This window comes from Mesoplodon bidens (assembly GCF_964165515.1).
Source record: "Mesoplodon bidens genome assembly, contig: HAP1_SCAFFOLD_544, whole genome shotgun sequence".
Classification (NCBI taxonomy): Eukaryota; Metazoa; Chordata; class Mammalia; order Artiodactyla; family Ziphiidae; genus Mesoplodon; species Mesoplodon bidens.
In genome coordinates, this window is record NW_027671197.1 from 148,060 (window position 1) to 276,168 (window position 128,109).

Here is a 128,109-nt window from a genome sequence, read left to right on the forward strand (position 1 = left end):
GACTTGGTTGCCTTCTCTGTGAATATCTGGGTATAATTTTAGTATTGCTCAATAGAATTTTTAGTGACAATGAAAATATTCTATACCTGGACTATGCAAAGCAGTATGCAATAGCTACATGGAGCCAATAAACATCTTTGAAATATGGCAAATGCAACTGAGGAATTGAATTTTTAATCTTATTTTAAAATTTGTTTACATATAAATAATGCCACGTAGCTAGCATCTGTTGACAATACAGATCTACATAATATTTTAAGGACACTCCACTCAAAAACTCTACCATTCATTTACTCAATCTAAATATTTTTGCCCTCTGACAAACAGAAAATAATTTATGCTTCCCTTGAAATTATCTGTCAAGACCTTTATCAGTTTGGGGACATTATATTCTTAAAATTGACTTTGCTTTATGATACTTTAATAATGTTGGAGTTCCCTGCCCTTGGTATCACCTTTGTGATGATGGGAAATATTGTGGATGATCAAGGACCATTTCAAGAGATCATGGAGAGAAACCTCCTTCTGGATTTAATTTCATTATGAGGATGTCAAAATGCTTAACTACTTAAAATAAAGCCCATACCGTTTTTATGCTGTTATATTCTATATGTAGCTGGAAAAAATGTTAAAAATATTTTTAAAGAACTGCACAACTATTTTTGAAGCTGATTTGGCTGTTCAAGGCTTGCTAGCACTTTATCCATCTCAGTACTATTTCACTTAGTAAACAAATGCAGTTGCCATAATTGCTGCATATGTGCCTGTGTTCCTTTCTAGGTTATATGTTTTTGAAGTTAGAAACTATATTTATATCACAGCCCCTATGTATAGCACAATATCCATTGCTAATTCAGATTGTGTTTTAAGATATGAGACAAAATTTAAGACTTTTATTATAGTCATAAACATCTAGCAAACCAACCAGAAAATAAAAGCTAATTTTCAATTGGTTGGCCAAGAACAAAAAAGAGAGGAATACCTAGTGCAAAACCATATCTCTAATAACTACTGTTGGATTTAGAGCACACACATGCTAAACTTATTTTAAAATATCTTCTTATCAAAGATTTGAGGTTGGACCTGAAAAAATTATATCAGAAGTGAAAATAATCATGTGGTCTGACCAGCCTGGATCACACAAAGTAAGTGTATACTATATATAAAGTAGATAAACTACGAGGTCCTACTGTATAGCACAGGCAACTATGTTCAATACCTTGTAATAACCTATAATGGAAAAGGATCTGAAAAAGAAATATATATATCTGAATCACTTGGCTGTACACCTGAAACACAACATTGTCAATCAACTATACTTCAAGTAAAACAAAACAAAACAAAACAAAGTAAGTGTAAAGGGAAGTATAGTTTTATAAATTCACGTCTGATATCCAATGGACCAACTTAAAGACAACAGAAACTACAACTTTCTAGGAGACAGGACATGGCCAGCAAACCAGGCCGTTACCCTCGGTAACGGTCATACCTGCCAAAAAATATACAGACTAGCCTGCATTCATGAATACATAGGAATTCTTCATTTATCTGGCATTGTTAGGCAATGAGGTATTGTATGTTAGGAGGAGTTTTTTTAACATGACAAATTTAAGAGGAGTTATTTTAACCTTCACTCGGTAATTTTTTTCTAAAATTAAGAAATGTATCCACTGGTGTATCTAATGTTTCCGTGATAACTCGGGGTCATCAGTTCAATCAACATTTGCATGAATAATGCAAATGGAAAATGCTTACTGAAACTGAAAATGACATAGCACTGGCTGGAATAACTGATGAGAGAGCAAGAAAAAAACAAAAATGAAAACAAACCGTGATCAAGAAAGAATCAGTCAAGTTCTGACTTTCTGTACTTAGTTTCAATAAGAGATACCACAAATCCCAGCGAGAGACTCCAGCATCATTAGCTGTCTTTCTCCTTTGTTTCCACCTTCCTTTCCTTTTCCTTCTACCCTAGATTGTTCCAGGAAATGTTTATAGCTGTTTCCAAGACAAATTCTAATACTTTCTCTCCCATAAACTTCACAATATGTCCATGTGATAAATAGTGTGGAGGTAAAAGACAATTCATCACAGGGACATCTCCTATGAAAATAAAATTAGAAACTAGCTTCTAAACATGCAGAGAGAAGGGTGTGGTGTCAGGCACTAATTTCCTTGTGAATTCCTCTCCATTTCTAATAGACGCTTTTATGTACCAAGATCCCTTTTTATTGGTGTCCTATTCCAGACTGTTCCACTCCGCCCATCCTCATCCTGTAAAATACATTCACACTCTTTTGTGACTCTACTTATTTGCCAAGTAAATAATCAATCATAGAACTGTCAGAATTAAATATAGAGTGAAATTAAAATACTGGAGTCACTTGGAGGGTTTAAGCAGCTCCACCAGAAAATACTGGGCATGGATTTAAAAAGGCTGTGCAGGACTTGCTCTTGTCCAAGTTCTTTCTCAACAAGTATGTGAAATAAGCCTAAATTCAGAGTTAATCAGATTGGCCTGCTTTCTCAGGTGGACTGGAATTCACTGCTCTTTCCCCTCAACTCCCTGATGTCAGTGGCACTTTCTGGAGATGAGGTGGACTTCTCTGCCTACTGCAGAAGCTCAGTTCCCCCCGGGCCCACTCCCTGTCTGAATCCCACACTTGAGGCCAGATGCCAGCCTTCCCAGAACATTCGTGGTCTCATTTCAGTTTTTGACCTGCTCAGATTGAGTCCCTGTAGACTCTTTCTCAGCTTGAAACCTGATCTTCAACCCCTTTCCCTGACCTCGATGGTTACCTTCCTACTTTAGGCCTCAGGTGCTTTAGCTATAAAATGATATAGTTGCCCTTAATTCTAAAGTCTTCTTTCTAAAGCTCTACAATGTGCTGGCTCCTTGAAAATGTTTCTCTTTGCTGGTTTTAATTTTGTAGAGAATTAAAAGCACAGCTACTCTAAGAGACAGTAAGTTACATTGGATAAGGAAAGTGTGCTTTTGTAGTTAGATTAACAGGGATGGAAGACGACTTAGTGTGTTTTAAGATACGCATGATCCATTCACGTGAGAGTCAGGGAATGAAGAGGAAGAGAGTTAATAAAATACCAAACGATTGTGACAAATTAAGTTAACCAAAATGTAACTGATTAGTTACTACTTGAATAAGCCACACATATCCAATTCAAGTTTTCCTTTATTTTTCTAAGAAGGGATCCCAGTGAACTGAGTCCCATGTTCAGGAACTCCACATTCAATGGCTTAGTCTTTAAAAACTGTTATGTTGCTGGAAGGTGAAATATTGCCCATCAGTCCTAATTGATATTTAGCTATCACGCACATTTGAAATAAATTTATTACTTTGCCTGATCCCAATGTAATACATTCCAAAGGGTGCAAAGAGCACACGAAAATTTATGGAGTCTCCATCTTCTACACTAAAGTGTGCAATAAATTACATATTATTGGGCCGTGAAATACACAAGCCATAGAAACCACACCATTAGGAATGTACACAGTGGTAAACAGCAGGTAATGATAATGATATAAAACAAAATAGACACTGTGTAGGTTGGCACTGCTGCCAATAAAGCAATTGTTAAATGCATTCATATGCATCTACGCTAGGTAAGCTCTTTGAGGGCAATTGCTATGAATTCTACATACCTGTCAGGATATTATATATAGCCCAGTTTCTATGGCCTTTATTCAGAGACGCTGAGAATGGGTTACTGTGGGTAAATTCAGACCTTTTCTCAATATAGAATTTGGTCAACATGCATTCTGAACAGCAAAATTTCACACTGCTTTCAATTTTCCTACACTAATTGCCACCTCAACAAATGCAGGATTAAGATTATAAGAAGTTAGAAGGGAAAGGTGGAAGAAAAGAAGGAAGGTAGAAAAAAGGTGGGTATGGAGTACTTCAACATTTATGTAAAGAGTGGACCTAAAACTAACCTGAGGTTACCCTAAACTATTAGCATATGCTATAGAAACTTAAATGAAAAAAAAACAAAAACAAAAAACAAACCCAGCAAGGGAAACTCAAAGATTCTTTGTTTTTTCACTTTACTGCATATACACTGCATATTTACTGCATAAATATTTACTGCATATTTACTGTTTATCCATCTTAAACAATCTACATGCTCATATCCAATAAGAGAGCATTGTTTTGCAAGGCTATTTGGGTTCTATCGGCATGTAAAGGTCAGACAACTCAACTTTAGCAGAGTTAGCCTTCAGGTGAATAATTGCTTCTTTCAGGTTGTAAGCATTTGAATTTTCCAGAAATGTTTCCCAAAAAATGAAAACTAAAAGAGTCCTAGGACAGTGCCCTTTAGAAGTTTTATAGTATCAAGGTTTTTGGAGGAAGAGTATCCTTGTTGATTATCAACACAATGATTCCAAGCAGGTCAATTTATGCTGAGGATATTATATAACAGAACCCACTTCACCTCCATTATACTGACAATGATCTTCCTTACTTCAACCTTGTGCTTCTCAGTAAAGTTGAAAATACTGAGCCAAGAACAGACAGTGACAATGCCAGAGACTCACATGTACCTATAGGTGCCTTCAGACAACATGAGCCACCCAGGCTAACATCCTGGTTTAAAACATCCCTACATGAATGAATCTCAAAAACCATATGCTGAGCAAGTGAAGCCAGATCAAAAGGGCACCTACTGTATTATTCAACTTACATGAAATTCTAAACTGGGCAAAATTCATCTCTAAAGATAAAAACCAGATCCGTCGTTGCCTTGGGGTGGGAGATGGGGATACTTCTGCAAAAGCCTAGGAGGAAACTCTCTAGGGTTGTAGAATTGTTACCGATCTTTATGGGGGTGGTAGTTATACAAATGTACACATTAATTAAAAGTCACTGAACCATTGACTAAAAATGTCTGCATTTTATTGTATGTAAATGATACCTTAATAAGGTTGATTACAAAATGAACCAAAAACAAAACAAAGCAGAAGAAAAACCTCTCAAGACCTCAAAGGAAATACACTCTTTTCTTCCAGGTTACCAGATTGGAAATGAGGCACTGGTCTATTCTACCCTCAGATTATCCCGAGGATTATCTAGTCTATTTTAAAGCACTAGAGTCCCCTATCAGAAAAACTCACCCCATGTTTAATTACTTTGATTTCTTCTCTGCCTCTTCTGCCAACACGGTGAAGTCATTTACGGAAGAAAAACCAGCTTTTTCCACCTTTGCATCATCACATATTCTTTCCAAAGCTATTATTTATGGAATAAAATTTGGCTACAATTTGTAAAAGTCTAGCTTTTTGAGTCTTACAAATCTTAACAGTTAACCTATTGCCTCCATTTGAATTTGGAAAAAACATCATTTTGAAAATGAATAGCTGAGATTTGACATTTTTGTCTTTTGTGATTTAATCTTCCCCTAAGAGAGAAGTGAGTAGGAAAGAGAAACACATACATAAAGAAAAAACAAATTATCTTGCTGCCTTTGCATGGTTATAATTTATAGGAGGCCCTTTTCAACAATAATCTATTATCAGAATCAATAAAATATAATCTCCATGAAGTCCAGGCCAGGATATTTGTCTCTTTCTCAGCAGATTGCAATACAAACCACATTCATGGATATGCTTCTTGATGATCTTTGTAATACTGTAACAGTTGACCATTTCCTCATGCCTCTTCACCTTAACGTAAACCTGGTTTTTCACTAATGACCTCACATTTCCTTCTCTATCACTGGGTTGTCGGCCTCTTCTCCAACTCCAACTCCAACTCGCATTTCACCCTGGAACCAAAGGAAGAGTCACACCTTCCTGCTTTTTAGTGATACCTCAAGGTCATTACCATATTGTGATCACCCTGAAGAATAGCCAGGCAATTGTTATTTCGGAGCCTTCTGACAGTTTGTAGCTCTAAAAATTAACTAAGGACCACATTTGTCTAAAATAGCCTAGTTTAAGATTTTGGTAATACAGCAACAGTAATTCCGAAGTCATTTATGACAATCAGTGTGGGAAGCACCCTCCTTCGGGAAGACCCTTTGCCATACAATACTCTTTCCCTGTCAAGTAATGAGGAAGCACGGCCGTGGAAAGTAACCTTTTGTGGAAAGAAATACTTGGCTTCGAGAAGACTTGAAGTTCATACATTTTTCTTGAATTAGATTCCCCATTAATTACTTTATCCACAAAGAGGTCATTATCAGAATTATGTAAGCAATTAAGGAGATGCTACTCCACATTCTTTCAGCTTGTTGACCTTTCTCACTTTATTTCATGTGGCTATCTGAAACATCACTGATTTACACATCCTTCTTTTTTTTTTAACAGATTTCTTTGTGTGTGTGTCCCTATGATGAAAACATCATTAAAATAAAATATCATGAATAAACTCTTAAGAAGCAGAGTCTACTTAAAGTCCTGGAAAATATGCAAGCACTAATATTCATGGACAACACTACACTCTGAAAGTTCCAAATTTTGTTGATCTCTATTTTGTCTAGGAGTTTTCAAATTTCCTACCATGATCATTTGTTAGTTTTATAATTACATAATAAAGGCATTACATCATAGAATCTTTTGTTATCCATTGCAGTTTTAAAACTATTCCTTGTCCTCAGCAGATATGTCATAGATTATTAGTACAGAAGCAAAGACTTTCAACATAACAGTACTTTATAGTGAGAAGAACTATACTGAGCTATCTCTATCCTAAGACAATGCACTAGAAAAGCACTAGGAATTCTGAAGCACTAGGAATACAGAGACGATCAAGGGGCAAGTTCCTTGCCTTCGAGTATACATAATCATTATAGCAAATGCTTAAATAGCACTTAGTATATAACTCACCACAGCAGACTTATTATACTCCCTCTTAATAGGTGAGCAGAGGAAGCCACAGGAAAGTCATAGGGTAAAGCCAGAATTTGAACCTAGGTAGACTAGTACACTCTCCATGGCTTTAACTACTATGTTAAAATATATATATATATAAAAGTTATATATATATAACTCGAAATATTCCAAAGTTACAAAACACTTATCTACCAAAACTCAAAAAGGAGCACACAAACTTGAATAGAAAATAAACATGTAAAAGTTCATAAATAAACCACAATATAACCTGTTCCACATAATATACTGACTGCAGTGTCCTGGGCCTCTCCCATCCTTAGGTAGCTGGAAATTACAACAAAATAATACTTTTCACCTTTGGAAGCCACACCATCTCTCATGCCAACCAACCAATTACTTCCTTAGAGAGAATAGGAAATTAACCTGAAGAGCATTACATATATATATATATATATATATATATATATATATAGCATTACTGATGTAGAATCTTTGTTCAAAGACAAAAACATCAATAATAGCAGAGGGAACTTTACCATTGCAGGCTTCAGATAACCTCTATATTTCTCGGATTTTATGCTAAATCATAAAATGCCATATTGTGTCTGAAGCTATTTTTTCAATAGTCCGTTTTCTTAAATGGACTAGCAAAGCAGTAAATACTGAGGAACATTTTGGCTCTCAAATCCTAAAGCCATTCTGATTATGCCTGGGTCATCATGGGGACATCACTGGAACTACCAGAGGACTGGCTGAAATACCAGTGTTCTGGCCAGCTTATAAATTAGAAATTATACAGAATCCAATTTTATTTTTTTGTTAAGTAATTCCTATGAGGCTTTTGGGATGTCAATGTAAAGTCCTTTGATGTGTAATCTTTATCCATTAGATAGGGAACAATACCAATCCCCGTCATAAATACTTTCACAATCTGACACTGAAAATCCACTGTAGGGCATAGGACCTGCAAATAGGATATGAGTCACACACATCCATCCACTCATTCAGACAATCCACAAATATTCATTTTTAAGTCTACTATATGCCAATAATGTACCGGGCTCGAAGATGCTAAACGATGCTAAATGCTGAAACAGACATACTCAGTTCTGGCCCTCCTGCAACTTATTACCTACAGAAGTGCCTTCATTCTAAATGGTCAGGTCTCAGCCAATGCTATTATCATCAGCAGGTGACCAAATGATAGAGCTTGCTTTCTAAACAAGCTCCACACTCTTTGCTTTCAACATTTTTGCTTTCCTTCAAGGCACATAATCCAGTGGTCAGTTTCTCCCAGTTAGTGAGGTTTGGGGAAAATGTACCCAGTGAACAATTCCTTGTGGCCTCACTCTTTCCTCACACTCTCCTCTGTGCTCTTGAGCTAAAGAGACCTGGATTCAAGTCACTTGCTCTAACCTGATTATTTTAAAATAGGGCTGCTCCTGCTTTGAGGATTTCCACTGGACCAACACAGTAGCAAAGCAGCACTGAATCAGAAGCAGGTAAATTTCAAAATGACAGCTCTAAAAATATCCACTCTCCTTTTGTTCTCCTCCTATCCCTTTGCTCTGAACACCTCTGCCCTGAGGCTTTGCCTTTACCCTTCTCTGATTACTGCTCCAAAAGGGTTTCCAAGAGCGGGGAGCATTTATGGTTTCATTTGCTCCCAAGTCCTTGGTGGAAAAGGATGCTTGCTTCCTGATTCCTACTAATTCCACACTCACATCGTTAACACAAAAATCATCATTTAAAAAAAAATTTCCTCAGCTTCATATTTCTTCTGGGCCAACACTGAAAGAATATTTTCAAAGAAACAATATCCTCTCTCCTTTGCTCTTCTGAGTTTCACGTTCTTACCTCCAGTCTCATTTTCAACCCTTATTATGGGATGCATCACAAAAACAGAAGAAAGTTCTTTGTGCTTTCCCTGTACCAGCCAATTACTCTAATTTCCTCCATCTCTAACGAACAGAATGCGAAATCAGCACGAAGCCTGATTATGTGACCTCTTCCAAGGGAAAGGTCTGAGAGTTGTCTATTTACTAATGAAGCTCAGTGTGTATTAAGGGTTGACTGAAGCAATCATCAGGAATTTTCATCCCTTAAATTAGTGTTTTCCACCAGATGCACATCTTTCATTTTGGATAATATAACTTTTAAGTTCAGGATACAGCTGGACAAAATAAAAGAAAAAAAGGTCACCAACACAACATTTGCAGTAATAACACAGTAACAGCTAGCATCCTTCCCTGAGGAATTCAGCCTACTTTATGGACACAATTTAGTACTAACTCATAAGAAAACTAACAAAGCCCAAAACCACTTCACAATAGCATAGAGAGGTAAAGGTCAAAACTTATTACTGCCAGGCCCAGCAGACAATGGCACCTACCGGAAAGAGCACAGGACAGGAAAACCTGGAAGCCTGTGTTCCAGTTTTGGTTATTCCTGTAAGCATTAGTATGATCTGAGTGAACTCAGCCTGCCCTGCTTTTGCCGTTTATAAAACCCTACATCATCCCCTCAGTAGAGTGAAATGCCACATCTGAAAAGTTGCAGATCTCTTTAGGAAAGAAACAAAACTCATGCTTTCCAACCAAAATGGAATAATTCAGTCAATGGAGACAATAAAAATCTGCCATAAAGCAACTGTTTACTTGAAATCTATCTTTTGTGGTACATTTATTGGGGTAAGGAGGGTAAGGAAATCATCATTAGAGTTACCAATTATTCCAGAAATCAAGGTCATTGAGTTCAGATTCCAACTTTGACATTGACCCAGGCTTACAGAGATGTAAGATGTCCCAATACCTCATATCCACCATACATGGGAGAAACAAGGTATGTAGACAGATCCTCTTATGTAGTGGTTTTAATACAGGGTCTTAGATTCGTTGCCATTCTTCACATCCAGATGTGTGCATTTTCCCTTGAATTTAGGCAGGCTTTCCATGGCTTCAAACAATAGAGTAAATTATGGTCAGTAAATTATGGCTGGTGGGCCAAATCTAGGCCTCTACCGGCTTTTACAAATGAAGCTTTATTGGAACACAGCCATGTTCCTCAGTATATGTATTGTTTGTCTCTGTTTTCACATCACAGCAGCAGAGCTAAGTAGTTGCAAAAGAGACTGTACGGCTTGTAAAGCCTAAAATATTGAGTGTCTGACACTTTATGGAAAAAGGTCTCCAACGCCTGCATTAGTATGTAATGAAAGTGATGCTATGTAACATTTAAGACTAGGTCATAAAAGGTCATGCAGCTTTTGCATGAGTCTCGTGGAATGCTTGAACCCTGGACACTCATTCTTGGGATACTCTATCTTGAACCCTAACTACCACGTTATGAGAAGTCCAAGCCACATGGGCAGCCATCTATAGGCACTCCAGGCAACAGTCCTTGTTGGGCCCAGTCTTCAAGTCATCCCATCTCAAGGGCCAGACATGTGAATTAAATTATCTAGATGATTCCAGCCCAGCCATTTGAATCCTCATGAGCTGAGGTTTCAGACATCAGTCATGGAGTAGAGACAAGCCATCTCCTCTGTGTACTGTTTGAATTGCTGACCCACAGAATCTGGGCGCATATTAAAATTTTTGTTTGTTTCACCACTAAGTTTGGACTTCTTTATTATGTAGCAATAGATAACTATAGCACTGTGTCTGTACACAGGAGATCTACATTTCACAGAGCACATACTTTTAGGTGTGAATGTTGACGCTCAATTTTTAAGAAGAATGTATACACACATATAAGTACAAAATGTTTATGTATATGTAAATATTAGACCTATATAAACTAATCTCTATTATCCATAAAATGAGGGGCCCTTGATAACGGCTAACATTTCTTTTCAGTATTTATTGTGTTCCAAGAACTGATAAATTCTTGCATTGTATGAATTTTCTCTTTTTTTTTTTTTTTTGCAGTATGCGGGCCTCTCACTGTTGTGGCCTCTCCCGTTGCGGAGCACAAGCTCCGGACGCGCAGGCTCAGCAGCCATGGCTCACGGGCCTAGCCGCTCCGCGGCATGTGGGATCTTCCCGGACCGTGGCACGAACCCGTGTCCCCTGCATCGGCAGGCGGACTCTCAACCACTGCGCCACCAGGGAAGCCCTGAATTTTCTCTTTTAACCCTCATAGCAACTCGCTGAGAGAAATAATGTTATCTCTATTTTATAGATGAGAAAACTGAGGCAAAAACAGATAACATGCTCAAGAGTACTCAACCAGTAAATTTGAGAGTCAAGATTTGAACCCAAGTTCTCAAGTTTTAGATCCCTTACTCATAGTCACCAAGCTATATACTGAGGAAGGGGATGAAAGCTGAAGCCATTATCTCATGCTCAAGAAGTTAGACAGAAACTTAGCAGGTACGGTTGAAAGATGACTGGACTTGCAGTCGTAAGTCCAGAGCCTGGGTTATGAAATGAATTCTCCTCTCATCTAGATATAGGTTTGTTTTTAGAAAATGAAAAAGATCACTGCATATTTTGATTGTTAATTTCTGTAGTTAATGATTACCAAAGAATTGAATTTTACCAGGGAGCTATTTTGCAATGACATAAATTATTGATTCAAAATCAAACCTTTATTTTAAATTATTGATTCAAAATCAAATCTTTATTAAGTCTCCCTTGCATCAGAAGTCTTTCCCACTCTTCATTTCTTTTTAAACCCTTTCCTGTCTACTCTTGGCCAAAGCTTGAAGCCTAATTTAACATTTGGAAATCAAATAATGCAATAGTCCTAACACAGCAATTCCAATGCCTACTGAAATGGAAGCTCTAAATAATTTTTCAGATAATTTAGGAAATTAAAAATATTTACATCATAGATGCAAAGAGAGAAGTTACTTGTGTAATAAAATAAATGGTGAGACAAAAGGTTTCTGGTCAAGTAGATTTGTTTAAATAGGAACACTAATCTGAGTTCTACCCCTGTGCTAAAACCCAGTGACAGGTTGCATACAGCTTCTAAAGGGATAGTTCAGTGCACTGGGTCAAATTCATGCCCTAAAATGTGGTATTATTAGTAGTACTAGAAGACAGAGTGTGACTGTCTTCTTTGGGACATAGATGAAGACCCCAAGATACACAATATCAAGGACAAGTTATGTAGAATAAGATATTATCTCAGTCCTTGGGACATGTCATCCAGGATAGAACAAGAAGTAAATTTATTATCAAGTACATGAAGCCAGAGACAGTAAGCAATGAGTGGTAGTTGGTTAAAATAGACAGGTTTTAGAAGTAGAGGCACGGATGTAGAAAACAAACTTAGGGTTACCAGGGGATTGTGGAGGGGAGGTTAAAATGGGAGATTGGGACTGAAATATACACACTACTCTACATAAAATAGATAACTAATAAGAACCTGCTCTTCTTATTAGCACAGGGAACTCCACTCAATACTCTGTAATGGGCTATTTGGAAACGACTCTAAAAAAAAATACAAGTGGGGCTTCCCTGGTGGCGCAGTGGTTGAGAGTCCGCCTGCCGATGCAGGGGACACGGGTTTGTGCCCCAGTCCGGGAAGATCTCACATGCCGCGGAGCGGCTGGGCCCGTGAGCCATGGCCACCGAGCGTGCGCGTCCGGAGCCTGTGCTCCACAACAGGAGAGGCCACAACAGTGAGAGGCCCGCGTGCCGCAAAAAAAAAAAAAAAAAAAAAAAGTGGGTATATGTATATGTATAACTGTTTCACTTTTCTGTACACCTGAAACTAACACAACACTGTAAATCAACTATACTCCAATAAATTTTTTTTCAAAAATAGGTTTTAAGAACCATAGTCAGGGAGCAGTGTGGATTGGAAAGACCTGACAACAAATATTTCTGCATCCTCAGACAGTGCTCCCCAAGCTGGCTATTGCAAGGGTGAGCACTTAAGAGATCTTTGACATAAGGAGGACATGAGATTAACAATCTATCCCAATGTGCATGAATTATTCTCCTCGGGGCTATCAGAAATCAGATGGCATCCTAGAGCAAGGGTCAGAAGATCTTTTCTGTAAAGGGTCAGATAGTAAATATTTTGGATTTTGTGTACCATACGTATCCGTTGCAATTGCCTATCTGCGGCTGTAGCACAGAAACAGCCATGCACAATACCTTAATGAATGGGTGTGGCTGTGTTCAAGCAAAACCTTATGCACAAAACCAGGAGTCAAGCGAGATCTGATCAGTGGGCCAGAGTTTGCGGACCCCAGTTCTGGGTCAGTGTTCACAGCTGAATGAGTCATGAGGCCTTAAGTTCCAGTTCTCATTGTACTACTTTCTACCTGGGTGAACTTGGGTTCATCCTTTTATTTATATGGGCCACTATGTTAGTCAAGTTTCTCCAGAAAAACAGAACCAACAGCAGGTGTATACAATGTGCCCATATATGTTGATAGATATAGATCTAGATATCAATATTGATACCTAGATCTATATCCATATCTATATAAAGATAGAGAAAGAGAGAGAGAGATTTTAAACAATTGGTTCACACAATAATAGAGGCTTGGTAAATTCATAATCTGCAGGTTAGGCTGTCTAGAGACTCTAGGAAGAGTTGCAGTTCAATTTCTGTAAGTCTTCTGGCAGAATTCCTTTTTGCCACAGGGAAGTCAGTCTTTGTTTTATTAGAACTTTAACTGATTGGATGAGGCCCACCCATATTATGGAGGATAATCTGCTTTACTCAAAGTCCACCACCAATTTAAATATGAATTTCATCCAAAAACACCATCACAGGGACTACCCTGGTGGCACAGTGGTTAAGGATCTGCCTGCAAATGCAGGGGACACGGGTTTGAGCCCTGGTCTGGGAAGATCCCACATGCCGTGGACCAACTAAGCCCATGCACCACAGCTACTGAGCCCGTGCACCTAGAGCCCATGCTCTGCAACAAGAGAAGGCACCGCAATGAGAAAACCGTGCACCACAACGAAGAGTAGCCCTCGCTTGCTGCAAATAGAGAAAGCCCACGGGCAGCAACGAAGACCCAACGCAGCCAAAAATATAAATAAATAAATAAATACATACATACATACATACATACATACATACGTACATAATTTCAAAAACACAAACACGCCATCACAGAAATATCCAAAATAATATTTGACCAAATAACTGCGCATGGTGGCCCAGACAAATTGACATGAAAAATTTACCACCTAAGCCATAGTTTTGCCATCTTTTACTGAGAAATTTGACTTATCTGAGCTATTTTCATACCTAGAAGATACCTTCTACAGGTAACATGATTTGGCGCCAAAAGCCATAAGCTAGAGCATTTCATTCCAGGTCCCTCCTCAAATATCCATGATAGGTAGAAATTTGACATCAGTAGTTCTTGAAATCTCCCCAGTGAATAGAATATGCAACCAGGGCTGAGAATCTGGAGATGTAGAGAGAATTTAAATTGAACTTTAGTTAAACAGTAAAACAAGCTTTGACTCTACTGGCTGGAGCTAGACAAGGGATATGCATTTAGTGGGAGGAGAAGATAAAGAACACTAGGGAGTAAATCAAATGCTTTACACCTGTGCTTAGCTAATTGTTACTCAGATAATTCAGACAATCTTACAGCATCTGAACCCTGAAATTCCTTAGTTCTGTTTAAAAAAAAGTAACTCTTCAAGTAACTGAACTCTGAGAATCATGTAAATCATAAAGAAAAAGAAGAAATCTTGGGCTTCCCTGGTGGCGCAGTGGTTGAGAGTCCGCCTGCCGATGCAGGGGACACGGGTTCGCGCCCCGATCCCGGAAGATCCCACGTGCCGCGGAGTGGCTGGGCCCGCGAGCTATGGCCGCGGAGCCTGTGTGTCCGGAGCCTGTGCTCCGCAACAGGAGAGGCCACAGCAGTGAGAGGCCCGCGTACAGCAAAAAAAAAAAAAAAAAAAAAAAAAAAAAAGAAGAAATCTTATTTTCTGAATTAGTTGATTTCATATATACTGTTTCACTTTCATGATATTAACTAGTTATCTTTCTTTCCATTTTATGTTTGAGGAAAGTAAGGCTTTAAAAATCTCAGTCATTTTCTCAAGGTCACTTGTTAAGGGTGTGGTAGGCAGCATAATGGCTCCTAAAAATGCCCTCACCCTAATCCCTGGAACTTATTAATATGTTACCTTACATGGTGAAGAGGACTTTGCAGATATGACTGAAGTTATAGACCTTGAGATAGAAAGATTATCCTGGATTACCTCATGGAACAAATCTAATTGCATGAGTCCTTAAAAGCAGAAAACCATTCCCAATTGTAGAAAGAGAAAGATAGAGATGACTTAATAGAAGCAGAATCACAGAGATGCAACATTTGGGGTTTTGTAGGTGGAGAAAGGGGACTCTGAGTCAAAGAGTGTAAGTGACCGCTGGCAGCAGATAAAGTCCAGGGAACAGAAACACCCCTAAGAGCCTCCAGAAAAGAATGTAGCTCTGCCAACACTTTTTTTTCTTTTTTAACCATCTATATTGGAGTATAATTGCTTTACAATGGTGTGTTAGTTTCTGCTTCATAACAAAGTCAATCAGCTATACATATACATATATCTCCACATCGTCTCCTTCTTGCATCTCCCTACCACCCTCCCTTCCCTATCTCACCCCTCTAGGTGGACACAAAGCATAGAGCTGATCTCCCTGTGCTTTGTGGCTGCTTCCCACTAGCTATCTATTTTACATTTGGTAGTGTATATATGTCCATGCCACTCTCTCACTTCATCCCAGATAACCCTTCCCCCTCCCTGTGTCCTCAAGTCCACTCTCTATGGCTGCATCTTTATTCCTGCCCTGCCCCTAGGTTCTTCATAACCATTTTTTCTTTTTTTTTATATTCCATATATATGTGTTAGCATATGGTATTTGTTTTTCCCTTTCTGACTTACTTCACTCTGTATGACAGTCTCTAGGTCAATCCACCTCACTACAAAAAACTCAATTTCATTTCTTTTTATGGCTGAGTAATATTCCATTGTATATATGGGCCACATTTTTTTCTTTTTTGTGGTAAGTGGGCTTCTCACTGTTGCGGCCTCTCCCGTTGCGGAGTACAGGCTCCGGACGCGCCGGCTCAGCAGCCATGGATTATGGGCTCAGCCACCCCGCAGCATGTGGTATCTTCCTGGAGCGGGGCATGACCCGTGTCCCCTGCATCAGCAGGCAGACTCCCAACCACTGCACCACCAGGGAATCCCTGTGCCACATCTTTATCCATTCGTCTGTCGATCCTGCCAACACTTTTACTTTACTCAATTGAGACCAATGTCAGACTTGTAAGGTAATAAATTTACCTTGTTTTGAGTCACTAAATTTGTGGTAATTTGTATGAAAGCAATAAAAAACAAATACAGAGGTTCTACAAGAGCCAGGCTATATATTTATACTTAAGTATTTCTGAAATGAATTTAACATTGTGATTGACAGCAACAGCAGCAGCTTCCATGGGATCCCATCACACACCGGAGGAAAAGCAGCCTAATACAAAGCAGTGAAAGCAGCAGGTCATTGCCCCACACTTGGAGTAGAGGGGCCCTTGTTCTACTGTAGCAGCAGCATAGCCTGAATGGGAACCCATCCTCCTGTGGCACTAGTCCCATCAACATTAGTGTAATCGGCTAGCATCTGCTGAGCCAACAGGCCCCACATATACAAACCCTCCAACTCAGCAGCATTAAGTGAGCCAGGCTCAGGGTTTCCTGAAACTCATATCCAATGGCACTGGAAAGACCAGATATCACCTACACTTATGAAAACATAAAAAAACAAAAACAGAACACTGGGAACTTCAGAAAGAAAAGGGGAACAGTGGAATGGTTGAAAACAAATGGGGTAAATAGAAGAGACTATCATTAGTCTCATGAGTTTCTTAAATACTATATGATGGTCCAAGCAAAAATTAGGACACCATCTGATGTGGTACTCAATGTAGAGAAAGGAAATACTACAGAAAATCATACTTTAAAACTGGGGAATATTAAGAGACCTAAATGGAAGTAAAATTTTGAAACTTCACTTGAAGTAATAAAACACTGATTCCAGTAGACTATGATAAGTTACATACGTATACTGTAATGCCAAAAGCAACCACTAAGAAAACTATACACACAGTATACACAAATGATTATAAATAAATTAATTAAAATGGGCTTATTAAAAATGTTTAAGTAACCCACAAGAAGGCAAAATAAGAGAAACACAAGATTGAGAAACTAAGGTAAAAGACAAAACAAAGAATAAAATGGTAGACCTAATCTTTAACATAGCGATAATTACATTAACTGTAAATGATCTAAGTAACCAAGTCAAAGACAGAGATTGGAAGAGTAGATTAAAAAATCACAAGCATGATCCAAGTATATACTGTCTATAAGAAGCTTACTTTAAACATCATGATATAGGTAGTTCAGAGTAAAAGGATGAAAATGATATATCATGTGAACATTAATCAGAAAAAGCAGGAATGGATAAATTAATATCAGATAAAGTAGATTTCAGAGCAAAGGAAATTATTAGGGGCAAACAGGGTCATTACATAAAGATAACAGGAATAATCCACCTAGATGACCTAGGGATACTAAATGTGTGTGCACCAAACAACAGAACTTCAAAATACATGAAGCAAACACTGAAAAAGGTAGTAAAAGGAGAAAATTTTAAATCCACAATTATTATTTGAGACTTCAACACAGCAATTTATAGAACTACCAGACAGAAAAATCAGCAAGGATATGGAAGAACTGAAAACATCATCAATCAACAGGACATAACTGACATTTAAAGAACACACTCAATAAGAGCAGAATACATATTCAAGTGTCCGTGGAACATTCACTCATATACCATATACTGGGTGATAAAAAAAACATTAGCAGATTTAAAAGAATTAAAATCATAGAGAGTATGTTCTCTAGCCATAATGCAATCAGACTAGAAATCAATAACAGAAAGACAAGAGGAGAATCTTCAATCACATGAAAACTAAACATCACAATTCCAAATAACTCATGGGTAAAAAAGACAGCGTCAAGGAAAATATTTTTAATGCATAGAATAAAAGAAAATGGAGATATAACAGATCCAAGTTTGTGGAATGAAGTGAAAGTAATGCTAAAAGGGAAGTTTATAGAACTAAATAGGGAAATAAAATATTTCAAAGCAATAATCTCATGTTCTATATTACAATAGTAAAAAAGGAAGAGGAAAAAACACTAAACAAGCAGAAAGAAGGAAATAATAAAGATGAAACAGACATCCATGACACTGAAAACAGGAAAATGGGGGGGGAAATCAATGAAACAAAAGGCTGGTTCTTGGAAATAAACAATTTAATCAATAAAGATCTAGCAAGACTGATAAAGGTAAAAACAGAGATGGCAGAAATCACAGATATGAGATATGCAACCAGGGATACCATGACACATCCTGCAGGTTAATAAGGGACAAGTTATTATGAACAAGTCTACACTCTAAATTCAAAAATGTAGATGAAATGGGCCAATGCTTCTACACCCAAAACTACCAAAACTCAGCCAAGATGAAATAGATAATCTCAATTTTCCTGTAACCATTAGAAACACTGATTTTTCATATAAAAACTCCCAAAAGAAATATTCAGGCTTAGGTGTTTCACTTTTACCCAAGACTTAAAGAATTAAAACCAATTGTACATGATTTGATAAGAAATAGAAGTAGAGGGAACAGTTCCTAATTAATTTTATGAAGCCAGTATTACCTTGATACCAAAACCAGACAGGAATAGTATAAAAAGAAGAAGACTATAGACCAATATGTTTTATGAAATTGCCTGTAAAAATCTTCAGCCAGATATTAGCAAATTAAATCCAGAAATATATAAAAAGAATAATATATCATGACCAAGTGGTATTTATTCCAGTTATGCAAAGTTGGTTAAATATTTGAAAATCAAACAATGTAATCCACCATATCCAATAGATTAAGGGGGAAAAGTCATGTGATCCTATCCATTAATGCAGAGAAAGCATTTGACAAAATCCAATCCCATTCATGATTTGGCACATATATACAATGACATATTACTCAGCCATAAAAAGAAACAAAATTGAGCTATTTGTAATGAGGTGGATAGACCTAGAGTCTGTCATACAGAGTGAAGTAACTCAGAAAGAGAAAGCCAAATACCGTATGCTAACACATATATATGGAATCTAAGAAAAAATATGTCATGAAGAACCTAGGGGTAAAACAGGAATAAAGACACAGACCTACTTGAGAATGGACTTGAGAATATGGGGAGGGGAAAGGGTAAGCTGTGACAAAGCGAGAGAGAGGCATGGACATATATACACTACCAAACGTAAGGTAGATAGCTAGTGGGAAGCAGCCGCATAGCACAGGGAGATCAGCTCGGTGCTTTGTGACTGCCTGGAGGGGTGGGATAGGGAGGGTGGGAGGGAGGGAGATGCAAGAGGGAAGAGATATGGGAACTTATGTATATGTATAACTGATTCACTTTGTTATAAAACAGAAACTAACACACCATTGTGAAGCAATTATACTCCAATAAAGTTGTAAAATAATAATAATAAAATTAAAAAATTAAAAAAAAGAAGAAAAAAACCCCCAAGCAAACTAGGAATAGAAAAGGAACATACTGAAACTCATAAAGAGGATCTACAAACAACCTATACCGACATTATATTTAACTGTGAAAGACTGAATGCTTTCTCTGTAAGATCAGAAACAAGGCACTGATATCTGCCCTCACCACTTTTATTAAATATATTAATGGAGGTTCTAGTAAGAAAATAAAGCAAAAATAAATAAATAAATAAATTTAAAAGTTAAATTTTTAAAACATTTATTTAAAAGATAAAAGGACTATTCCTACTATGTTGAATAGGAAGGAATATATCCTACTGAATGTTGAATAGTAATATATACTATTATATTAAATAAGGAAAAGTAAAACGGTATCTGAAGAGGAGATGATAATCTAAATGGAGAAAATACCAAGGAATCCACAAAAAGCTTGAGAAATAATATTAGTTTGTAAATGTTTTAGAGTACAAATCAACACAGTTTTATCAAATTATATATTAACAACAAATGTGTAGAAGCTTAAATAAAAATATGTGATGCCATTTACAACTGACCTAAATAAATACTTAAATGTAAGCCCAATAAGACATTTATAGGTCCTCTATACTGAAAATTACAAAATGCTGATGAAGAAAAATTTAAAAGTCCCAAACAAATAGTGAGACATACCTTGTTCATGGATTAGAAAACACAACATAATAAAGATGTCAATTCTCCCCAAGTTAAGAGGCTTAACAGAGTTACTCTTAAAATGCCCTCAAGGTTTTTGTGGATATAGACAAGCTTATTCTAAGATTTATATGGTAAGAAGAGGCTGAAGAATAGCTAAAACAATTTGTAAAGGAAGATTAAAATGGGAGGAATTAATCTACCCCATTTCAAGATTTTGCAGTAATGATGGAGGTTAGATACACAGATCAATGGAATGGAATAGAGAACCCAGAAATAGTCTGACATAAATACATTTAACTTGTTTTTGACAGCAGTGTGAAAGCTATCAAGGAACAATAGACTTTTCAAAAAATGGTACTGAAACAGTTGGACATCCCTCGACAAAAACAAACAAACAAAAAATGAACCTTGGGGCTTCCCTGGTGGCGCAGTGGTTGAGAGTCTGCCTGCCAATGCAGGGGACACAGGTTTGAGCCCTGGTCCGGGAAGATCGCACATGCCGCAGAGCAACTGGGCCCGTGAGCCACTGCTACTGAGCCTGCGCGTCTGGAGCCTGTGCTCCGCAACAAGACAGGCCGCGACAGTGAGAGGCCCGCGCACCGCGATGAAGAGTGGTCCCCGCTTGCCACAACTAGAGAAAGCCCTCGCACAGAAACGAAGACCCAACACAGCCATAAATAAATAAATAAATAAAGCAAAACTGTCAAAAAAAAGTCTTTAAAAAAAAAAATGAACCTTAACCTAAACCTCCACACCTTACACAAAAATTAAATCAAAGTGGATCATATTCTTAAATGTAAAAGCAGGACATTTTTAGAAAAAAAATAGGAGAAAATCTTTGACATCTAGAACTATGTGAATAATTCTTAGACTTGACACCGAAAGTATGATCAATAAAAGCAAAAATTGATAAATTGGATCTCATCAAAATGAGTTAAAAATGCTTCATAGAAGATCATTTTAAGTGGATGAAAACTCAAATTACACAGTGGGAAAACATATTTGAAAATCCCACATGAGACAAATGACTTGTATCTATAATATACAAAGAACTCTCCAAACAACTTTAAAAAACCCAACTAGAAAATAGGCAAAAGACAGGAACAGACATTTCATGGAAGAGAATATACACATGGCAAAGAAGCACATGAAAAGATGCTCAACATCATTAGCCATTAGGGAAATGCAAATTAAGACCATAATGAGATATCAGAGAATAACGAAAATTAAAGTATAGTGACAACATCAAATGCTGGCGAGTACATACAAAAATGATATCACACCACTGGTGGGAAAATAAAATGGTTTAGCCACTCTGAGAAACAGCTTGACAGTCTCTTTTAATCCTAAAAGTAGATTCACCCTACAACACAGTAATTGTACTCTTGAGCATTTATCCAAAAGAAACAAAAACTTAAATAAGTTCCCACAGAAACTTACACATAAATGTTCATAGCAGTTTTATTTATAACAGCCAAAAACTGGCCACTACCCAAATGTCTTTCAATGGATGAATGTTGAAACAAATTGTGATAAAATCTTATGATAGAATACTACCGAGCTACAAAAAGGAACAAATTATTAATATATGCAAAAATTGAAATGAACTTTAAGGGAATGATGCCGAGGGAAAAATTTAAAAAAGCCAATCTCCGAAGATTAAGTAATTCATGATGATATTTACATATTATTCTTAAAATAACAAAACTGTGGAGATGGAGAACAGATTAGAAGTTGCCAAGGGTTAGAGATGGGGGCAGAAAGTACAGCGGGGGATCTTTGTGAGGTTTTTGTGGTCCCAGTACAAATAATACAGCAATCTTGGTTTTAACCCCGAAAGATGTTTAAAAGCAATTCCTAATAAGAGGTGTCCAGATATTTAGCAATGGCAGCAGATTAGAGGTAGAGCTACCCAACGTGACAACTTCAAAACAGATGGTACTAATTCAATGCATATGTTAATTTTAAAAAGGCCAATCACAATACTTAAATGGTATATATCTTAACGATATTACTCTAAGGATCCATCTATACCAGATGGACTAGCGGGATTTTCTGTACATTCAATCTTATTTAAGACAGTAAATCTTATAAGAAGACAGTTAAAAAAAAGAAAAAGAAAAAAAAAACCAAACCAACTACAGTTGGATATTCTCATTAGGAAGATGAGGTGAAACTTGCTTAGCTTTAATTAGCACTTGTGACTTGCCCAAAACCTAGATCATGTTTCCCCTAAATTTCATGTTATTTCAAATTTCATGTTTTTCAAATCCAGGGCTAAGGGGTTTGCCAGGATGAGATTTTAAGTGCTCACACAGGGGGAGTCCCTGGCAAACCAGGACAGAGGTCACTCTACATTGAAATGTAAAGCATCCTAAATAACCCTGCCACTGCCCCCAGATACTAGTCTGTGCCAACCAGTGGAGAAAAGGCATTCTCCATTACTACCACGGCAAATGCTGCTGTACTTGCCTTGGCTACTCCCTATCTTTTCCAGGCGTCTCTCCCCTTCACCTGCTGGTGGACGCTTTGGCAGCTGACAATGCAGATATTTTCAAACTTTAAGGTGAATAAAAATCATCTGGAGGGCCAGTTATAACAGAGATCACTGAGCCCCACTAGAGTTGCTGATTCCATAGGGCTGGGACAGGGCCCTAAAACTTGAATATCTGACACATTATCAGGGGACGCTGGTAAAGCTGGTCAGGTTGTTACCGAATGCACGTTCGTGTGTCTGAAGCACAGTGAGGCCAAACAAACCGAAAGGTTGCAGTCTGGAGCAGAGAAAGGTTTATTGCAGGATCGAGCAAGGAGAGGGGTGGCCCGTGTTCCAAAAACCCTGAAATCTCCAAAGGATTTCAGCAAAGCATTTTTAAAGGCCACGTGAGGGAGGGACGTCCCAGGGAATGTGATCAGCTCGTGCACAATCATCTGACTGGCTGATGTTGAGGCCACAGGGCAGGTAACATTATCCATCCTTAGGTGCCATAAGGTCTGGGGGCTGTGTGCTCATGATCATCAAAGAGTTAATTTCTTCCATTGGGTGGTGGTTTTTAGCATCTGAAAACTCAAGAAATATGCCTGAGATACTATTATCTGAGTACTTCAGAGAGGAACTACAGCAGAGGCTATGGGGGATGGGTCTGTCCTAGGAAGGCCCCATAGGGTACTGCTTGGTTACAAGGTGACCATACTTTGAGAACCACTGCTCTAGTGGCTTGGAATGTTAAAGTAATGGAAGAATCCCTTCCCAGATCTAGATCCTAGTATCACCAGCTATTTTGGTGGGGGGAAGGGTAAGTTTTGTCCTTGCTTGGACTTCTTGTTCATTTATATCAAAGCCTATTTGAGGCAGTGCACTCGGCAGTCCTGCAGATCTGTCTTTGGCTTCAACAGTGTTTGGAATGAACAGACCCAGGGACGCTCCTTGCTCCAGCCCCCGACCACCCTCCAACATTGCTTCCTGTCGCAACCTTTGGAATCAGCCACTCAGCTATCCTCAGCCTCCAGGACAGGCCAACACCGTTTTGGGAGCTTAGCTCCTTATCACTGATCAACCACGAGTTCCCAGGTTCGTCAGAATTATTCCATCGAGGTGGAGGCCGCCATCCACCGCCTGTTCAACATGCATCTGTGGACACTTACCTCTCTCTAAGCTTCTATTTCCACAGCAACAGTGGGACTCTGGACAATGGGGGCCACATTTTTCGCCAACTGGCTCAAGAGAAGTGTGAGGGCGCCCAGCGACTCTTGAAAATGCAAAACAAGTGCTGCGGCCGCGCCCTCTTCCAGGATGCGCGGAAGCCTTCTCAAGATGAGTGGGGTAAAACCCAGGACACTGTGCAAGCCGCCATTCTTAGGGAGAAGAACCTGAACCAGGCACTATCGGATCTGCGCGCCCTGCGTCCTGCCCGCGCAGACTCCCACCTCTGTGACTTCCTGGAGAGCCGCTTCCTGGAGGAGCAGCTGAAACTCATCAAGAAGATGGGCGACCACCTGACCAACCTCCGCAGGCTGTGCTGGGCGAGTATCTTTTCGAAAGGCTCACGCTCAAGCACAAACAGGAGTCTCTGAAGTCCAGCGGCCTCTGAGGAGCCCCTCTGGTGTCAGAGCTTCTGCCTGAAGCCCAGCTCTGCAGCCACTAGGCAGCTTTGCAACCGCCCAGGAGCCCTCTCCCAAGCCTTGGACCAAATGGAAACAATAACGCTTTCTGCAGAAGGAAAAAAAAAGCCTATTTGAAACACAAACAGAATAAAGAGAAAAAAAGAAATATATATATATATTCATGTTCTTTTAACATATGAATTGCCCCACTTTATCTGTGTGAAATATGTTTGTTCTCGTTATTGGGCTGGTTCTCAAGCTTTGCTGCTCGTATGAATTACCTAAAGAGCTTTTTTTTTTTTTAGTATTAAATATTTTTTTAAATTGGTTTCTGCTTTACAACAAACTGAATCAGTTATACATATACATCTGTTCCCATATCCCTTCCCCTAAAGAGCTTTTAAGAGAAACTTTGGTGTCTGGGTCCCAGCCCCAGAGATTTTGATTCAGTAGGTCTAGGAAGGAGCCTGGGCACGGGGAGGTCTCAGAGTTCCCCAGGTGATTCTAACATGCAGCAACTTTGTGAACCACCTCTTGGCTTCAATCCAGCTAGTGATCAGATATTAAATCTAAGACACATGGGCTAGTGCGTGAGCTCTGCTGCTAGGTGTGTTCCATTTTCTTCCTCCTGGAAGATTCGTGCCAGGGAAAATGATTGATAGTTGTGTTACTTCTCTGAAATGGATAGAAATTTCCAATTAGCATGAACAGGGGAGGGTGAATGGGTGAATGCAATAAGGTGTATCATTTATGTATTTCCCTATGTGTATGGCTAGAAGCTTCTGCAACTCACGTCTGCCCTACTTTTCATGCGAATGGTAATGCTTGTCCTCCTAATGCAGCTGTAAACTTTATAAGCCCATAGGTAGACAGCATCACAAAATATTTACCCCTCCCCACTGGCCCACTCTCAAGCTTCACTCCCATTCCCCAATACACAAATGTACATCAATGCGCTTGAGACCAATATCAACATACTGACCTTCAATTCTTCTACTTTGCAGCTTCCCTCTTATCAGGAGATGTCAGCATTTAGTGCCCAGAGGAGGCATTTCCAGTCATCTCAGCTTAGAGGTCAAATATCCAAATATTCAAATATCCAAAGTAAAAAAGGTTAAAGAAAAGAAGAAGAAGAAGAAGAAGAAAGCAGGGAAGAAGAGAAGGAAACAATTTTCTTATCTCATAGTAATAAGGCAGTTTTCCTTAAAAAAAAATAAAGACTTAAGCCTTAAATTCTCTTTCCTAATCAAAATGTGCTTTTCCGTCTTTAGACTATTCCTCTTATATCCTGTATTATTCATGATGTTTAATTCTTGAAATAGCACATGGCTGAAAACAGAAGCTAACCTCTTGTCCACTATGAATTAAATCTTCTTTTCCTAGGACCTGTCTACAATGTACAATTTGGGGTTTGCCAACATAATTATTTTCTCTGAAATAAGGTACGGCATTTTGCCTTTTCAATATAGAGTTATACAATACATTGTTAACACAACATAGTTAATATAGTCAATATAGTCAATACAACTATAACACACATGATATGATGCCACTTTGGTGATTTTCTTCATCCATGTAATTCTGAAATTTGACAGTATAGTTTTCATATTCTAATGAGCTGAGTATTACCTTTGCAAGGATAGAAAAATAAAATAAATTCATAATATTCTTGTGTGGTTTGCCCCTGGGGTGGATTACCATAATGGGGGCATATTTGAGCCTTTCTCCAAGTCATTAAAAAACCTCCAGCGAGTAGCCCCTTGTCCTCTCCAGGAAATTGCGGGAAAGTATCTTTAATCACAATAATCCTGGGGGGAGAAATCTCGGAAATAAGACATCTGCTTCTGTGCCTTGTTGTTTTGCAGAATAGCAATGATTGCTTTAGCAGCTTCTATTGCCATATGTGTATAGTAAGTAAATGAACATAAAATTGAATGAACGCATAGAAGAAGGATAAACCCACCCAGTTTAACAAATCCACTCTCTCACCTGCTGTGCCCTGAAACATGAAAGAAAGAATCACGGGACCATAAGGATTCATAAAATAACAGTCTCTGTTAACAATATTGACAGGAGGTATAAGGATGATTTGTCTGATGTGGGACCAACAGCTTAACTGCTTAATTCATTTTTTTAAGGGCAAATCATTCATTTATTGTTTAAAGATTTCAAGACAACATCTGAATTTTTGTAGCACAATTTAAATGTTTTACTTTTTTGATAAAGCAGAGTATAATAGAAAAACAATTAGTTTCCAGTAATATCTATATCTCTATTCAGAATTGTCTTCCACAGACATGTAACCTGGAAACAAAAGCCTGTTACAATAAGCAAAGCTTCAACAGAGTGGCTACTTTTCAGGCCAGGGAAAGGTTCATCCCTATAGGATGATGAGGTGCTGTGTAAAATGGCTGCAAGGTCACAGCCTTGAGGGCGTTGGAAGTCTGTTATCCACAGACTTCCACATTAAGTAGTTTGGTGAACTTCAAACGACCTTTCATCTGCAACCAAGCTGCCAACCTTTAACTGATATTTCAAACAGGTAAAAAATAAATGAAAAGAAATCCCTACACTGATGTTCCTTGATTTACACTGTTAAATGGTTCATTAACATGTAATTCTGGCTAAGAATTACATTTGAGACTCCTTGCTCAGATTTTGGTTAACAGTACTAATCTTTAGAAATTCAAGTCCTTATTAATCAATAATTTGTCAGCTAGGATACATTCAGGCATCAGCTGCAACTACAGAATAGGTGCACTGCCTCAGCGCTTTGGAAAGACATAATCTACAACACAACTAGCAGACAAAATATCTGTTACTAGACAGCATATGTGCAGTACAGCAAGACAAAAACATCTATTCATATGTGCCGCGGACCAGCCGGAGAAAGAGGATTTCACCGCCCAGGGTCAGAAGGGACGGGGTAAGGAACTGAAGTAGCACCGACGAATGGGGTCAGAAGGACCAAGACAACTGATGGTTGCAAGGCAAGTTTTATTATGCTACGGTTGCAGATTATAGACTAGAAATGGAAGGTTGCCAGATGGTGGTTTACATTATCTATAGACTGTCTCGGATCAAGGTTAACTTCCCTGGGAGAAAACCCATAAACCCAGAATCATCCAAAATAACCTGCATGTGCAGGGGGGAGACAGCTTTGCTTGTCTCATTTTACATTCTTTCTGATTTCTGGGCCCTCGTGATTTATCTCCCATGGAATGGAACAAGGAGGGGAACAAGTAGGGACAGTCCCTTCGAGCAGCGGCGGCATACCTGGCATGTCCTTAGCCTGATCTCAAGGCTGACTGTTTCCCTCAGTTCCCCCTTGTTTATTTTTTAATTTTTGCTGCAAAATAATTCCATGAAGCGTAGTGCCGAGAGTAGTATATTGTTGCATGAGGATACGAAACAGACATGAGAAGATTATTATCAATAATAGGTAAATTATGGCCAGGGTAATAAATCCTGACAACCCTCCAGTAATCCACGACTGAGGGTTTAACCACTTTAAATGGTCCAGTAAAGTTTTAATTACATCTTCTTGCGAAATATCATCAAGATGTGCATTTTGTATATCCTGAATTTCAGCATTTAATTTCTTAAGATCAAGACTAATATTATTATCTGACCAAACACTCAGCAGATGCATTTTTACTTTTTCCCATTTCCAAATACAGTCATTGTACTTGTAAGGAGTAACACAAATCCATGTATACTTTTCATGACAAGCTAAACGCATCCTCAATTTTAATGCTGCCATCTGATCTCCAATCCCCCAAATGGCGTTTTTAAATTCATCTAACTTGTTATTCATCTGTAAATCTATGTGACTTTGTAAAGATAAAGCAAGACTGGTATTTTGAGATAATTGATTAGCAAAGTGAGCATGATTAATACTCTGTGAAAGAGCAAGACGGACAGTAGCCGCGGTAGCAGACAGAGCAGCCAAGGCAAGTAAACTTACTATTAGCCACCCAATAAAGCCTCTCCTCTGCAAGGCTTTAGAGAGTTCCACCCATGCCTGTACTCCAGTATCTTCATACCAAGGTTCTCTCAGATATACAGGCACCATAACATATATGGGTTGCTTTAGTATAAGCACAGATTGTGTTCCTGCAGAAGGGAACATACAACTGTAAAAATACAATGAACACAGCTAGTATTATATCCTCCTTTGGAAGAATTACCAATGTTAATAGAACCAATCAAAAGTGTATATGGAGGAGCAACACAAGTTATAACAGGTGTATTGGAATAAGTTAGAGCTAGTTTCCATATATCCCAGTTCTTTTGAAATGCGATAAACCTATCTATGACGGGAACAGAAGAGATAAGAATTTACCCCTTGGTATAATCTATAGTACACCATATTTGGTTATTATTCCAAGATGCATTGCAACATTCAAAATTGGATCCAGGAAAGTTAATGGTCATAAAAGGAGGAAATTGATTTTTTGATTTTCTCTTAAGAACAGTAACCATATGTCCAGCCATAAGTATCCCTTGTCCTCCAAGTAAACGCTTCATACACAAATAATTTCCTGAATCTTCACCTGTAACCTTGGCTATAGTAATAGCGGAATCCCTAAGTGGTGAGGCATATGAGATTCAACCTCTAATATTAATAGGTTGCCCATTTTTATAGCAAATGATGGTATCCTTAAGATCCTCTCGTCGGCTGGTAGCCGGGCATGTAAGAGTAATGTTGGTTCCTGTAAAACGAAGGATGCCTGGAGAGCCTGACAAACTAATTCACTGATCCGTTCCCTCATAAACATCTGTATGCTCATAACTAATAGCCTTTACACATCCAGTTTCCAGATTCAATGGGCTAAGACAGACAGGATAGGTACTAAACCAGTTAGTATAATTTACAGACATATTGGTTTGTTTTATATTCCCAATAAGAGGCCCATAAACAGTATCATTGTAAAATACAGGAAACTCTGCTTCAGACCAAGATATGGGTTGTAATAGTGGAGGATCAGGTACATAGGCCCAGTAAGTTGCTGCATTAACAGAGGGAACACACGAAATGGTTGCCAACATAGCCAAAAATAAAGTCACAGGTGTAACAGGATTATTCTGTTGTTTCACTAACCCTTGAGCTCGTGAAACCAATTGTTTAATTTGTCCCCAAGTTGGAACATCACTCCTTTGAGTCGTCCTGGCAAGTGGTCTCCTCTTCTTCTTCTTTTTCTGAATCAACACTGTCAAATTTTCGGGAGAGATGCAGAGCTTCTTCATCTTCTGAACTAGTTGTGAGCTGTGGCGAGCCATCTATTTGCTTGACTAAGCAAGCGCTCAGGAAGCCAGAGAGGTCCAGGAGCTGATCTGGGAAATATACACACGTGACCACGTCCCCAAATCAACACAGGATCAGGACCACGCCAAGTGCTGGTTAGCGGATCTTTCCCGAGGACCTCCAGAGATTGAAAGGCCAATCTTGGCTCAGCCACCAACCTTTCCCCTGTCAACGGTGAGAAAATTTAAAATAAACAGAGCACGATTTATACGGTTATGTAGTGTTGTTCTATATAATTCCCCCATTTTTATTTTTTCAATAGTTAGCTTTAAAAATCTATTTGCACGTTGTATAATACCTTGTCCTTGAGGGTTATATGGAATGCCTGTAATACTGGTAATTTGTAATGAATTACAAAATGTTGCAAAAGCAACACTAGTGTAAGTGGGCCCATTATCTGTTTTAATAATTTGGGGAAGGTTCATGAAAGCAAAACAGTGTAATAAATGAGTGATAACATGTTTAGTAGCTTCTCAGGTCTGTGCTGTAGCACAGAGGAAACCAGAATAAGTATCAATAGTGACATGAACAAACTGTAATTTCCCAAAAGACGGGATATGAGTAACATCCATTTGCCATAAATGACTAGGTAATAATCCACGAGGATTAACACCATAATGTGGAACAGGAAGGTGAGGTAAGCATTGTGGGCATTGCTTAACAATTTGTCAGGTGGCTTCATGAGTAAGGGAAAATTGTTTGCGTAATGTAGCCACCGACTGATGGTGTAAAGCATGCGATTGTTGTGCTGCTTGTGAAGCAGTTTGATCATAACTTACCATAATATGAGGGTGTCCAGGAAGATAATGAATGCAATACCTTAGCCATTCTTGACAGCATGACAAACGGGAAAGGAGGAGGACAGTAAATTGGGATATGTCCTGCTTTAGGGAAAAGAGATTGAGGAGGAAGAGTAACTTTAACTTTATTTTGGGGAGGAAAATGCACAGGATAAAGATCACGTTTAGATCGAGTTAAAACATCTGCAGTCTCATTCATTTTAGACAATGGACCAGACAAGTTAGAATGAGCACGGATATGCAGAGCTGCAACAGGACCATCGTGGGAACGAATAAGCTGTTGAAGCAAACGAAAAGAGGATGATAATTCAGGGTCATTAGTATATCCTCTGGTCACAGTCTCCAGAAGAAATAATAAGCTAATAAGATATTTACTATCAGAAAACAAATTAAAAGATATAGAAGGCAAATGTTTAGAAGCCATAATGACAGCATACAGTTCAACACGTTGAGCTGAAGTCAAGGAAGTTTGTTTAATGAGTTTTGTTCCGTCGTCAATGATTACAGTAGCCACTCCTGAAGAAGAACCGTCTGTAAAAACCAAAGGTACATGAGGAATAGGCTGTTGCCTAATTATAGAAGGAAAGATATAAGAGTTAAGTTTGCTGAATTGGATCAATTTATCAGCAGGCTAATGGCATTCCAAGGTACCTGAAAATCCTGCAAGAACAAGACCCCATTCATTACTATGTTGAAAAAGCCAATTTTGTTGACTAACTGAATAAGGGATAATAAGTTGAGAAGGTTCTATACCTATAAGTTGTAAGCATCTAGTTCTACGTTGCATTATTAACTTAATAACAAGTTCATAATAAGGGTTAATAACTTTAGAGGATGTAGTTTTCATATGAATCCATTCAATAATTCCAACAGTTTGCCATAAGATGGCAGTAGGCACATGAGGTGTTGGACAAACAACTAAAGACATGGGCAGGTGAGTATGTATTCGAGTTAACTGTGCAGAGCTGATAGCTCTATTAACTATTTGGAAAGCTTGAAATCCTCTGGAGTCATAGAGCGTGAAGTAGAAGGATCTGAGTCACCTTTAAGAATATCAAGTAAAGGCTCTAACTGAGCAGCAGTAAGTTCTAAGGAAGGCCTTAGCCAATTAATATCTCCAAGTAATTTTTGAAAATCATTTAATGTTTTTAAATTATCAACTCGAATTTGCAGTTTTTGAGGCCTAATGGTAGAGTTATCAATATATTTTCCCAAATAGAAAAATGGAGATTGTCTTTGAATTTTTTCTGAGGCAATGACCAAGCCAAATGATTGTAAGGATTGTTGTAAAAATTGAGAAGCAGTCTCTAATCAAGAAATATTGTCAGTGGCTAAAAGTATATCATCCATATAATGTATGAGATATAACGTTGGAAACCTTTTTCTCACAGGAGTTAAGGCCTGAGCCACATATATTTGGCATGCCCTGAGGCAATACTTTCCATTGAAATCTCCTCATGGGTTCCTTAAAATTTAAGGAAGGCAAGCTAAAAGCAAAATGTTTTCTATCTTCAGGAAACAAAGGAATAGTGAAAAAACAGTCTTTAAATCTATAACTAAAAGATGATAATTGTGTGGTATGGCTGTTGGAGAGGGTAGGCCTAGTTGAAGAGCTCCCATTATTAGCATAGTTTTATTAACAGCTCTTAGACCCTGTAATAACCTATATTTTCCAGACTTTTTCTTGATAATAAAAATAGGAGTATTCCAAGGACTATTGGAAATTTCTAAATGGCCTAATTGTTCCAGTACTAATTGTTCTGCAGCTTCTAATTTCTCCTTTGTGAGGGGCCATTGGTCCACCCATACAGGGTCATCACTCAGCCAAGTAATTGGATCAGCAGTGAGTGGAGGAGAATCCAAGGCCCCTAAGAAAAACCCAAACCTTGTCTATCACTTTTTATTTTCACATCAATAGGATAGACAGTTCCTTTTTGATTTGTTCCCAGCCCTTTTGTGGGAAGAAATCCTTGATCCAACACCATATTAGAGACTTGAGAATTTGGACTATAAAGTAATACTCCCATTTCTTTTAATATATCTTGGCCCAAGAGGTTTAAAGGCAGCCCAGGCAAAACATAAGGCTGGAAGTATCCTGAATGGCCCTCACTATCTTGCCATAATAATAACTGACTACTTTGCATAGGAGAAGAACGCTGTCCTATTCCTTGAAGTTCTGTAATAATAGGACTAACGGGCCAATGTTTAGGCCAGTACATCTGCGTCATAACAGAGACATCAGCTCCAGTGTCTAACAAACCTGAAAAAACCTTTCCATTCATGGTTCATTTCATTTCTGGACGTTCTTTCCCTATCTTCTGAATCCAGTAGGCAGCACTAGATGATCCAAAAGCCTTTGTTTCTCTCTTTTGATGTTGTAAAATTTGTCCACGAGGTACAAAGGGCAAAAGTAGCAATTGTGCAATTTTATCACCAGGAGAAATCGTTATTATATTTTTAATAGTTTGTGCCATGATTTTTATTTCTCCTTCGTAGTCAGAGTCTATGAGTCCTGGCATAATAGTTAAACCCTTCATGGCGACACTACTTCTTCCCAATAATAGTCCAATCAAACCCTTGGGTAAAGGTCCATAGATGCCCATAGAGAGGGCCTGAGGACCCATTTCAGGAGCTAATACATATCTGGCGGAGGTACTGAGGTCCAGTCCTGTGCTTCCTGCTGTTGCTCTGGAGAGCGAAGATATTGTATGTTTTTGTTTTTGGTTAATGTCTGATTGATAGTTTGAGGAGGATACACAGACGTTGCCCCTATTATTTGTTGGGGCCGGGGAAGGCCCCGGGAGGTGTTTCCCGACAGTGGTGTCCCATCCCTGTGGGCCACTGAGTGACAATCTCGTGCCCAACATTTTCCCCTATTGCATTTAGGGCATAAACCAGGGATTTTCTGACCATCTGGAGGTTTTTGAGTAGGGAAGGAAGGAGCAGGGTTACAATGAAAAGATCCACATTCTCCAGCAAAATGACCTGCCTTTCCGCATTGAAAACTAGTCTTTGTTCTCTTTTGATTGTTTTTAAACCTCACTTTAGTTAATGCTGCAGCCATAGCAGCACCCTGTATATAAGCAGGCCCAATGTCTGCACAAAGGCGAATATAATCCTCCAGTGTTCCCCGTTTTCTCCAAGGTCGAATCGCAGCCTGACATGCATTATTAGCGTTTTCAAAAGCAAGTTGCTTCACTACAATTGTACCAGTGAGTCCATCCACAATGAGTCTCCCCACCGCCTGTAACAATCTATCTACAAAATCAGCATATGGTTCATCAGGTCCCTGTCTCATTTTTGAAAGATCCTCAGTTTTGTGTGTAGAAGGTAATTTCCTCCAGCCTTGTAATGCCAAATGATTTATTTGAGGATAAGCAACAAAGGTATAAGTTAATTGATCTTGTAAAGAAATATATGGTCCTTCCCCAATCAGCATATGATAATCCACTGGAATATCATGGGTAGCATTCTTTTCTGCTTGTTCAGCAGCCCGTTCATAAAAATCAAACTTCCATATTAAATAATCTCCACCATTTAAACAAGCTCGTGCAATAGACTTCCAATCAGCGGGGGAAAGAGCTTCTCCTGCAATAGTGTCAACCATAGCAGTAGTAAAAGGAGCAGTGGGCCCATATTGAGCACAAGCAGATTTCAAATCTTTCAAAACTTTAAAAGGAAGAGCCTGATGCTCCCTAATAGCCTGTTGAGGATTATTAGGATCAGGTCTTTCTGTGACAGGACAACAGAAAATAGGATCTTCTCCTCATTTTATTGCTGCTTATACAGCACGTTGCAAGAGACTGAGCATTTTTACAGATGTAGATTTTTGAGGAAGACAGTCCTTACTAATGTGCAGCTTTTTCACTGACTTATCTATCATAGCCATTAGAAGATCATCCTCAGGATGATTCTCTCTTTTATGTTTTTTTTTCTCTCTCTTTTATGTTTAAAAGCCTCATCGGTTAAGTCAAAATGTTCCTCTTCATCTGAAATATTTAAATTAATTAGCTCTTTCGGTTTAGGAAGTGGCGACACAGTAGCTGATAATACAGTCTTGTCTTCTGTCAGAGGCTTATGTTTTTCTGACTTTACATTCAAATCAACACTATCATGAGAAGAACCTAAACATATTTTTATCAGATTCCACAAACTAAATGTAACAACAGCAGTATGAGTAGGCCCTCGAGACTCATAATAATTTTTTAAATCTTCTCCAACTTTCGGCCAGATTTCTATGTCACAGAGCCGCCATCAGGAAACCAGGGAGATACATCATGGATATGCTGCAAAAATTCAGTCAACTCTGAGGTAGAAACTTTATTACCCCGAGCTATAAGCATCGAAAGTAAAACCGGAGCAAATAATTCACGCTCCTTTGAGCCCTTTTGCCCCATCTTATTTTACTTCTGACTGTTGCCTTATGCCTCTATTAGTTTCACTTTTACTCGTGGCCACACATATTTTGCATAAGGGTTCTCTTACCTGCACTTTCTTTTCCTTTTAATTGACTTCACGCTTCAGGTCCCTGTTCGGGCGCCACTTGCCATGGACCAGCCTCAGAAAGAGGATTTCACCGCCCAGGGTCAGAAGGGACGGGGTAAGGAACTGAAGTAGCACCGACGAATGGGGTCAGAAGGACCAAGACAACTGATGGTTGCAAGGTAAGTTTCATTATGCTACAGGTGCAGATTATATAGACTAGAAAAGGGAAGGTTGCCAGACGGTGGTTTACATTATCTAATGACTGTCTCGGCTCAAGGTTAACTTCCCTGGGAGAAGACCCATAAACCCAGAATCATCCAAAATAACCTGCATGTGCAGCGGGGAGACAGCTTTGCTTGTCTCATTTTACTTTCTTTCTCATTTCTGGGCCCTGGTGATTTATCTCCCATGGATTGGAACAAGGAGGGGAACAAGTAGGGACAGTCCCTTCGAGCAGCAGCGGCATGCCTGGCATGTCCGAAGGTGCTCTCAAGGCTGACTGCTTCCCACACATATGTTGGCTTCTTTAAGCCTCAAGCCCTCGATCCTTTGTTGAAATACAATAATTTCATTCCTATGGTTTTCAATACCAAAAACTCAACCTCCAGGAGGGTTAAAGCCTAATTTGTACTCCAAACCAAGTAGCAGTGCAGTTCGCTACTACTGAGGCTGAATCCATAAAGACTTCAAGACCACGACCAGAAGACAAGTTATTATATATAATACCCTAGAAGGCCTGAAACATAATTATCATATACATAGCTGGTCCTTCAGAGCTTTTTACCTATAACATGTTTTTTGATGAAAGTTATTTAATGTACTGGAGATAACTGTGAATTACTGATCAAATATTTGAATACTTATACTTACCTGGAATTTCATTTCTGCTGAAAGAAGAAGGAAGAACAGGGCTCACCTAAAAAAAAAACAAACTTTAGAAATGAAAGTAAACATCTTATCACACACTATCACTTTTGGAAGCAACATAGAGGGGCAGTCAACAGTAAAACACTGGTGAAATAGGACAAAACTCTAGGCCAAAAATCCATTATTGGGCTTCCCTGGTGGCGCAGTGGTTGAGAGTCCGCCTGCCGATGCAGGGGACACGGGTTCGTGCCCCGGTCTGGGAAGATCCCACATGCCGCGGAGCGGTTGGGCCCGTGGGCCGTGGCCGTTGAGCCTGCGCGTCCGGAGCCTGTGCTCCGCAACGGGAGAGGCCACAACAGTGAGAGGCCCACGTACAGCAAAAAAAAAAAAAAAAAAAAAAAAAATCCATTATTTTTATCATCAGTGACAGTACCACAACTGTGCCCTTCATAATTAATAAGCACTCCTAAGAATCTTCATTTGGCACCCGATGATGTGTTTAAGAGAAACACTCTGGGAGGTTTTGAATCAGACTTGGTTTTTTGTTAGCCAAGTTACAGGAGAATTTTTACAGTGGGGGGAAGGGAAGAAGGAAACGGACCAGAAAAAGAATTGAAGCCATCATCTACAAACCAAAAAAGCACTGAGAGTTCCAAACGTTATGTCAGACACTAAAATGACTGATATAGGCTCAAGCAGTTTATAAAACCTATAAAAAGACTACACCAGCCAAGTCCCCATTTATCTGTAGAGTTCAGAAACTAAAACAAGGAATAGTTCAGCTTAATATCTTATCTCAAGAGAATCATATACACTTCACATGAATAAAAATACCTGAAACCAAACATTTTTAAAAGCTCCCATACCCAAAATAGAAAGAAAAAAATTAATTCAGAAGACTCAATCAATCCATGATAATCACAAAACGGCTGGGCAATCTCCATCTCCCTTCCACACTAACCATCCATCCCCTGGAAGACCAAGGGAGATCAGACCTTCCAGACTTACCTTCCAGACCTTCCAGACACCTGGCTGCGGCAAAATTCGATGGAATCTCCTTGTGGAACAGCAGTTTCCCATCTCTTGTGTCTCTCCCTGTCATGATCATGCAGGAAGCAAGTCTGGCTGTGCTATTTCTTATCATTGTGTGTCACCCATCTGCAACATGATATTGAAAAAGTAGTTCCCTTTCCCCCAGAAGGTTGAGGCTCAGCTACAGGGGTAATTCTCCTGGGCACACAGTCATTATTTAGGCCGACTCAGTGACTTCAACAGGCTTAATCATGTGATCAGGTTTGTTGCCAGCTGCATAATGCTCCCACATCTGTAGATAGAGCCGCTCTAGTTCCATTGTGTATTGTTTGGTGTTGAACAGAGGGCTAGATGTTCTCTGCTTCCAGACTTTGCCACGAATTTTCTTCAGGTATTCTACATCAGTTCCCAGTTTCACAGCTATCTCTTCATATTCTCGTCTATTTTTAACAATCAGCTCAAGACAGCCTAAACAAGTGAGCTGGGAAGCTGCAACTCGGGAAGCAAGAGTCTCTCCTGGCATAGTCACCATGGGGGTCCCTGCCCAAAGGACGTCCATCCCTGTGGTGTGTCCATTACAGAGTGGAGTGTCCAAGCACACATCAGCCAGCTGGCCTCTCCGAACATGTTCCTCTTTAGGAGCAACAGGGGAAAAAATGATACGGTTCGGGGGAAGGCCCATATTTTGTGCGTACTGTTGAATATTAGCTTCTCCTGCTGCTGGAAAACGCAACAGCCACAGTACACTATTGGGAACACGCTTCAGAATATTTGCCCACATCTGCAAAGTAGATGGGTCAATTTTGTATAACTGATTAAAGTTACAGTACACAATGGCATCTTCCAGTAACCCGTACTGAGAACGTGTGGTTACAATAATGGTATGGGGAACCTCCTCTCCAGTGGCAGCCTTATTGTTGATCAGGGTAGTTGCCAGTCCATTGCTTATACTGAATCCATTAATTGTAATCTGAATTTGTCCTCTGTTAATCATTTCAATAACCGCTTCTGCAACAGTATTCATAGGAATGACAGGCATATTAAGAGTTGTATTACTGCTGTCTGCGTTGTCTTCTCCATCAGGACATTTCATCTTGACTATTTGCACATCTGATAGACTATCAAGAAATGCTTGGAGGTCGATGCCATTCAGCACAATCCGATTGTCATAAATGTGCCCATTGGACTTAAAATCGATGACGGCTTTTTTCTTCAGCTGAGGGAACATATTAGCATGATCACCAATAAAGAAAGTATGGGGCATATAAGCCAGTTTCTCAGAATACTGCTCAGCAACTTCAGCAGGTGAAGTTTCCTGATCAGTGATGATATAATCCATGAAAAGCACGCCACTAGTCCCAGGGTACCCCAGCCACATTGCCTGAATAGGAGCTGGCCTGAGAGCAAAGAGTTCATTTCAAGCACCCCTGGTATAACCATTCATATTTAGAAGGATGTGTATACCATCTTGATGGATGCAATCAGCTGCTTTCCCATTGCATGGAATCTGAGAAAGATCAATGAAATGATTGGCTTCTGCCATCACCTTCGCTCGGAAGTTTGTGCCATCATGTGGGCTCAGGGCATAACAGAGTATCTCAAATTTATCAGGATTGTGCATGCCTGGAATAGACTGCATAAGATGAGAAGTAGGATGATTCCCAAAGTCAGAACTCACGTATCCTACACGCAGTCGACCATCACTGAGCTTCAAGTCTTTTGGATGTTCATACGGTGGTTTATGAAGGACACTTATATTAGCCAAGCAGAGGTTCCCATGCCTCTCAGCAATAGCCTTCCTGAAGCCATGAGAAAGAGGATAGAGCATACTATGATGAGGCTGCACAGAAGGTAACCTATTCTTCTACAACTGGTCAGCCACAATGCTGACCAACTTCTTCATTCGCTCATCATAGTCTGTCCAATCACAGACAACCTGCAGGCAATGAGCCAAATTACAATAAGCGTCAGAAAAATCAGGTTGAAGCTTCAGAACAGTGCGATAAGAAGCAATTGCTTCTGGAATATTCCCTGAATCGTGGTGAATGGAAGCCAGATTGCTGTGGGCATCCGCAAATGCAGGGCTGATCTGAACGGCACGAGTATAACACTGCAAGGCTCCCTGAACATCCTGCATCTCCCGTAGGGTGTTTCCCATATCACAGTAGGCATCAGCAAAGGTAGGACTGATTCGAATAGCCTCCTTATAATGCATCAGAGTTTCCTGAAGTTTTCCCTGCTGCTTCAATACACTTGCTAAATTTGAATGGGCATCAGCAAAGTCTGGGCAGAGTTCTAATGCTTTACGATACAAGCGAACTGCCTCTTCACTGTTTCCCTGTTCTCCTTTGATATTGGCTAGGTTATTCAGAGAGTCTGCATGGGTGGGACACAGCCGGAGAGCTGTATGATAACAATCTTCTGCTTCAGCAACACTGCCCTTCTCTTTGAGAGCGTTTCCTAGGTTGCAGTAAGCATCAGGGAAATGTGGTTGCAATTCAATAGCTCGCCTGTAGGTGTCTATTGCCAGATCCATCAGGCCTTGCTCATAGTATACACAAGCCAGGTTGCCATGTACCACTGCATGATTTGGACTCAAGCTTAGGGCACGAAGGTAAGCTGCCACAGCTCTGTCCAAAATCCGTGCCTCTTTGAAGACATTTCCTAAATTGATATAAGCATCCAGAAAATTGGGGTCAAGGGTGACAGCCTTTTCAAAGTGATGAATTGCAAGCCAAATCTCCCCTTGCGCATTGAAAACACAGCCAAGATTACTCCAAGCTACTGCAAAGTTCGGCTGTGTCTCAATTGTTTTCAAATAACATGCCTTGGCTTCTTCCAAGCCACCCAGGGCTTCGAGCAGGTTCCCAAGGTCACTGCGAACACAGTACAAATCAGGATTTTACTGAAGAGCAGAGACATAAGCTTGTACTGCCCCTTCCATGTCGCCTGCTGCTACCAATGCGGCTGCCAGGTTAATATAACCATCGATGAAATCTGGTTTGTGACGCAATGCATGCTGGTAATGCTCAGTTGCTTCCTGCAACTGCCCTCTTTCCTTGTACACATTCCCCAAATTCGAATAGGCTTCTGCCAGAAGAGGGTTCTGTTTAATTGCCAGAGTACTAAAGTGGGCAGATCTGTTCAGCCTTCGACACTGGAAGTGTATAGATGAAAGTAATAAAAGTACACCAGTATTGCCTGGCTCTTGTCCCCAGAGCTGCATGCAGTGTCTCTCAGCTGTCTCAAAATCTCCTGCCTGATATTCTCGATGTGCCAACTCAGCTAACCCTTGGAAGGAAAGCATACGTTTCGTCGGTTCTGTGCTGTCGGCCACATTGCCCACGTAAGACGCCATCTGGAGCTTCTGGAGAGAGTGAAAAAAAGGGGGTAATTGAGTCCCGCTGCCGCCACTACTGGCAAGAATGTTTCTAGAGGTAGCAAACACGAGCGCAGCAGCCGTACCACTGCTTTGGCAGGATTAAGCAGTGGCAACAGTTACAGGCACTGAACCTTAGGAACTCTGGTTGGCCATCTACCTCTCATGCTCTTGAAATCTTAATTCTTTTTTTTTTATTAGTTTCTGCTTTATAACAAAGTGAATCAGTCATACATATACATCTGTTCCCACATCCCTTCCCTCATGCATCTCCCTCCATCCCACCCCTCCAGGAGGTCACAAAGCACCGAGCTGATCTCCCTGTGCTATGCGGCTGCTTCCCACTATCTATCTACCTTACGTTTGGTAGTGTATATATGTCCATGCCTCTCTTTCTCTTTGTCACAGCTTACCCTTCCCCCTCCCCATATCCTCAAGTCCATTCTCAAGTAGGTCTGTGTCTTTATTCCCGTTTTGCCCCTAGGTTCTTCATGACATTTTTTTTAAATTCCGTATATATGTGTTAGCATACGGTATTTGTCTTTCTCTTTCTGACTTACTTCACTCTGTATGACAGACTCTAGGTCTATCCACCTCATTACAAATAGCTCAGTTTCATTTCTTTTTATGGCTGAGTAATATTCCATTGTATATACGTGCCACATCTTCTTTATCCATTCATCCGATGATGGACACTTAGGTTGTTTCCAGCTCCGGGCTATTGTGAATAGAGCTGCAATGAACATTTTGGTACAGGTCTCTTTTTGAATTATGGTTTTCTCAGGGTATATGCCTAGTAGTGGGATTGCTGGGTCATATGGTAGTTCTATTTGTAGTTTTTTAAGGAACCTCCATACTGTTCTCCATAGTGGCTGTACCAATTCACATTCCCACCAGCAGTGCAAGAGTGTTCCCTTTTTTCCACACCCTCTCCAGCATTTATTGTTTCTAGATTTCTTGATGATGGCCATTCTGACTGGTGTGAGATGATATCTCATTGTAGTTTTGATTTGCATTTATCTAATGATTAGTGATGTTGAGCATTCTTTCATGTGTTTGTTGGCAGTCTGTATATCTACTTTGGAGAAATGCCTATTTAAGTCTTCTGCCCATTTTTGGATTGGGTTGTTTGTTTTTTTGATGTTGAGCTGCATGAGCTGTTTATAAATTTTGGAGATTAATCCTTTGTCAGTTGCTTCATTTGCAAATAATTTCTCCCATTCTGAGGGTTGTCTTTTGGTCTTGTTTATGGTTTCCTTTGCTGTGCAAAAGCTTTGAAGTTTCATTAGGTCCCATTTGTTTATCTTTGTTTTTATTTCCATTTCTCTAGGAGGTGGGTCCAAAAGGATCTTGCTGTGATTTATGTCATAGAGTGTTCTGCCTATGTTTTCCTCTAAGAGTTTGATAGTTTCTGGCCTTACATTTAAGTCTTTAATCCATTTTGAGCTTATTTTTGTGTATGGTGCTAGGGAATGATCTAATCTCATACTTTTACATGTCCCTGTCCAGTTTTCCCAGCACCACTTATTGAAGAGGCTGTCCTTTCTCCACTGTACATTCCTGCCTCCTTTATCAAAGATAAGTTGGCCATATATGCGTGGGTTTATCTCTGGGCTTTCTATCCTGATCCACTGATCTGTCTTTCTGTTTTTATGCCAGTACCAGACTGTCTTAATTACTGTAGCTTTGTAGTATAGTCTGAAGTCAGGGAGCCTGATTCCTCCAGCTCCGTTTTTCGTTCTCAAGATTGCTTTGGCTATTCGGGGCCTTTTGTTTTTCCAAACAAATTTTGAAATTTTTTGTTCTAGTTCTGTGAAAAATGCCAGTGGTAGTTTGATAGGGATTCCATTGAATCTGTAGATTGCTTTGGGTAGTAGAGTCATTTTCACAATATTGATTCTTCCAATCCAGGAGCATGGTATATCTCTCCATCTATTTGTATCATCTTTAATTTCTTTCATCAGTGTCTTATAATTTTCTGCATACAGGTCTTTTGTCTCCTTAGGTAGGTTTATTCCTAGATATTTTATTCTTTTTGTTGCAATGGTAAATGGGAGTGTTTTCTTGATTTCATTTTCAGATTTTTCATCATCAGTGTACAGGAATGCCAGAGATTTCTGTACATTAATTTTGTATCCTGCTACTTTACCAAATTCATTGATTAGCTCTAGTAGTTTTTCGGTAGCATCTTTAGGATTCTCTATGTATAGTATCATGTCATCTGCAAACAGTGACAGCTTTACTTCTTCTTTTCCAATTTGGATTCCTTTGATTTCCTTTTCTTCTCTGATTGCTGTGGCTAAAACTTCCAAAACTAGGTTGAATAAGAGTGGTGAGAGTGGGCAGCCTTGTCTTGTTCCTGATCTTAGTGGAAATGGTTTCAGTTTTTCACCATTGAGGACAATGTTGGCTGTGGGTTTGTCATATATGGCCTTTATGATGTTGAGGAAAGTTCCCTCTATGCCTACTTTCTGCAGGGTTTTTATCATAAATGGGTGTTGAATTTTGTCGAAAGCTTTCTCTGCATCTATTGAGATGATCATATGGTTTTTCTCCTTCAACTTGTTAATATGGTGTATCACATTGATTGATTTGCGTATATTGAAGAATCCTTGCATTCCTGGAATAAACCCCACTTGATCATGGTGTATAATCCTTTTAATGTGCTGTTGGATTCTGTTTGCTAGTATTTTGTTGAGGATTTTTGCATCTATCTTCATCAGTGATACTGGCCTGTAGTTTTCTTTCTTTGTGACATCCTTGTCTGGTTTTGGTATCAAGGTGATGTCGGCCTCGTAGAATGAGTTTGGGAGTGTTCCTCCCTCTGCTATATTTTGGAAGAGTTTGAGAAGGATAGGTGTTAGTTCTTCTCTAAATGTTTGATAGAATTCACCTGTGAAGCCATCTGGTCCTGGGCTTTTGTTTGATGGAAGATTTTTAATCACAGTTTCAATTTCAGTGCTTGTGATTGGCCTATTCATATTTTCTATTTCTTCCTGAGTCAGTCTTGGCAGGTTGTGCATTTCTAAGAATTTGTCCATTTCTTCCAGGTTGTCAATTTTATTGGCATAGAGTTGCTTATAGTAATCTCTCATGATCTTTTGTATTTCTGCAGTGTCAGTTGTTACTTCTTCTTTTTCATTTCTAATTCTATTGATTTGAGTCTTCTCCCTTCTTTTCTTGATGAGTCTGGCTAATGGTTTGTCAATTTTGTTTATCTTCTCAAAGAACCAGCTTTTAGTTTGGTTGATCTTTGCTATCGTTTCCTTCATTTCTTTTTCATTTATTTCTGATCTGATCTTTATGATTTCTTTCCTTCTGCTAGCTTTGGGGTTTTTTTGTTCTTCTTTCTCTAATTGCTTTAGGTGCAGGGTCAGGTTGTTTACTCGAAATGCTTCCTGTTTCTTAAGGTGGGATTGTATTGCTATAAACTTCCCCCTTAGAACTGCTTTTGCTGCGTCCCATAGGTTTTGGGTCGTCGTGTCTCCATTGTCATTTGTTTCTAGGTATTTTTTAATTTCCTCTTTGATTTCTTCAGTGATCACTTCGTTATTGAGTAGTGTATTGTTTAGCCTCCATGTGTTTGTATTTTTTACACATCTTTTCCTGTAATTGATGTCTAGTCTCATAGCATTGTGGTCGCAAAGATACTTGATACAATTTCAATTTTCTTAAATTTACCGAGGCTTGATTTGTGACCCAAGATATGATCTATCCTGGAGAATGTTCCATGAGCACTTGAGAAAAATGTGTATTCTGTTGTTTTTGGATGGAATGTCCTATAAATATCAATTAAGTCCATCTCGTTTAATGTATCATTTAAAGCTTGTGTTTCCTTATTTATTTTCATTTTGGATGATCTGTCCATTGGTGAAAGTGGGGTGTTAAAGTCCCCTACTATGATTGTGTTACTGTCGATTTCCCCTTTTATGGCTGTTAGTATTTGCCTTATGTATTGAGGTGCTCCTATGTTGGGTGCATAAATATTTACAATTGTTATATCTTCTTCTTGGATTGACCCCTTTATCGTTATGTAGTGTCCTTCTTTTTCTCTTCTAATAGTCTTTATTTTACAGTCTATTTTGTCTGATATAAGAATTGCTACTCCAGCTTTCTTTTGATTTCCATTTGCATGGAATATCTTTTTTCCATCCCCTTACTTTCAATCTGTATGTGTCTCTAGGTCTGAAGTGGGTCTCTTGTAGACAGCATATATATGGGTCTTGTTTTTGTATCCATTCAGACACTCTGTGTCTTTTGGTGGGAGCATTTAGTCCATTTACATTTAAGGTAATTATTGATATGTATGTTTCTATTCCCATTTCCTTAATTGCTTTGGGTTCGTTATTGTAGGTATATTCCTTCTGTTGTGTTTCTTGCCTAGAGAAGTTCCTTTAGCATTTGTTGTAAAGCTGGTTTGGTGGTGCTGAAGTCTCTCAGCTTTTGCTTGTCTGTAAAGGTTTTAATTTCTCCATCAAATCTGAATGAGATCCTTGCTGGGTAGAGTAATCTTGGTTGCAGGTTCCTCTCCTTCATCACTTTAATTATGTCCTGCCACTCCCTTCTGGCTTGTAGAGTTTCTGCTGAGAGATCAGCGGTTAACCTGATGGGGATTCCCTTGTGTGTTACTTGTTGTTTTTCCCTTGCTGCTTTTAATATGATTTCTTTGTGTTTAAATTTTGACAGTTTGATTAATATGTGTCTTGGTGTATTTCTCCTTGGATTTATTCTGTATGGGACTCTCTGTGCCTCCTGGACTTGATTAACTATTTCTTTTCCCATATTGGGGAAGTTTTCAACTATAATCTCTTCAAATATTTTCTCAGTCCCTTTCTTTTTCTCCTCTTCTGCTGGAACCCCTATAATTTGAATGTTGGTGTGTTTAATGTTGTCCCAGAGGTCTCTGAGACTGTCCTCTGTTCTTTTCATTCTTTTTTCTTTATTTTGCTCTGCATCAGTTATTTCCACTATTTTATCTTCCACCTCACTTATCCGTTCTTCTGCCTCAGTTATTCTGCTATTGATCCCATCTAGAGTATTTTTCATTTCATTTATTGTGTTTTTAATTGATGCTTGATTCATCTTTAGTTCTTCTAGGTCCTTGTTAACTTGTTTCTTGCATTTTGTCTATTCTATTTCCAAGATTATGGATCTTGGAAATAGAATCTTGGATCAGCTTTACTATCATTATTCTGAATTCTTTTTCAGGTAGACTGCCTATTACCTCTTCATTTGTTAGGTCTGGTAGGTGTTTATCTTGCTCCTTCACCTGCTGTTTTTCTGTCTTCTCATTTTGCTTATGTTACTGTGTTTGGGGTCTCCTTTTTGCAGGCTGCAGATTCGTAGTTCCCGTTGTTTTTGGTGTCTGACCCCAGTGGCTAAGGTTGTTTCAGTAGGTTGTGTAGGCTTCCTGGTGGGGGGGGACTAATGCCTGTGCTCTGGTGGTTGAGGCTCGATCTTGTCTTTCTGGTGGACAGGTCCACGTCTGGTGGTGTGTTTTGGGGTGCCTATGGCCTTATTATGTTTTTAGGTAGCCTCTCTGCTAATGGGTGGGGTTGTGTTCCTGCCTTGCTAGTTGCTTGGCATAGGGTGACCCACACTGTAGTTTGCTGGTCGTTGACTGAAGCTGGGTGCTGGTGTTGGGATGGAGATCTCTGGGAGATTTTCACTGCTTGATATTATGTGGAGCTGGGAGGTCTCTTGTGGACCCGTGTCCTGAAGTTGGCTCTCCCACTTCAGAGGCACAGCGCTGGCTCCTGGCTGCAGCACCAAGAGCCTTTCATCCACCCGGCTCAGAATAACAGGGAGAAAAAGTAGAAAGAAAGAATTAGTAGAAGAAAGAAAGAGAGAGGGAAAGAAAGGAAGAAGGGAAGAAAGGAAGGAAGGAAGAAAGAAAGAAAGGAGGGAGGGAGGGAGGAATGATGGAAAGAAAGAAGGAAAGAAAGGAGGGAGGGAGGGAGGAAGGAAAGGAAGAAAGACAGGAGGGAGGGAGGGAGGAAGGAAAGAAAAAGAAAGTGGAAAGAAGAAGGGTGGGAGGGAGGAAAGAAAAAGGAAGAAGGAAAGGAGGTGCGGAAGGAGGGAGGGAGGAAGGGAAGGTAGGAAAAAAGAAAGAGCAGGTAAAGTAAAATAGAATAAAGTATGAAATATAGTAGCATTATTAAAATTAGAAAGTAATTATTGGAAAAAAACCCCAAAAAAACAAAAAAACGGACCGATAGAACCCTGGGACATATGGTGGAATCAAAGCTATACAGAGAGAATCTTACACAGAAGAATACACATACACATTCACAAAAAGAGAGCAGGGGGGGAAATCAAAAATCTTGCTCTCCAAGTCCACCTCCTCAATTTGGGATAATTCGTTGTAAAAAGAGGAAAAGGGCGAGAAGTCTGAAATCTTGCTCTCTAAGTCCACCTCCTTAATTTGGAATAATTCGTTGTAAAAAGAGGAAAAGGGGGGAAAGTCTTAATTCTTGTCCTCAAAGTCCACTTCCTCAATTTGGGATGATTCGCTGTCCATTCATGCACTCCACAGACGCAGGGCACATCAAATGGACCGTGGAGCTTTAATCCGCTGCCTCCGAGGCTGCACAGAGAGATTTCCCTGTCTCTGCTCTCACAGCTCCCGGGTCTCAGCCTTGGACCTGGCCCCACCTCTGCGCGTAGGTCGCCGGAGGGCGTCCGTTCTTCGCTCAGACAGGACGGGTTTAAAGGAGCCGCTGATTCGGGGGCTCCGGCTCACTCAGGCAGAGGTGAGGGAGGGGCGCGCAGTGTGGGGCGGGCCTGCGGCGGCAGAGGCCGGCGTGACGTTGCAGCAGCCCGTGGCGCTCCGTGCGCTTTCCCGGGAAAGCCGTCCCCGGGTCTCGGGACCCCGGCAGTGGCGGGGTGCACAGGCCCCCCGAAAGGCGGGGCGGACAGTGACCCGCGCTCGCCCACAGGCCCCGCGGCGGCAGCGGGCCGCGGCGGCGGGCCGCGGCGGCGGCGGCGGCCGACGCCTGTGTCCGAGGTCCGCGCCTTACCCGCGGCTCGCGCCTGACTCCGGCGCTTCCCCAAGCAGCCCTCTTAATGCCCTCTCCTCGCGCACCAGGAAACAAAAGGGAAAAAAGTCTCTTGCCTCTTCAGCAGCTCCAGACCCTTTCCCCGGACTCCCTCCGGGCTAGCCGTGGTGCACTAACCCCTTCAGGCTCTCTTCCTGCCGCCAGCCCCAGTCCTCTCCCTGCGCTCCGACTCGAAATCTTAATTCTTAACCCTGCCCTCTTCCACCATTTTTCTCCTAATCAGGGAATAAAAATTACCTATCCATTTGCCTTAGAAGAAATCAAAAGTCAGTAGTCCAAACACTTTTTAAAATATTGTTTTCTGTCCAGTTGGAAATGAAGTACATGATTGACTTTTCTTCATCATTCATATAGTCAACGTGGAAAACATTAGGGCCATGAATTTCAATACAGTAAGATGAGAAAATTTTAAATTGGCCTTCCCAAACCACTAATAAGTAACCGATGTTGTATATAATGCTAAAATCTTAGAGACTGAGTTTGATATTTTAAAAGTTCTGAAAACATTAGCTAATTTCTCCTCATCAAATTTCTCATGACTCAAACCTGAGTATTACCTTTTAAAAGATAAATTTATTTATTTTTATTTATTTATTTTTATTTTGGCTGCATTGGGTCTTCAGTGCTGCGTGCAGGCTTTCTCTAGTTGCGGCGAGCGGGGGCTACGCTTTGTTGTGGTGCCGGGGCTTCTCATCACAGTAGCTTCTATTGTTGTTCCACAACTCTATGGGTTCCTTTTTAGGTCCTACGAAGAACCCTAGAAATTAGTTCATGTAATTATATGTTTTTGCAAAATTGCCAAAAGTGAGATATTTTAACTTCCATCAGGTAAGACAAGCGTCTATTTCTTTGCCAATTTTTCTTCTATCATAGTCCGCTATGTTGGATCATATTGGATTGGTCACAGGCTTTTTTGAAATCCGGCTAAGGAGATGTTTTAAGTGAGGCTATTATGTGATTTTCAGACACCACCATATGTAATTGACTATATAATATCCCATTACAGGAATAACTTCCAGTACTCTTACTGACTACTCTACTGACTTAACTAGCACAAGACACAGAAGCGTAAGGACAAAAACCACCTTACAATATAGCCATGTCTTGCACTTCACAGCTCTCAAAGCATGTGCATTTGAAGAAGAAAAAAAGAACTGAAAAGTATAAAACCAGAAGTTATTCTGCGGAAAATTATTTCAATCATCAGGCATGTGAAAGATAAGTCAAAGATTCAGGTTTCTTCAATGCTTAGTAAAAACGGAAATTTCCTTCTGTCAAGAATATACTCCAGGGCTTCCCTGGTGGTGCAGTGGTTGAGAGTCTGCCTGCCAATGCAGGGGACACGGGTTCGTGCCCTGGTCCAGGAAGATCCCAAATGCCGCATAGTGGCTAGGCCCGTGAGCCATGGCCACTGATCCTGCATGTCCGGAGCCTGTGCCCCGCAACGGGGAGAGGCCACAACAGTGAGAGGCCAGCATACTGCAAAAAAAAAAAAAAAACAACACCAATATACTCCAGGGGCTTCCCGGATGGCACAGTGGTTAGGAAGCCACCTGCCAATGCAGGGGACACGGGTTTGAGCCCTGGTCCGGGAAGATCCCACATGCCACGGAGCAACTAAGACCGTGTGCCACAACTATGGAGCCTGCTCTCTAGAGCCCATGAGCCACAACTACTAAGACTATGAGCCACAACTACTGAAGCTTGCATGCCTAGAGCCCGTGCTCTGCAACAAGAGAAGCCACCGCAATAAGAAGCCTGCACACCACAACAAAGAGTATCCCCCAGTCGCTGCAACTAGAGAAAGACTGTGCACAGCAACGAAGACACAACACAGTCAAAAATAAATAAATAAATAAATAAATAAAAGAATATACCCCATCAATAATGTGTGTAATGGAATGGTGTGAATGAGTATTTTATCAGAATTCCTGTAATGCACAATCCTATAGCAGTACTGAAATCAGTAATGCATTTATAATAGTAAATATTTATGAGGAAGTAATCCATAGAGGTTTTCTCAAAGTTAACAATGAAAATTGATGTGACATTATCAATAATAAATTGTGACGCTGAAATAAACTTTTCTAAACTATTAATAACTAAAAGCAAACTCTAATCAACCATGTTAAAAGAAATCTATGTCTATAAACTACAAAGTTTATTTCTCAAAATTTTATTTCTAAAACACATAAACTGTCATATGAGGAGGCAGTTAAAGAATATATAGCTACAAGAGTTGGGAAAAAGTCTTATAGAGACACATCTGGCAGTAGTTAATTTTCAAATGTCATTTTTCTAGATTTTGTGACACCTATAGTATTGATATTTGAAAGCATTTAAAAAATTGTAATTTGAAGATTTGCTATTTCCAGGTAGAGTAAAATATTTTGAAGCAAAACAACATTTCCACTGAGAAAAATTTAAAAAGCCAAATAAAATAGTCAGCATTCAATCAAAAAGTTCTAGACATACCAAGAGATAGAATCATATGACTAAAATTCTAAGAAAGGAACAGATAATACAACAATATTTATATAAGATATTGTGTATCTTTATCAGGAAAAGTCTTTATCAAGAAAAGACTTTAAAATCATCAGAATTAATATTATATTTTATTTATTTGTATATTTTATTTATATATTTATATAAAGGACTTAAAGATAAAGCCCTAGTTAAGGCAGTGACAAAAGCAGTAGCAGTGGGAGTGAAAAGAAATGGTTATAGTCAAGGATATTTTGTCAGTAAAAGTCCAAGATCAAATGTCTGACTGCATACATGGGATGGATAGACGGAGTGGGAAAAATCAAAGTTAACTATAGAGGTTCTAGTGAAGATGGGGTTGCCATCACCCAACCCAAGGGGTTGCGATCATCCCCAAGGTCTAGGAGACTCAAGGGAAGGTTGTGGTCGAGGAAAAGTTAATTGCTGGGAAAATAAGACTCCCAGTCTCTCCATCTCCTTATACTAGTTTTTTTTTTAACATCTTTATTGGAGTATAATTGCTTTACAATGGTGTGTTAGTTTCTGCTTTATAACAAAGTAAATCAGTTATACATATACATATGTCCCCATATCTCTTCCCTCTTGCATCTCCCTCCCTTCCACCCTCCCTATCTCACCCCTCTAGGTGGTCACAAAGCACCCAGCTGATCTCCCTGTGCTCTGCGGCTGCTTCCCACTAGCTATCTATTCCTTATACCAGTTTTGTTTTTCTGCTCATATACGTAGCAGCATTTCATTCAAGGGGAAGGTCATTGATCTGACTGGTCAAATTAAAAACCATAGTTCAAGGCACATTTACAGTGGTTAGTTCCTCCACAATTTAGAAAGTAACGTTCACAATTTCCCTCTTCCTACACCGCAGAACACATTGGCCATTCCTCCAAAGTCTCCACTCCATAGAGTGGACCAGAGATGACGTTAGCCCAGAACTGAGAGCTTGGCATGAGATGGTGTCAACCCCACCTAGAGCTCTGGCATAAGTTATGACCCAACCCAGTTCTACAGAGAGCTCTGCATGGAATCTTGTCTCAGCCATAATAATGTGATTCTGTTTTTCATTTGGTTGTCTTCTTTGCTTAACTTTCCCTGGCCACTCTGACAAACAAAATTTCAGGCAATCCTGGGCCACTCACTAACTTTATTCCATCTAATGTTATCCAGATTCCCAAGAAAATTACTAACAATAAAGGGGGAAATTTGGAACATGGTGAGTTTTAGGTGCCTGAAATATACAGGTAACTGAATCCAGTTAAGTAGCAAATTATTTGGATCTCAAATATGCCCGTAGGGGCTTCCCTGGTGGCGCAGTGTTTGAGAGTCTGCCTGCTGATGCAGGGGACACGGGTTCGTGCCCTGGTCCGGGAAGATCCCACATGCCACGGAGCGGCTGGGCCCGTGAGCCATGGCCGCTGAGCCTGTGCTTCCGGAGCCTGTGCTCTGCTAATGGGAGAGGCCACAACGGTGAGAGGCCCACGTAACGCAAAAAAAAAAAAAAAAAAATATGCCCGTAGAAGAGCAGACTAAGCTCAATTTAATGTACTCTTACTGGAGACACATGTAAATTCTGGGTCAATTTTGAACAAGTTAAAAGCACATAGCTGAGATTAAAAGAAAGAAAGGAACACCTGCATGTTTCAGAAAGTAACAGAGAAATTAAATCCAGAGAAATAAGAGCAGACTGATGTCTATGGGTTCCGTTCCTTAGTATAGGCCTTATGTAAATAGGGGCTGGAGCTAGAAATCTAACATTACCTTGAGGCCAGGAATTTAGACCCAGGATGGAACAATATTGAGAAGTTAGTACAGATATCCTACAGAAATTTCATGAGGAACTGCTTAGTCCATTAAGAGGGCCAAGGGAGGTGGTGAGGAAGATTGGTATCTCTTGAAAACCTTCAGGTACAGAAAACATCAACACCTCTGAAAAGTAGGCCTTCCCAGAGTTGTGATGGCCAGGTTGTCACTAACCTGTAAGGCCCTGTAGGAATCAGAAAATGCAAGGAGAGTAATTCAAAGAAAAACAGATGCAGGATGGGTGTGGCAATAAATCCTAGGACCCTATCAGAAACAAAATTAAAACTACTCTAGAGGGAAATTTTAACAAACCAGGGCAGAGAGTATCCTAACCAGAATAGAATAATAATTCTGAGGAAGTTACTTTACTTATTTAAGTAATATTCAATGCATTTCCATGGCTAGGCCCTTTTGAAGAATTCTAAAACCTATACAAACAATTCATTGACATCTTATATATCCCACCATCCAGAGCAAAATTCACTTAAGAACTGTACTGGTGGAAATTGGGCAGCACTATGGAGAAAATAAAATGTGTTTACCATCAAAAAACATGAAGGGGGCCTCCCTGGTGGCGCAGTGGTTGAGAGTCCGCCTGCCGATGCAGGGGATACGGGTTCGTGCCCCGGTCTGGGAGGATCCCATATGCCGCGGAGCGGCTGGGCCCGTGAGCCATGGCCGCTGGGCCTGCGCATCCGGAGCCTGTGCTCCGCAACGGGAGAGGCCACAACAGTGAGAGGCCCGCATACCGCAAAAAGAAAAAAAAAAAAAAAAAAAAAAAAAAACATGAAGGTAAGAAAGCTAATGTCTAATTTTTTTAATTATCCTGTGGTTTCTTGAAATCTTTTGAAACCCAAAATAGAGACACCTAGGAGGAAATGAAGATTTAAATATTTAGAGATTTATCAACTCATCTATAAAAGCTTTATTAATCTCTTCTTTTAATAACATTCCTGAGAGGTATAAATGTGTCCAGTGATAGGGTTGAATAAGCCTGAGAGAATTTCAATTGTTTACTATTCTTGGTCAGCTCTTAAGACCTTTCAGGAGCATCTTGATTTTCATGGCCTCATCCAACAAAAGCAGGATATTTTACAGAAAGTCCTGGGCCACTTTTTGGCTTGCTTTTGTGTTTATGTTTTTGGTTTTTTCACATCGGGCGGTACATTAGGCTACCTATTGCATACTCCCTCATTCATGCATGCATTCATTCCAACAATATTTACTGAGTTGAGACATTTAATTAACACTCAATAAATGATGTTTAGATGAATGAATGCGCTTTCTATCAAAGTAAGTGTAAGTACTGAGAAAAATTACAGAATGTATGATCCCAGCCCCACAAAAGCTTATAACTGTGTTGAGGATATAAAAGATGCTGATGAAATAACTAATATATCATATTGGACAGTTTCTAAGTTCAAAAATGAGTTTTTATAAATAATCAGAGCCTAAGGAGGACAAAGAAGGGACAGTTCATTATGGGTTGAATCCATCAATAAATGTACATTTCAGATGAGATTTGAGATTGACCTCAAAGAAGAGGACTTAGATATATGAACAGAGAACAAAAAAGGCATGGTGATAGCATGTGCATAGATAGAGTGGCCAATATTTATGTTCTTCATTAAAGATAGTTAGAGATAACCCAAATGTAACTGTTTCCATGGGTCCATTCTCAGTATCCAAAGAAAACGGCAAATCCTATCTTAGTAAAACTAATGAAAAACACAGTCTTTAACAAAGAGATTGTGGAGGAAAGGGGGAGAGAAAGGCTTGCATCCCACACCACACAACAAAACTTATTGAATTATTTGTTTAATTTTCTCCCTCTGAAAATTTCCTCTCCCTCTCTCTGTACGTCTCTCTTCTCCCACATCTGGCCACACTCTACCAGCCATCTTTCCAGATCTTTCCAGAACTCTCCATCCTAGTTTCATTAGGCCACAATTTAAACATCTCACAGGTCTCCAGGATGCATCCACATCACTTCTTCCACAAAGACAAACAAAGGACACTTCTCAGGATCACGTTTCTTTGAAGGAAGAGGTCATGAGGGTGATTATAAATAATATAAGGTGGAGAGCAGTGACTTAAAATACCATTTTTCAGCTTAGAATGTGAATACAGGGAACTTTGGGAAACTAGAAAATCTAGAAAGGATTCACTGATAATTATTTATGTTCAATGAATAAAATAAGATGTAATAATACGGCTAAACTCGGACAGATTCACTTTTTCAAAAGTTGCTTTCACACACCTTCACTATTGGGATGTTTGATAAACACACCTTTCCTTCTTTACTTTCTTCTTTCTTTGCAGATACTGGCACCAAACTTTCAAACAATAAGAACCTTCCCATAAGTCCCTTGCCAGGCAAGAATAAGGTATAACAATCCAAACAAATTTTTGAAGAAGATAACTGGTTGAAAGCACAGGAAAAGAGCTGGGTTTCTCTTATTCAACAGTCACATAATGAGTAATGTGCGAATTGGTTTAAAAAGTCTCTCTGCATGAGGGGCTAAGGTTAAGATTAGAACTTCTGAGGCCAGAAGAGCAAAACGACTACAACAATCCACATATTTTCAAGAGCTGCCCTTTGGATGTGAGGGATTGATTTTTCCCACTATTTTTTCAGCAACCCAACTGGTGTCTTTATTAAACGACATAAGAGAATACAGTGTGGCCAAGAAGGCTTAGATTTCCTTAGCCCCAAGACAGATATTCTCCAGTGACTGTCCACCCACATGAAAAAGAGAGATTTACAAGAGGAAACTGGATACAACTGAGTGTACTTTAATTTTACCTGAATTATTTATTTTGTTTACAATTCTCCGCTGAAGTGCCTACACTAATATATTTTTAAGAACATTTCCTTAAGTTGAAATATTCATTCAGTATATTCATTTACTATAATTTAGAAAAGCCAAATGATTTAGGCAAATTCATTTCTATATTGCCACAGCAGTGTACTGTGAACTAAATGACACCTGGCAGTTCTTTACTCAGATACTAACTCAATTAGAAGGCAGAACAAGGATACCTACCAATTCAGGGAGGGAAAGGTCACTTAGCCTCTGTAGCTGTCTTAGGTCTCTTATCATCACAGTAACAAACTGAAGACTAAAGTCCATATGATCATCTCAATAGATGAAGAAAAAGCTTTTGAAAAAAATTCAATATCCATTCATGGTAAAAACTCTCCAGAAAGTGGGCATAGAGGGAACATACCTCAACATAATAAAGGCCATATATGACAAGCTCATAGCTAACATACTCAATGGTGAAAAGCTGAAAGCATTTCCCCTAAGATCAGGAACAAGACAAGGATGCCCACTCTCACCACTTTTATTGAAGGTAGTTTTGGAAGTCCTAGCCACAGCAATCAGACAAGAAAAGTAAAAAAATAAAAGGACTCCAAAATGGAAAGGAAAAAATAAAACTGTCACTGTTTGCAGATGGCAGGATACATAGAAAATCTGAAAGACACTATCAAAAAATTATTAGAGCTCAAAAATGAACTTGGTAAATTTGCAGCATACAAAATTTATATATAGAAATCTATTGTATTTCTATACACTAACAGTGAACTATCAGAAAGAGAAATTAAGGAAACAATCCCATTTACAATCACGTAAAAAAGAATAAAATACAGAAGAATAAATCTGCCTAAGGAGGTAAAAGACCTGTACCCAGGGAACTATACGACACTGATACAAGAAATTAAAGATGACACAAACAGCTGGAAAGATATACCATGGTCACGGATTGGAAGAATTAATATTGTTAAAATGACCATCATACCCAAGGAAATCTACGGATTCAATGCAGTCTGTATCAACATATCAAGGGCATTTTCCACAGACCTAGAACAAATAATTTTAAACTTTGTATGGAAACACAAAAGATCCTGAATAGTTAAAACAGTCTTGAGAAAGAAGAACACAACTGGAGGAATCATGCTCCCTGGCTTCAGACTGTGCTACAAACCTACAGTAATCAAAAGAGTATGGTACTGGCACAAAAACATCGATCACTGGAACAGAATAGAGAGCCCAGAAAGAAACCCATGCACTCATGGTCAATGAATCTATGACAAAGGAGGCAAGAATATGCAATGGAGAAATGTCTGGGCTTCCTTAGGGATGGTTTCATCAATTAATTTGTTTTCTTAAATGGACCATACTTTTCCATGTCTTTGTATACCTTGTGATTTTTTTGGTTGAAAATTTGTCTTTCAAATATTATAATGTGGTATCTATGGAAATCAGATTCTCCCACTTTCCCAGGGTTTCCTGGGCTTTTGATTGTTCAAGGCTGTAGTAGTCTGTTTAGGGACCTTTCCAAACTATCTTTGCAATGACTGTTTTCCTTATCGTATGTACGCACTGAAGTCTCTGTTCCTTTAGTTCATGTTTAGCTAATGTTTTGACAGAGATTTCCTTGAATTCCTGCACCTAAAACAAACAAAAATAAATATACACAAGCACATCCACATGCACACTCAAAACCACACACCTCTGCCCATTGTGCAGATTGCTGGATCACTCCTTCAACATTTAGCTGACCTGCATTGAGTTCAGGGCTCAGCCCATGGTCAAAGCTTAGAGACTCCTCTGGTGTTTTCAGAACATGCATCTTATCTTGAGTATGCATGTGGCTTTCTTAGTTTCTCTGGACACATGTGTACTTTTTGTAGGTTCTAATTTCCCAAAGAATCTCCACCAACTTTGGCTCCTGCATCTTCTGTGGTCTACTGTATTTCAATGCACAGTCTTCTGCCCCAGCCATCTGTGCTTTGTTAGCTCACCTTGCACTTTTTTTGAGCAATGACCGCTGCTTTTCCAGACTGTGTTCCAAGTTAGCTAAGGCAGAGATAAGCATCTTGTGTCAGTCCTTCAGGTAGCTCCCAGACAGGTTAGAACAGATACACATAATAATCTGACAGTACGGTCTCTTCTGCTCCCTCCTGAAGCAGGATTGAGGGTCCCATACTAGGAATGGTCTGCTGCTACTTTAAGACTATCACTGCATTAAGACTCCACCACTTTAAGAACATCACTACACTAACAGTGGATGGGGCAAGGGCAAGTAAAAATGCCACAAAGCTTTCCTGCCATTTTCAAATTGCCTCTTCCCTGGTTCAGTATGTGTTTGGTTGCTATAAATCTTTGGCTGATTTCAGGACTAAGAGAAACCAAAAGAAACCCACAGTAAGAAACAGTACAATCAAACTCTCAGAAGCCAAAAGACAGAAAGAATCTTTTCTCCCAAAGGAGAAAGAAAAAAGAAATTTGTTACAAAGCAGGGATCCTCAAAAAGATTAGAGCTAATTTCCTATATGAAACCATGGAAGCAAGAGGCCAGACATATTTAAAGTGCTGAAAGAAAAACATTGTCCACCAAGAATTCTATATTTGGCCAAACTGGTTTCAAAACTTAGGGAGAAATTAACGCATTCCCAGATGAACAAAGGTTGAGGGCGTTTGTTTTACAACTTCCTACCACTGCCCTAGGAGAAATGCTAAATTGAACCTTCAGGTTGAAATGAAAGGACACTAGACAGCAACTCGAAGGTGTAGAAAGAAATAGAAATCTCCAGTAAAGATAAATACATGGGCAAATACTAAAGTCAGTATTGTGTTATTGGCTTGTAACTCTACTTTTTATTTCTTACATGATTGAAAAAACAAATGCATAAAATAATCATAAATTCATGTTATTGGGCTCACAAAGTATAAAGGTGCAATTTGTGACAACAATAATGTAAAGAGGAGGAATGGAACTGTAGAGGAACAGAGTTTCTGTGTGCTACTGAAGTTGGTTTCAATTGAAATTATATTGTTTTAACTTTAGAATGGTAAATGTAATCTTCTTGAGAACCACAAAGAAAATATCAATAGACTATATGCAAAAAGAAATGAAAAGGGAATCAAGGGTTCACCACAAGAAAATCGGCTAAGCACAGAAGTCAGTAATGGAGTAAATGAGGGGCAAAAAATGCATAAGACATACAGAAAACAAGCAGGAAACAGACAGAATTAAGTTCTTCCTCATCAGTAATTTTTGAAAAAGTAAGTGGATTAAGCTCTCCAATAAAAAGATAAGCATTGGCAGAATGGACTTGAAAAACAACCATAATCCAAGTATATGCTGTCCGCAAAAAACTCACTTGATTGCAAAAGACACAAGTTGCTTGAAAGCTAAAGCATAGCATAAAATATCCCAAGCAAATAGTAACAAAAAAGAAAGAGAGAGAGAAAAAGAAAGGAAGGAAGGAAGGAAGGAAGGAAGGAAGGAAGGAAGGAAGGAAGATAGATCTGGGATGGCTATGTTAATATCACACAAAAAAAACTTTAAATCAAAAACTATCACAAGAGGAAAAGGAGGCCACTATAAGTTGATAGCAAGTTCAATCTATCAAGAAGATATAACAACTATAAACATATATGTACCAAACAACCCCCAAATATGGAAAGCAAACATTGACAGAATTGAAGGAAGAAATAGATAGTTCTAAAATAATAGTTGGAGATCAATACCTTGCTTTCAATAATGGATAACACATCTAGACAGAAGATCAGTAGAGAGGTAGGGGGACTGAATAACACATTTAACCAACTAAACCTAACAGCCATATATAGATCACTCCACTCAACAACAGCAGAATACACATTTTTCTCAAGTACACATGGAACATTCTCCAGGAGAGACCATATGTTAGGCCACAATACAAGTACCAATACATTTTTAAGAAATTGAAATCATACAAAGTATCTTGTTTAACCACAGTGAAATGAAGGTAGAAATCAATAACAGAACCATTGATAGCCATTTCCCAACATGCCTGCCACACATGATATAAAGCAATGAAGGGAAAACCATAATTTACCATTTAGAAAAGTGGGAAAGAGGACATACCATTGACACAGAGTGTGTGTTGTTTCCCGTTGTCAGGGATAGAAATAAATTAGCATCATTTATTCATTAGTGTGTTAATTTCTTGGTCAATCATTGGGCAGCCAGTGTTTCTGCCACATGGGAAGATTACCTATACTCAGTGTTGAGTGGAGCCAACCTTGAAAGGGACATTTTAAAGGATTATACTGTGATGGGCTTCGCAGTACCCTTCCTCGTATGCCAGTATTTAGGCTGGGGTATTTCCATGGAGTGTGTACAATCGTAGGCCCCAGTTCACCAGAATTTAGTTTGACTCATTTTGTTAATACATTCCCTCAGTACTTTGTCTTTTGTATCCTTTTGCATTTACTTCATTCTTTATTATCACTGCAAAACAACTTTGTTTCCTGTTCAGATGCCAAAAAGTGGATATCAATACCTCCTGAGTTTTACACATCACAGATCAGTTTTGGATATCAGGGACAGAGACAACAGCTATTTCCAATGAGTTTGAGACATACTTTGAACATGTGATTAACATGTTGAGTGTTGAAATGTGTGTCAAGCTCATTACACTTGCTCTAAAAGGTTTCAAACTGCAAAGATTTAAAAATCTTTATCTTTGAATAGTTTTCCTGTGCTGTCCCTTTGTGTCAGACTGTTAAGGTGCAGTCTGGCACCTTAAAATAATGTGGCTTTGTAACCAATTATTTACATGTTGTTTTATCCACAGAGAATCTTTTTTGAAAAATAAAGTTATTTATTATTTATTTTTGGCTGTGTTGGGTCTTTGTTGCTGCACACAGGCTGTCTCTAGTTGGGGCGAGCGGGGACTACTCTTCGTTGTGGTGTGCGGGCTCCTCATTGCTGTGGCTTCTCTTGTTGTGGAGCACGGGCTCTAGGTGCTGGGGCTTCAGTAGTTGTGGCACGTGGGCTTCAGTAGTTGTGGCTCATGAGCCCTAGAGCACAGGCTCAGTAGTTGTGGCGCACTGGCTTAGTTGCTCTGCGGCATGTGGGATCTTCCCAGACAAGGGCTCGAACCCATGTCCCCTGCACTGGCAGGCGGATTCCCAACCACTGTGCCACCAGGGAAGTCCCCACACAGAGAATATTAAGGGCAAAACATACAACTCGATTAACTACACTTCCTCCTGTTCACATTTCCCTCATCTTTTCTTCATCTTCTGTCTATGTATCCTTGACCCTGTTTATATTAAGTGCTTTTACCATTATATTTGATTGTCTGTATTCCGATGAGTTACCACAATGATTTATGAGACACGGTAGGATATAAATGCATTCAAGTAATATATATATATATATATATATATATATATATATATATATATATATATAAAATATATATATATACGTGTATATATGTATATATATATATGTGTGTGTGTGTGTGTGTAGTTTCCTTGAGTTCAGTGTTTATTGTTTTCTGTACTGAATTCATTAGCATGGGTTGGTATAAAATTTAGCATAGGTCAATATGTAATTTGTAAACTAATAAAGTCTTAAAAGTGAGGAAATAAGTCTTTTAAATTTAATTATTTATTGTAAAGAGCAGAATAGCATACATAAACAGGTGCCTAATGAAAACTTGTATTCTAATTTGGAACTCTCATGAAGACCTATTTTTTTGTTCTTCTAATGGTATGATAGTAGGCCATTTGGTTATTTTTATTTTTATGGCTTTAACTTTAGAACAATTAAATATTCATAAATTTTAAAAAGTATTTTTCTTTATTTGATGGGGGTGGGATACTGGAGAAATGAAAGGTCAAACACCTATTGAGGAATCCATACTTGTCTATATAGTGTGTACTTTTATTTCAATAAGTGATTTAAAATTCCTAAAAGGATGCTATAATAAGTTATTATGCCATTTTACAGACTGAATTAAGTGAATTTCTGGGAGGTATGAAATTTGCCTAAGGCTATTCAGCTGCCAAGTGGTAGAAGTGAGAATTAAATCCAGGTATACCTATCACCAAAGTTTCTGCTCATCTCTTTACATCATCCACTTTTAATAGCCAATGCTTTCCTGCTTACAAATATGACTGAGGTTTCCAGACAGTCAACATTGCTTTTTAATCAGATAGAAAAATGACTGTTGCTTCTCTAAAGACATATTCCTTTTCCATTAAGTGACTTTAGTTGTTCAAATAATACTTCCAGACAGTAGTAATCATACAGTTGGAGACTAAGAACAGAACTCAGGGATGTGTCTAGCAGTCAGTAAAGACCAACTGGGCTCACTGATGATACTTATGGTCATTTCCTCTAGACTAACATAATCTTATTAATAAGACCCTAATAATTCATAGTACTGCTCTTGCCTGATTGTTCATCTCCCTCTATCACTCTCTCTTTCCCCAGATTATTATTATTTTTGATAATTTTTGGTGAATTAAATTCAGGGATTAGTATTCAGGAGTGCTAGTCACAAAAGCAGAGAAACTTAGCTCACACCAAAGGAAGAAAATAGAGAAAAAGTATAAATTATATGAATACACACATATCACACATGTACCAACTATATGTTGCACTTCTCCAAAATCTATTCGGTATCTGCACATTTATTGTATATTAACAGTAAGACTAGAAATGAGTGTAACGCTCTGTTTACAAGATACAGAAAACAGACCCAAATATGGAAATTACTGGCAATGAGAATGGGGAAGAAAGGCTACAACAACGAATGTAGATGATATTTTTGTTTCTTAGCTATGATGCCAAATACTGAACTTTCAACTTGAGACAAGGAGGCCATAAAAAGTTGTATTCGTTTCCTAGAGGTGCCATGACAAAGTACCGGAGACTGGGGAGGTTAAACAACAGAAATTTACTCATTCACAGTTGTAGAGGCTAGAAATCTGAGATAAGGTGTCAACAGGATTGATTTCTTCTGAGGTATCTCTTCTTGGTTTGTAGATGCCATGTTTTCCTTTTGTCTTCACATGGTCTTCTCTCTGTTCATGTCTGTGTCCTAATATTTTCTTTTTATAAGGACACCAGTCATATTGAATTAGAGCCCACCCATTTGACCTCATTTGACTTCAGTTACCTATTTCAGGGCCTTATCTCCAAATACAGTCATATTACGAGGTATTGGGGGTTAAGACTTCCACATACTAACTTGAGCAGGACACAGTTCAGGTGATAATAGAAGATAAGAGTAATTTAAGCAAGTAAGTAACTATTGTTTACAGTGAGTTGCTTTAAGGATACGAATTTACTCAAGAAAAACAAGAAGAAATTACATAACACTGTGTGTTATACAAAGATATTAAATTAATCATCATAACCTCCTGTGAGATGGGCATTAAATTAGACTAAGCAAGAGTAAGCAACTTATCCAGAATTGTATAGTTGGTACTTTCCAGAATTTAAACCAGGTATTTTTCCAGTTCCATTCTACCTTATATATTCATTTCATTATTTGAAATGAATTTTGAGTCTTCATTTTGCTTAGTTTCTGAAGTTATATGGGGATAGAATGGAGTTGGATATTTTCAGTGACATTCACACATGGGGAAGGAAATTGAGTCCAGAAGCTTCAGCAATGTTTCCATGGAGAACGCTAACAACAGAACCAGAAACACCGTTATCCTTTTGGTTCAGTGATCTTTCCTAAAGCACTACAAGAATCAATTTTAAGAAGCCCAATGTTTTCCAAACTTTCACCAATGGGCTCTCTAGGGTCCTCTAACAATATCTAAGAGACTAACTACTTTCACATTCCAAGCCACTTAAGACAAGGGGTTCTGATTTTTCTCTGTGAGGAAATCAAGTGACAATCATAGCTGGTAATTTAGGATAGTTTCTTCAGGGCCCAGGCAAAACCTAATACACAAGTAATAATCATTGTTAAGTGCATCTTTGACAAGGATTCATCAAGTATCAAAGAGGTCTATAAATTGGGAGAAATTATGATCAAAGACAAACATAGACCGCAGATATTTAATTAATGCTCAATTATTTATGAGTTTAACTTTGGTTAACCTCATTTTCCTTCTTCTAGACAAAGAGACCAGAATACTTACCTTCCAAAACAAGATTTATTGTGTTCCTTTAATTCAAAGCATACAGTGACTTCTACATTCACTCCACCAAGTTTTGCTAGGAGAGAAAAGGAGACATTATATTTTGTCTTGAATTTCATATGCCATCATACTTCACTTAGCTCATCCTACTGGAAGCACTTTGACGGCAGATTCTACAGTCTTGTCTTACATCCTCTACGGAATCAAGCCAAGGGATTCACACATAGTTACAGCTGGAAAAACGTTTGTTCTGGGTTGACACTTTTAGCCTTTACCACCAAGACTTTATCACCAAGATCTATCTTTACAGTCTCTAAACAGGAGACCTTCTTGCCTTCCATTTTCATAATGACAAGGAAGGTAAAGGGAAGAACTGAGAAGTACCCAAAGTCAGCTAGCAGCCAGCACAGATAAATCATCTGTGGAGATATTGTTTCTTTCAAAAGATATAAACATAAGAGGAAGTCCTAGTGTTTGAAACAATTGTGCATAATAAAATTCCATGAAAACCTAGAAATCCAGATGCAGATCAGTAACATATTGGCTAAATAAGCTATTATGTTCATGCAATGGACAAGTGTACAGACATTAAGAAGAAGGAGATACTCATTTCTATGAGATTCTCTTTTCACTGAACTCAACAGTGCTGCAAAAACAATGTTACATAATACTTTTTCTTTAACATTATATCAGGCATCCTCATCTTGTCCTGCATTTATTGCCAGTGTTACTAAAGTTTATCATTTACCTCTTTCTCTTGTAGACATATAATTTCTTCTTATTTTGGAAGGATTCATCAATCCCTATTTTACTCTTTCTTTCAAATTACAAATGAATATTGAATTTTATAAACTATCTTTTGGGGGATATTTCAAGTGATTGTATAGTTTTGCTCTCCTTGGACCTTGTTATATGGTAAATTATATTTTGTTATTTTATATATGCTATTTATTATATGCCATATTATGTTTACTAATTACATTTATTACATTATAATTACATTATAATTAAGGTAGCATTTATTTTAGATAGACAAAACAACCAGTGGAATAGGAAGCATCTTAAAATTAGATGCAAGAGCATAGGGGAATTGAGATTAAAATAAAATTCACATTTTGGATCACTAGCAAAAATTATTCAACAAAAGTGGGAAAATATGGCTATCATTACTAAATTCTTGATACAGCAACTAGTTAAAAGTTAAAAAATAATGAAACTGTAAAAGTATCAGAAACCTGGGAGACATGAAATAAAGTATTCATGAGGAATACCTTTCTAAGATACAAAGAAAAAAGGATACATTTAATTATATAAGAATTAAAATTTGCCTCATGGCAAAATGCACTACAAAGGTCAGAAAACAAGCAAAAGAAATTGGGAAATATATCAAGAAATGGATATGATTTCTTTACAACTTTTGAGAGAAGCACATGTTTCTTTTTCCTTTAACCTGTTATGTGGGTATTAATCTATAATGTAAGTGCATGGTTCCTTTCCTTTAACCTGGAATGTGAGATTTAATCTATATGGTAAGTGCATGGTTCCTTTCCTTTCATCTGTAATGTGAGTGTCAACATGCGGCACTGTTTCCAAGCACAGACTGTGGATGTTCCTGTACTGGTCCCATCACTGACCATCCACAAAAACTTACAAATGTTGCTTCACTTTCCTGGGGGTTAGAGTCTTAGCTAAGAAATGGAAGCAAAATAGAACTTTCCCCCAGGGATGATAGAAGGTTTAAAGGAGTAAATATGTAAGTGACTTAGCACAGTGCCTAGTACAACAGAGATCAATATAAGTACTTATCAATTTTTTAAAGAGACAGATGAAAGAAATAAAATGTGGTGATTTCAATCTATTGATATATATTCTTGACTTTAAACTACCTTTTCATTCATTGGATGACCTAACTTGCTCATGATTTTTCTTACTCTAGTGAACTTGGGTAGCTAATATCATAGTTTAAAATTTTTGCTTTTATATTTACAAGTAAATTTGACCTGTAAATTTCTTTTTCCTTACAGTCCTAATCTATTTTAAGTATTAGGATTATATAGACTTCATAAGATGAATAAAGGAGAATTCTTCCTTCGCTATCTCTAGAAGTTTTTCTTAGTTAATATTGATGTTATCTGTTTAACAGAAGTTTGATAGAATTCACCTCCCAAATGATCTGGCTGGGTCTGGTATTTTCTTGGTGAAAGACTGTAAACTATTGACATAATTCCTTTACTGCTGAAAGAACTCCAGCTATAAATTTCCTCTTGTGTCAGTTTTGGTAAACTTTAGGAGCTAGGAAATTGTCCACTTTACAGAAATGTTCAAATTTACTGGCATTTCATATATTCTCTGCTAGAACATTGTCCTGATTCTTTCTGTATATTATTCACTTATGTTTTTGTTTTGCTTAATCAAAGTGTGTTTTTTAAATCTTTTCAAAGAATATTCTTTGGACTTACTAAATCTCCTCAATTTTATACTTTTTTCTGTTTTATTAAGTTCTGCTCATATATTTATTATCTATTTTTCTATGTTCTCAGGGTTTATTGTTTTACTCTTCTGATGTCAATTAAAACACTTGGTTATTAATTTTAAGAAATCTTTTTAGTTATAAATACTTGAACTTTTTGAGGATTCCAGCTTAGTTGTAAGTATCTAAGGGTCAGCTCGTCCACATTGTTGCTAGCCTAAGGCTAAGTTCACCCTATCGCAATGTATATATTGACATTTTTTCCCCTCGACTTTCTGTGTTTTGCTACTTCTCACTTTTCTTTGGAGAGAAGCCCTTTGAAACACCCTTAACTTATTTTACAGCCAATAAGTCTTTAAAATAATGTGTATTTTTTAAAGATAAATCTACTTATATAATTAGGCAGAAAATCTGATCTGCCATATTTTTAAAAACAGCATAAATTTACTCTTCTCCATGATTAATCTGCTGTATTACATGACCTTTGAGTTTTTAGCTTTATCAATGACGTACTTGAAAAATGTTTTAAAGATCCTACCCAGTCTTTTAAAACATCCTTGTTCCTTGTTTCAGTTCTAGTTTTATGTATATTTTCTGCCTTGCACCTGATTAGTCCAACATCTGATGGATGGCCTTGGGAATCTAATTCTGGTATTGATTTTTTTTTGCTGATTCTCTCCACTTCTAGCTGATTTCTTCATTATTGTGTAAATTTAGATCATGAGCTCATGTTTAGCTAAACTTTATCTGTGGGAAGGCTATAGGCCTGTGTTGAAGATCTACCTCTCCAGAAAGGGTTTAGTTTTGTGTTTGGAATACCACCGATTTGGGAGCATTTTAAGTTAATTTCTTAGCTTCTGTTTGCAAGACCGCACATAAACTTGCAACCCAAACACTGTGTACACGGATCTGGGGTTCAGAATTCTCGAGATTTCCTACCTGTTTCCTACCCAGAGCAGAAGCCAAGAGAATTTGGTCTTAGTCTCCCTTTGCCAGCAGATATTTTTTCTCCTGGCACACCCTTTCATTGAAGGTGAAGCTAGGGATAGATAGGTTTAGTTCTAACTTCCCATCTAGTAGGGATGGAGTCTTACCTCCTGCCTCTCATGTGGTCATGGCCACTTAAAAACAAGTCTCTATGTCAGGTGTGTCATTAAACTATGGCCTGTGTTCCAAATCCAGACAGATGCCTATTTTTATGGCCTATGAGCTATGAATAATTTTCACGTTTTAACTGGTAACATTTTAAATGGTTACCTAAGTACATAAATATTAACCTCAATTTTGCCTCTTTGGTCTACAAAGCCTAAAATATTTGTCACTTAGCTCCATAAAAACAGGATTTCCAGCTTCTGTTCTAAGCTATCAATATCTTCAATCCACTCCTAACATAGCTATAACTCTCACACATGTACCACCCTTCTTTCACAGGTCCGGGAAATTTCTACTGCATACTTCAAAAATCAACCACGCACTTAAAAATAAGTTCTGTACATTTAACCTAGCATACCTAACCCTTTTCCTTTAGGAGAGTTTTTCAAGTAATCTTGCCCACCGTATTCTTTAGAGCTTCATTAATAATGGCAAAACATTAAAACAACTTAACATTCAACAAATGGGAATTGTTCATAACAATTATAGAAGCACATACAGTAGAAAACTCTAAACTGTTATTGAAACAGTGAGACATAACTAGTTTTATTCTTAGAGAACTATGTTTATTTAGGTCCCTTTTGTTTAAATAAGTATATTTCTGTGTATGTATGTATATAGTCATGTATTTATATACACATACATTATTTGTATGATATAGTTCTATAAGCATATGAAATACATACCTAAACACATACCTTTGATTTATATTTGTATACATGCACAGGAATATAATTATATATATTATATAGTTATATACATTGAACTGAAAACTGGTAGTATACATATATATCGTGTATAAGTGTGTGTCTATGTGCATGTGTAGAAAAGCAGGTTGAGAGATATGCAAGCATGAGTTAGACAGGGTTCACGACTGTAAAAGTAGTTATGTGTAGGTAGTGAGGTTAAGGCCCATTTGATTGAAAATATTGCATATTTTTACATCAATTGTTATGATGAACAGATTCCTATGTAAATAAAATTATAAATAGCTATACATACTTGTATGTATAATGTATAATTAAAATATATATAGTTGTATAGATGTATTATATTCATGTTACATAATATAATTGTCTTATACTAATACATGATATATTGTGTTATATAGAATATGTTAACTATAGTGTATTATATCAGATAATAATAATTATATATTTATAATATATATATATAAATATAATATATATAATTTATATATTATCATTGTTTTATAATCAATATTACAGGATTTATCATATTAATATTATGAACATATTAACCATATAAATACATTTCATTACTCATACATTTTGTATATAATATATGCTAGGCAAAAATATATATTAATATAATACATAATTGTTATACATTAATATAAATATTAGTATATTACATTTATATATCAATATAATATTTAATATTGATATATTTATATTATATTTAATATATACATAGCTAATGCTCTTTAAAGCCATCTGCTACAAGTAGAATAAGACCAGGAGTATGGCCAAAGCAAATTCTAAAAATATTAGATTACTTATATTCATTTATATGTCATTTTCCTGGAATCTGCATCTGGCTATTAGAGAAATATTGTTTTCTTGGCTATTTTGGCCCTATTTCTGCCATATACATTTTGGAATATTCTTCCCAGTTAAGTAAGTACCACCTTTGGGATTTTTATTAGAATGGTATTTAGACACATTTGAGGAAAACTGATATTCTGTTAATAATGTCTTGGGACTTATCCAATGTTTTTCAATAAAATTTGAAAATGTTCTTCCATAAAGGACATAAACACATATTCTTTTAGATTTATTCTTGGGCATTATATATTTCTATAAATGATGTCTTCATGTTTCGTAATAATTTGATGCTGTGATATGTAACTGCATTCGTTTTTTAGGGTAATATTCTTATATCCTGCAAACATGCTAAACTGTCTGTGAAATTCAAAACTTTGTTTAGAGTTTTGTTTCCATGTTGACAACTATTTTCTCTACTGCTAATAATGATTTTGTTTCCTCCTTTATATTTCTTATACATGATAGTTTCCTTTCTTGTCTTACTACTTTAACTAGACTTCCTAGCACAACGCTGAATAGAGCAGTGACAGTGGGCATTCTTTTCATGTTCCCAATTTTAAAAGAAACGGTTTAAACACTTCACTGTCCAGTATGATGTTTATTTTGTTTTGTTTTTTGACTTTTGTCTTTATCAAGTTAAAATAAGTATCTTTTCATTTCTCGTCTGCTGAGGTTTATGTTGTTGTTCTGGTTACTATGAAAGGGTGTTAAATGGTGTCATGTGCCATTTTCTGTAAACACTGGGATAATCAAAAGCATCATGTCTCTTTTAATCTATTAACAGTGGCTTACACTAATAATTTCTAAAAGTTTTATCATTTTTATTCCTGACGCAATCCTTGTTTTCGTCTTTCATTGGGTGTTGATTCTTCTTAAACATTCTGCACACCCCACCCCACCCCATCCTCAACATCTACTTCCAGAGAAACCAACCAGTGACAATGGTTGGTTACTGCATTTTAGGACAGTTTCAAGCCACCTGGTTATGACATTCTTAAATACTTCTAATCCTACTGGCTTCCAAACTTCTTGCCTGACACTCCCTTTTCTGCCACCTTATAATCTTACCTATAGGTATATCCAGGTTAAACATTACATTTTCCACAAAATCTCTTTTTAGTGTCCCTAAACTTCCTTAATGCAATGACCTTCCACTCTGCTCACAAAGTACTTTGTTGTGATATGTAAGTTAAATGTATGAAGTAATAAAAATCAAATAAAATTTTAATTACCATAAATTTGCTGTCAAGTTTTTAGAGACTAGAGAAAATAGATAGGAGAGTGACTGGACATAGAAGGGAACAAAGCAAATAACGAATGAGAAATTAGGCATCTAAAGTAGAAAACATATTTACAGACTAATCCGTGATGGTTGGTACCCAATGGCCTGTAGTGTCAAAACAAGTCATGTGGCCAAGTGAATTGGGAGAGCAGGACAAGTAGGAGTGGTGTGTTAGAACTAAGAATATGTTCACAACTACATTTCTGAGGATGATTACCTCTCCTCCTGCCTCACTGTAGAAATGTGTGTTAGGTAATGCCACTAAGTAAAACGTAGGAGTTCATACTCCCTTTGGATGTCGGTAATTAGCATAGACACGACCTTATTTCTCCCCACTGATATTTCTTTAATAATCCTGATTCCATAATCTGTGTCATTTCTTGTGGCTTAGCATGGCCCTCACTCTGGGGCTCTACACCTTAGGCCGAATTGGTTTTGCTGGATGTTTTTAAGAAGAGGAAACACAGAAGATAACATAAGAACACTAAGTGACTTGCAGAGAGCACAAAAGGAAGAAAAAGCACAGAAAAGGCAGTTGGAATGCATGACACTGCAGACCAGAGCTCTACTGTTGCTTCTTACCCTACCTTGAGACTTCTTTGACTGTAAACATTACACTTTACTGTACTGGATGACTCTGCCATTTTCTTTAGGAATTATGAAGCAAACAACAACAAAAACTTATACAGTGTGGTCCTATCTCTTTTATTAATCACCTTGTCTTAAAATTCTTCCCAAACCCTATGACTAGTCATTTTGAAAACTTTTATTATTGCCTAATGCACTGTTATATTTTTGTTGCTGTTGATTTCCTCTCCCCACTCTGTGATTTCTAGTGTGTCTTCTAGGAATACCTATCCTTTTCACCTGGTGAAGTCGCACTGCAATGTTTGGACCAAGACGTGCATGACCTCACCTGAAATGATTTCTCCAGCTCCCTCAAGCCAGAGCAAGTGACCACCTCTTCCAGATGTCCTTACGATTTTCTGCAGACCTTTAAGTTTTCTTTGGTACACTGTTAATTTCCATTTTCCCCAATTCGTCTTTGCTATCACCCCTCTCCACTTCAGCATCTAACATGGGGTAATGCATATGGCAGAAAATAATGGGGGCTGAGTAAATCAGTAAGAAAATAAATGAAGACTTAATGATACCAAAGCACACTTCCAAAATGATATATTCATTACAAATCAAAATCTCTCTTTCACATTCCTTAGTAGATAGTATTTCTTCTTATCTATTTCAGGGAAAGAGGGTAGACTTTCCTCTTCGAAGGCATTTGATCTATCTTTTAATTTGTATCAAGGATGCAGGGTGCCTTTAGTCTTTTATTAGCATAGTATTCCCTTGTCATCTACAATAACTCAATTTCAGCTTTCCTGACTCCATAAGAAATATTATTCTAAAGTATTACCGTGTCGTCAACAATAACTCAATTTCAGCTTTTGGTAGAAAAGCTGAAATTGAGTTATTGTTAATGACACGGTAATACTATTCAAAAGTCTTAAAGAAATGTAAGTGTAACACAAGCTGGAACTTGGCAAGAACACGGAAATAGCTATGGATATATAAACAATCAAGGAAGCAAACAAAGCCCTAATATGGATTTGATAGCTTGGCCAAAAGTTGTGGTGTGCATAGTATAGTCACGTGACTCAGACAGAAAAGCACTGAATTCCTTAAGTTGAGATATCTGGTTTTCCTTAATTAACAATAATCTTTTGATGTTCGGACTACCTGCCCTTTGTTACAAAACTTCTATATAACCTGGTTCCCCTCCTTGCCTCCTTGGAGCAGCTTCTCAGAGCTGTCTGAAATGCTGTCTCTCAGTCTGCAGTGCTCATTTTGCTCCAAATAAAACTTAACTCGAAAAACAAAAGAGCCAAGGGACACATTTATTGGAAGCCATGTAATCCTTTTTTTTTTTCTTTTAGAGAAACAGAAAATGTTATTGTACATATATGAAAGCGTTATTTAGTTGTATTATAGAAGTCACATAATTCTTAAGCATTTATTCTGGAATGATCAAGTTGCTTTGTTCAATTTTCATATAATATTTTCCATCTTTATAGTATGTTAATTTTAAAATAGTCACACTCTACTTTAAAGTCTGCCTATGCTATGCTTAACCCCGTAGGGTTCTGTTATTGTTGTTAAAAATCACACAAATATGAAAAAACTTATTGAAATAAAGAATAAGTAAAATATTTACATGGGTGGATATATATACATGTACATGCATGTTTATATGTATAGATGTGTGTGTGCCTATTAGATCTCTGTGTATGTATGAATTTCCCGAAGTTCTAAAGGCAAAAGAGAAGGCATCAAGCTGCTCTGACTGAGAGAGCTGGAGAAGGTATCTCAGGTAATGTGACACTTGCATTGATGATAAACAATGCCGTTGGGAATTACCCAGATGCAACATACATAAAGTGCCTAATATCTGTTTTTTATTACATGAAAATAATAAGTATCCCATGAAGCAAGAACTATCGATAAACATAAATGCCGTGAATTCACAGCAGAAATAAACAAATACTGCAGATCTACCATGAGTGAGGCTCCATACCGATCCCGATTAAAAACACCAAACAAGACCGCCTGGAGGGGTGGGATGGGGAGGGTGGGAGGGAGGGAGATGCATGAGGGAAGGGATGTGGGAACAGATGTATATGTATGACTGATTCACTTTGTTATAAAGCAGAAACTAATAAAAAATATTCATCTGGTAATTAATGTAAAGTAAATAATAGGAGAACCTAAAAAAAAAAAGAAAAAGCATTTCTTTTTGAAAAAACAATCCTTTATTAAAAATTATGTAGAGGGCTTCCCTGGTGGCACAGTGGTTGAGAGTCCAGCTGCCGATGCAGGGGACACAGGTTTGTGCTCCGGTCCAGGAAGATCCCACATGCTGCGGAGCGGCTAGGCCCATTAGCCATGGCCGCTGAGCCTGCACGTCCGGAGCCTGTGCTCCACAACGGGAGAGGCCACAACAGTGAGAGGCCCACGTACCGCAAAAAAAAAAAAAAAAAAAAAAAAAAATTATGTAGAGAAGAAAAATGTAATTTACAAAGCCTTTTGATTGGTCAAGTTTAGTGTAATGGAAAAAAAAGTTCTAATCCATATCCAGCACTGGAGCCATCATATTTCCATTTTGTAGTCAACTGGATAAATTTTCTTTCATTCCACCTCACAGAATTTGTCCTTTTGAGGCAGACAAACAACTCAGCCTTGGCAATACTATCTCTTATTTAACAATCTATTTCAGACTTATTCTTGGCAGTTAACAATGACCTCGCATTGCTGACACATTTTCAGTGTGTGTGTGGCTGTGTATGAAATGTTGCTATCTTCGTACATTGCTCTCCCCTTTGTTCATCAACCTTGTCTTGTCTCCTACTCTGTCTTGCAGCTCTAATTGTTTTTACTCCTTTGAAACCATCTGAGAAAGAAGGTCCTAAATGAATAGTATTCCTTTCCAGTCCTTTCTGCCAGCTTAGAAAATTTCCAGTTTCTTCCTCCCTGAATATTTTTGGTTTTGTTAAGATATTTTTTCTTCCCATCGCGCCTAATCAAGACCTAGGCCCACCCAATCGTCTTCCAGCAGGAATACCCCCAAGGCCTTCAGATGCCATAATGGAAGAGCATGAGGTTCTAAATAAGAACACTTAAGTCATAATCCTGCCACTTCCTAGCTAGAGACCCTTAAGCAAATGACTGAGCCGCTCTGGGATTCAGTTTCCTCATCTGTAAATATGGGGGTGATCATTATATCTAACTTTTAGGGTTGTTTTAAAGGATTAAATAAATATATATGAATGTTCTTGAGAAGTGTAATTCAGGGATACTGACTTCTGTTCAGTTCAATAAACATTTGTTAGTAACTAACAGGGGTGGCAAACTCAAAAGATGTCAATACATGCAGCAGGCAGGGTTCCATGTATTAGGGAGCAGGGAGAATGTGTGTCTGGAGAACTAGAGGTCAAAAGCCTGTCTGAGGAGGATAACCACTACTCAGTCCCAGCCCACAGTTTGCATCTGCCACATCGTATGGCAGGCCCCAGAAATGCAAAGAAAAATATCTGGTGTGTGGTAGATTTTGCAGTGCACCGCCCCATCTCCCTTCAGGAAATGAAGTGCTGTCCCAGCTGCAGAAAGTGCTGTCAGCAGATGGCCTTCAGCTGTCAACCACTGCAAGCATTGCTTCGGCTGCAGAGCTGCCTCTTCCAATGTCATGCCCCTTCCTGGGATGGTCCATGCCAAATGATTGATCAGGTAAGGGATGCCCGGCCATCCCATGCCAATTTAGAACAACTCTGAAAGGGTACTCAGCTCCAGACCTCTTTATGGTGTTGGATGAGGCAGCTGGGTTTGCAACAGGGCTTGATTTCTCCCTTGGCCCACTCCTGCTGCCTTCTCCTTTCCACAGGTGTTCATCCCAAGGGCACTCCTGAATAAACATCTTGTACACTAAAGTCTGTCTCAGAATCTGCTTCCTGGGGAATCCAACCTGCAATACAATTCTTGAACTAATGAAACAATTTTTGTAGTAAGCTAGGTAGACAGATGATATCAATATCATATAAGTGCTAGGATAAATATACACGCAAAAGCTACGGGAAGGAAGGAGGGAGGGAGCATCTAGTTCAACCAAAGGTACTCAAGTTAAGTCTTTCCAGAGCAGAGAAGCTTGAGGTTACTTTTGAAGGCTAATTAGGGTGTAACCAGATAAAGAAGAGGGAACAGATATTCCAGGTAGAGAAAGAAAAGGCTAAAAGCAAACAGATATCCAAGGAATAGAGACTTGGGTATCCATCAAGAACCACCAGCAACTTGTTCTAATAAAACTTAATAGAATAGAACCTAAAAGAACTAATAGAACATAAATTCTAAACTGAGGATTGGCATGAGATAAAGTGAGAGAGAAAAGTTATAACTTAAGAGCTTGGCCTTGATCCAGTAGATAATGGTGATTGAAGATTTTTCTTCCTAGCTCTTTGGAACTTGTTCTTTCTTTCCCCCAACAAGCTTTACATGTTGGTCTTTCATGGAACCTATTTTCATTCAATAGGACTATCTTGAGAAACCTCATCTCTTGACATAATTTAAAATCTAGATATGAACATCCAACTCAAAGTCTCCACTTGAATGGCCTGCAAGAACCACAAACTGGATGTGTCCAAAATTGAGTTCATTACCTGAAGTTCGTACACCTCATCTTTTTGAATTCCCTACCCCGGTGAACATTAGCACTGTCTATCTACCCAGTTGCCCAAACCAGAGTCCTAGGCATCAGTCTTGATCTCTTTCTCTCCTTCACCCTCCAATTTCAATCCTTCAATGTCTCCTATGAATAATACCACTTTAATATATTTTGGATCATTCTGTATCTACCACTACTTCCTGAGTTCAGTAAAAGCTCTTAACAACTGGCTAATCTGCCTCCAATTTTACCCCTTTCAAATCTCTTTTCCAAACAACTATAAGAGTAATCCTTCCAAAACACAAATCTGATCATGCCAATCCTCAGCTTAAAGTTCTCTGGGGTCCTCATAATCTTTGAGATGAAGTCTAAAGTCCTTAAAACTCTTCATCATCTGACCAGTGATTTCATACTTTCTGCTTCGCCCACACTATATTACTTTAAATTCTTCCAGCTCTTTATGCTCTCTCTTGCTTTTAGGATGTGCACCAGGTTGCACTCATAGCCTGAAATATCTTTCCCTACCTGTCTCTCCTCCTCTCCTTCCTTTTACCTGATTAACTCCTATCAGTCCTTCAGGGCTAAGCTTAGGTGTTAATTTCTCCAGGGAGTTTTCTCTGCCACTCTTACCCTTATTATGAGATAAGTGCCTGGTTTCTAATTCTATCTATCTATATACTTACTTCTCTCTACCATGAGATTATAATTGAAGGCAGAGAACATGTCTTATTCATTTCTGAATTTCTAACATTTAGCATAATATATGGCACATAATAGTTTACAATAAATATTTTCTAAATAAATGAATGAATGAAACAGAATTTGATATTTAAATGCTCACTCTGATGGCAATGTGGGTCACAGTTTCAAGAGGGAACTTACTAGAGGCCAGAAGACAGGTTACAAGAAGTAGTAATGACCTAAACCAGAAAACTGGGAGTAGAAATAAAGAAAAAAAGGAGTTAGAGAGAGAAATATCTTGGAGGCAAAATGAGCAGAATTGGTGATAGGACATCGGGGTGAGAGAAAGATTGTGGTATAAAATGATTCCTAGATTTCTGACTTGGGCACTAAAATAGTGATACCTTAACTATGACAATACAAGGGAATAAAGGGCATAAAGATGATAAGTGTGATGAATTCATTCAGGGCATGTTGAGAGTGAGATGCCAAGGGGAGATTCAGGTGGAGTTATTTGGACATCCACCTACAGGGTGAAGGGAGGAGAAGAAACTATAAATGGGATGGCCCACAGGAACAGTGAAGGTATGGAGGTGGAGCACAGTGGAAACTCCAACTTTGCTACCGATTGTGCTGGATCTCTTCCTTTTGCCCCTCCAGATCCACTCTCTGCCCTGACCCGGGAGACTGACTTATATGGATGACACCAGTGGGCTTCTATGTCCTCTGGTTTTGTTTGGGTTTAGTCAATGTGGGAGACCAAGAGTATATAGAAGGAGAGAGAAGAGTGAAGGCTGGATATTTATTCTCCAGCTTGCTCCCTGCTTCATCCCTCCACCAAATGTCACAGCAACTCTCAGGTAGCCTCTTCAGGCAACCACCTCTCCAGGATCCAGGAACTGACCCTTGCCCCATCAGGCCTAGGTGGGCTAATGAAGCCACGTGTTATTAGCATGGGCTGCTCCTAAGCCACACATGCTTCATAAACAGACCCTTCATTAAATTATCTTCAATTACCCAGCTTGAATATGCCATCCATTTCCTAAAGAGATCCTGAGTGATACATAGGGAATCCTAGGAAAGAAAAGATAGGCAAACTGATCTGATAAATTAACTCTATTCCAGTGATTTAGTGGATTACCTTTCTGAAAGAGTCTTCTCTGAAAACTAAAGGAATAACTCTAACAGTGGGAATTTCAGGTCCCTAAGACAAACGAGTAAGTGGTTGGTAGCCAGGATGACTGTAATGGGAAATAGCTTGGGAGTCCCACAAATTAAATTTCAAGGAGGCACCTTCCAAAGGGCTAAATAACTGTACAAATGCATCACTTGTAGGTATCCATGGTGACATGGTATCATATTATAATGAACTTTGTGAGACAGTAATGACAGGGGTTACAAATAACTGGGTATAAAATGCTGGTGGGTTGGGGGAACGGATCTAACAGTACTACACTCTTGCCACTCAGTGACACCCACCCCACTTGAGTCTAATAGCTGGGCATCAAAATAGAGCAAAAGAAATGTAAGAATATTAGGAGAAATTCAGCTGTCTACTCCACTGGAACCACAGATTAATATTTATATATCTTGTTGCATTGAAGATGGGGTTTTGATAAACACATATGGCTTCAACATTATCTTTTTTAAAGTTGGACAATGGCCTTTCTTGAAGCTCCTCAAAATATAATATGGGCCACTGTTGACTCTGCCCCAGTTCTACGATATCTCCTTCCATGTCTGTATCCTCTTGGTCATCTTTACTGCTCCACAGTTTATGACTCACTTTCTACATGAATGCTCTAAAGCAATTCCACTTGACTCAAGACGGCTATTGTCATAGCTATAACCCCTCAGCAGCCTTATCTTGCTAGCTTGTTTACAGAAAGTGGCTAGATTGCAAATTTAATTTGTTTTTCTATGATTTATCCAATCAATCCTGCCAAAATGCAGGGGGAAAAAATAATGGAGGCTACTCGAGAACAATTAAAACGTCAGCATGTTTAGAGACTTAACAGTAATTCAAATATGAAATAGTTTTGATGTTGATATTCAAGTCATTAGAACTTAGTGTTAATCAGGCCATTAGAACTTTGCATTAACTTACCAGTTAGCCAAGAAGGGCAGTGGACCCAGGGCTATGGGTTGCTTATCTCAAGTCTACAATCTAAATCAAATAAAAGAAAAATCCCAAACTTGGCAGTAACCCTAGAGTCCCATCTCTTCTAACTTGCTTCTTTTTTTAATAGATCTTTATTGGAGTATAACTGTTTCACAATACTGTGTTAGTTTCTGTTGTACACCAAAGTGAATCAGCCATATGCATACATATATCCCCACATCCCCTTCCTCTTGAACCTCCCTCCATCCTCCCTAGCCCACCCCTCTAGATCATCGCAAAGCACGGAGCTGATCTCCCTGTGCTATGTTGCTGCTTCCCACTAGCTATCTATTTTACATTCGGTAGTGTATATATGTCGATGCTACTTACTCTCTCACTTCACCCCAGCTTCCCCCTCCCTCCCTCCTCAAGTCCATTCTCTATGTCTACATCTTTATTCATGCCCTGCATCTAGGTTCATCAGTACCATTTTGGTTTTTTTTAGATTCCATATATATGTGTTAGCATACGGTATTTGTTTTTCTCTTTCTGACTTACTTCACTCTGTATGACAGACTCTAGGTCCATCCACCTCACTACAAATAACTCAATTTCGTTTCTTTTTATGGCTGAGTCATATTCCATTGTATATATGTGCCACATCTTCTTTATCCATTCATCTGTTGATGGACATTTAGGTTGGTTCCATGTCCTACCTATTGTAAATAGTGCTGCAGTGAACATTGTGGTGCATGTCTCTTTTTGAATTATGGTTTTCTCAGGGTATATGCCCAGTAGTGGGATTGCTGGGTCGTATGGTAGTTCTATTTGTAGTTTTTTAAGGAACCTCCATACTGTTTTCCATAGTGGTTGTATCAATTTAAATTCCCACCAACAGTGCAGGAGGGTTCCCTTTTCACCACACCCTTTCCAGCATTTATGGTTTCTAGAATTTTCTGATAATGTTCATTCTGACCGGTGTGAGGTGATACCTCATTGTAGTTCTGATTTGCATTTCTCTAATAATTAGTGATGTTGAGCATCTTTTCATGTGCCTCTTGGCCATCTGTATGTCTTCCTTGGTGAAATGTCTATTTAGGTCTTCCACCCATTTTTTAATTGGATTGTTTGTTTCTTTGATATTGAGCTCCATGAGCTGTGTGTATATTTTGGAGCTTAACCTTTTGTCTGTTGTTTCATTTGCAAATATGTTCTCCCCAACTTGCTTCTTAATTCACTAATTTCTTATATGATGTCCCTGACAAAGTCACTTGTTAACATATTCTGCCCAAACAAACTGAGCACCTGCCAAACATCGTTTAACCCCAAAGATGAAAGTACTTTGGTTGCTACTTCCAAGGAACTCACACCAAGCCTGTACTTGAATGTTGACTTCATAACATAAACCATTAACAACAAGTTCTCTTGAACAAAATCTGCCTCCACACAAGTTCTGGATGAGAAAACTGTTCTGCCTTCAAGTATTTTTCGTAAGCAATTATACTTTTGTGCTATCCATCTCAACCCAACTCTCTTTTAGGCAAACTATACCAAGTTTTTTCCATCACTCCTCCTATGCCTTGGTGTCCAAGCCACTCATGATCCTGGTCATACTCCTCTATGCACATTCAAGTGTATCAAATCCCCTCTTAATATGAAGAGCACAAACTGGAAGATACACCCGAGATTTCTTCTGTTACGATGTGGGCACTGTATTTTTACTAATGTAGCTACAATTCCTCGGCTTTTGAAAAATTCCCCTGCGATTCTATTATGAGTATGGGCTTTGGAGTCAGACCCCAATTTGTTTTCATAGATAATTTTGCAGTCTTGGACAAGTTACTTCACATCTCAAAATACTAAAAAAAAAATCATCTGTGAGACAGACATAAGGTATTTTTTTAAGGGTGAAAGTGTATGACATATGTAAAGCTCTTAGCACAGTACCTGACAGGAAATACTCAAAAATCATTAATTGATGCCTTTAACATCACTTCTACTTTCACAGATGCATCCATTGTTTTCCTTTTTTTCCCCCCACATAAACTGACACCAAATCTAGTACCATCCATCCTGTATTTAACTGATTTTCTCCCTGAAATTGAAGACTTCACATTTCCTATTATAACAGTTCATATGCTTTCATCTTCTCTTCCCAGTTTATTAAGATTTTCTCTAACTTTTGAATCCTATTGTGTTGCCTGCAGATTCCATAAGCCTGACCTTTAAGTCCTCAGCCAAGTCACTGATAAAGCGGTGACTAAAGAAGGACCAAGGACAAAAAGCCCTGTGACACATAAGGAGGATTTCATCTAGGTTTACATCCATTTCCACTTTTCACCAGTTGTTTAATGAGTTGTGAATAGAGCTTATTGCACTGACATCTGACACACATTCCTTCATCTTTCCACAAGAACATCCTGAGAGAAAAACCAAGCTGATAAATTTGTCCCTGGCATCCCCACATCTATTTACCCAGTAACTCTGTTAAATAAGAAAGTGACACTTGCTATGATTTAGTGAATTTACACTGGCTCTTCATGCTCATTTTCTTTTCCAGTTATCTGTAACTCATCTCTTTAATAATCCATGATTTTTCTTTTCCTCTTTCTTCTTCTTTGTGGTAGGCCAAATAATGCCCCTCCCCACAAATGCGTCCATGTCTTAATCCCAGAACCTGTGAATTTGTTACTTTACAGGGCAAAGGAACTTTACAGATGTGATTAAGGTCTTGAGATGAGGAGATAATCCTGGATTAACCAGGTGGGCCCAGGCTAATCACATAAGTCCTTAAAAGCATGGAACCTCTTTTCCTGGGTGTGGTCAGAGGGAGATCAAATTTTCTAGTTACGAGAGAAAAAGAGTTAGAGGGGTGCAGTGTTGCTGGGGTTTGATATGGAGGAAGGGGGCCACAAGGCAAAAGAACATGGGCAGCCTCTAGAAGCTGGAAAAGCAGGGAACATATACTCCTCCGGAGTCTCCAAAAAAGAATGCAGCTCAGCCAACACTTTGATTTTATCCCAGTGAGACCTGCATTGGACTTCTGACCTTGAGAACTGTAAGATGGTATACCTGTGTTAAGCCACTAAGTGTGTGGTAATTTTTACAGCTACCACAGGAAACTAATACCTCCTCCTCCTCCTCCTCTATTGTAAATATTTACTTTGAGTCGGCATAAATTTTTCTTCAAATTCACTTTTGGCCAATTGGGGCTTAACTGGTCCAAGGCATAAGAGACCACCAGTATGTTGGGTGAATTGCAGGAAATCATCAATCTCCTAATAACGAATTATCCTTCTCTCTTTACTAATGCAGGTAAAAATGAAATAGCTCCAGAGCAAAACTTAGAATTCTTATAATCACTGTGACTAATAACTATATCTCTTTTTGAAAAATGTAAAGTTCTTCTGGTCTTTACTCCCTTGCACCTCTGATGTAATTTAATAAAATCAGGTGCAGTTTTACTGAATGTATTCTATCCTTACAACACATACAATAATGTTATCATGGAAACTATCTTTGTGAACCAGAGCCCAACTCTCACCTAAGAGTTCTGTGACTTTCAGAGAATTCCCTGGCAGTCCAGTGGTTAGGACTCTGCACTTTCACTGCCGAGGGCCCGGGTTCCATCCCTAGTCAGGGAACTAAGATCCCACAAGCTGCGTGGTGCAGCCAAAAAATAGTTTTGTGACTTTCAGCAGTCACTTCCATCCCTCTGCACCCCAGTTTTCATACCTAGAAAAATAAGGACATTAGACGGGATAATTTCTAAGGTCTCTTTCTTCCTCTCAATTGCTGTGTTCTATCAGAGTACAGATTAAAAAAAAAAGTCCCTGTTTCTTTGCTGAAGGATAAACCAGTTGAAGTACAGTACTTCAATCCTTTGTTCATGCCCGTCCCTCCACATGAAATGCACTCTTCTTCTCCTTTATTTTCTCTTACCACTTACATCTCCAGGTAGTAAAATCCTACTCTGCTTTCAAGTTCCAAATCAAATGCCACTTATCATGAAGACTTCCTTGACCATAGCATCAGGAGCTCATCTTGCTCTCCTCCAAAATGCTCCGGCACTCATTGCCTGTAGGCTTATCACAGACTGAGTTATTATTCTTTTCTGTTGCAACATCTTGCCACTCCAACTGGACTATTGCTTCTCGAGGATGGGGACCATGTTCCTTGTTGTCTCCTAATAGCAGGTGTTGAGTAAATATCCTTCCTTCTCTCCTATCATAATGGAAGTGGTGGCCTACTCATTCTGAAGCCTACCTCTTTCTGTCTTCTGATTCTATCCCTCTTGCCTCTCACAAACTTGGTGACATCCATTATCCCCCATCGCTCCTTTTCCTTCAACTTCAACTCCTCTTTCAGTCTCAGTCCATCAGCTCAGTTATCTTCCATTAAAAAAAAAATTCCTCCCTTGGCTCATGCCCAACTCTAGCTACATCCTTGGATCTCTCACTGCCAAATTTCATGAAGGAGTTGAGTCATTCACAGTTACTGCCTCAACTTCTCCGTCTCTCATGCCTCTCTCTCTCCACTCCAGGCTGGTTTTCACCCCATCATTTCAACAAAATATACTTCCTCCAGGGTTACCAATGTCCTCCAAGTCACCACAGCCATTAGACACTGTATTTATCTTCTAGGCAGCATTTATACTATCGACTCTGACCAGCTTTTTCAAACACTGTCCTCCAATGTCTTCCATGATTTTACACTCCTCTTTCACCTAGATGTTCCTTTGGTCTACATTGCCAGCTTACCTTCTATTATTCACCTCTCAAATACTTAACTTCCTTAGAGTTATATCCTAGACCCTCTTCTGCACTTGGTCTATAAGGTCTCTCTAGATTGTTTCCTTCCCCAAGACTCCAACTTTCATGAAAAAGAGAAAACTAGAGAGGCAAGGCCTTTGCTCTCCAGAAGTTTATATCCTAATGTAAAACAAACAGACAATAGGGACTTCTCTGGTGGTCCAGTGGTTAAGACTCTGCATTTCCAATGCAAGGGGCCCGGGTTCGATCACTGGTCAGGGAAATAAGATCCCACATACCACCACTGAGCCCATGCGCTCTAAAGTCTGCGTGCCCCAACTACAGAAACCCGCGCATCGCAACTAGAGAAGTCTGTGCGCCGCAACAAAGAGCCCGTGCAGACAAAATAAATAAATAAATAAATAAATAAAAATCTAAAAAACAAAAATAAAAGACAATAGATAAGCAGACAAATAAATTATGAAATAATTTCATATGGTGCAAAACTAGACATAAAGAATGTCTGCATACAGAGATCATACAACAATAATTTTTTTGTGTGTGTGTGGCCGTACCACCCGGCTTGCAGGATCCTAGTTCCCCGACCAGGGATCGAACCCGGGCCCTCGGCAGTGGAAGCTCAGAGTCCTAACCACTGGACTGCCAGGGAATTCCCCATACAACAATAAACGTAACATTAAGTTGCTGGTCGACACATGTAGGACTCAGAATCCGAATTAACAATTTGAATTCACTCGGACACGTGCAGCTGGCCACTCTACCCCACGATCTGAATGCAGCGCTCTCTTCGATGTGCAGGCTCCTCTGAGTCCAGTCTGTTGACCCCATGCTGTGTGATGACTCAATGCTTCCACCTCCTGTCTCCATTTAAACGACGCAGAGCCTTCCTCTGTACATCCTGTGATGAAGTCATTGGGCCTTCACTTGGTGAGAACAACCTTCACATATTAACTGCCTGTGTGTGTGTGTTTTCCAAATCATTTGTCTCCAACAATTAAAGTGGCACTCCCTGGAATCAACAAAAATCTCAAACACAGACAAAAATCCAGGCCCTGAAAGCACATGGCAGCTCTCTGTTAAGTTGATCATCCAAAGGAACCAAAATATGTTGACAGTCACTTATTATGATCATCAAAAGGAAAACACAAAATTAAGTTCTTGCAGAGAACTCAAGGCCCCTTGAAAATACAACTGCAGGCTTTCAAGGATCTTCAGACCCTAATTTGAGAAACACGAATAACGTGAAAGGTCCTTGACTTAAGATCAAAAATTGTGGATACACATTCCAGCCCTGACATTTGTAACGAGTGGGCCTAGGCTATTCACTTTATAGATTTGTTAGAAAGACTAAATAAAATCATAGTACTAAGATTATTTGTGAAATCATGTTTACAGCATGTTAGAAGATGTCTTAGCCTAGTCTCCTAGAAAACAGGATAAGAGCAAGCCGTGGGCTAACACTTCATAGGGAGTGCTGTCCCAGGAAAGCAGAGGAGGAAGGAAAAGCAAAAAGGTCACAGCCATTATTTTGTAATAACTTTCAATGGAGTATCATCTATAAGAACATTGAATCACTATTTGTACACCTGAAACTAATATAATATTGGAAATCAACTATACTTCAATTAAAAAGAAAGAAAGAAAAGAAAAGCAGAAAGGTCTGTTGTTCAGTAATCAAGAATAGGAATACTGCAACCCTCTTTGCCCCATCAGGTGTTCAGGTTACAATCAGAAAATACTAGCCTACAGTTTTGCATTTAAATTATCTACTCAATTATACTATTTAAAAAATAAAGCTATACTCTCCTGCTTCCCCCCAAATTCTTCCTATAAATAGAAAATATAAAACCTTTTACTCTTAAAGACCATTTGGGGGGTTTGTTTTAGTATAGTCTTATGCCCCGATGATAGTCATGTGGACATGAAAGTATATTTGCTGAAATTAGTTGCCTGATTTGACAGGCAAAACTTGAGAAATGCAAACATGCAAACACGATTGCAAACACATAATGCAAAATGTCTTATACAAATGGCCCCAATCAAGGCAAAGTCCTGTTAATAAAACAGATTTTGGAAAAGGCTAAGAAGTAAAACATCTGAAGAGGCTAACTGCCCTGGGTTCACCATGAATATTAGTCTTATTTAACCTGTAAAAGATAACCAGAAGGAAATATATCAAAAGGCCTGCTCTGTGTTCCATCATTTTTTTCACCCAGACATTTTGCAATTTTCACTTCTCACTTCCAGGCTCTGTGCCTATTTTTAGACATTCAATAACACCTAGTATAAGCCACTGCATGTTAGGCATGAATTAATGAACAGTAATATCTAGGTTGCTGGCAACATATTGTGGCAGGGAGTCAGGCGAGATGGGTGGTAGAGAGAAGGAGTGTTTCATGCAGAAGCTTACACCAGGGAGCTGAGTAAAGGAACAATCTCTTTACGTGCTCTTACCAGTCAGGAGAAGAAAGCTCCTCCTGCCTAGGGGGCTTCGAACATTCCACCCACCATCAGCACCTGGAGAGGCAGCCATCTCAGCAGAATGACAATGGACGCCCTTGAGAGCGCACAGAGGGAACTCAATCAGGCCAGGAGACCACGGTGAGCACGGCTGTTCCCGTGGGTTGGCAGAGGCAACAGTCAGAAATAAGAGGTAAAAAGTGGACATCTCAGACAAAACCAAATAAGACAAAAGCAATGGAGAGCATGCAGAAGAGAATCCAGTCTGAACAAGCATAGAGAATTCCCTTAGACACATGAATTTACAGTGGTCCTAGCTTCTTTCAGGAGGAACCTGAGGTGAACATAAAAATTCACTAAAACCCCTTACACAATAGTGTATATAAATATGACTGTAAACTACTATGTATTTGGTTTTCTTTAGAATGTGAGTCCAGTCATTCTCCATATTTTGCCTTCTTTGGAGTCCCAAGTTAAAATGAATGAATGAATGAATCCTATAGTTCTTACCATATATACGTGTCTGGATTAGGTTTTTAATTGCTGGCTTTTATCAAGACTCTGGTTGCCAAGATGGTCAAAATCAAATAAGAATTCTTTTCAGATCTATGTGCAACTATATTACATATATTTATAGTGGGTATCTGCTATTTTGTTTGACTAGAACCCCTCCCTCCTTCCAAGAAAGAAACTCCCTTCTTGGAACTGCTCCTTTCCACACTCCAAACATATGGTTCAAGAAGTTCTTAGATGACCCCATACCACTGACACAATTGATTTGAGCAGGCTGGGGCCCCTGCCTAAACTCAGGACAATCAGCACCTTCCCTAAGATTTTTCGATCTGGAATTAAGAAATAAAGTCAGGGCCCCTTTCGTGCTCTAGCCGACAACTGTGAAACTCAAGATCTATTGTACAATACACTGAGACAGAATGACGTGGACGACCAGGAGAAGCAGAAACGAAGGCAGAGGGAGAGAATCCTGGTAGCACTTTGGCTCCCAGTTTTATCGTTTTGTATTAAATTTTTACTGCTTCCTTGTCTTTCCCATAGATTGACTTTTTTTTTTTTTTTTTTGCGGTACACGGGCCTCTCACTGTTGTGGACTCTCCTGCTGCGGAGCACAGGCTCTGGACGCGCAGGCTCAGTGGCCATGGCTCATGGGCCCAGCCGCTCCGTGGCACGTGGGATCTTCCCGGACCAGGGCACGAACCAGCATTCCCTGCATCGGCAGGCGGACTCTCAACCACTGCACCACCAGGGAATCCCCATAGATTGACTTCTAATCCTGCCTTTGGTTAATTAAAATATCCCAATATCCTCCCAATAAACCCTCCCTTTTTCCTAGACAAGTTCAGTTTGGATTTCGGTTGCTAGCAACCAAGGGGATCCTGAGTAGTAAAACAATGTGGTATTGTTTGACTATAGTAAACAATACTAAACTAAACTATAGTATAGTATTATTGTCTTACTCCACAAAGGATGAACATGAAAATGTATAATAGCTAAAGGACTAGGTGGTGATTCCCAGTCACACACCTTTCTTCTCACTAACCTTGATAAGTGGCTTGCCAAGCTTAATCTCAAGAATTAGGCTGATATCAAAGTGAAAAAAAACCTTCACATTGTTATACCACACTAATGAAAGGGCAATTGCTGTGGGAGTTAGCAGGAAACAGTAAGGATCTTCAGAGGTCTTCTTTCTTTCGTTCTTTTTATATTATTATATTTTTAAAAATCCTTTGCTTCTGAACCCTTTGCTCCACAGGCAGTGCAGCTGGGAAGCCATGGGTGGTCCCCTCCTCACTCCCCAGGATGGGCAGAGATGACTCACCTCTTGGTCAGTGCCCCTAACTAAGCAGGGTCCGAGGCTGGGAGAAATCATAGGAGTTACTTTTACAAAACAAAGGTTTTTCTGCGTGCTGTGCAGAGACAATCTAGGACTGGCTGGCTGGAGCTGGGGCATCTGAAACAACTGTAGCAGAAGGGCAACAGCGTAGAAAACCCCTCTGCTGGGCCCCTTCCTGCCTCCTACCACCAAGCCCACATTCAGAGGAGAACAGATACACTAGTGCCCATCAGGCCCAGAACAGCATTTGCACCCTTTGAATCTTCCCTTGGGGACAGATTTGGGAAGCAGAAAGGTTTTGTTTGTTTGCTTGGTGGTTGCCGTTGTTGTTTTTCGGAACCCTTAAGACAACACAGCACCACAGTGACAACCCTCACCGTGTCAGTGACTGGGCGGTGAAACGGACAGAGCACCACCCAAGGTGAGCAAAGACTAACGAAGACTCGATCTGCTCAGCAACCCCCAGACCGGCTCCTAACATAGAGACAACCACACGGTGAATGGGTCTGTGGGATGAGCGCCACCAAGCAGGGCAGGCACCCCCCTACCCCCTGCTGATGCCCACGCAGCAAACTATTATTTTTAAAAAGAAAATCTGAAATCTTCACCACCTCCCCAGTCCAATCACACTTACCCCACCTCCCCCTCACAATCTACACAATAGTCCCTCCCTCACTGTTGGCGGCGAGGAAGTGTAAAAGCACTGCAGTTCAGTGATTGTTCCCCGTTCTTTCTCCTTTCTGGTGGGCATTAGCGGCAGTGTGAAGACTGGCCTGAGGTTAGCCAAATGAAATCTAGAGGGTTAGATTTTTAGCTAGTGTGTGCATGTGTGTGTGTGTGTGTGTGTGTGTGTGTGTGTGGTCCTTAACAAACACACATTAAGAATCATGGAAAGGGACTTCCCTGGTGGCACAGTGGTTAAGAATCCGCCTGCCAATGCAGGGGACATAGGTTCGAGCTCTGGTCCGGGAAGATCCTACATGCCGCGGAGCAACTAAACCTATGCACCACAACTACTGAAGCCCGCATGCCTAGAGCCTGTGCTCTGCAACAAGAGAAGCCACTGCAATGAGAAGCATGCACACCACAATGAAGAGTAGCCCCCGCTCGCTGCAACTAGAGAAAGCCCGCATGCAGCAACGAAGATCCAACACAGCCAAAAAAAAAAAAGAAAGAAAGAAAGAATCAAGGAAAGAAATGCCCAGAAAGAACCCCTTCACAAGTGGGCCCGCTCTTCCGCCCCTTGGCAGAAAGCATCATGCCCAGAGAGCACGGCCGCGTTTAAGGTTACACAAGCTAGGCTAATATTTCAGCATGTCATTGAGTTAGTAGAGTGAGTACTATGACTTTTTTTTAATCGTTAAAAATATTTTTGCTGAGTATGAAAATCAGTGAAGGTGTTTTACTACTTGAGTTGTAGTCAGACCTACTGTTTATTACTTTTCACCATTTTTAACCCCTTAATCAAAGATTTCACAGCCTTTTGGCAGAATGCTGTGAGATATTTCACAAATGGGCTTCTGGATATGTTAACTGTGACTTTTAAAGGCTGGAATTTATAGTCAGCTGTATACTGTTCTCTTTAAAGCAGTCTCCTGAGGAGACAACAGTAATGCTGAGAAGAGCATGTGCTTTAGCATGAACCAGATCTGCGTTTGAATTCTCGCTTTAAGACGTGCTGTCTTATCTGATAATTAACCTCTCAGCCTGTGCTTTCATCCATAAAACAAGGTTACTAACACCTACCTTTCAGGGCTGTTGAGAGATTAAAATAAGATAGTTGATGCGAAGTACTGATATAACTTTGGAAATACATAAAGGCTAAATAAATACTCTAAAGCTTGCCTTTAGAGCTGGCAATGCTTTTAAAAATATCTCAGTGGTTACAACCTTGGTTTTCCGGATTTTTGAAACTGCCAAAATTTATTTAAATTTCTACTCAATTCCAAGTCAATCCCCATGGGAACGGTGAACAAGCTGGGGCAATACCAGTTTTGGTCAGACACAAAGTTGGCCTCCTATGGAATGAGGCTGCTTTGGTTGTATTACTTGAAAATTGGTTCTGAAGAAATTGCCAAAGAGAATTTCTCAAAGTGGTGGCATGGCCTTCCATGGTGATTGTTAGCTTCTACTTCAAGCCTACACAGCTGCATCGGCCACTGTCCCTCTATCCCACCTAGAGTCTCAGATGCACAGTCACAGTCTCAACCAAGGCCACTTGGCTTACCACCATCTGGAGGTCTAACATTTCTGGTGTCACATTTACAAGGGCTGGACTCCTGAACTGGCCCTGCAATCACTCTGCTGACAACCAGGTCAGGTACCCAAGAAGGATAAATGTTACCTTCTTAAGAAGCTGCTCTTACCTTCCTTCCAATATTGACCCAGTTTCAACTAGACTCTTCCCAACTCCCAGTCCTGAGCAGTTAACTTGCTGAGCCCTCTCTGCTCTCCCTGATCTCCCTCATGCATGCCAATTTTCCTGCCATTTGAAACAGGTCCTGCTATATAGAAGGGAGAATCCCTGCATGGAAAGTTAGTCAAGTTCTTTTTTTGTAAGCAATAGAATCAAACTTTGGCTGGTTTCAATAGAGAAGTGTTTCTTAAAGGATATTGAGATTTGACAGGGGGCCAGAGAAGGCTGGACAACCAGGCTCAAGAAATGGGAAAGAATAAGACATTGGCCAAGACCAGAGCCAAAAATCATGCCAGCGTCCTTCTGGTGAGGACACTGCTGCCACCACCACTGAATGCTGGACCTCATGGCTTGAATTACTACCTCAGCACTGAATATCAGATGCTGACTTGCTCAAAGTGGCTGTCCCTATATCCCCCAGAAGGAGTCTCCACTGTGCCTGCTTCTTTGTGTAAATGGCTTCAGCCTGAAAGTCTGAAGGGGGCTAATTTGACTGGTTAATCCCAGGTTACATGCTGATGGCTTAGCTTCGAGGGAGCCTGAGAAGGTATCTGCCTTTTTCAGTCTTTACCCCAGGATATCTCCACTATAGGTGTGTGGTAACACATTATCCACGATAATTAAATATCCATGATAAGTAATTACCCATGTGGTGTCTGCTTTGAAGAGGACATCCCTTCTAATGCAGTAAGCTTTAGCACATTGGGATTGTTAAACTTTGAAACACCATCCTGGAAAGCCTTAAAAGAGGTTATACCTTTAGTCTCAGAAATTTCACTTCTAAGCCTTTATAATGAGCATATAATGTGAAACAGACTAAGATTTCTTCAAAAATCAGAAATAGATAAATATAATACCAGGAAGGTAGCCATGCTCACAATTGGTGGAAGATATACAAGTGTTTGCTATTTTTTCATTTCTACTTTCTGTGTTTTTCAGATTATTATTACAAATGGGATGTACTGACTATATTTCTTATATATAGTTAAGAGTAATCTTTAAAATATGTTTCATTTCCTTATGGTCATTTGGTACAACAGTGTATCGATTAAGTTAGCTTATTCTAGATTTTGAAAGACTAAGAGCCACACAGTCAAATGCAGTTATAACTGCAGCCACACAGTTATACAAGTCACCTTATGAACAATTGTGGGTATTTCAGTATGGGCTGGGTATTAGATGATATTAGGAGATTATCTGGGAAGATATATGCTAAGGTCACAATGTCTACAACTTAATTTTAAAAGATGAGCAAAAATTATGTAAAGGAAATATGGCAAAATATTAAGGAGAGACGCATGTGAAATATTAAAAAGATTGAGAATAATCAGAGAGAAAAAGGAAAAGGATGACAAAAAGGATGCAAATATTAACCAGAAGAAACACAGTATAGCTGTATTAGTATCCAAGTAGTGTCTGAAGCAGAAAGCATCCCTAGAGACAAAGAGGGACACTTCATTCTGAGAAAAAGGTTACGTTCACAAGACAGAACAATTCTAAATTTTGTATGCACCTAATAACTTTGCCTCCAAAAAATATCTATCAAAAACTGAAGAAGGAAATGCATTTATACTTTTAGTGAGAGATTTTAACACTTTTTAAAAAAGATTTATTTTTGGCTGTGTTGGGTCTTTGTTGCTGAGCACGGGCTTTCTCTATTTGTGGTGAGTGGGGGCTACTCTTCACTGCAGTGTGCAGGCTTCTCATTGTGGTGGCTTCTCTTGTTGTGGAGCATGGGCTCTAGGCACGCAGGCTTCAGTAGCTGTGGCACGTGGGCTCAGTAGTTGTGGCACACGGGCTCTAGAGCACAGGCTCTATAGTTGTGGTGCACGGGGTTAGTTGCTCTGTGGCATGTGGGCTCTTCCTGGACCAGGGTTCGAACCCGTGTCCCCTGCATTGGCAGGCAGATTCTTAACCACTGTGCCACCAGGGAAGTCCCTTTAACGTAAATTTTAACCCTTGGGAAATAATAGGGTAAGCAAACAGGCAAGCAAAAAAAAAGCAAATCAGCAAATACACATGATTCGAACAAGATTAACACACCGTGTAACTGATATACAAGGAACATTCCTACCAACAGCTACTGAAAACATTTCCTTCTTTAAGTGCACTTGGAGCACTTACAAAACTGACAAATGCTGGACAGCAAAGCAAGTCTCAGCTGCTTTTACAAGACTGAAATCTCACAGAATATGTTCCCTGGACATGGCAGAATTATGCTAAAACATTAATATGAATAGAAATGTAGATACCACTAGCAACAAGTTAACTAAAAAGTTCACAAGTGGCTTCCCTGGTGGCCCAGTGGTTGAGAGTCCGCCTGCCGATTCAGGGGACACGGGTTCTTGCCCTGGTCCAGGAGGATCCCACGTGCCGCAGAGCGGCTGGGCCCGTGAGCCATGGCCGCTGAGCCTGCGCGTCCGGAGCCTGTGCTCTGCAACGGGAGAGGCCGCAGCAGTGAGAGGCCTGTGTACCGCAAAAAAAAAAAAAAAAAATCACAAATATTTGGAAATTAAGAAATTAAACTCTAAATATCTTGTGATACAAAGAAGAAATCAGAAAAGAAACTAGAAAATACCTTAAACTGAATAATAAAGAATAAGTCATCTCCTCTAAGATGTTTTATGCTATACTAGTTTGCTAAACCAAAGATAGTCAGTTTTTGTTTAAAATAGTAATATTTTTCTTATCCAAAAAAGAGCTATACATGACCAGGTAAAAAATATCAAGGTCAACACAAAGAAACACCAATTCTAACTGCTTCAAAAAACAAGGGCCAATCTTTGGCTGAGTCTTTAATTTGCCCAGTGCTACACAATGTTAGGAAGGAAATTAGTCCAGCTGAAAGGTCCGGATGCATTTTTAATATGCACCTGATGGTGTTAATTCAGATTCATTAAACAGTACTTCTCTCTGTTAGAGCAAAGAGCAAGAAATAACTAAAGCCTTCTGGCTGAGTGACAACACACGACAGTACAGGAAATGTCACCCAACGCAGATAAAATACGACAGATGAGGAGCTGTAAGTGTGAAATAGACTCAAAAGAGTTTTAAACCAAACATTTCAGTAACGGACACCATAAGGAAAGAGTCCCTTGGTCAGGAATTTAGAAAAGAGACATTTGGTGTCTGTTCCAGGCTGCACATTTTCAGCAAAAGAAGTCTGTTCTACAATCAGAATTCCTAATTTGAGCTCCCCCACTGATTACGCTGTGTCCTTGGGCGAAGCATTAAGCGCAGCTGATCTTCGTGAAAGAGGGCATATATCAAACATAATAATGAACGTGGATGTGCTTTGTAAACTGTAAAGGGCTGCACAAATGTTAATGATTACTGTGTCATAGCACTGTCTCAGCTGAACTTTTACTGATGTCACTGCATGAGCACAAACACTCTTGGAAGGTTTTTGAAGTAACCACTTAGAAACTGAATATTCTGTACTATACCACTTCCTGTCCCTTTTCAAATTCTCTCTCCCTTCTTTGCAAATTACTGATGTAATAACAATAACAGTGGTGGTGAATTGCGCATATAATAATGCGGCAGGCTCTGTGCTATGTACTTTACACATGTTATTGTTTTTTTTTTTATTTTATTTTTTGCTGTACGCGGGCCTCTCACTGCTGTGGCCTCTCCCGTTGCGGAGCACAGGCTCCGGACACACAGGCTCCGCGGCCATGGCTCGCGGGCCCAGCCGCTGCACGGCATGTGGGATCTTCCGGGATAGGGGCACGAACCCGTGTCCCCTGCATCGGCAGGTGGACTCTCAACCACTGCGCCACCAGGGAAGCCCTACACATGTTATTATTAATCTCCAACACTTACAATAACCCTTCAAGGTAGAGATTTTCCAAATTTCTCAGATAAGGACACCTGGCACACAGAATTGGTGGCATTTAAGCCTGGGGTGTGGGTGAGAAGGGTGGCCTGGGGATGAGGGGTGGTATAAAAAAGTCCCCCTTTAAAAAAAATACCAGGGAGTGGAGTGGAGGGACAAGCATGCATATTTCAAGAAGGTTCCTGGAGTGATTCTGTCTTCTCTGGTCTTCTGTGGAGAGCTAAACTACTAGGCTAATTAATCTGGTCAAGCTGCTAGAGAGAATAGAATCTGTACTCAAATCCAGGCCTCTGCTAGCAAACTCATGCTTTTTTCCACTATATTCAATGTATTATATAAATTTAAATTTATTTCTAGTTCTTCATCATTAGTAATAGATGATCTTTGTAGAAAACTTCAAATATATATAACTTTGTAGCACAACTTCACCTATAAAATATTTTTGCCAAGAACTTTTAACATGAATCTAATCAAACATCTAGACTTCCAGATTACAACAAATACACAGAATACAGAAATAAGTTACATGACGCCGTAAGGAAACAATCAGACAAATCTAGAACTTTGTATGTTCTGTAAGACAATGAGCCTGCACTTTTCAAAAAGTGAATGTCATTAAAAAAGAAAAAGTGGGGGAACAGTTCTATATTAAAAGAGACAGAGGAATAAAAACCAAATTAATGTGTGAACCTTGATTGGTGAACCAGGATTTGATGAAGAGGGCAATAAAAGACATTCTTGGGATAATTAAAGAAATCTGAATATGGAATAGACATTATATAATTCTATAGGATTGGTGCTAATTTGGGGGTGGGTCACCTAAGTTAGGTGTGATAATGGTATTATGGTTACTTGTGAGAGTGTACTGATTCTTGGAGATGTACGTTCAGGTACTTAGAGGCGAAACATGGTGTCTGCACTTTTAAATGGTTCAGAAAAACGTGTGTGTGTGTATACACATATATATATATACATATGGGTGTGTATATATATACATATGGGTGTATACACACACACACACAGAGAATAAAAGATGTTAACAGTTGGTAAATCTAGGAGATATAGATGTTCAAGTTACTGTTCCTTCTGGTTCTCTATATGTTTGACATTTTTTAGGGGAAAAAAAAGAAATAGATAAAAAGACTATTAGCTTCATGAATGCTGGACTGAAACATTCTTGTTCACTCTTGCCTGGCTCATGGAAGATGAGCTCACTGAAGTTCACCAAGCTGAACTTCTTGCTCACTCCGTAGTGCCTGGCTCATGGAAGGTGCTATAAATAACTGCTGAAAGAAGAAACAAGTCAGGGAAGGAAGGAAAGAAGGGAAAGAGATGGGGAGGGAAGAAAAGAGGGAGAGAGGGGGGAAGAAAGAAGGCCATCCCTCCTGCCATCACCTGGGCACCCCCAGCATGAATGTGATGGTATATATCTTCCAGGAATTTTTTCACCACAAGGATAAATCCATTTTTTAAAAGTGCTGCATTTGTAGAATTACCAGGTTTTAGAACCAAAAGCACCCTGGAGACCGTCCACATCCTAATAACAGCTGAAGAAACTGAAGCCCAAAAGCAAAGTGGCTAAGTCACCCGGTGAGTCAGTGACTGAGGGGGTAGTAGCTGTCCCATGACCAAGGCTCCTCCCTTCACACTAAGCTGTCTTGCTCCCATCTTTCGCAAAACTCTAAATCTACCTATTACATTTCAATGTAACCCCTATAAAGAGCCATACTTAGTTACTCACAGGCTTTCATTTTACTGAAAGTGAAGTTTTGCCCAGAACAGCAGTTTTGAGAACTTGTCAAACTTGTGGAAGTACAATTCCTTAAAGGACCAAAAAGTAAAAGTAAATACTGATGTCATGCACTGTGCTAGGAGCTTCCATTATTGTATTTAGTTCTCCCAATAGCCCCGTGAAGTAGGCATTATATTTTACAGACAAAGTCTATTGCCTATAACCTGCCTCTTATGGCTAAAAGGTAACTTCAAGGTAGAAAAAGGAAGAGAAAGGAGAGAAAGAATAACAAACAACTGGATACATCCATGAACGCTGTGAGCATTTAAAACTGTTTCTTGATGAAACAGAATAATTATGCATATAGTCTTATGATGATGAAATTAATAAAAAGAGAAGAAAACTCACATGTTCAATAAGAAACTGGCTTAGTAAAGTGACAAATCCAGTGATAAATTATTTGATAGAAAAAAAAGAACACTAATTAGAATATAGGTATCCACAAGTTAAATTTTTTTAATAGGTAAGCATATATATGCACTATAATTTATTAGATAAAAGATACTAATGCTAATGCAATTCATTTTAGGCTCAGTAATAACATGTGTTTCATTCATTACGTTTAGTATTTCCTTTAAAAAAATAAAACCCAAAACTCCCCTCTTACAAAATGAGCAAAAAAATGACAATAAAAAGTGAAAGGAATGAATGGTAAAGTCTAAAATTTAAGAAAATAATCCACAAAAGTTGAAGTAATGCTTGCTTCAAGAACAATTTAGCATTTACCAGTAGTGAGTTATACTTGAACAGAACTACATTTGATCTGAGATGTTTAAATGAGCAATATTTTAAATCTAGTTTGTAAGGACTTTCCCGGCCTCTCTGTCCTCTTTTAATCATATCAGGATGTTAGAAGCAATCAGAAGTGTTAACATTCAACTTATATGTTAATACTATTTTTTCCTCTTAAAACCTTGGAGAAATATTATTTCTATCAAGAAAAATAAACTAGACAATTGAAGACAAAGCTCCGTTTCATTTGAAAAACGAAAGAGATACAGGAATTTTGAACTGGCTTGTGAGAGCATTCAGAAATTACTCCAGTTTTAAGTTTTGCAGAGATAAAGGTTAAAAATTTAAAAAGTAAAGTACTTAGGCAAGAGTTTGCCAGCTGTTAAATATTATACTGTAATAGAACTACAGGTTTGAGTAGAACCCTACATTGATGAAAACAGTCCTCTTTCAAATGATTTATGATGTCTATGTAGTGATTTATACTAGATCTTACCATTTTTCTTTTAAGCATATACATTTTAACTGAAGAAATGAAAAACTTTATCATAGTAAAAGATGATTTCTTAAGAATGGAAAAGGAAATAGTCTTTGATAGTCTATCAATTAGCAAAAATCTTCCAGGAGTATTAAGAATATACTTGAAAAAATTATCTGATGTATTTATTAGAAATCATACCTCCTTATGGATGAAAGTATCATTTTAACATGCTAACCAGTGACTAAAGTGTTTGATGACCTGATTTTTCTACCTAAATATTCACTTACATGCTCAATTTATAGAGCTCTAGAATCAGGACGGGTATTTGTCTTCAGAGCATGAAAGGCTGTGTATCAACCAGGGACATCTTTACTTAGAGACGGCCTATTGTGTACCTGATACGACATTAGGATAACCTTCGCCACTAGCACCTGATTTTCCACCATTAGATGAAGCAACTTTATGTAGGGAAGAAAGTTTGGACCAAGCATCAGAAGACCTGGGTTTTAGGCTTAACTCTGCCAGTAACGATCACGGCAATACTGGTTATCCCAGGATGGCCTCAGTCTGCTTATCTGCAAGAATCTGCAAGGTTAGGTGGCTGGACTACATCAGTGTTTGTTGAACTTGTTTTAAAATCCACAGATCCCTTCCTTCAAACAAGACTCCCACAGTACCTGTCACATCAAACTGATAACAAGGAAGCGACTCTGGCTGAAGAGGATTGGGAGGTCGAGAGTGGATCTGTCCACAGAATATCCAGAACCCCCAGGAAAGTTCCATAAAGCATCTTGGTGGCTCCCCCAAGCACAATGTTAAAACCATTAGTTTAGTTTTACTTTAACACAAAAGTCATTAATAGACCACCCTCTGCTAAAGAAGGATAATAAAATAATTTTGCTTTGTCTGCCCAGTGTTTATTTATTTATTTTAATTTAAATATCATTAGGTGGGCTCGCACCCTCCAGTTTAGCCCAGTCTGTACCACTCTGTTGCTGACATCACTGGGCTTTTCACACACACATTCACGCTAACTCTTAGGGGGCTGAGGGGGGCTGAGTCTGTGACCCTGTGATCTAAAGTCTCCTTCACCAGTAACATTCTGTGATTAACATTGTTGTTTAACTGAGCATTGCTTTCTAACTGGTTTCCTTTTTTAAAATGCAAACATTTCTAAGAAGGATAATGCAATCATTCCTAAACAATTTTAAGGTGAATGAATTTATCAGAATTTCCTCTCTAACTAGAGATACTGAAAATCACAGTTACAGTAGGGACTCATGGGACAGGTTACTGAAAGGTAAGAGAAAAAGGGAGGGGCAGGCACAAAAGATAAATTTGATTATCTTACCAAAACTCACCTGCAGGGGGCTTCCCTGGTGGCGCAGTGGTTGAGAGTCTGCCTGCCGATGCAGGGGAAGCGGGTTCGTGCCCCGGTCTGGGAGGATCCCACATGCCACGGAGAGGCTAGGCCTGTGAGCCATGGCCGCTGAGCCTGTGCGTCCGGGGCCTGTGCTCTGCAACGGGAGAGGCCACAGCGGTGAGAGGCCCACGTACCGCAAAAAAAAAAAAAAAAATTCACCTGGGGGCTCATTGGAGAAATGGTTAATTCCAGGGAGGGGGCAGAGGGAATACAAGATGAGCCAGTTGCTACAGAAACTAAGGTAGTGCTTCAAAGCATCATGGAAACATGTCAAAAAGACAAACAGATTGAAGGGGCTGTCACTGGCCAAATTTGAGAAAATTTAAGCATCAAAATTAAAAAGGACAGAAATAGATTATAACCCACTGAATAACCTAAGAATCCATGAGTTCAGACTTAAATAAGCAAAAAAAGTAAATGGAGAGAAGGAAAGCTCTTCCTTACAGCAAAATGCCAACTAATAAATCTAGAAGGAATGATGGAGTTAGAGCATCATCAATCAGTGCAAAGTAGTCAGAAAAAATTTTATAAACAGGATATTGACACAGTCTCAAAAGATTTCCCCACAAAACACTTGTAATTTACAAAGAGAAAAGCTATAACTTTACAGTGGAGTAAGCACCTGAACCAAGTGATCAAAGTTAACATCACAAATGGACACTGGGTACCCCTGATATGGTACACTGACAAGGACAGGACCTCACCTCAATGGTATCTCCACCAAAAATACATAACCCAAGTCTAAACATGAGGACATCCTAGTCAAACCCAGAATGAAGAGTCTTCCCCCCACCCCCCAAAAAAAGAAAGACAAAGCAAAAAAAATGGAGTATTGATCTGCCCTCTTTAAAAGATGTCAAGTTAAGACAAAGGCTCAGAAACTTTTCCAGATTAAAGGAAACAAAGCAGATATTACAACTCAGTACAATGCACAATCCTGGATTACATCTCCTGGTCTGGGGAATAAATCAGCTTACAACTAATTATTGGGACATCATTGGGACAATTGAGAAAATCTGAATTTAAATTTGGACTGTGGTTTATATCATTAAAATACCTGATTTTGATAAAACCATGGTTATTAAAAAGAATGTTATTCTTAGGAAAATAACAAAATATTTCAGGGTAAAGGGGTACAACGTCTTCAACTTACTCTCAAATGGGTCAGGAAAGAAAGAGAGTGTGCAATATAGACAGATTCATAGAAAGAGAGGTAGTAAATGGGGCAAGATATAAATATGAATCTCAGTAAAGGGGATTTCTTGTACAATTCTTGAAACTTTTATAGATATTTGAAATTATGTCAAAATAAAAAGTTGCCAAAATGCTAAAAGGAAAAGTTTTCGGGGACTGACTTGACCATCTACAATTCCCTAAACCCCGACTTGAGTGACTGATCAGGACCAAGTAGGAAGTACAGGATTTAAAATGTATCACCTGCCAAACAAAATGGTATTTGACAGATGAGGTAAAGCTGATGCTAACAGAAATACTGGTGATACAGGAAATATTTAAGGTGAGAACTTCTCTGAAGGTAAAAGTTCTGTACTAACTTTTTAGACCCAAGTTTCCTTGACAAGAGAGGGAATAATCGTTCCTGAAACATCATTCTGGAATGGGTAGGAACAAACCCAATATGTTTCCTTTTGGCCTTCTAGTTTAAAGTTAACACTTTAATAATTTCTTTGAGTCTCCAGTTGGTTGCTCTCAGGCTACAGATGGACCACCACCGATATGTAATTAAAGGAGAATAACAAATAGTTAGAATATGGATCACACAGGTGCTGACTTACAAATGCAAACGCTGTAGCAGAAGATTAAGCTCCCAGGAGGCTGGAGGTGTGCGTCTCTGCTTATTGCCATCAAAATTCATTAATGGTCAAAGTAACACTGAGATCAATATTCCTGCAGTCATGGGAATGAGAAAAAATGATTAGCACCAAAATAAGATATAAAGACAGTCTCAAAATCTTTCTCCTTACATAATTAAGAAACCAGTCATTGTCATGAATTTTAAAACTGAGATTTTCTTAGCTGTTCCATGTTCAAGAGGTTGCACAGCTTAAAGGACCTTGAAAAGAACTGCTGTTCCCCTAGATAATATCATACACCAAAAGAGAGAGACAGTGAGGTCGTTTTGGTTTTTTTTCTTCATTTTAGTGGTACAGAAATGGAAGGAAGGATGCTGGGATATGGTAAACACCACAGAAGGCAATGCAGCATGTGATGGTTTCACAAGAAGTTCAATCCTGAAATATGCTTGAAGAAGACATACAAGTGAGCCTTTAGTAAGATCTGGGTCTAAACCACTGGTTCCAATGCAGATTCCTGGGCCCCTGTAGAGGGGGTCATATTCACTGGGACTGTGTTTGGAACCAGGGATTCTGCATTTTTAACAAGTATTGCAGGGACCAGTCACTGAGAAACATTAAGAGCAGCAACCGTTACTGTTTTTATGAAACTAATTACTATAATATAATACTTACTGTGTTAGAGTAGTAAATACACCTTACAGTAAGTTAAACAGTGTACAAGAAATGATACAGAGAAGCTTATGATGATCCCTACCCAACCCTAATTCCACCTCTTGTGAACACTGTTTTAAAGATTTTTGCTTTTAGCTCTTCTGGTTGCAAACACCCCCCTGATTTGCCCTAATTTTAAAAAGTAAATACCGCTCTTTTACAATATACTCATGTTGTAGAGAAATTAGAATAATGAATATTTGAAATAGTGTAATTGCCCTATTAGGTAAGCACCAATTTCTGTGAAATTTGAAATAGTTTAACTCTTGCCAAGAGTAATAAAGAATTGCATAATTTAGGGCTTCCCTGGTGGCACAGTGGTTGAGAGTCCACCTGCCGATGCAGGGGACAAGGGTTCATGCCCCAGTCCAGGAAGATCCCACATGCCGCGGAGCAGCTGGGCCCGTGAGCCATGGCCACTGAGCCTGCACGTCCGGAGCCTGTGCTCCGCAATGGGAGAGGCCACAACAGTGAGAGGCCCGTGTACCACCAAAAAAAAAAAAAAAAAAAAAAAAGAATTGCATAATTTAAAGCTAGTAGGCAGTGTGTATGGCAACTGAGTTTACGTGTGTGGCTATGTGGCATGCCACTCTAGCCAGTAATCAGAAATACTGTGGAGCTTGTAATTACACACTCTTTGATAATGGAAATTTGGATATGCCGAGTTTGGTGACTGGCTCCTGTCCTCCTGGAGCCAGTTCACATTGGTCATTTCATGAACTCTGCACTAAGTGGGTCCCACACATTACACGACTGAATTTTTTGGACCTCAATTATGAAGTTACAGCAGAGTTCTACTTGCATCTGCCATCATTTAACAGGAGCTTGTTAACATGCTGTTATTTAAATGCACAGGAACATCTAGAAGTGATTCAAGTGACTTTTGTATTATTTTAATTTTTAGAGTTATAATATTAAAATAGTTTTTCTCCTATAACAAGGTCATCTAAGCTTTCATCCAGTGGAGGCAAAACCCTAATTCTGAGAATATACTCTTGGGGAACAGAAATTAGATATAATAAAATACCATAAAGAGGCCACGTGGCCATATACCATGCTATTAATTTTGGAGAGAGTACTCTGTGAAATGTTAGAGATAATTCTGAGAAAAACTTAAAAAGCATTAAAGCAGATAGGGCTTTAAGTTTGCAAGTATAATCTTATAACAGGGCATGGCTAATGGAATGGGAAAAAATGTCATGGCTGCAAGATCATCAACACCATAATGTGTCCTTAAGCTATAGAGATTGTTGATACCTGTGCTCTGAGATTGTGCCCACGACCTTCAACGTATGCCTATGAAAAATCACTCATGAATTATACATTCTTTGAATATGTGATTCCTCTTTTCAATTTCTTGGTTATGGATGGCCTCCAGTTACAAAAGATAAGCATTTAGCTCATTTATGTTATCTTCTTCTTCCTCCCAACTCTTCCCAGTTTGGGGTAGTTATATCATTATTTTTAAGTTTTGTTGTGGTTACCCTTGTAACTTTAAATATTATGTTATGCCTCAATTTCTCATTCTGAAAACCTGAGTATCTTGACTTCTCATTATAGAAGTTGAGGGTGTCAGTGACACTATTCTTCTCTTCGTATTTCCTTCATTTTGCACTTCCCACCTTCGGTCAGCTATACTTTCATATTATGAAGATTAATGTTTGCCTCTTTTTTCTGCAACATAGCCAAGATCTTCCTTACTCTGTCCATTGACTGCAAGAGTTTAAAGCCAAAGTACTTACATTATTAAGACTACATCAACATCGTGCACTGCCAAGCTAAGGAGAATGTTAGGATTGCCACTTCCTTTTCTAGGAGGGCACTGTCATAACTCCTCACCTACTCAAAGGATAATGTTTTAACACCATGTACTAGTTTTTCTCTAACAGTCTATATATTATTGAAAATCCTACATATTCTTCTTCTTCAAAATTGGACCATAACATTCTCAGTTAGCTTTTTGTTTTTTTCTGGAGTTCTTAATTGCCTGTCATTTTTATTGTCTAAATATATACTTTATCATAACACTCAAGTCTTTTCTGTTTTTTGTTTCTTTTTATTTTTTGTTCCCTCAATCACACCATGAGCTGCAAGGAGTTCTCTCCTGCCCAAGAGTCCTTACCTTTGGAACTCTTCATTCTCCTGCTCTAAACTGGAAGACTTTGTATTATACTCTACTTCTGTTTCCAATATTAGGACCCTCGCCTTCTTCTTTCTTGGATAATATCCTCATTCTGCTGGAATACATATTCAAGTAACTTCTTAAGAAAGGAGTCTGGGAAGTAAACTTTCCAAGTGCTGGTTTATGTGAAATGCCTATATTCTACTCTTTGAATGATAGGCTGGCTGAATATAGAAATTATTTTTAAATTCAATTTCCCCCAGAATTGAAAGGACCACTCTATTATCTTCTAGCAGCCAGAGAGGTTAATGAGAATTTGGCTGCTCAATTTTCATTCCTCTGTAGGTGGCCTAATTTTTCCCTCTGGAAACTTTTACAAATTTTATTTATTCTTAGAGTTTTAATTTTCACAGTGTTGTATCCAAGTGGCTTATTTTCCCCATCTACTGTACTTGGCCCTCAGTGGGCTTTTTTTTTTTTTTTTTTTTTTTTTTGTGGTACATGGGCCTCTCACTGCTGTGGCCTCTCCCATTGCGGAGCACAGGCTCCGGACGCGCAGGCCATGGCTCACGGGCCCAGCCGCTCCGCGGCATGTGGGATCTTCCCGGACCGGGGCACGATCCCGCGTCCCCTGCATCGGCAGGCAGACTCTCAACCACTGCACCACCAGGGAAGCCCTCAGTGGGCTCTTTTAATGTAAACATGTATGTCCTTTCCTGGGAAATTTTCTTATATAATTTCTCTAGAAATTTCCCTTTTGCCATTTTCTCTGTTCTCCTTTCCTGGATCCCATATTATTTAGCTGCTGGATTTCTTAGATTGGTTTTTATATCTCCTCTTTTCTCTCATACTTCCCCTCTGTAGTAGAGAATGTTATTTTTATCTCAACATCTTCTTTACCTCTGTCATCTTCTTTGTCCACATCAACTGATTAAAATAACAATAACTATTACTAATAAGTATGTCAACCTAGAGCAGAATCTTTGTTTTTATCACGCTGAGTGCCTCATCCAGAGTCGTGCCCACCCAATTGTTGATCTAGGTAGCATCCTCTTGGAGAGTTGATGCTGAAAATGTCAGGGGATGGATAAAAAAAGAAAAGAAAACAAACAAAAAAACCTTACTGAAGTTCAACTGTAGGTACTGCTTTCCCCTCTTGCATCAGGCTCATCATCCTCTCTTGGTAAAATTAAATTGGTCTGGCATAATTTGTACTTCACAAAATCATGTTGATTACTACCCAGTACCTTATGCTCTTTTAGATGGTTGCAAATTGATTGTTTGATGATTTGTTCTTGTATCTTCCCAGGTATCCAAGATAAGCTGAAGAGTCTATAATTACTACAGTTGTGCTTTTCTCTGTTGAAAAAAAAAAAAAAAAACGATACTCCATCTGCAGATTCTACTTGTCAGGACCTTCTCCTGTCCAACCTTCCTTTTCTAAAATAAAGGCTGGTGGTCCTGCAACTACAGTTGCCAATTCCTTAAGCACCGTTGGATGTGAGTAATCAGGCCCTGCTGATTTGAATGTACTGAGCTTTCTGAAGTGCTCTTCAATCACTTCTTTCCCTTTGTTTGCCTTTGTATCTCCAATAAGATAGCACTTAATCTGGTTTAGTTTCCTTATCATTGCTGATTAAAAGGAAAAAAAACAGCTAAAAACACAGTGAAAGCCTTTGCTATTATTTTTTAATAGATTTTGTTTAGCAGTACTTGTTAATAGTTTTGTTAATAGTTTAGTCGTTGTATTTGCATCCTATAAATTCTTTCCGGTGTTCTTCCTTCCTTCCACCCCTCCCTCCCTGCTTCCTTCTTTCCCTCCCTTCCTTGCTGTTTCCTTCCTTCCTATCTCCCTCTCCTGCCCCCAACTCTCCCTTTTTCTTAAAATTTTTATAGAGGGTGAGGTGAGAAGGGAGGAAAAACGAAAGAGGCGAAGAGCTCCATATAACTTCATGACAGAGATATTTATTAATCATCAAATATCCATGTGCTCCCCCAAATTTTCCAGCCTCCTTATAGTTGGGGCAAGAGGCATATGACTAGTTCTGGCTAATAGGTACTTAAGAGCCATGAGTTCCCCTTGTCCTCTTTCCTCCTACCCAGGTGAGCTGGGAGCCACATGTTCCAGATGGTGCACCAACAAAATGCAAGTGGCCTGAGTCATCACTTTGGTAACCGAGACCCCTGAGTCATCATTGGAAGGCAACAGTCCTAGAGAGCCATAAGTCGCCCAGAGGCCCATGTGTTAAGCTGCTAAGATTTAGGGGTTTATTTTTGCAGCACCATCTATCTTATCTTCACTAATACAGTACCAATTTCTGGACCAGTCAGATTAGGTTTTGCCAAGGGAACAAATTAACCCTGAAATCTAAGTGGCTTAACATAACAAAGGCTTAATTCTTACTTGTGGTATGTGGTAGCTAGTCTCCAAAGAGGGCTCCCAGTGACTCTTACCTCCTGGTAGTCACACCCTTGTCTAGTCACCTCCCTGTCTGTCTCTGTGCTGATCCCATGACTCACTTTAACCAAGAAAATGGAGCAGAAGCCTTAGGAAATCTTGACAGCCTCTGCATTTGAAGTCACTCATGATATAGGAAGTCTGACTGCCACTGCCACTGCCAAAGAGAGGCCACGCACAGATGGCTGGAGAATGAGACTCCACGTGGAGGAGCACTTAGGTGCCAGACCTCAGCAAAGAGGCCATCCTCAGTTCAATCCCAGTCAAACTTTCCAAGGTCTCCAGCCCCAGCCACCATTTTGACTACAACCACATGAGACCCTAAGTGAGAAGAGCAGAAGAAATGCCCAGTGGAGCCTAACCAACACACAGAAATGGGAGATAAAACAATAAATTGTTGTCTTAAGCCATTCTGTATGGTATGGCTTGCTGGGCATCGCTCACTGAAGCATGGTACACATCCAGTGTTGGTGTAAAGGGGTTGAGCTCCACACAGACATTCATGGAACCATGTTGATACAGGTTCTCCCATCTTGTATCTGCACCACTGGTAACATGTGACCTCCTTTACTGGAGTGGTGCAGTGGCAAGGAAAGAGAGGGCTGCTGGTTGCATACCAACTTTTAAATGCTTCCATCTCTGTCCCCAGGCCACTGGTCAGTGAGAAATGTGGGGGAGTAAATGGAGAGTCGATGGGCATTAAATGTCTCTGCTGCAGATCTTGCCACCTGAAATTTGTCTTTTATTCCCCCTAGGTTTTTTTTAATTTATTTATTTATTTTATTTTTGACTGCATTGGGTCTTCGTTGCTACGCATAGGCTTTCTCTAGTTGTGGCGAGTGGGGGCTACTCTTCGTTGTGGTGCGTGGGCTTCTCATAACAGTGGCTTCTCTTATTGCGGAGCATGGGCTCTAGGCACACGGACTTCAGCAGTTGGGGCCCGTGGGCTCTAGAGCACAGGCTCAGTAGTTGTGGCACACAGGCTTAGCTGCTCCGCAGCATGTGGGATCTTCTTGGACCTGGGCTCGAACACATGTCCCCTGCATTGGCAGGAGGATACTTAACCACTGCGCCACCAGGGAAGCCCCTCCCCCTAGTATTTTTTAAAATTAATTTTCATTGGAGTATAGTTGATTTACAATGTTGTTAGTTTCTGCTGTACAGCAAAGTGAATCAGTTATACACAGATATATATCCACTTTTTAGATTCTTTTCCCATATAGGTCATTACAGAGTATTGAGTAGAGTTCCCTGTGCTATACAGTAAGTTCTTATTATCCCCGTAGTATTATAACAAGGTTTATCCAGGAGTCATCCAACTGGCTTTCCCATAATTGTAATCAGTGGTGTGCAGGACTGGCTCATACAGCTCAGAAGAGCCAACTGAACATGTCTCCTCCCAATTCTGCATTCGGTGATGCCATGTTAGGAGCATGAAATCAGCTATGGTGGAAATATTTACATCACAGAAATCGGCAAATGCTGTAAGTCAAGACCCTCCTACTCCCAGCCTTGGATAAGCTGGTTGTTAAATATTTACCAGACCACTAGTTGTACAAAATCCAAAATATACCTATTATTCAGGCTGGCCCTATATTCATGCATATTCACTTATTATAGGTAGAATTTTGAAAACTTGCCATCAATGGTCTTATCTTTTTATTCCACATATCAAACAACAGGCTGAACCCATAAATTGAAGAATTTTGTACAAACCTGAGTAAACTTTATTGATAATAAAAAGATGACAATTTGAAGTTTTCTATATGTAGTCAGAATGTGCATATTTTTATAGTTAACTTCATTCTAGGACAGTACTGGAAATGCTGTTATAAAGTAAGTATAGAACATACCTATTTTCAGTTAGCATCAACAAGGATTTTATCATTCCAGTAATTATTGCATCTAATAACACTATCTTAGGTACTGATTTATTCTGGAAGCTTCAGTATCTTTTAGAGTTTATAAAAGACTAAAATCTTTTCTTTTAAGCCTTGCTGAAAGAGTTAATTCAGCTCCCCGTTCCAGGTCACCAACTCTTCCTTTCCTAGCCTTCACCCTCTACACACACAAAGAAAGGCCATCGATAAGGTTCAAGCTTCTATTATGGGATATGAAGCAGTAACATTTGAAATAGCACCTTGGAGGCCCGAAGGAGTTAACACATCTTTCAGCAGTGCCTACTTTACAGCTCTCGAGTATTTTGCACCCTGAAAACCTGATTATTTATTAAAAGTATGAGTAGAGTACAGTTGGAGAAAAAAGCTCATTCACCAAGCAAGAAAGGATATGCTTGCAAATGACATTTGAAAATAAGATGACGAGAAACTTTTTGCTACAAACAACAAGGGATTTGAACTTAATCCACATCTAATTCTATGGCAAAATTAAGGACAAGATGGTTCCAGAATCAGGGAGACAAGTCGACTTTAAAATACTGTTTCCTGGGCAGAACCCAGTGAGACCATCTATGGATAAATTCAATGTTCACTAATTCAGAAGAAAAAGAAAGAATTCTCACTGTATGCAGAAACCAGGATATTTTCCATCATAACACTGATAATCTTATGGGAACTCTGATACCTTTTTGAGCTTTTGGGATTATTCCGTATGTTAATCAAGGTTCTTTTGTTTACAAGTATGACTGATTCTATTTTCTAAAGATGTCCACATTAATATACATCACATGTTCTTCTCACAATGTGATGGTAACATTCCTGCATTGAGAGGCAGTGGCCCTTTGAGCCTGGGTGGATCTTTGTAACTTCCTCCACAAATAGGATGAAGTGGAAATAACACCTCATGACTTTGGAAGCTAGGTCATAAAAGGTGATATGGCTTCCACCTGGCCCTCTCTCCCTGAGAACTGTACCTTTGGAGCCCTGAGCCTCCAGCGGAAAATCCATCTACCTTGAAGCCACCATGATAAAGAAACCATAGATGGACAGAGAGATTTCCACATAGCTCCAGCTCTTCCAATCCCCAGCTGCTTGAGTCTTCCCAGGCCAGGCATACGTAAGAGTTTAGACAATTTCAGCTCCTGGCCTTCAAACTACCCCAGCTGAAACCAAGTTGTAGTGGAAACAAGCTGTCCATGCTAAGCCTTGCTCAGAGTGCAGATTTTTAAGCAAAATAAGTGTTCTTATTTTAAGCCACTCAATTTTGGGGTGGTTTTTGTTACACAGCCATTGTAGCTGGAACAGCACGTAACAGAAGCCCCTCAAGTTAGCATTATCAAAAGAGTAGAGGTTATAGGATAAAGGTTCAAGAGTAGCCAACGGCACCCCAGAAGAAGAGGCACAGCTGGGTCTCAGGGCGGTTTGAATAGGAACTAAATTAGAAAACCAGCAGAGGCCAATCAGCTACTTTGCCCCAGTGCTGTCTCTTTTTCTCCTTCTGTCCTCTTCTCCAGTATCTTACTTCAGGGCCCTCATCTGTCTCCCTGCACATCTGCTTCCTTCTCCCTGCAGTCAGGTGTTCTGTGCTTCTGCTGCCTATGGTGCACTAACACAGCTCTTGAGTTGTATGTCCTTGGTTTAAGAGACCAGCCCACGCTAACCAGCATCCTTTTATTGCAGTGATAAATTCCTGGGAGAGAGGATCCAATTGGCTGGCCTTGAGTCCGGTGTCTGCTTCCAGTCCCCTCAGTCAACACGGGGAAGGACCACATGTCACCAACATGGCTGCTACTCCCAATCCCCAACCTCCTGGGAGAATTCTTAGAAGGGGGGCTCAGAGGCTTCTACACATAACAATAGACCTTATATAATTCTTGAGTATTAGAAGGCATTTTGGATGTTTTTAGCTGTACATAAAACTCTACCATGGACTCCCCTTTAATTTGCTTGTCGTTTGTTTACAAACCTGCTTAGGTAGGTGGATACAACCTCCTCCCCACTCCCATCCCATCCTCAAGATCTGAAAGGGTGCTTCTGGATCTCTACAACAAAGGAAGTGGATCAGGTTGATGTGACCTCAAGGAGGCTGAACTCAATAATGAACCTTTTTTATTTCATTTTTATTTTTTGAGGCCCAATGTGTAATGTGAACTTGACTCCTTACTTTACTACCTTTTAGCTGTTAGGGCCTCTGAGCAACTGGGCCAATTAGAGATCACAGAGGCAGTCAGGGAAACTGAGGACTCTTGATGAACTTTGATAATTTCCCCCCTATTAAACATCTCCCTTTGCCAACTAACCTATGGGGTTATAAATAAGGATAGAGGTTGCCCCTGAGGGAAGGAGAGATTGCTTGGAACAGGGCCTGGCCCACAGGAAACAATGTTAACTATTATTATCATTACTACTATTATTATCAGTGCTCTTAGACTATTTCAAAATCAAAGGAAAAAGCATCTCTACTTCTGCCTTTTACTATTCCATTCACTCCAACAGAACCCACTGCAATTAAGCATACATTGGTTGAATGCCTCTATGTGTCAGATCCAGGCAGAGCAAACACTGAAGGTATATTTCTGGCTGTTCCAGGTCCCCCACTGCAGAGACCTACACCCGTGGGAGGATTTCTAGGCTGGCCACATCCCTGAAAGGTTCTGTGATTCATTTCTTCCCTGGGTCACTGCTGGAGCTGTTCAAAGTTTTATACATTTCTGTCCTGAGCCATTGTGAACCGAGGGAAATCCTCTGGCTGGGTTTCCTTATGTGGAACCTGGCCAGGGGGAGGTGAAGCAGGATGGATTTGCTCTGTGTTTGTGTTTTGCTGCAGTGGTTGTGTTATGTTTTGTTTCACCCCGGCACCAGTCGACTTTACCTAAACAGAAACACCCTGTGTAGTCTTTTGTAACAACAGTATTATTTTAAGGAAACACAAGGAGGCGGGACAAAAGAAAATGGCCATTAATCAGAACTCCGGTCCCATGCAGTGCTCTCTCCAACAAGATGCCTTTAGAACCATCCAGGTTGAACACTTGTCTAGAGGTCATTTGTAACCAAGGCGCTCAGCAGTGGACAGGACCAAAAATGATTAGTTACCTCCTTCGGGACTCATGGTCACTGTCATCTCCAGTAACTCCTGTTCTGCAGCTCACTTCTGGCACTGCATCAACAGATGAGCCAGGAACACCCTGAAATGAAATTGGTGAAAAACGTAAGGGAAACATTGCTTCTAATTAGGCAAGTCTAATGCTCTAATGATTGTGAAAACCAAGAATGAAAACAAAACAAAACAACCAAGACCCTGAAGCAGTGTTTTTGCATTTATTTCTTCCCTCCCTTCCTGAATAAGCAGCTTCCTGAGACCACCTTGATATGTGCTCCTCTTCCCCTTCAGATACAGAACTGGGTGCTTTTTGCAGCTTGCTTTCTCTCCTGTCCTTACCCAGGCAGGTGCACAGCTAGGGAAGGGGGCAATGAGAGCTGGGGGAAGGAGGGCTGCAGCTCGGCAGTGAGCAGTGGATTCACCATCCCCCTCCCCGCTCCACTGCAGCTGTGGCATGTCGGGGGTGAAGAATCTTACCCACTTGGTTACTTCCAGGCAGGGTCATCAAGTGCTTTAAGGAAATGGACTCCCAGCCAAAATGCGTGGGTTTGAATCTTGGCTCAGCTACTTACCCTGTAGTTTGACCCCTCTGTTGCCTCAGCTTTCCCAACTATAAAATGGGGATAATAATACTAATTACTTCTTAGACTTGTGGTGAGACTAAATGAGTTAGTACCTGTAAAACACTCAAAACACAGTCTAGCACGTACTAACCACCAAGTAAAAGTTAGCTATTACTATTATCACCTTGGAATATCTCCAAATCATAATTATGACACAAAATCATTATATCATATTGTCTCCAAGCTGCATACCGTGAAACCAGCAATATGCAAACATCAGCTAGGCCTTTTGCTATTTTATTTATTTTATTTTATTTTATTTTTTTAAAATTTATTTATTTATTTATTTATTTATTTATTTATGGCTGCGCTGGGTCTTCGTTGCTGAGCGCGGGCTTTCTCTAGTTGCGGCGAGCGGGGGCTACTCTTCATTGTGGTGCGTGGGCTCTCAACATGGAGGCTTCTCTTGTTGTGGAGCACAGGCTCTAGGTGCACGGGCTTCGGTAGTTGTGGCACGCGGTCTCAGTGGTTGTGTCTCACAGGCTCTGAAGCACAGGCTCAGTATTTGTGGTGCACGGGCTTAGTTGCTCCGCGGCATGTGGGATCTTCCAGGACCAGGGCTCGAACCCGTGTCCCCTGCATTGGCAGGCGGATTCTTAACCACTACGCCACCAGGGAAGTCCACCCTTTTGCTACTTTAGTTACTAAAAAATTTGTTATGTGATCCAAGGGGAAACACCTTGGGCTGACTGAAGTCAGTAAAGACTAATGTGAAGTTCCAGGATTCTATTTTGCCAGTAATCCTACTTCTAGGAATACTTTCTATGGGAATTTACAGATACACAAGGACAAAGTACAAAGAAGCTCACTGCAGCATTATTTATATGGTGGAAAACTGGACACAGGCTACATGTGGAACAATCTGAGAATGATTAGGTTAGGGACAGCAAATATTACAAGTACTACATAGCCATTAAGAGGGGTGCTTTTGATGAATTTTTAGGCTGAGAAAATGCTCATGAAATAAATGTTAAGCAGAAAAGCAGGCCTCAAAACCGTGTGCACCAATTTGTATGGAAACACAAAAAACCCCGAATAGCCAAAGTGATCTTGAGAAAGAAAAATGGACCTGGAGAAATCAGGCTCCCTGGCTTCAGACTATACTACAAAGCTACAGTAATCAAGACAGTATGGTACTGGAACAAAAACAGAAATATAGATCAACGGAACAGGATAGAAAGCCCAGAGATAAACCCACACACATATGTCACCTTATCTTTGATAAAGGAGGCAAGAATATACAATGCAGAAAAGACCGCCTCTTCAATAAGTGGTGCTGGGAAAACTGGACAGCTACATGTAAAAGAATGAAATTAGAACACTCCCTAACACCATACACAAAAATAAACTCAAAATGGATTAAAGACCTAAATGTAAGGCCAGACACTATCAAACTCTTAGAGGAAAACATAGGCAGAAGACTATGACATAGCTTTTGCAAGGAGCCCGCGAGGGGGGTTGGCGCGCGCTAAACGGGAGAAGCACTGGTTTGAGAAAAGCATGGGTCGCAAGTACACATTGGGACCCTGCCATTAATGGAGGGGAAAAGCGGGGAGACGCCAGCAGATTCCATCCTGTAAGCTGGTAGGAAGCCTGAAGGCTTGATGGGATTCCAGTGTGATAGGAGGCAAGGACATGCTTCAGGACCCCGGAGGAAGATGGCGGAAGAGTAAGACGCGGAGATCACCTTCCTCCCCACAGATACATCAGAAATTCATCTACACGTGGAACAACTCCTACAGAACACCTACTGAACGCTGACAGAAGACCTCAGACCCCCCAAAAGGCAAGAAGCTCCCCACATACCTGGGTAGGGCAAAAGAAAAAAAGAATAAACAGAGACAATAGGATAGGGACGGGACCTGCACCAGTGGGAGGGAGCCGTGAAGGGGGGAAGGTTTCTACACACTACAAGCCCCTTCGCGGGCGGAGACTGCAGGTGGCGGAGGGGGAAAGCTTCGGAGTAGCGGAGGAGAGCACAGCAACAGGGGTGCGGAGGGCAAAGCGGAGAGATTCTGGCACAGAGGACCGGTGCCCTCAGGCACACACCAGCCCGAGAGGCTTGTCTGCTCGGCCGCCGTGGCGGGCGGGGCTGGGAGCTGAGGCTCGGGTATCGGCTTTCAGTCGGAGCGCAGGGAGAGGACTGGGGCTGGCGGCAGGAAGAGAGCCTGAAGGAGTTAGTGCACCACGGCTAGCCCGGAGGGAGTCCGGGGAAAGGGTCTGGAGCTGCTGAAGAGGCAAGAGACTTTTTTCCCTTTTGTTTCCTGGTGCGCGAGGAGAGGGCATTAAGAGGGCTGCTTGGGGAAGCGCCGGTGACAGGCACGAGCCGCGGGTAAGGCACGGACCTCGGAGACGGGCGTGGGCCGCCGCCGCCGCCGCCGCCCGCCCGCCGCGGCCCGCCGCCGCCGCCGCCGCCGCCGCCGCCGCGGGGCCTGTGTGCGAGCGCGGGTCACTGTCCGCCCCGCCTTCCGGGGGGCCTGTGCACCCCGCCACTGCTGGGGTCCCCGAGACCCGGGGACGGCTTTCCCGGGAAAGCGCACGGAGCGCCACGGGCTGCTGCAACGTCACGCCGGCCTCTGCCGCCGCAGGCCCGCCCCACACTGCGCGCCCCTCCCTCCCCTCTGCCTGAGTGAGCCAGAGCCCCCGAATCAGCGGCTCCTTTAAACCCGTCCTGTCTGAGCGAAGAACGGACGCCCTCCGGCGACCTACGCGCAGAGGCGGGGCCAGGTCCAAGGCTGAGACCCGGGAGCTGTGAGAGCAGAGGCAGGGAAATCTCTCTGTGCAGCCTCGGAGGCAGCGGATTAAAGCTCCACGGTCCATTTGATGTGCCCTGCGTCTGTGGAGTGCATGAATGGACAGCGAATCATCCCAAATTGAGGAAGTGGACTTTGAGGACAAGATTTAAGACTTTCCCCCCTTTTCCTCTTTTTACAACGAATTATTCCAAATTAAGGAGGTGGACTTAGCAAGATTTCAGACTTCTCGCCCTTTTCCTCTTTTTACAACGAATTATCCCAAATTGAGGAGGTGGACTTGGAGAGCAAGATTTTTGATTTTTCCCCCTGCTCTCTTTTTGTGAATGTGTATGTGTAATCTTCTGTGTAAGATTCTCTCTGTATAGCTTTGCTTCCACCATATGTCTCAGGGTTCTATCGGTCCGTTTTTTTTTTTTTTTTTTCAATAATTACTTTCTAATTTTAATAACGCTACTATATTTCATACTTTATTCTATTTTACTTTACCTGCTCTTTCTTTTTTTCCTACTCTCCCTTCCTCCCTCCCTCCCTCCGCTCCTCCTTTCCTTCTTTCTTTTTCTTTCCTCCCTCCCACCCTTCTTCTTTCCACTTTCTTTTTCTTTCCTTCCTCCCTCCCTCCTGTCTTTCTTCCTTTCCTTTCTCCCTCCCTCCCTCCTTTCTTTCCTTCTTTCTTTCCATCCTTCCTCCCTCCCTCCCTCCCTCCTTTCTTTCTTCCTTCCTTTCTTCCCTTCTTCCTTTCTTTCCCTCTCTCTTTCTTTCTTCTACTAATTCTTTCTTTCTACTTTTTCTCCCTGTTACTCTGAGCCGGGTGGATGAAAGGCTCTTGGTGCTGCAGCCAGGAGCCAGTGCTGTGCCTCTGAAGTGGGAGAGCCAACTTCAGGACACGGGTCCACAACAGACCTCCCAGCTCCACATAATATCAAGCAGCAAAAATCTCCCAGAGATCTCCATCCCAACACCAGCACCCAGCTTCAGTCAACGACCAGCAAGCTACAGTGCAGGTCACCCTATGCCAAGCAACTAGCAAGGCAGGAACACAACCCCACCCATTAGCAGAGAGGCTACCTAAAAACATAATAAGGCCATAGGCACCCCAAAACACACCACCAGACGTGGACCTGTCCACCAGAAAGACAAGATCGAGCCTCAACCACCAGAGCACAGGAATTAGTCCCCCCCACCAGGAAGCCTACACAACCTACTGAAACAACCTTAGCCACTGGGGTCAGACACCAAAAACAACGGGAACTACGAATCTGCAGCCGGCAAAAAGGAGACCCCAAACACAGTAACATAAGCAAAATGAGAAGGCAGAAAAACACACAGCAGGTGAAGGAGCAAGATAAACACCTACCAGACCTAACAAATGAAGAGGTAATAGGCAGTCTACCTGAAAAAGAATTCAGAATAATGATAGTAAAGCTGATCCAAGATTCTATTTCCATGATCCATAATCTTGGAAATAGAATAGACAACATGCAAGAAACAGTTAACAAGGACCTAGAAGAACTAAAGATGAATCAAGCATCGATTAAAAACACAATAAATGAAATGAAAAATACTCTAGATGGGATCAATAGCAGAATAACTGAGGCAGAAGAACGGATAAGTGAGGTGGAAGATAAAATAGTGGAAATAACTGATGCAGAGCAAAATAAAGAAAAAAGAATGAAAAGAACAGAGGAGAGTCTCAGAGATCTCTGGGACAACATTAAACGCACCAACATTCGAATTATAGGGGTTCCAGAAGAAGAAGAGAAAAAGAAAGGGACTGAGAAAATATTTGAAGAGATTATAGTTGAAAACTTCCCTAATTTGGGAAAGGAAATAGTTAATCAAGTCCAGGAGGCACAGAGAGTCCCATACAGAATAAATCCAAGGAGAAATACACCAAGACACATATTAATCAAACTGTCAAAAATTAAACACAAAGAAATCATATTAAAAGCAGCAAGGCAAAAACAACAAATAACACACAAGGGAATCCCCATAAGGTTAACAGCTGATCTCTCAGCAGAAACCCTACAAGCCAGAAGGGAGTGGCAGGACATAATTAAAGTGATGAAGGAGAGAAACCTGCAACCTAGATTACTCTACCCAGCAAGGATCTCATTCAGATTTGATGGAGAAATTAAAACCTTTACAGACAAGCAAAAGCTGAGAGAGTTCAGCACCACCAAACCAGCTTTACAACAAATGCTAAAGGAACTTCTCTAGGCAAGAAACACAACAGAAGGAATATACCTACAATAACGAACCCAAAGCAATTAAGGAAATGGGAATAGGAACATACATATCAATAATTACCTTAAATGTAAATGGACTAAATGCTCCCACCAAAAGACACAGAGTGGCTGAATGGATACAAAAACAAGACCCATATATATGCTGTCTACAAGAGACCCACTTCAGACCTAGAGACACATACAGATTGAAAGTAAAGGGATGGAAAAAGATATTCCATGCAAATGGAAATCAAAAGAAAGCTGGAGTAGCAATTCTTATATCAGACAAAATAGACTTTAAAATAAAGACTATTAGAAGAGACAAGGAAGGACACTACATAACGATAAAGGGATCGATCCAAGAAGAAGATATAACAATTGTAAATATTTATGCACCCAACATAGGAGCACCTCAATACATAAGGCAAATACTAACAGCCATAAAAGGGGAAATCGACAGTAACACACTCATAGTAGGGGACTTTAACACCCCACTTTCACCAATGGACAGATCATCCAAAATGAAAATAAATAAGGAAACACAAGCTTTAAATGATACATTAAACGAGATGGACTTAGTTGATATTTATAGGACATTCCATCCAAAAACAACAGAATACACATTTTTCTCAAGTGCTCATGGAACATTCTCCAGGATAGATCATATCTTGGGTCACAAATCAAGCCTCGGTAATTTTAAGAAAATTGAAATTGTATCAAGTATCTTCTCCGACCACAATGCTATGAGACTAGACATCAATTACAGGAAAAGATGTGTAAAAAATACAAACACATGGAGGCTAAACAATACACTACTCAATAACGAAGTGATCACTGAAGAAATCAAAGAGGAAATTAAAAAATACCTAGAAACAAATGACAATGGAGACACGACGACCCAAAACCTATGGGACGCAGCAAAAGCAGTTCTAAGGGGGAAGTTTATAGCAATACAATCCCACCTTAAGAAACAGGAAGCATTTCGAGTAAACAACCTGACCCTGCACCTAAAGCAATTAGAGAAAGAAGAACAAAAATACCCCAAAGCTAGCAGAAGGAAAGAAATCATAAAGATCAGATCAGAAATAAATGAAAAAGAAATGAAGGAAACGATAGCAAAGATCAACCAAACTAAAAGCTGGTTCTTTGAGAAGATAAACAAAATTGACAAACCATTAGCCAGACTCATCAAGAAAAAAAGGGAGAAGACTCAAATCAATAGAATTAGAAATGAAAAAGGAGAAGTAACAACTGACACTGCAGAAATACAAAAGATTATGAGAGATTACTATAAGCAACTCTATTCCAATAAAATGGACAACCTGGAAGAAATGGACACATTCTTAGAAATGCACAACCTGCCAAGACTGACTCAGGAAGAAATAGAAAATATGAATAGACCAATCACAAGCACTGAAATTGAAACTGTGATTAAAAATCTTCCATCAAACAAAAGCCCAGGACCAGATGGCTTCACAGGTGAATTCTATCAAACATTTAGAGAAGAGCTAACACCTATCCTTCTCAAACTCTTCCAAAATATAGCAGAGGGAGGAACACTCCCAAACTCATTCTACGAGGCCGACATCACCTTGATACCAAAACCAGGCAAGGATGTCACAAAGAAAGAAAACTACAGGCCAATATCACTGATGAACATAGATGCAAAAATCCTCAACAAAATAGTAGCAAACAGAATCCAACAGCACATTAAAAGGATCATACACCATGATCAAGTGGGGTTTATCCCAGGAATGCAAGGATTCTTCAATATACGCAAATCAATCAATGTAATACACCATATTAACAAGTTGAAGGAGAAAAACCATATGATCATCTCAATAGATGCAGAGAAAGCTTTCGACAAAATTCAACACCCATTTATGATAAAAACCCTGCAGAAAGTAGGTATAGAGGGATCTTTCCTCAACATAATAAAGGCCATATATGACAAACCCACAGCCAACATTGTCCTCAATGGTGAAAAACTGAAACCATTTCCACTAAGATCAGGAACAAGACAAGGCTGCCCACTCTCACCACTCTTATTCAACATAGTTTTGGAAGTTTTAGCCACAGCAATCAGAGAAGAAAAGGAAATAAAAGGAATCCAAATTGGAAAAGAAGAAGTAAAGCTGTCACTGTTTGCAGATGACATGATACTATACATAGAGAATCCTAAAGATGCTACCGAAAAACTACTAGAGCTAATCAATGAATTTGGTAAAGTAGCAGGATATAAAATTAATGTACACAAATCTCTGGCATTCCTATACACTAATGATGAAAAATCTGAAAATGAAATCAAGAAAACACTCCCATTTACCATCGCAACAAAAAGAATAAAATATCTAGGAATAAACCTACCTAAGGAGACAAAAGACCTGTATGCAGAAAACTATAAGACACTGATGAAAGAAATTAAAGATGATACAAATAGATGGAGAGATATACCATGCTCCTGGATTGGAAGAATCAATATTGTGAAAATGACTCTACTACCGAAAGCAATCTACAGATTCAATGCAATCCCTATCAAACTACCAATGGCATTTTTCACAGAACTAGAACAAAAAATTTCAAAATTTGTTTGGAAAAACAAAAGGCCCCGAATAGCTAAAGCAATCTTGAGAACGAAAAACGGAGCTGGAGGAATCAGGCTCCCTGACTTCAGACTATACTACAAAGCTACAGTAATTAAGACAGTCTGGTACTGGCATAAAAACAGAAAGATAGATCAGTGGATCAGGATAGAAAGCCCAGAGATAAACCCACGCACATATGGCCAACTTATCTTTGATAAAGGAGGCAGGAATGTACAGTGGAGAAAGGACAGCCTCTTCAATAAGTGGTGCTGGGAAAACTGGACAGGGACATGTAAAAGTTTGAGATTAGATCATTCCCTAGCACCATACACAAAAATAAGCTCAAAATGGATTAAAGACTTAAATGTAAGGCCAGAAACTATCAAACTCTTAGAGGAAAACATAGGTAGAACACTCTATGACATAAATCACAGCAAGATCCTTTTGGACCCACCTCCTAGAGAAATGGAAATAAAAACAAAGATAAACAAATGGGACCTAATGAAACTTCAAAGCTTTTGCACAGCAAAGGAAACCATAAAGAAGACCAAAAGACAACCCTCAGAATGGGAGAAAATATTTGCAAATGAAGCAACTGACAAAGGATTAATCTCCAAAATTTATAAACAGCTCATGCAGCTCAATAGCAAAAAAACAGACAACCCAATCCAAAAATGGGCAGAAGACTTAAATAGGCATTTCTCCAAAGAAGATATACAGACTGCCAACAAACACATGAAAGAATGCTCAACATCATTAATCATTAGAGAAATGCAAATCAAAACTACAATGAGATATCATCTCACACCAGTCAGAATGGCCATCATCAAGGAATCTAGAAACAATAAATGCTGGAGAGGGTGTGGAGAAAAGGGAACACTCTTGCACTGCTGGTGGGAATGTGAATTGGTACAGCCACTATGGAGAACGGTATGGAGGTTCCTTAAAAAACTACAAATAGAACTACCATATGACCCAGCAATCCCACTACTGGGCATATACCCTGAGAAAACCATAATTCAAAAAGAGACATGTACCAAAATGTTCATTGCAGCTCTATTCACAATAGCCCGGAGCTGGAAACAACCTAAGTGTCCATCATCGGATGAATGGATAAAGAAGATGTGGCACATATATACAATGGAATATTACTCAGCCATAAAAAGAAACGAAACTGAGCTATTTGTAATGAGGTGGATAGACCTAGAGTCTGTCATACAGAGTGAAGTTAGTCAGAAAGAGAAAGACAAATACCGTATGCTAACACATATATACGGAATTAAAAAAAAAAATGTCATGAAGAACCTAGGGGCAAAACGAGAATAAAGACACAGACCTACTTGAGAATGGACTTGAGGATATGGGGAGGGGGAAGGGTAAGCTGTGACAAAGCGAAAGAGAGGCATGGACATATATACACTACCAAACGTAAGGTAGATAGATAGTGGGAAGCAGCCGCAGAGCACAGGGAGATCAGCTCGGTGCTTTGTGAGCGCCTGGAGGGGTGGGATGGGGAGGGTGGGAGGGAGGGAGATGCATGAGGGAAGGGATGTGGGAACAGATGTATATGTATGACTGATTCACTTTGTTATAAAGCAGAAACTAATTAAAAAAAAAAAAAGAAATCTAGAAACAATAAATGCTGGAGAGGGTGTGGAGAAAAGGGAACACTCTTGCACTGCTGGTGGGAATGTGAATTGGTACAGCCACTATGGAGAACGGTATGGAGGTTCCTTAAAAAACTACAAATAGAACTACCATATGACCCAGCAATCCCACTACTGGGCATATACCCTGAGAAAACCATAATTCAAAAAGAGACATGTACCAAAATGTTCATTGCAGCTCTATTCACAATAGCCCGGAGCTGGAAACAACCTAAGTGTCCATCATCGGATGAATGGATAAAGAAGATGTGGCACATATATACAATGGAATATTACTCAGCCATAAAAAGAAACGAAACTGAGCTATTTGTAATGAGGTGGATAGACCTAGAGTCTGTCATACAGAGTGAAGTTAGTCAGAAAGAGAAAGACAAATACCGTATGCTAACACATATATACGGAATTTAAAAAAAAAATGTCATGAAGAACCTAGGGGCAAAACGGGAATGAAGACGCAGACCTACTTGAGAATGGACTTGAGGATATGGGGAGGGGGAAGGGTGGGCTGTGACAAGGCGAAAGAGAGGCATGGACGTGTATACACTACCAAACGTAAGGTAGATAGATAGTGGGAAGCAGCCGCAGAGCACAGGGAGATCAGCTCGGTGCTTTGTGACCGCCTGGAGGGGTGGGATGGGGAGGGTGGGAGGGAGGGAGATGCATGAGGGAAGGGATGTGGGAACAGATGTATATGTATGACTGATTCACTTTGTTATAAAGCAGAAACTAATTTAAAAAATAAATAAATAAACTTAAAAAAAAAAAAAAAAAGACTATGACATAAATCACAGCAAGATCTTTTTGACCCACCTCCTAGAGAAATGGAAATAAAAACAAAAATAAACAAATGGGACCTAATGAAACTTAAAAGCTTTTGCACAGCAAAGGAAACCATAAACAAGACAAAAAAGACAAACATCAGAATGGGAGAAAATATTTGCAAATTAAGCAACTGACAAAGGATTAATCTCCAAAATATACAAGCAGCTCATGCAGCTCAATATCAATAAAGCAAACAACCCAATCCAAAAATGGGCAGAAGACCTAAACAGACATGTCTCCACTGAAGATATAGTTTGCCAACAAACACATGAAAGGATGCTCAACATCACTAATCATTAGAGAAATGCAAATCAAAACTACAATGAGGTATCACCTCACTCCAGTCAAAATGTCCATCATCAAAAAATCTAGAAACAATAAATGCTGGAGAGGGTGTGGAGAAAAAGGAACCCTCTTGCACTGTTGGTGGGTATGTAAATTGATACAGCCACTATGGAGAACAGTATGGAGGTTCCTCAAAAAACTAAAAATAGAACTACCATACGACCTAGCAATCCCACTACTGGGCATATATCCAGAGAAAACCATAATTCAAAAAGAGTCTTGTACCACAATGTTCATTGCAGCTCTATTTACAATAGCCAGGACATGGAAGCAACCTAAGCATCCATAAATAGATGAATGGATAAAGAAGATGTGGCACATATATGCAATGGAATATTACTCAGCCATAAAAAGAAACGAAATTGAGTTATTTGTAGTGAGGTGGGTGGACCTAGAGACTGTCATACAGAGTGAAGTAAGTCAGAAAGAGAAAACCAAATACCATATGCTAACACATATATATGGAATCTAAAAAAAAAAAAAGTTTCTGAAGAACCTAGGGGCAGGACAGGAATAAAGACGCAGACCTACTAGAGAATGGACTTGAGGACATGGGGAGGGGGAAGGGTAAGCTGGGACAAAGTGAGAGAGTGGCATGGACATATATACAATACCAAATGTAAAATAGATAGCTAGTGGGAAGCAGCCGCATAGTACAGGGAGATCAGCTCCGTGCTTTGTGACCACCTAGAGGGGTGGGAGAGGGAGGGTGGGAGGGAGATGCAAGAGAGAGGAGATATGGGGATGTATGTATATGTATAGCTGATTCACTTTGTTAGCAGAAAGTAACATACCATTGTAAAGCAATTATACTCCAATGAAAATGTTAAAAAATAAATAAAATTAAATAAAATTAAATAAAATTAAATTAAAAACCAAAAAACTGTGTGCACAATAGGATCTCATTTGGTAACTATGTACGCCCATTTGCAGAGAAAAAAGTCTAGGGAAATGCATCAAGATGTTAACAGGGCTTCCCTGGTGGCGCAGTGGTTAGGAATCCGTGTGCCAATGCAGGAGATACAGGTTCGAGCCCTGGTCCGGGAGGATCCCACATGCCGCGGAGCAACTAAACCCATGTGCCACAACTACTGAGCCTGTTCTCTAGAGCCCGAGTGCCACAACTACTGAAGCCTGCGTGCCTAGAGCCCGTGCCCTGCAACAAGAGAAGCCACTGCAGTGAGAAGCCCATGCACCACAACGAAGAGTAGCCCTCGCTCACCACAACTAAAGAAAGCCCGTGTGCAGCAATGAAGATCCAATGCAGCCAAAAATAAATTTAAAAAAAATATGTTAACAGTGGAGTTTCCGACAGGGGAAGAACTCAGTACATGGTTTTTATTTACGTTTCTTTATATTTTTTGGTGTCTCCACGTTTTACACACAAACACAAATTATTTTTACATTTGGGGAAAACAGTAAGTCATAAAACCAAAACATTTAATAAAGCCTCTTTCAGAAGACACACAGTGGACTAACAGGAACTGAACACTTGTTTCCTAAACTCCTAGGTCTTTTTTTTTTTTCTTAAGCCCCAAACAACACCATATAAAGAGACAGGTGTTGCTAACCCTTCAACTTTGTTTTGGAAAGAAAACTATGAGAAATCTCAGTTTAAAAAGAAAAAGAGAGAGAGAGAGAGAGAGAGGGAGGGAGGTGGGTGGGGGCAGTTAGAGAGGAGAGCAAGGGCCTCTTAGGGTAGAGGATACAACTTGGCATTGACTAATCAGGACCATTTGTTTTCACAACATTGGGTAGAAACGTCCTTGGCCCAAAGCAAAATAGAAGAGAGCCATCTATCAGCTCTTTTGGAAGGAGTAAAAAAAATAATAATAATAAAATAATAATAATAATTCTGAGGTTAAAAGAAAAAGAATACTAATGCAAACAGGACATCAAACAAGTCCAAGTAGACAAGTAACAGAATTCCCATGCCTCTGCATGCAGAACCTTGCCAATAAACCACCCATTCTGAGTCCTACACCTAAGGAAAGATTATTAAGAAGAGCCCACTCTGAAAGGGCTTGGAAAACATCAGGGAATGCCAGTTTAAACTGCAGCCCACGTAACACCCTTCAGCCCAGGGCTCAGGTACTGCCCTCTGCCTGGGGACCTTGCCCCTTCAGCTGTATGCTCAGGAGAGGGGGCCATGCAGGAGCTGTGCCTTGGCCTGAGAGGCAAAATTAATAAAATTAGGATTATTTATGATGCAGGAGTGAGTTAATAATATTTTTCAAGAACCTGAAGGATTTATGTAAAGGAACTGCTGTTTTAGTAACTAAACCCTTTTGGACGGACTCCAAGAAAAACCAGACTTGTCTGGCTTCCGCCCTGAGTCCCTCCACCTCTCCCAGTTTCTCCAGGCAAATAATCTCTTCTACTTCACTGGAGGGTGATGGTCAAGGAGATGACCTTCCTGGCTGCTTTATCAACCCTCGCCCCTATGTCAAAATATCTCTCAGCTTCTCTCTTTGTTCCTTCAAATCGCAAAGTAAGAATCAAGAGGGGAGGGGATGCCTTTTGCATGCCAGGAGCTGGCAGACACATTACCTCATTTAAGTCCCACAAACACTTCGTGAGGTAGTCATAATTATCCCTATTTTGCTTGTTAGGGGTTAGAGGAAATTTATCCTTTTAGCAGCTGGTAGGAGGGTTCCTCTTGGGGACAGAACCATCTTTGTGAGGAAATGTCTTGACCAGCCTCTTTTGGCTACAACGGGGTGTACAGGGAAATGGGTGGAGAAAGGGGTGTGTGTACTGTGGCCTCTTCACTCAGAAAGAAGGGAGGTAGAAGCAAGAGGAGGGGAGGAGGTTTAGAAAAAGACTGTGTGGGGCACAATATGATCCCACGCTCAGAAGTATAGCTCTTCAAATCTCCAGTAAATTTACTCAATTCGTGAAATGCTTGTTGAAAGAGAATTTTCTGAATGGCCTTGTTGGCACAGGGTGAAACAGGAGTCCCATGGGTTTTACTTGAGATGGTGGCAGGTGGTTCCATAAGGAAATGTTTCCTAAATCAAAGAGTAGGAAGGTCCCACTTGACATCTGAGTTACATAAAGGAGGGGTAGCCGGGGGTGGGGTACTGAGGCTCAGAGAAGTTAATCAACTTTCCTAGGGTCATACAACAGTGATGCGTACACTAGCGGAGGCAGAATTGAACCCAGGTCTGTGTCTCTCCAATGTCTACTTTTTTGCACTATTCCATGGGATGCACTGAGATGGCTTTTTCCTCCCCAAAGCCAACTCTTCCACTGGTGTACTCCATCCACACATAGTAATAGTAGTGAATATCTGTTGAGTGCCTACCACACCCCAGGCATTGTTGCATGCATTAGCTCATTCGGTGTTCACCATGTCACTGTATATTTGAGAGGATAATTATTCACATTATAAAATATGGGAACTGCTGCTCAGAGAAGGTAAGACACTGGCTCAAGCTCCCACTGCTCTAAGTGGCGAAACCAGCATTTGAACCAGACTGTTGTGTTCTCTCATCTCATCCCTTCCCACCTCCTTCAAGAAGGATTCCTCTCATTAACCCATCTAATTAACCCATTCTCTCCCTACCTCACCCTGGGCTGCACCCTGGGCTGGGATCTGGTGGGGTTTGTAGAGGCCATGCAACACTGAACTCAAAAGAGGCTCTCACGAGCTCAGGTCAAAGTCACTGTCCACAGCTCAGGCTACTCGTATAACTCGGAGGTTGGCAAACCTTTTCTCTCAAGGGCCTATCAGTAAACATCCTCCGCTTTATGGTCTCTGACGCCAAGGACTCTGCTGTTGTGACGTGAAAGCAGGCACAGACGTAAATGAATGAGCACAGCTGTGTTCCAGTAAGACTTTATTACGGACACTGAAATTCGGGTTTCATATAGTTTTTATGTATCACAAAATATTCTTCTTCTTTTGATTTTTTTCCCCCAACCATTTAAAAATGCAAAAACCATTCTTAGCATGAAAGGGACAGAAAAATGGGAGACAGCCTGGATTTGGCCTGTAGGTTACAGTGAGCTGACCCCTGGTTTTACTAAACCCCCTCTTTTTAGGCTCTGCACCAGCTGGGCCTGTGTCCAGGCTGAACAGCCTCTGGGCTGCGCTTCGATCCCTTCTGCCTTAAAGCCACACAGGTTCAGTTCCCGAGCCTCTGTTCATTGCTCTCTTATTAGGAGCTCTCCTCCAATCCTACAGCTTCTCCTGCTGAACCAGAAGAGAAGAAATTGCCTGCTGTCCCTGAAAGAGGTGGCCATAAAATAAGACAAAACTGCCATCACTTAGATAACTGCCATCACTTAGATGACCCTCGTGAAGCCAAGCCCCGGGGATAGGTTAAAGGAGGGTCACCCTAAGGCTACGACAAGGTTTGAGAATAATATGCTTCAAATAGACTGAACATCCTAGAAGGAAATCTCTAGGAAGAGTGGAGAAGACATTCCTAAGAATCTGAGACCAAGAAAAGAATCCTAGAGTCAGAAATAGACATGCAAAGGCCAGAGGGCAAGAGAAAGTAGGACAGGTGAAGGACAGGAATGCGACTCAGCCCAGGGCCAGGGGACAGCTTAGGTCCAGACCCAGAGAGAAGACTAAAATGCACTAAGGAAAGACTGAGAATAATAATAACTACCAACATTTATTAACCATCTGCTATGTTTCAGGCACTCTATTGCTGGGTTCTTTACATATATTATCTTATTTAACCCTTTCAACATTCTAGTAAAATAGACACTTAAAAAAAATCTCCTTGCATTTATTGTTCGTTTGTTTATTCATTTATTTATTTATTGTGCATCTTCCATGTAGCAGACACTGGGCTAGATGCTGAAGATATGTGAGTAAGCAAATATAGACTTTGTACGGGCTCTCATGGAGACTATAGTCAAGTACAGGAACTGGCAGCTTTTTTTCTGTAAAGGGCCAGAGTAATATTTAGGCTTTTCAAGCCATAAATTCTGCTCTAACTACTCAGCTCTGCCACTGTAGTACAAAAGTGGCCACAGATCATATCGAAATAAGTGGGCATGGCTGCTTTTCCATAAAACTTCATTTACAAAAATAGGCTGCAGGCCAAAGATGGAGATAGTTTGCTGACCCCTGGTCTAGGAGAAGAGAAACATTAAGCAAACAGTTACACAAATAACAATATTAAGTGCTATCATATAAGTTCTTCAGAGTAAAAAAGCCTATGGAGGGATTTTACCTATTCAGAGAGATCAAAGATTTCCTAGAGGGGGTGGGCCTTACATCTAAATCTAGTAATTACTGAAGAGGGAGGCAAGACTATTGCAGACAGAGGACACAGTATGTGCAAAGGCCCTGTGGTAGAAGGGAGCATGACAAACACGAGCTTGAAGAAGATTTATGCAGATGGAGCAGAAAGAGAAAGATCAGGAATTTCCCAGGTGGTACAGTAGTTAAGAATCCGCCTGCCAATGCAGGGGACAAGGGTTCGATCCCTGGTCTGGGAAGATCCCACATGCCACGGAGCAGCTAAGCCCCTGCGCCACAACTACTGAGCCCGTGCGCATACAGCACGTGCTCCACAACAAAAGAAGCCACTGCAATGAGAAGTCCGCACACCGCAACAAAGAGTAGCCCCTGCTCGCTGCAACTAGAGAAAGCCTGCGTGCACCACCAAAAACCCAATGCAGCCAAAAATAAATAAATAAATAAATAAATAAATAAATAAATAAATAAATAAATAAAAGAGTAAGATCAGTGGCCATAAGATGAGGCTGAAAAGGCAGGCAGGGGCCAGAACACATAAGATCTTATGGATCTTGTTAGGGAATTAGGTCTCTATTTAAATACAGAAACTATGGCACAGGAAGTTAAGTAACATGCTCAAGGCTGTATAGCTAGTGAAAGCTGGAGCTAGAAGCGTCTGTTTATCTCTAGACCCAACTTCCGTATTCTCTCTATTCACTTTGGTTTCATACATGTTTGCCTAGTGTCTTTACAAATTTCCCTTTATGAAACTCCAAAAGCTCTCGACTAAACTAAAAGGAAAGGGGATTTTGTCCACACTTAGGCTAGAAACTTAGCAAGGCCTCGACATCAGCTGCAAGCCAGAGTAAACCCAGTAGAGATGTTCTAGTTACAGAGAAGGAAGTACAAGGATTGGGGATAGCTGTGTATTCTCTTTTCATCTCTGATGTTCATGGAGTCTTATTAGATTGTTCTTTATATTCTATGCCAAATAATGGCCTTTAGAATCCTGCCAGACTCCTTAAACCAGCTCTGACGCTCCTTCGTGATCTAGCCCCTGCCTACCTCTGCAGTTCTGTCATCACAACCTCGTTTGCCACTCTCCCCTCTGAGAAAATTGGATGATTTGCTCTTCCGTAAAAACTCCACCACTCCTCTTTAATTCCATACAGTTCCTTCTGCTGGAAGAGCACATGCCTAGCCCTGACCTTTGTCTGGATACTTTCCCTTCTTTAAAAGTCAACCCAGCAATTACTCCTCAGGCCTCCAGTTCTGCAGGTAGCCTTCCTGGCCTCTTCCCCACCTACCCAGAACACCACACTCCTCAGCTGTGCTCCCGCAGGTTCCTGTGTTAATGGCTAACATCCTAAATTACCGCTGTGGTCAGCCTTCCCCACTGGCCTCCGTCTGACAGCAAAGAACTTATCTGATAGGCATTTACCATTTTCTGTGTAGAGGTTAACTTGTTTAACTTGCTGTTACTCCACTTGTTTCTGCCTCTTAATTATCCTCATATTTCTCCTTTCGAGTTCCTAGGCTCAGCAGTTCTCAAAGTGGGATCCCTGGTCTGACAAAATCAGCATCACCTGGGAACTTGCTAGAAATGCAAATTGTCCATCTTTGCTCCATCTCAGGAATCAGAAACTCTAGGGGGTGGGGTCCAGCAATGTGTGTTTTTAATAAGCCTCCAGGCAGTTCGGATGTGCACTAACATCTGAGAACCACTGCCTTGTAGGAAGTTACTGCTCATTAAACTGTTGTTGATTCCCTGAGGATGGTACCCTGTTATTTTCAATCTGGAAAAGAAAAAGGGTGACTGAGGAAATGACAAAGCTTTTATTAGGCTGGTTTTTTAGAGAAGGAATTTTCTGACATGGTATTTGTGACTGGTTGAGTGAAGGCTCTCCTTCGTATGCCTTTAACAACGACTGATTCTCCTCTGGTCTGGCTCAGTCTGGCTTGGGTGTGGTCTTGCTGAAGGGCGGGGGTTTGGATGAGATAACCTCACTAGGTGCCTTCCAGTGCTCAGGTTCTCTGCTTCTAGGATATTCTATACACTATGGAAGATACACTAGTTAGGGAGCAGGGCGTTATTGCTAGGGGACTTTGGGCTTTCAACCCACAAGGAAGTATCTGCTTTTTTTTCCACCTCATAAGGCGAGTCTCTGCCAGTCTATAAGAGATGACCAGGACCTTTTGAGAAAGGTAATTGTTTGGTTTTAGGTCATAAAAATGAATCCTTGCTTTGTTTTCAAAGGAACATGGTCTTCATGCAACCTGTACAAACTGAATGACAAGTAGGTGAGGTCCAAGATTGGAAAGATAAAACTCCATTTGTTGATTTTTGGCCTAGAGCTGAAACAATGGGACAAAGGAGTGGCTTGTTGGTATAAGCCCCATAAAACATAATAATATTGGTCATGTAAACAGAAGAAAATAGGAGAGGCTTAATGAGATAAATTACACCAGTCACCACAGTAGGGATTAAAATATTCTGATAAAGCAAACACTAAAAGGTCCAAAAGAAAGGATAAAGGCAAGAGTGATAACTTCAGACTGGGAAACAATGGATCCTTCTATCTTGGGCTCCTCTGACAAGAGGAGCTTTCAGAGGCTGCCTCGGCCGACTAGCAGCGCCCATTAAGATCCCACTCTTCATCCAAAAAAGAACAAAAAAAATTCCCCTCTACTCAAACCGCGGGCAGACAAAGCCAACACATTCTTTCCTTCTTTTCTTTTTTCCCCTTCACAATTGCAAAGCAATCCATTTTGCTCTGGAAGTCTGTGAAGGGAATAAAAGCACTCACAGGTTTGCAACTCTGTATTTACCTTCTCTAGATTTGCTGGCCTGACTTCCAAAGTGTAAATCGGCTGCTGTTCTCCAGCTCAGGGGAAAACAGCCAACTTATTGATGTTTAAGACTGCCCATGTAAAGAACAACAACAAAAAAAAGACTGCCCACGTACCTGTATGAATGGTAACTTTTTCATAACTGTTTTCATAAGGACATTTGAACAACTGCAGTATAGCACAGGGATTCATGCTGTTTAAACTAATAACAATGCCAGGTCTGCAGTTGATAGTATACGTTTGTATAGTTATCTTTATTAAAGGGTACATCTCGGGCTTCCCTGGTGGCGCAGTGGTTAAGGGTCCGCCTGCCGATGCAGGGGAC

The 128,109-nt window shown here is 39.8% G+C and overlaps 1 long non-coding RNA gene and 1 pseudogene across 4 annotated transcripts; one reads left to right on the forward strand and one right to left on the reverse strand.

The window, feature by feature from the left end:
* The first annotated feature begins 21,347 nt into the window (after positions 1-21,347).
* Positions 21,348-24,189, forward strand: LOC308611702 (ferritin light chain-like; annotated as a pseudogene). The gene is made up of 2 exons: positions 21,348-21,386; positions 23,670-24,189. The product of its transcript is annotated as a ferritin light chain-like (transcript).
* A 15,751-nt stretch (positions 24,190-39,940) lies between these two features.
* Positions 39,941-108,788, reverse strand: LOC308611700. Of its 3 annotated transcripts, none has more exons than XR_014015012.1 (5): positions 108,702-108,788; positions 102,500-102,611; positions 98,399-98,510; positions 62,383-62,458; positions 39,941-40,061 (listed from the first exon to the last, which is right to left on the reverse strand). It is a non-coding gene; the product is annotated as an uncharacterized lncRNA (long non-coding RNA). The 3 variants fall into 3 exon arrangements; XR_014015013.1 differs by lacking the exon at positions 39,941-40,061 and adding an exon at positions 61,096-61,919; XR_014015014.1 differs by lacking the exons at positions 39,941-40,061; positions 102,500-102,611 and adding an exon at positions 61,096-61,919 and having other exon boundaries at positions 108,702-108,773.
* Positions 108,789-128,109: the final 19,321 nt, after the last annotated feature.